Source organism: Myotis nattereri (assembly GCF_964212035.1).
Source record: "Myotis nattereri genome assembly, chromosome: 2".
Lineage (NCBI taxonomy): Eukaryota > Metazoa > Chordata > Mammalia > Chiroptera > Vespertilionidae > Myotis > Myotis nattereri.
The window spans coordinates 188,147,404-188,278,425 of record NC_138076.1 but is presented as its reverse complement, the minus strand read 5'-3'; the positions used below and the strand labels follow the sequence as shown (position 1 = coordinate 188,278,425).

The 131,022-nt window shown below is 42.0% G+C and overlaps 1 protein-coding gene and 1 pseudogene across 3 annotated transcripts; one reads left to right on the top strand and one right to left on the bottom strand.

The window, feature by feature from the left end:
* The first annotated feature begins 11,069 nt into the window (after positions 1-11,069).
* DERA (deoxyribose-phosphate aldolase) lies at positions 11,070-105,059 on the top strand. 2 transcript variants are annotated; one of them, XR_013997294.1, is made up of 9 exons: positions 11,070-11,201; positions 40,416-40,513; positions 41,888-42,035; positions 44,430-44,525; positions 46,681-46,815; positions 60,453-60,581; positions 99,467-99,579; positions 103,693-103,838; positions 104,387-104,973. XR_013997294.1 is itself a non-coding variant. In XM_081114695.1 (9 exons), the coding sequence occupies exons 1-9, from the start codon at positions 11,171-11,173 to the stop codon at positions 104,441-104,443; spliced, it is 957 nt and encodes a 318-aa protein (XP_080970821.1). In that variant the 5' UTR covers positions 11,070-11,170; the 3' UTR covers positions 104,444-105,059. The 2 variants fall into 2 exon arrangements, 1 of the variants encoding a protein (XP_080970821.1); XM_081114695.1 differs by having other exon boundaries at positions 103,689-103,838; positions 104,387-105,059.
* On the bottom strand, positions 62,535-63,201 carry LOC308514868 (ras-related protein Rab-32-like; annotated as a pseudogene). Its single transcript has one exon. The product of its transcript is annotated as a ras-related protein Rab-32-like (transcript).
* Positions 105,060-131,022: the final 25,963 nt, after the last annotated feature.

Sequence of the window (131,022 nt, the reverse complement as noted above, 5' to 3'; positions counted from 1 at the left end):
TTTTACTGGGCTAAAATTGAGGTGCTGGCAGGGTTGCATTCCTCTGGACTCTAGGGGAGAATCTGTTTTCTTCCCTTTTCCAGCTTCTAGAGGCCACCAGCATTCCTGGGCTGATGGTCCTTCCCTCTGTCTTCAAAGCCAGCAGCATAGCATCTTCAAATCTGATCTTCTGCTACACTTTTTCACTTAAAAGTGTTTTTTATTACATTGGACCCACCTGGAGAATACCTGAGTTCAAGATACTAATTTAATCACATCTGCAAAGTCCGTCTTGCCATGTAAGTTAACATTCACAGATTAGGACATGGATATCTTTGGGGGGCCATTAGTCTGCATACCACACTTGGTAATGGGTCCTACAGTAGAATTTATTTTAGCAAAAAGTTCAAGTGTGTATAATTGTACAGTGGGGCCTTGACTTACGAGCTTCATTCGTTCTGTGACGGAGCTCGTTAACTCAAATTACTCTGTCAACTCAAAGCAAAAAGTTGGCCGAGGGATGGCTCCTATCTCAGAAAAACTCGTTAGTCGGGACACTCGTTAAGTCAAGACCCCACTGTACTTATAAAAGTCTCCAATGTCCTTCATGTTTCTAATCCAGCTATTACTTTTCTGTCCTCATCTTACTAAAACCTCCAGCAGCATTCAGTAGTTATCTATTTACTTGTTTTTGAAATATTTTCTTTGACTTCTGTGAAACCATACTCATGGTTCCTTATCCCTTTCCGACTGCTCTGGTTGCTGTTTCCTTTTCTGCTTGATCTTAGGTCTGGGCTGTACCTTCTAGCTCTGCTTTCTCCAAAGGAAGATAAAAATCATGCATTATTATGGCATTTCGTATCTTTGGTTATCTTCCAAATTTGTATACCCCGCCTACCTTCCTGAGCACCAGAGTTTAATGACACATTTAAATGTTCCGCCTTAACCTTTCATAAGCATCCTAGACTTCCCTATTTAAAACATTTTCATTTTTCAACCAAACCTGTTTCCTTCTCAACTTATTACCCATGCCAGTAACTGATGCTCATTAGTTCAAACTAAAAAGAAAAAGTGCTCAACTTCATTCTCTGTAATCCCCATCTAGTCCACATGGAAGTCCTGTGGCTCTTCCGAATCTGTACCTTGCCTCATCTTTGTTGCCACCAAGGCCAGACTATCTTTATTTCTCATTTGGACTTTTACCTTGCCTTCCTAACTGTACTTTTTTTTAAAAAAAATATATATTTTACTGATTTTTTACAGAGAGGAAGGGAGAGGGATAGAGAGTTAGAAACATCGATGAGAGAGAAGCATCGATCAGCTGCCTCCTGCACACCTCCTACTGGGGATGTGACTGCAACCAAGGTACATGCCCTTGACTGGAATCGAACCTGGAACCCTTCAGTCCCCAGCGCGATGCTCTATCCAGTGAGCCAAACTGGCTAGGGCCTAACTACTTTCTTACCCCTACTCCCCCACTCTGCCTGTATCCCATTCATGCTCTATGCAGTAGGAAAGGTGATTGCTTTAGGATTTGAAGAGGCCAGTTGACTGCCTTGTTTACATCCGTAGTGGCTTCCCATTATACCATATCTTTACTATGATCTGATTCTAGACTTCTGCGATCTTTATTTTTGTCTCTTGCTTGCAGTGCTTTAGCCAAATTTACTTTATTCCATCTCAAGGCCTTTTCACTTGGTGTGCTGTTTCTGCTACTTGGTCCACTCTTTCCTAAATATTTGTATGGCTAACCCTTTTGTGATCTAGGCCTCAAGTTCTGCAGCCCTTCTTTTGTCACTGTTATTTTGTCCCATTTTATTCATAGTTCTTAGTACTGTTTGAAGTTTGTCTTCACTAATACTACCTTTGCTTGGAAGGGGGGCTGGTATGTTGTAAATACTCAAAAGTTGTTAAAACAAGGCCCTAGATTAGCACCAGATCTTATCAGATCGGGACAATTATTTTCTAGTTATCTATACCCCATGTAGCAGACCCCCCTCTCTGAAGAGTGAGGCATGGGAGGAACCTGTTCAAAGCCCTTGCTTGTCCTGTGAATCCCTGGGCAGCCTCAGCCAACCTGAGACCCAGTTAATTACCTAGGAGAAGTCCAACTTGTATGCTCTAGTCCAGGGGTCCTCAAACTACGGCCCGCGGGCCACGTGCAAATACAAATATTGTATTTGTTCCCGTTTTGTTTTTTTACTTCAAAATAAGATATGTGCAGTATGCATAGGAATTTGTTCATAGTTTTTTTTAAAACTATAGTCCAGCCCTCCAACGGTCTGAGGGACAGTGAACTGGCCCCCTGTTTAAAAAGTTTTGAGGACCCCTGCTCTAGTCCCTTAATCACCACTTTCCTTCCCATTGCATTCTTGCTCTGGGGCTTCCTTTTTATATCCTAATTAGAGGCCCGGTGCACAAAATTCGTGTGGGGGGCCTGCCTGCTCCACACCACAGTGACTGCCAAGCAGGCCGTGCTGGGAGCTGCCTCCTCCATGGAGGTGCTGAGGCTAATTTGCATACTCACTCCTGATTGGCTGGTGGGCATCATGAAGGAACAGTCAATTTGCATCTTTCTCTTTTATTAGTGTAGACTAGTGGCCCGGTGCACAAAAATTTGTGCACTCGGGGGGGGGCATCCCTCAGCCCAGCCTGCCCCCTCTAGCAGTCTGGGAGCCCTCACAGGATGTCCTACTGATGTCCCTGTGGGGAGCGGGCCTAAGCTGAAGTATGGCCTCCCTCTGTGGAAGGCAACTGGCCGATCAGGTGTATAGATACTTTCTGAAGGCAGCACAGACTCCGTCCTTATTTCTGTCCTCTGTGGTTGGAGAATAGGGGACTAAAAGGTGGACACAGAACTGTGGCCGGGCCTGGGGCTCTGTAGGCAGAAGGAAGGAGAGGGCTGGGGAAGTCTAGACACGGTTTTCTTCAATTGTCCTCCCTTCCTCCGGCCCCTCACTCTGTTCTTTCCTTGTCATGGTGGACGCTTGGGCCTCGGACTGACAGGAGCCCAGTGACGGTGGAGTTCAGCCCCCTCACTTCTCAGCTGAACATACAACCGCCTCACATTCCAAGTGGAGCTGTTTTCAAGTGGCTAAAGTGCTGGCAATTCATGCCTCCCAGCCTTTCCCCTCTGGGGTTTCCTCCTTGGGTCAGTTGCAAACTTCACCGAGACACCGAAGCAACTCTGCCCTGGACTTCTGTACTGGCCCCTGCACTCTTCCTTGAGGTCTCTGGGTCCACAGTCTGAGCTCAGGGAGGTCACCCAGAGCCGTTGCCCTGGACAGGTGGGCAGGGGGGCTAGCTTGAAGAGCTGGAGGAAGATGGCAGAGTAAGAGTTGGTATGAACCAGCGCCTGCTTAGCCAGACTTCCGAAGCTCCCCACCGGGCCCAGGCAGGCCCCTTCCCCACACCAGGAGGATCCCAGCTGAGGTCCCCTTCCTGCACCCAGCGCTCTCCTCCCTGTTCTACCACTGGGGAAAGGGAGCAGCTCACCTGCTCTGGACCCTGCCAATCTGGCAGGCTGAGGCACAGGCAGTGCAGCCTAGGGTGCTGGTGGCTGCAAGCCTTCTCCCCCTCCCTGAAGCGTGGGGCAGGGTTGCAGCAGCTCACCATGCATGGAGACACCGCTCTCCACTGAGCCACCGTCCGCCCTGGACCTATGGGGGTTGGGGTGGCCTCAACAGGCTCCCACTGGCCCCACTGAAGCCAGTCTCGGCTTGGCCGGCTACCCCCGCCGCCCAAGGGCTGCACATGCCCCACAGGCCTCATCACCCTCATGAATCGCTGTGGTCCGGCCGTCCCATCCCAGGAAGTGGCCATCCTGATCGCCATGGCTCACTCCCCAGTGCAGTTGGGCCTGCCCAGCAAGCATGTAGGCAGGAGCTGGGCCTCTGAGGGGAAGGAGGAGGCATGCCGGGCCAGGGCAGAAGTGGAGAACTTGGCGGTGTAAACACAGCCCACCCCCACGTTGTGCCGGTCCCTCGTGCTGCATTCCCAAACCCCTGGGTGCCCCTGCCCAGCACTGTGCTCTTGGGCCTGGGGTGGGGGTGAGGGACCTGGAGCAGCGTCCTGAAGGCAGCCCTCGCTGGCTTGGAATCACAGTGGTCAATCAGGGAGGGATGCAGGATGCAAAATTCCGCCTCTCTCTCTAAATCTCTCTCTCTTTGTCTCTCTCTCTCTCAGAGTGGGCCCCGTGTCTCAGGTGGATGGGCAAGGGCTCGGTTGAGGCAATGGGCACCGCTTGCCTTCGCCCCAGCCACCGTGCATTGGGACGTGTCTCAGGTGGGCGGGCAAGGGCTCCGGTGAGGCAATGGGCACTGCTTGCCTTTGCCCCAGCCCCCACACGCCCCCAGATCGCATTGGGACATGTCTCCGGTGGGCGGTCGAGGGCTTGGGCAAGGCGATCTGCACCACTTGCCTTCTCTCCAGCCCCTGCGCATTGTCTCTGGTGGGCAGGCGAGGGCTCGGTTGAGGCAATGGGCACCGCTTGCCTTGGCCCCAGCCCCCCGCATTGGGACGTGTCTCCGGAGGGCAGGCCAGGGCTCGGGCAAGGCAATCCGAACCGCTTGCCTTGGCCCCAGCCCCCGCCCACCCCCAGATCCACACGGGGGGGGGAGGGTCCCCTGTGTCCGGTGGGTGGGTAGGTGGGGGAGGGCTCCAGCAAGGTGATCAGTACCACTTGCCTTAGCCCCCGGTAGCACAGGGAGGCTTGGATGGTGGCTTGCACTGGCCTACCCTGCCTGCAGTATGCAAATTAGCCACCATCTTTGTTGGCAGTTAATTTGCATATCACCCTGATTAGCCAATGGGAAGTGTGTCAGAGGTATGGTTAATTACCATGTTTGTCTATTATTAGATAGGATGTCCTATAGGTCATGGTAACCCCAAATCCTGCCTCATTTTTAGTAATTTACCTTATGAATCATTATTTTTCAGTTTTAGTGTCATCCAGAGGTATCTTCAAAGAAACCAGGTTGAGTGTGGTCCACCAATTCTCTTACATGTTTTTCCTGCCAGTAAATAAAGTTCAACAATTCTAGTAAATGGCTACAAAACAGTATAGTAAAGACATACCATAATTCATATTAACTTGTAGGTTACATTTTTAATAGTTTAAGTTCAATGGAATATTAATTTAGCCTGCCTTTTCTTTGAGGCTAAGGTGGGGGGGTGGGGAAAGGGATGTAATTTTTCAGAAAGCAGCAACAATAAAATGGGGAGTTGAAAATGTAGACCAAAGGAAAACATATCTTTAGTAGGTTCCTTATGTTTTTTAAAATATATTTTTATTGATTTCAGAGAAAGGGAGAGAGAGAGAGAGAAACATCAGGGATGAGAGAGAATCATTGATAAGCTGCCTCCTGCATGCCCCACACTGGGGATAGAGCCCTCAACCTGGGCATGTGCCCTGACTAGGAATAGAACTATGACCTTGTTCATAGGTCAACATTCAACCACTGAGCCACGCCAGCTGGGCGGTACCTTATGTTTTACCATATGCATTACATATTGTTCTCTTACACAAGGAGGATTCCTGAGGAAAAATTGCTGGAGCCAAGAACATTCTCTGGAGTCTTGGCTTTCTTATCTATAGAAAAGCACAATTTTCAGTGTGGACAAAATGTGAACTAGATAGACACAGTGTCACCTAGTCAGTGGTACTTTAAAACCAATAGAGTTCCTGAAGAAACAAATGCAGCATCTGACTAATTTACCTTTGGAAACAAGGTCAAAGTATGCAGCTGATAGCTACTGGGCAATATTTTATAGGTTGAATCACTTCACACAACTAATAAGAGAATGGAACTTGGTGTAGTGGAAAATAACTGATTTTAATTTACAAGATTGCATATACAACGGTAGTCCCATCTATACTAATAAAAGGGTAATATGCTAATTAGACCGGACGTCCTTTCGGACAAAGCCACAGCTGTGGATGGTGGCTGCTGCTGCGAGGGTCAGGCCAAGGCTCAGGCAGCCACCGAGGCAGCAGCAGAGGCATGATGGGGGCGTCGCCTTCCCTGATCAGCCAAGTTGCCTCCTGCAGAGGGAGGCCTGAGGCAGCAGCAGCGAGGGGGTGATAAGGGTGGTGCCTTCCCCTGATCAGCCAGTTGCCTCCTGCAGGGGGAGGCCAGACTGTGGCTTAGGTCTACTCCCCACAGGGAGCAGGCTTAAGCCATCAGTAGGACATCCCCTGAGGGCTCCCAGACTGTGAGAGGGGGCAGGCTGGGCTGAGGGACTGCTCCCCCCCACACACACCAGTGCACAAATTTTCGTGCACTGGGCCTCTAGTCCTATATAATAAAAGGGTAATATGCAAATTGACCCTAACAGTGGAATGAGCAGTCACTATGATGCACACTGACCACCATGGGGCAGATGCTCAATGCAGGAGCGACCCCCTGGTGGTCAGCGCACTCCCACAGCCAGAGCTCCGCTCAACCACAACCTGGGCTGATGGCTGTGAACGCAGTGGTGGTGGCAGGAGCACCTACCTCCTTGGCAGCGCTAATGATGTCCAACTGATGGCTTTGGCTTTGGGAGCAGGCCTAAGCCATCAGTCAGACATCCCCTGAGGGCTCCCGGGCTGCCAGAGGGCACAGGCTGGGCTGAGGAACCCCCTGTGAGTGCACAAATTTTCGTGCACCGAGCCTCTGGTAAGATTATAATGGAGCTGAAAAGCTCATCACCCAGTGACATCATTGCTGTCTTATCTGTTGTTGTACATGTATTACTCACTTTTGTGGTGATGCTTGTGTTAACAAATCTGCACAGCCAGTCATATAATTATAGTACAGACAGTTACATAGAATATATTATACTCTATAATAATAAACTATGTTACTGGTTTATGTATTCACTATACTATGCTTTTTATCATTATTTTCAAGTGTATGTCTACTTTAAAACAAATTTGCTGTAAAATAGTGTGCCATGTAACGCTGGCAGCAACCTCATCTTGTGTTTACCACATCTCTTGATGCATCATTTTCTCTTGTGTTAGATTTAATCTTGTGTTTTATAAGTTTGGTGTAGCCTAAGTGCAATATTATAAAGTACACAGCAGTAAACAGGAATGTCCTAGACCTTCACATTGCCACTCACCCAGAGCAATTTCCAATACTGCCAGCTGTATTCCTGGTAAGTGCCCTAGACAGAGGTACCCTTTTAACTTTTATACCATACTTTTTCTGTACCATTCTATGTTTAGATATGTTTAGTTGCACAAGTGCCGTTGTGTTACAGTTGCCTGCAGTATAGAGTGCAGTAGCATGCTGCACAGGTCTGCAGCCGAGGAGCCACAGGCTGCACCACATAGCCTAGGAGTGTAGTGAGCTACCCCATCGAGGTTTGTGTAAGTGCACCCAGTGATGTGCACACAGTGATGAACTCACCTAACAATGCATTTCATACAACGCATCCCTATTGCTAAGTGCACATGAATGTAATGGGAAACCGGATTTTAGAGGGGCTAAATGGTTTGTCTAATGAGTTTGGGTTCAGAGAGAGAGAGAGAGAGTGGGCTAGTAAGTGTGGTTTGAAGGGTTATATAGCCTGGGGTTGAATCATCCTGTGACACTTATAGTCTAAACTCTCTAAGACTCAACTTCTTTATCTATAGAGGGAGATGATAGTTCTCACACACAGAATTTTTTTAGATGGAAATATCAAATGATGTAAAGGGCTTACCTCATAAGAATATTAGTTAATATATATTTATTTGTTCAGTAATTCCCTAACTTTGGGATTTGGTGGACCAATAGGTTAGAAAAATGGAGGTGGGTATGATAGAATGTCTGCTTCTAATATTGACACGTGAAGCTATTAAAAAAGAAAATAAATTGCCACCACAATCTTCATTTAAAGTAGGACATTTTAAAATCCAAGTTGTAGTCAAGGCTGTAGTCTCAGAATGAAGAACTATTCTTTAAATTGAATAAATTTAGCTTCATAACAGACTCAGTATAATTCTTATCTTTCTTATTTCACTGTGAAGTAGGAATTAGATGGTCTATAAGTCTTCCTCCAGTTGTGATATAATTTAATTCTAATATTCATACTCCTCCCTAGTCCTTCCTGCTTCTATACTTTCCCCATCTACCTTAGAAATACTGCTTTACAGTCCAGTCTAAGTGGATCGACTAAGTAGAATGACTGCTCTGAGAAATCATAGAATTAGAGACCAGTTAAATGAAATTGGGCTGGATAAAACAATAGGTACCCTAAGAAAATAGCACAGTAATATGCAATCATTTATCTAACAAATATTCACAGCCTACTATGTGCCAAGTACTGTACTAGACGCTGGGCTTACGACAAATCAGCAAATAGTCAATGCCCTTGGAATTTTACTCCTATCTCCCAGGCCAGGTAGGTTCTTCAGGCTTCAAGATAAATGTGATACATTCCTGGGGCTTTAATTTTAATTGAAGAAGGGGTGGGGATGGGAAGACAGACACTTTATATGACAATTTAAAATTTTTATTAAAAACATCCACAAAAAGGAATGATATGCAAAGTCTTCATGGATAAAAAGAATAAAATAAAGACAGGTTAACAAGAGCCAGTTTGGGAATAGCAGCAGATGGGCAAGGAGAGTTTGCTCTCCTGTGCATCTAGGTTAATGATTCTTTATATTTAGCTCACATGAATATCATTTGAGGGAACTTGTTAAAAATACAGATTCCAGGGCCCTAGAGATTCAGATTCAGTAGGGCTGTTGTGGAGCCTCGAATTGACTAGAAAAAAACTCTTGGGGGATTCCAATGTGGTAATGGTGGTCTATAGATCTTTCTTTTGAGAGGCCTTGCCTTAAGGGCTCTTCAGAAGTTTCCAAAGGCAATGCATTTAAAACGGGAACTCACAAAGTGAACCTTGGCGACGTTTCTCCATTAAAGAAACTCATTTTTATTTTTTTTGCATTCTATCACCACTATCTCTCAGAATGCTGCCAATTTAATACACTTTCAAACCCTAGAGATTAATTCTAGATTAGTACTGTATAACAGGTCAAATTTAGAAAAAGTCCTTGAGAGATTCTTTTTAGACATATTGCTAACATGCTTGCTGTAGGAGGCTGCCCCGATTCTGGTTTTCAGCTAAGTTGGGATTCTCAGAGCTTTTTGTTTTAGTTTTAATACATTTACACTATACATGAATGTATAATGAATGGTTTGGAGTTTGGCTTAGAGTTGTATCTTCCCCTTAAATTGGATTCTATTTGTTGTCTTTGGATCTCTTAAGGATGTCAATGCTTTCCCTTTGAAGGCCACCAGGAACACATCTCTAGTTGGATAAATTTGGGTTCGTTGACTTGATGCAACAAGGGAGAATGCTCACCATGGGGAATTGTAGGATGTCTCAGGAAGAGGATGTTAGAAATGACATGGGATTTGGCCTTGTGTTTGGTGATTTGGGGAAAGTTCAAGGATTTGGGCCATTGCCCTGGACGGGATTGCTGGCAGGAAGCAGTGATAATTCTATGACAAGGCAACTTAATTATTATCTAAAACACAAGAAGAATGGAATGAGGCTAAAACTGATGGGTAAAGAAGTGACAGTCACTTATATTAGCCAGGGTAGGAGGAGGCTGTTAGGCCATGTTTGTGGTTTAGGCAATGCTCATGTTTTTTTGTTTTTTTTTAAAAAAACTTATTTTATTGATTTTTTACAGAGAGGAAGGGAGAGGAACACATGTTAGAAACATCGATGAGAGAGAAACATTGATCAACTGCCTCCTGCACACCTCCTACTGGGGATGTGCCCGCAACCAAGGTACATGCCCTTGCCTGGAATCAAACCTGGGACCCTTCAGTCCACAGGCCGACACTCTAGCCACTGAGCCAAACCGGTTAGGGCAATGCTCATGTTTTTTTTTGTTTTGTTTGTTTGTTTTTTGTTTTTTTTCTGTGTTCAGACATGATTATGAGTGGTCTTGTTTTTGTTGATTCATCATGGTCACAATGGCCTTGGCTGATGTTGGCATTCTTTGACATTGTCTATGTTTAACTGGAGAGCATGGTGATGTAGCTGTGCTAGGCCAGCTCCAGGCTTTTAGGGCCTGCTTTTTTTATTTTATCTTTAAACTAAAAATAAAGGGGAAATGTTATATGTATGAATAGAATCTTGATACATCCAAAATAGTCACAATAATTCTGTGTTGACAAGGCTGAGAGGCAGCTCAGTATAAGGGAATAGGACTGGGGTTACTTTTCCTATTTAATCCCCAACCTGCCCTGTGAACCTGACAATAACATTAACAGCTTCCATTTGCTGAACACCTACTACAGGCTTTCCACATATACCACAACTTTACAGGCGAAGACATTTGGATCCCCATTTCTCAGACAAGTAGACAACAACATTCCTAGAATCACGTAGTTACTCAGTGGAGTTGCTGGCACATTGGGGGTTCTATGCTGAGTTTCCACGACCTCAGGATGCCTCTCTAGTCAGAAATCTGGTGTCTGTAGGGATAGCTGTGGAGATATAACACATTCTCGGCAGGGCTGTTCTAGACTCAAACGCTAGCATACATCTGGAAGCAGTAACCGGTTCATGGCAGACAAGCCATAACTAAGTTTTCTTCTAGGATTGTGAGTACAGATGAATCGACTAGTAGCCTCTGTTGAGCGACTTCAGACCATTTGAAACTTCTGATCACAAAAGTCAGACTGAAAAAAAAAATCTTAGCGTCACACATTCCGAGGTTAGTGGAGCTCCAAGAAGTTGTCAAGGTCATTTCTTACAGATGGTGAACATGAAGCCTGGCAGGGCATTTGATGCGCGCGGGGAGAGACCAGGTACTCACTCCTGGCCCCTTCTCTTCCCGGCCACAGCGCTGCCTCCCGTCCTGGAATGCCATCTCACAGTTACTGGTAAAAGTTCCTACACGTGGGTACCCCGTGCAGCCGGCAACTTCGGGATTTCAAAACGGCTTTGCCAGCGTTCCCGCCGGGAGCTGGTGCTGGAGCCGCGCAGCTCGCGGAGAGGACCCTGGAGCGGGGCGGCCGGATTCCCCGCGGAGCCCCCGCCCGGGTCCGCCCCGCGCGGCCGAGGTGCCCCGCTCCGCCCCGAGGGCGCAGGGCGGGGCGATCGCGGCGTCGTCGCTGGCGAACAGGAAGGAGGAAGGGCCGGGCGGAGGTGAACCCGGGCGGAGCACCCGGCGACCGCTGCAGCGAACCGCACCATGTCGCCGCACAACCCGGGCACGGAGCTCGGTAAGGGCCCCTCTCCGCCTCCCGCGCGTCCGCCTCCAGCGTCCGGCCGCCTCCTCCCGGCCACGGTGGGGCTCGCCGCCGCCCGGGCCCTGCGCCCACGCGGGTGCTCCCCGGGCCGGGAAGCCGGGGCGCCGGCCGCCCCCACCCCAGGCCGGGCCGGGGAGACCTCACCCTTGGGCGCGTCCCCGCCGGCCCAGACAGCCAAGCCGGCTTTTTCTAAGCGGAGGGGATGTGAAAGGATTCGACTCCCAGCCCCCCACTCGCTTACCTTCTAGCTCCTGGATTGCAAAGAGCAGGACCCCGAACCCCGAACCAGCAAAACTGGTTGAAAACCGCCCTTGCGCACTTCGTAGAGCATCCCCGTGTGACCTTAATGCTCGATTTCCAGAGGGTTTTAACTCAGCTGCGTCCCGGCAGAGGCCTTGGCGGTGGAGAAGTGGTTAGGCCTCGGTTCTATATAACTTAGGGAGAATTGAGTCCGATCTTAAAGGTACGAAGCTTTGTAAAAGTGCCCAATGAATGACTTCTCTATTTTAAAAACTGTCATGGCTATAGTTAGATACCACTGGCAAGAAAACTTAATTGTGATTTCCAGAAAGTGTGAACACTTTGTCATTCAAACATAGCATAGACCATGATCGGCCAAAGGTTAAGATCTCCGTGTAAGCTTTATAACTTGGCTATCTGCGTGGTGGATCTTTAATTTGGCTGTGTGGCTTTGGGCACATTCCTTAACCACTCAGTGCTTAAGTTTCTTAATCTGTAAAATGTTTATAATGGTATCTACCTCGTAAACTGGTTTGGACATTAAATGAGAGGATGCAAAGTGTGATACATTGTGGCTACTTAGTAGGCGTTAATAAAAATATATGGCGAGTTCTGTTTTTAGGGGCCAATTTTGAGAGCATTAGCTGTAAATTATATATAACATAGGGGTACTTTTATTTCTTTAAAAATATCTTTTCTAACTAAACAGTCTAGAGGTAGTCTAGAATTTTGGTTGAATGGTAAGAGCATCCTATATAGTAAAAGGCTAATATGCAAATCGATTGAATGGCGAAACGACCAGTCCCTATGATGTGCACTGACCACCAGGGGGCAGATGCTCGATACAGGAGTTGCCCCCTGGTGGTCACTGTGCCACTTATGGCTGGGGAGTGCAGTGGCGGGGGCGGGAGCTAAGGACATCCTCCGAGGGCTCCTGGACTGTGAGAGGGCACAGGCCTGACTGAGGGGATGCTCCCCCACCCGCAGTGCACGAATCTTGTGCACTGGGCCTCTAGTATTTTTATAAAGACAGATGATTTCCTCACTAAATTGATTCCCTTTTAGTCACTGCCATTTGGGAGATTATGTTTTAAACTCTAGCTCTACCTCTGGAGTGTGAACTTTAGTAATAAAGGAATATTCCCTAGATTGGAAGATCCTGAAAGATGGGGGGTGAGGGGTAGGGATGGGGTGCAGGTCTTACCTTGGTATCTTCAGGGATGTGACTCAGTGACTTTGTGCCCATAGAAGATGAACCTTTATTTTCCCTAAACTCAGAGGTTTAATTTTTGTTCTTTCAAGAAATACAGTTAAACTATTTTTACTTTCTTTTTTCAAATTGAGATATCTATATCTACACTAATAAAAGAGAAAAATGGTAATTGGCGTACAGCGCTACCCTTTTCATTGGCTAATCAGGGCTATATGCAAATTAACTGCCAACAAAGATGGCGGCTAATTTGCATATGTAGGCACAATGCAGGGAGGCGAAAGGGAAAGCAGGAAGAAGCCCCCTGCCACTGACAGTGATCGGAAACCCAGGGGAGAGCCCCCTGACCCCCAGCCATGATCGGAGATCAGGCGCCTTTGCCGCCCTGGCCAGTGATAGCAGGAAGTAGGGGTGGAGCCAGCGATGGGAGCTGGGCACAGTCGAAGCTGGCAGTCCCGGGAGCTAGGGGTCCCTTGCCTGGGCCTAAAGTGGAGCCCACGATCATGGAGCCGCTGCAGCTGCGGGTCCCCACTGCCTGAGCTGGATGCCTAGGCCAGAGGTGTTAGGCCTGGGCAGGGGTGGGGCCTGCAACTACGGGGAGCTGGGGGTCCCCTGCCCAGGCCTAATGCCTCGGCCAGAGGTGTTAGGCCTGGGCAGGGGCAGAGCGGGGAGCTGGGAGTCCCCTGCCCAGGCCTAATGCCTCAGCCAGAGGCGTTAGGCCTGGGCAGGGGCGGAGCCTGCAACCGCGGGGAGCTGGGGATCCCCTGCCCAGGCCTGACACCTCTGCCGGAGGCCTCAGGCCTGGTCAAGGGGCCGATCCGGTGATTGGTGATCGGAGGGTGATGAGGGTCAACTCCTCTGGCCGGGGCATCAGGCCTGGGCCAGGGGCATCAGGCCTGGGTGGGGTGCGAAGCCGGGGATTGGAGGGATATGATGGTCCCCTTGCCCAGGCCTGAAGCCTGGGTCAGAGGCGTCAGGCTTGGGCGGGGGGTGGAGCAAGCGATCAGAGGGAGATGGGGGTCCCCTGCCCAGGCATGATTCCTGGGCCAGAGGCCTCAGGCCTGGGCGGGGGTCAGAGCCAGTGATCGGGGGGAGATGGGGGTTCCCTGTCCAAGCCTGACACCTCTGGTGGAGGTGTCAGGCCTGGGCAAGGGGCCGATCAGGCGATCGGAGGGTGATGGGGGTCTACACCTCTGGCCGAGGCATCAGGCCTGGGCAAGGGGCAGAGCCAGCAATTGGAGGGGTCTGGGGGGTCCCCTGCCCAGGCCTGACGCCTGGGCCAGAGGCATCAGGCCTGGGCTGGGGGCAGAACCAGTGATGGGGGGAAATGAGGGTCCCCTGCCCAGGCCTGACGCCTCTGTCAGAGGCGTCAGGCCTGGGCAAGGGGCCGATCCTGTGATTGGAGGGTGATGGGGGTCAACGCCTGAGGGCTCCCAGTATGTGAGAGGGGGCAGGCTGGGCTGAGGGACACTCCCCCCCCCCCCCAACACCCAGTGCACGAATTTCGTGCACCATGCCCCTAGTATATATATAAAAGGCTGAGTGACTGACCATACGTATGTCCAACCGTCCGACCGACTGACTGGCTGGTACATAATGACACGCTCTGGCAATTTAAAAATAAATGTTGACTCATGCATGCACAATACATATAAAGCTCTCGCTGGCGCCAATTGCATACATATAAAGCTGTGTTAAAACTGTGGAAATCGAGCATTAGATCACACAGGGATTCTATACAAAGTATTATTAATTTTATGATACTATATTATATATACTATTTTGATGTAATTTTTTGCAGTAACGTAATTACCATGCAGATTTTTCTTCTAATTAATTCCCTTTCAATGTGCACGGATCTGTGCACCGGGCCACTTGTTGACATATAACATTTTTGCTTTCTTAATTTGCGAGAATTAGAATCGCCTCCATTCATTTGTTGAAAAGAAACAGTATAGACAAAAACAGTTGCTATGTAGAATAATAGTAAGTGTGGTTTTTATGCAATGATTTCAATGATCAGTTTTGTTTTATTTTCTTTGTTTAATTAAAATCAGATACACAAGAGTGTTTTTCCTTCACTGGTATTAATCATTAATCTAAACAGAAGTTTAGCCTAAAATACTAAAATAAGTTACTTGAATTATTTATGTACTAGAAAAAAAAAACTTCACTATTAATTTATACAGTTGCTTCTCTGATGTCTTCTGTAGAGTTTTCTAATGCAGTGGTCGTCAAACCGTGGCTCGCGAGCCACATGCGGCTCTTTGGCCCCTTGAGTGTGGCTCTTCCACAAAATACCACGTGCGGGCACGCACGTACAGTGCGAAGTTGACTTAAAACTTTAAGTAAAGTTTATTAAGTTAATTTTAGGGAACGTTGTGGAGGGAAAGAAGATGTAGTGTCGAGGATTGAGGTATGTTGAGATGGTTTGGACATACAGAGAGGATGAACGAAAGGAGATAGACGAAACAAGTATACAATACGAGTGTGGATGGGAGAGTTGGAAGGGGTCGACCTCAGCGAACATACCTCAATCAGATTGAGGACATTTTTAGCAAAGACCAGCTTAGGAGTACCCTAATTAAGTTAATAACAATGTACCTACCTATATAGTTTAAGTTTAAAAAATTTGGCTCTCAAAAGTAATTTCAGTCGTTGTACTGTTGATATTTGGCTCTGTTGACTAATGAGTTTGCCGACCACTGTTCTAATGAAATCTTTTAAAATACATATTGTAACTTTTTTAAAGAAATTAATTTTTATTTTTTTTTATTTTTTGAAATATATTTTTATTGATTTCAAAGAGCAAGAGAGAGGTAGAAACATTTTATCAGGGATGACAATCATTGATCTGCTGCCTCCTGCACGCCCACTCCTGGGGATCGAGCCTGCACCCAGGGCATATGCCTTGACTGGAAATCAGTCGGTGATTTCTTGGTTCATAGGTCATCGCTCAATCACTGAACCACACCGGCTGGGCTCTTTTTCTTATTACAAGAGGAATTCATGTTTATTGTAAAAGTTTTAGAAAATACAATTAGCACAAAAAACTAAAATTATCACTAATCCAGTCCTAAGTACTTATATTTTAATGTATATACTTCTAGTTAATATACTTAAAAAAAATAGGTTCATTTAAGACTGACCCTCATGATAAAGCCCTTCAAGGAAAATGTCCTTTTACGATAGCATTTGGCTATGTGAAAGAAGGAGAAACCCTCCAACTTCAATGTTAACTTTTATGTCAGTGTGTAGTGATGAGTGCTGTCTGCTAAAGGTATTTTCCACTTAAAATGTTCATTTCTGCTTTTCTCCAACTAAACATAAGCCTCAAGGAACGTTTTTACTTTGGGCAGTGTCAGTCCTAGGTGGGTAGGTGACAGATGTGTTCTTGTAGAGAGAAGGCTTGAGTTGTTTGGAGTCAGAGGAAAAACCAAGCAAACCCAAATCTGGCCCTCCTGTTCGGTGGCCTCTAGCTCTGGCCAAGCTGCTTGATTTCTTTGAACTAGAAATGTGGCCCCTGGACCAGCAGCATTGACATTATTGGGGAGCTCATTAAAAATGCAGACACCCCGAGGTCTTAATGAACCGAAGTTACTGTCTTGGGGCCTGGCATTCCGAGTCTTAACAAATATTCTGGGTGGTTCTGCAACACACCCAGCTTGGAGAACCTTGGCCTGTGGCCCCCCAGCAGGTCTGTGGCAGTCGGTCAGGCTGCTCTCCACATAGATAGCTTCCTTCTCATTCTCATGCTTGCCTTGACCTCCCATATTTGGCCGCCCCTTTGTGCAGATACCCTCCGTGTAATGAGTGGACTCTGGGCCGCCCCCGTATATGAGTGTCCCCCTCACTTGTTTAGGCTCCGATACCCTGCTATGGGCCATAGTGCCTCCCCCCCATCGGTCTACCTTGCTCACATCCCCCCCTCCCCAACCCCCACTCTCATTTAGAGCACTTGTTCAGGGGACCAGAATAAAATTTTAAATTTATTGCCCTATAGTATACATTTGTACAAAATTAAAAATAAACAAGTGGCGTGCCCACTTTCCTGGCACTTGTAACTTATTGCTCATGTCCATGGCTGGGGCACCTCCACATAGATAGCTTCCTTAGCTCTCCCGGAGCTCACAGTCAACTAAGGGAGACAGTCATGGAAATCATTGCAGCAAGATAAAAGTGACCCTAGGGATTCTGGCTGGTGTTGCTCAGTGGTTAGAGCCCCAGCCCTCTCTGAAGGTCAAGGTTCGATTCAAGGTCAAGGGCGTTTACCTGGGTTCAACTGGGGCATGTTCAGGAGGCAGCCAATAGACGTGTCTCACATCAATGTTTCTCTCTCCCCCTCTTCTACTCTCTCTCTAAAAATCAATGGAAAAAATATCCTCGGGTGAGGATTAAGAACAATAACAACAATAAAAGTGACCATAGGGGGTGGTCAGGTGAGAAAGAGGAGCTCACAGAGTCCAGGGGAGGTTTTCTGGGAAAGGACATCTTTGAGGGGTGTAGTTTCTCCCAAGGAACTGAGCAAAAGCAGCCTGGCATGTGTCATTAACCATAGGCACCCCACGTTCAGATTTCTGTTGTAATCATCTCATTCTGCTGTCATGACAAAGAGTAACATTTTAGTGAAGAAAGAAGGAAAAATCATATTCCGTGTCTGAAATACATGCGCCAAGTCAACACGATGATTATGTGCCTTTTTAGATTTCTAAATCGGGTGTCCCTTTGTGAACACTGACTTTGATTTTACCTTAGAAGTCGCTCACTGTTTGCTTACGAGCATGACGGAGGAGGCTGTGTTTTATTATTCTGGTACTGGTTTGATACATAGAAAAAGAAAACCTACAAAATAATAATGTGGGTTTGTTGTATAATGGAATAATTAAAAGTCCTCCACGGTGTCCGCTAAGTTAAAAAGCAAAAAAAAATTTTAAAGTCCCTAAGCCCTTTGGATTTTAATTGTTAGGAAGGAAGACGGACTTCAGGCGCCCGTTTAAAACGGGAGGCCTCTGCCAGGAGAGCAAGACCCGTCAATGAGACGGCAGATGGAGCCCGCGAGCACGCGCTGTGAGCGTGTGTCACTAGAAATTGTCTAAGTGGAGCGCTCTGGCCCTTTTAAAACACTGCCTGTCACTTGAGGATCGGGTCACCTTGAAATGTGTTCATCTTTGAGTTAAAGGCATAAAAAGGCACTTTGAACCTGTTCAGTTAACTTTGGTGTGTGTTATGTGTATGGCTCCGGAGGTGCCTCTCCTCCGCCTGCCTCAGCTGCCGCAGCCAGTTCCCTGGAAACCAAAGTGGTTGCAAGAGAAGGATAAATGTTTCATCTCAGCTCCGGTTTATACAGATTTTTAAAGACGTTGAGGCACTCTGGTTGCAGCTTCTGACGCTCTTTGTAGAGTCAGGCCTTCCTCCCTAAAGCAAAGTCTCAGAGAGAGGAGCCCCTGGTAATTACTTCCTAAGAAGGTGTCACTGAAGTGGTGCTTTGCCTCCTTAGGAATGTGGATAATAATGTCAACATTGTGATACTTGCAAGTCCGGTCGAAGTAGCCAAACTGGTGATGGAAAGAGACTTGACTTGGGGAGGTGAACACACAGTGTAATGTACAGAAGATGTATTAGAGAATTGTACCCCTGAAACCCATATAATCGTATTAACCAATGTCACACCAATGCATTCAATAAAAAAAGGAACAAAACATATTGTTAAAAAAGTAGCTAAATCAACTTCTCCTGTAATCCAGATTCAGATAAGCTTTTCTACTGAACATATGGTGGTCACGTTCCTTACCCCAGGGCCACAAGATAGGGGAGTGTGTGTGTGTGGTTTCATTAAAATGTCTAACATGACATTCAACTAGGTATCTGGCAAGCGTAAGGTCTACAGACACTTTAATGTAGAGACCCTTGAGTAAACATTACTTATGAATATTTCAAACCCTATTTTCTGGAAAAATAATAGGGTCCACATTTATAGTTACATATATATATATATATATATATATATATATATATATATATATATGCTTTAGGGAGGAAGGCCTGACCCTATATCTATCTCACAATTTCATAGCAGGAAGACATCTTAGCTATTAGTCCAACACCCTTCTGTTACAGATGAGTAAACTGAGGCACAGGAAATTAAGCCTATGGTCACGTGGCTGGTTAGAGGCAGTCCTGGAATTGAAATTCAGGTTCTCTCTGTGCAGGTTTATTCCAAGACTTTGCATTACTTCTCCTGCCATTAGCCTTGTAGAAGCTCAATCGGGCTGTGGCCCTGAACTAGAACCACCCAATGCACATTCCTGAGCCCCACAACAGTTTTGGCGGTGGTGGGGGGAGTGTTGATAGTGGGGGGAGCTATACATGTGTTGTGGTGTTAGGGGGGAACAAGGGGTAAATGGGAAACCTCTGTGCCTTCCGTTCAATTTTGCTCTGAACCTAAAACTTCTCAAAAAATGAGGTCTCTTAAAAAAAAAAAACTAAACAGAAAACAGACACATGATCCCTGCGGATCCTTTTAGTTCTGAACTTTCCTGAGTTTTCTGATTATTACTTGGCTTTATTACCATTCTGTGGGTTTGTAGGTTGTTCCCTGCTTGACTTCAGACCTTGTCCTACCTTCTCTGGCCATCGCAGTCTTCTCTGGCTTTCAAGGCTGTAAGCTCCAGTGCTCAATTCACATCCCCCCCCCCCCCCCGCCCCTTTCTTTGGTGATTGAACGTGATTGAATACATCACATTCTCTCTAGGTGTTTCATTAGTGCACGTCTTGACGTCATAAATCTTTATGGAAGCAGAGCCTTTTATTTTGTATTTGTCCCTCTGCATAACAGAATACTGATTATAGTCTTAATGTTTCTTACACTGAAAGAAAAAAGTATCTTGTGGATTCACCTCTTCCTCTTTCCTTCTATTCCTATCCTTGCCTCGTTCCTTCACACACCTAAATCATGCTGGTGGCTTCATACAGAGCTCACATCTCTACCTCTGGTCTTTCTCATCTGCCTCAGAAAAATCCATATTTGGTTAACTTTTTTCCAGTTGTTTGTTCAAATAGTACAAACTGTATTTATCTTTTCAGGTTTGCTATGCTAATTATTTGGTTACTTTAGAATGTACTTCCATTTCGTGAAAACTATGTATAACCTTAATCAGATTAATGTCATCTCTGTCTTTAGTAGAAAGTAACGACTGACTTGGTGGGAACAGTGCTGTGAGGAAGTTACAAACAGGTTTGTCAGGTAAAAATCTCACAAGCCTGGAACTAGAGACGTCTGTTAAATCTTGTAAAATTGTACGTCAACTAGATAAATTAAGTAAATACGTTTTTCACTCTGAAGATTATATACAAGCATTCTGGAAATAACCTAGGTTCGGAATCAGACAGACCTGTTTGAATCTTAACTCTCACATTAATCGTGTGACCTTGGACAAATAATTTGATCTCTTTGAGCTTCAGTTTTCTCATCTGCGAAAGGACCTAAAGCCCCCGTGGTAGAGTTATAGCTAAGTCACCCGTAACTAATGAACGGTAGTCATTATTCCAGGAATACTCCTAGTACTACCTTCATGATTCATCTCCTCTGGGAGGCTTTCTTTCCCTGCTCTGTTGGCCTGGTTCACCTGGCTCCGTGGAGCAGACGGAGGGAAGCCTGTGTTCCCGTTCTGCTCCACTAGGGGGCGTGCTTCCAGGCCAGCTTGGCCAGGAGGTGTTACTGTAAAGCTGACTCAGACTTCGGAGTTGGCACATCGGATGGCTTCTTTTTTAAAGTAGGGTGGTGGTGCTTTAACATTTTTGTTGACTTGTCACCGAGCATCTGAAAACACAAGGAAAACCAGTCTCCTTGGCAAAACCTGTGCCACAACAGAACTTCCTGCATGGAAGTTGCAGAAGGCGATCAGGTGCTGTGGGAGGTGGTGTTTTTGAGTCAGCACCCAGCAGGTGGCGATTTCCGCTCAAGTTCGGTTGTGAACAGATATTCTCAGACAGTGTTGGCAGTCACTGTGCTCCATAATGTAACGGGGGTTTGTTTGTTTGTTTTGGGAGACGGTATCAACTCCAGCCCTGTCTGCTGACAGTCAGGGCATTTTAGCACATGTTAGGTGCCTGCTGTCTAAGGGGTACACCTACATTCCAAGCTCCTTCTGCCTGTGTTTAAAAATATATTGAAGCACATATAAAGGCAGTGCTGGGGAGCGTGAGACTGGTAAGTTGGGATTGGAAAGCATTTGATATTTTCTGCAAATCAAAGGGTGCCGGGGTCCAACCCCAGCAGGTCCAGGGGTTCCCAAAGGTGTGGACGGAGTCGGCGAAGAAGGAATGACACGGAGACAGTGTTCAGTTGATCAGCAGCCTAGCCAGGATCTCCAGCCAAGTTCTGGTCTGGATCTCCAGAGAGGTTCTGCTGTTTATTGTCTTGTTACATCCGTATTTATACCAGTTGATTTTAATCCTGTCAATTTCTATTACAAAGGTTAGGGCGTTTCTTATCTCCATTCCAAGGAGTAAAGATTATGTAGCTTAAGTGTGATTGTTTGTAGTTAAAGTGATTGACTACCCGCCTGGCACTTACTTAAGGAGTTTTATCCCCTCCCTGACTTCAGGGAAAAACCCCTACCTGGGGAAACAAGCTTTCTCGGAGAGGTGACCTTGCTTAAAACACACAGCGCTAAGGGGAGCAAACATATTAAGAACAGTATGCTATATACGCCAGGTCCCTTGAAACATATGCTGTGCAGATGTTTCTATCCTGCAGCGACTGTGTCAAGCAGCAAGGATGGACCGGCTTCCGGCAAAAGGGTAATGAGAAGGTGACATAAAGCATGGATAATACATATACCAGTTACACAACACATGTTTCTTTTTAATTTTTTCCTTTACTTTCAAACCTTAGTTCACTTTGGTTTCAAATCAGAATCGCATGTTCAAGATTGAGAATTTGGTTATTTAGTTCTAGACTACCCAGATTAAAATTTTCTGCAAATTAATATATATGTTGGGATGGTTACCCATGTAATTAAAGATAGCTTCTGTTTTGAAAGGAAATTAGACTTTGAATTCTGAATCTGTGGGATTCAAATCCTGATTCTTCTACCTATTGTTTTTTGAGTTTTCACACTTAAAAAAATGAGGTGAATAAAAGCTCAGTCATAGAGTAATTGTGAAGATTAAAAGAGAGATATTATAAGTAGAGCAATGGGCACAGTGCCTGAAAGGTAGTGAGCCGCAATAAGAATTACGTACCTTCCCTTTCACAAAATATAGGAATGTGGGGACGTTCTAAACTTAAAACTAAAGAATAACTGGTTGTGAACAAGTTTGCTGAGCGGAATATAACATGAAGTCGTGAGGAGAAGTTCACAGAGTCTAGGGCAGTTGGAGCCGCAGTGCATGCTGGAATGCGGCGGTGGTTGAAATGAGATATGTACTCAGTAACTTTCTAATGATTTGCTTTCCTTCATATGAGAATATGTTAAAGGTATTTATCATTGGGAATCCTCCACCCCATGGGAATTTATTCATCCCAAGTTCTTTTATTTTTCTAACCTATTTTTGTGATCAGCATCTTTGAAATTGATAAATAACAAGATGACAGAGTAAGTGTTCGTTTGATAAGATTTATTGGTGCTATCCTATGACTATGTTAGATATATGAGCTCAGACACATGCTCATGTGCTATTGCTTGAGAACTAGCAATATTTTTGGTAAAACTCTGGCGTTGGTTTCAAAATTTAAACATACAAATTTTAATCGCAAAATTGAAGTGAGTCTTAGGTCATTTTACAAAGTATTTGCCCAAAAGATTAGGTGTCAGGAATAATATGAACTCACAAACTTTAGGAAATAAGTTTTTAACACCCCTCATAAAATATGTCCTTCATTATTTACTATATCTTACCTGAGAGGTCAAACATAAAAGTAAATGTTCCTGGGAGAGGTCATATATTACCTTAAATCCATGGGTATAGTACAAATGACTGGTAATAGATTTTTCCTGGAATGAGATTTAAGTGGGATAGTGTGTGTGTGTGTGTGTGTGTGTGTGTGCTGAGAGCAGAGTACATTGAGTACAGGAGTGGTAATGGGGAAATAGGTTTCAGGAAAAATAGGTACAGATTTTATAGAACCATTAAGTTCCATTAAGATATTTGTCCCCCCCCCCCCCCCCCCCCGGAGCTTAACATACTTACATTTAAACAAAATAATAATAATTATTTTTAGTTCTGTAGCATTTAAATTATGTATATGATATTTTGACAGGATTAATTGTATGTAGGTCTGTTTTCTTATGTAAGTATCCTTGCGGACTCTAATTTGTGTGATTGGCACAGCTTCCAGCATCGGTAGCAGCTTTATGAATAATATTTTCTGTGGACTTATCATGTGAAATCAATAAATAGCAGGGCATTTTGGGACATTTTCAGAATTTAATTTAGGAAAGTCTGTCATCAAGTACCTCATTGAGAGGAAAGACTTAAATAGGTTTTCTCTTAAGCTCCTAGAATAATTGATCAAATCGTCTCAAAGGGCTGAGAGTTGGATCTTTACTGAGCAGGGTGCCAAAGTTTTCCAGCTTCTTGATGAATTTCTCCAAGGTCTAATGATTCTTTCTGAACTCTGGGCACATGTAGGGGCTTGGAGAAGCTGATCAGAAAATTTCCCAGAAATCCAAGTTTGGTTTAATAAGTCTAATGGCATATTTTCAAGAGAATGCATAGTAGTAAAATTGAGATCTGGGTAATACTATGTTCTGTGAGATGGGAATTTTTGTCTATTAGCAAATTTATTTAAGATGTTAATTTGACTGAAAAACATGAAAGAATTAATTTTTAAATGACAGTTTTCAAAGTATTGTCAACTCAAGAATTAATTCACAATATTGTTTGATGTGTGTGTGTGTGTGTATGCATGTTTTCCAAATTTGACAAGCACTTATGAACTTATATAGACCCTTAACTTGCTTTTCCTGGTGAAGTAACAGGTATAGATAGAGGCTGAAGAACCAACACTTGATTTAGACTGGTAGGATTGAATTCATTTCATAAAAGTGAAGGATTGGCCAGGTATAGAACAAACTGTAAAGGACATTTTGTGTATATCCCCCTTGAGATATTTTCTTCTGTCTGTACAAATCAAAACCTCTGGGATACACTGAGATTTTAGTCACACTGTAAATCCGTATGTGGAGCCCAGAATGTAAGTCCGGATGGCCTGTGAGAAAGGAGAAGCTGCATCTTTTAGGAATGTAATGGTATGCTTTCTAATGAAACTTACGAAATGGAGGGGAAGTGAAATAGCTGAATGGAACTTAGAGAATTACTGGGAGATCATCTGACCCTTAATGTTGGCTGCATGCCTGGAGGCAAATCTCTTGGGAGAATCGTGAGAGGGATAAAATAATGGACAAACATGAAGTAGTTTATAAACACTGAGGTGAAGTGGGTTCTTTAGTGTCAGTCTTGGGTTCAGACTCTTACTTTTAACTAATCTTTGGAGATTCCTTTAAGAAAACAAACAAAAATGTAGAATACTCCCCACCTTCTTTTATTGTACAGCATAAGGCCTGCTGGTATTCATCCCGATTAATTAGCAAATGCTTCTCTCCTCTCTTTTCAAATGTTATTTGAATTTTTATTGAAAAAATATATATATATATGTATATTCTTTAAAAAGGCATGTTTGTAAGAGTTAATACAGCCATCTCCTGTCCCACCCTCTACATCCATACTTCCTGCTCCCCACAGGGAGCCTTTTCTTCTGGTGTTTGCCTCCACATTTCAAAATAACACGCTTGTACTGTGAGTCTTAATTTTTCCGTTTTGAATTTTATGCATTGACGTTCTGCTATGGAAGATAAAGATTTAGCTCTCTTGCACGGTATCTCCCCCTTCCTCTCCGAGGGCCCCTCTTCCATCCTCTCATTATGGCAATATCATTTTAGTTAGATACATTTTCAGTGTGTCTATTATTAAGACTGTGTCAATATTCATTTATAAGCCATATGGTAGACTGTGATTACATTTTATTTTTTGAATAAATTTTTATTTTCTCTGGAATTGTCTCATTTGTTCAGTTTTCAGTGTAGTTATTACTAATTCAACCCTACGCCAGCTGTCAGCAATGAAACTGCTTTGTTGGTGCATTCAAAGAGATGATGTAATTCATTAGGTTTGTATTTTTCTAGGAGACGTCACCCCTCGCGTCCTCAACTCTCCTCTCTGAATCCAGCTTGTCTGGAAGCCTGCTGCATCCCTGGTAGACAGGGCTCTCCCCACCTTCACCCAAGGCTTCCTTTTCACACTACACTTACGGCCCCGTTTTCTGGATCCCATGTCTTCCTCTTTCATGGTTTCCTTCCTGATTTGGTGGAGTGCACTTATCAGCAACTTCCTGAAAATAAAGGCTTGGAATGTCAAAACATGCTTTTACCCTTTGTCATATTTAATCGATATTTTAGCTGAGAATAGAATCCTATATTTGAAATTGTTTTCTCAGGAATTTCAAGGTATTCTCCCATTGTGTTTGGCTTCTATCCAGTGTTCCTCTTGACAAATTTGATGCTCTTCTTATCCCCGTTTTGTAATGAGGCCTTTCTTTTTTCTCGAATTATTTCTCTGATTAATTTTTTCCCTTTCATTTTCTTAATTTTGTCCTGGAATTCCTACTTCTTGGATGTTGGACTTTTTCTATTGATCCTTTGATTTTAACTTTTTTCTCTCTCCTGTTTACTGTCTCATTTTTCCCCCCACCTTGGGAGGATGGGGGAATAGGAGATTCCCTCATATCATCTTTCAAGTCTTCCATTGGACTTCTCATTTCTATCACATTTTTAATTTCTAAGAGCTCTTTAGTTTCTTTTTCTTAATAGTGTCCACCTACAAAATGTCCAAACCTGTAGAGAATGTTTATAATAGTTTGATTGAGCCAAACTGACAACATATGCCCAGGAGCAATATCTGAAATGCTCAGGAGAAGAAGTGTTTTGCAGTGCCTTTTATGCATTTGAACTAAGAAGGAAAAGTGAGGAAGATGACATGAAGTGGGGGAGAGAAGGTGGGAATTAGATTACAGGATAGTTAAGATTATGTTCTCTCTTGAGGATGGTTATCTGAAAGGTGTGTTGATTTAGCTGCACAGAAACAATGCGTAGGTCTTGCTTAAGGCAAAGGTTAACCTTTCACTAAAGAAGTCATATGCCTGGGGTGTGACTACCCATCTTGAGCTGCCCAGTTAGAAATTTATGATCAGATCACCCGGTGAGGTTACTTTCCATAGAACCCCCTTTTTCTTTCTGTCCCCCTTTAGCTTTCTCCTCTTGTTTTATGCATGCGGATATTATTTATAGTCATAGTTTTTTTCTGCTTCCCACAGTGTTCTGTTGCCTCTTAGTGCCCTCCACTCTTTCCTGTCCAGTTGTTTTTACTCTGTTAGAAGCTTTCCTTTTATATCAGGTAGTCCTTGGTTGTCCCTTCATATTTAAGAATGAGGCATTTGTGTAGTAAAGCATTTAGTTGTGTCCAAAGACAGGACTGGCTTTTATCCTTGGTTCTTGGGAGATGATCTCTAAACCCTTGGACTGTCCTGGCTGGTAAGAGTGTCTTTGTTTTCCGGGGGCTTTGGCCCGCACCAGAGAGTCTGACAGGGTGGTTCCTGGTGACCGCTTTGGGCCATGTGGTCTTAGCTTGACCTCCGGAGGCTGGGAACTGAGGCCAGCCACATGGGGGTTAACTGTCTTTGTGACCAAGACCCACTCAACACTCTGGACACCAAAGCTCGGGTGAGCTTCCTTGGTCGGCAGTACTTGGTCGGCACACTGGGCTCTGTGGACTCACTGAGAAGGAAAAGTCACAGTGGCAGAAGTGAGCCAAGATGGGCTGCTGTGAGCTCACTGAAAAGCCAGAGAAAAGGGGGCCTTGGAGACAAGTTCAGGGGGTAAGCCCAGGACGAGCTGCCAATCCCCATTTCTCCCCTGATTGCAGGTCTTGTGGGGACCCTTAGAGTTTAAGGGAGAAAGGTAAAGATGTATGCCTGAGAGGGAAGAAAGGTGTGGGTGTGCTCCAGAGAGAGAACCCTCTTTGTCTTGAGGGTTCTTGTCTGTTTTCTAAAGCCAGGAATTTTAGGGGAGGATCTCAATAGAATATTCATCAGCTTTATGCTGATATACCAAAATGAGATTTACTCCCCTGACTTCATCCATCCTTGGGTGTGATTGGCACAAATGGCACTGATTGAATTTCTGTTACCGATCTCCTGAGTAGGGTGATTTAAGCCGTTTGCTCTCTGGTTGGGAGGAGAAGTGTACACCATTTACTCTCAAGTGTCCTTAGTTAGGGAAGATAGGACTTTGTAATTTACTAGGTGGCAAGAACTGCTGGGCCATTTAACTATCTCTCTCAGTTCCTCTTATCCCTATTCCACTTGTCCTGGCTTACTAACCTGTCTGGAGATGAATCCTCCCATGTTTTGCCTGGGGGAACATAGCCTGACTGCTAGTGCTCTTGGAGTTGAGTCGAAGGGCGCTGGTGATGGCTGAATATTGACTTTCCCTTAGTCCTGTTTTTCTCTATGATAATCTTGACAGCAGAGCAGTACAGGGTGTTGAGGTCACACATGAACAGGGACACCTTATGGATGAGGCATCAGGGAAAGCTTTGTAGAGAATGTTTAAGCTGATAACCTGAAGGATGAGAGGGAGCTCCCCAGTGAGAATGGAGGGCATAGTATTCTAGGCATGAGGCTTACAAATTTACTTGACTAGATGTGTCAGTATTACTTGGGGTAGTGGATCAAGTCAGCTGTCAGTTTGTTATAAAGGTCCATATAATTAGAAAAATAGCACCAGAGATATAATGCTAAAGGCTGTTGGTGGTAAATTATATTAACTAATTAATACCATGTCCTTTGCAGATAAGTAAATAAAAGCATTGAGGTTCTAAATGAAATTTTTGCTTGAGAGTCAGGATTTAAAATGACCACATTGGGTAGGAGAGTTAAATGTTTACATTAGTCATATATATATATATATATATATATATATATATATATATGTATATATATGTATATATATATATATATGTATATATATATGTATATATATATATATATATATATATATATATAATTTTTTTTGGGGGGGGGGTGTTTAATTTGTCTGAAGTCCTTTGTTGACTTTGCCTTCCAAATGACTTTTGAGGTTTTCTTTGGTAATGCTATTCTGACCAATGAGAGTAATTTATTTACTTCAAGTATGTTTTTTTAAAAATATTGATTTTAGAGAGGAAGGGAGGGGAGGGAGGGAGGAAGGGACGGGGGAGAAAGAGAGAGAGAGAGAGAGAGAGAGAGAGAGAGAGAGAGAGAAAGAGAGAGAGAGAGGAACATCAAAGTGAGAGTGCAACGTTTATCGGCTTTCTCCGGCATGCCCACCACTGGGGACCGAGCTGCAACCCGGGCATGTGCCCTGACCGGGAAGGGAATTGAATGGTGACCTCTTGGTGCATGGTACAATGCCCAACCAACTGAGTCACACCAGCCAGGGAAAATGAGTAATTTTAAGCAGATACTGAAATTTAGATTAGCTATTGCTTATACCTAAGAATTTAGATGAGAGAGAGGAAGGGAGAGGGAGAGAGAAAGAGAAACATGGATGAGAGAATGGAACATGGACCACCTGCCTCCTGCATGCCCCATATCGGGGATCAAACCCAGAACCTGGGCATGTACCTGACCAGGAATAGGAGCGGCAATCTTTTGGGGCATGGGCAGTGCCTAATCAGCTGAGCCACACTAGCCAGGGCATGAAATATTTAAAATTAAAATTATAATCATAATGACATTTTACTCATAAATACTTTTAGGCCCTATCTGGTTTGGCTCAGTTGATAGAGCGTCGGCCTGGGGACTGAAGGGTCCTAGGTTCCAGTCTGGTCAAGGGCATGTACCTTGGTTGTAGGCACATCCCAGTAGGGGGTGTGCAGGAGGCAGCTGATCGATGTTTCTATCTCATCCATGACTCTAACTCTCTATCCCTCTCCCTTCCTCTCTGTAAAAAATCAATAGAATATATTTAAAAAAATAAATAAATACTTTTAGCATTTTAAGGAATAAAAATATTTTTATTAATACCATTGTCACATTAACCAAATTTGAAATAATTCTTTCATATCATCTAATACCAATTCATATTTCAATTTCTTCAGTTGTCCCCAAAATGTATTTTATTACTGGTTGGTTCAAGCCAGGTTCCGAATCAGGACTATGGATTATATTCAGTTGTATTTGTTTCCCTTAATCTGAAATAGAATCCCTTCTTTTACTGAGTTTGATGCTGTTGGGTTATCTGACTGCCCCAACTTGGGGATTTATCTGGTTATTGCCTCATGATGTCATGTAACTTATTTCTCTGTCTTCTGTGTTTCCTTTAATTTGGAAGTTGTATCTTGCCTAAGTCTGGTTTTTCTAGAATCAGTAGTAGGAGGTAAATAGATGTAGATATAAATAAAGAGATATAGTATAAAAGATTGGCTCACGTGATTCTGGAGGCTGAGAAGTCCACGACCTGCAGGTGGCGAGCTGGAGACCCAGGAGAGTGGATGGTGTGAGTTGAGTCTAAGCCTGAGGGCCTGAGAACCAGAAGAGTCAATGGTGTAAGTTCCCTTTTGAGTGCAAGTCTGAGGTCAGGGCTAGCCCAGTGTCCCTGCTGGGGGAGGCAGACACTGAGAGAGCTCTTTCTCACTCAGCCTTTTGTTCTATCCTGGCTTTCAGGGGATTGGATGAGGCCCACCCACATTGCAGAGGGCAGTCTGCTTTCATCAGTGTACGCATTCAGGGGTTGATCCCGCTTGAAACACCCTCACAAGATACACCCAGAAATAATGTTTTAAAAAAGTACCTGGACACCCCGTGAGCCAGTCCAGTTGGCACACAGAATCGAAAATTCACCACCCCCTATCTAAAACTTGATTAGATTCAGATTAAACAGGTCTGGTCAGAGCACTTCAGTAGTGATGCTATGTAGTTCATTCTGCATCATGTCATGAGGCATATAAAGAGTGTCTGATGTTAAGTTGGGTCATATGTCTAAAAAGACTGCAGCTACATCTGCCGATTGTACAGTTCCCGTTTAGCCCTTTGACCTGCAAGTAATGTATGAGGCAGTACTTCTATACCATGTGCATATCCAGTTGACCCATGAACTTATCACTCAGTGTCTTTTGCATCCATTGGTAATGCTTGCCTGTATCAATTATTTCACTAAGGGTAGAGAAATAATGTAGTTGCTTTAAGTCGATTCTTTGTGTTGTTAAATCACCCACTTTTTTCTCCCTTCCCCTCTGATGCCAGCACTTCCTCTGATGTCGTTGCTGTTTATAAATCCTCCTTCCTTGTCCCCAGATGTCCCTTCCTTAAGTTTTCTTGTCACATAGTAGCCAAGTGATGAATCATGTTTTGATTCTGATATAAAACTGTTATTTCCTACTTGTTTGTGAAATTCTGCTTCTGGAAACAAAAAATGAATAGCTGTGTGTTTTTTTTCTTATACACATCAGGAAATTTGGATGTAAAATGAGCAATATTTAGAGCACACATTTTATCTGAAGGAAAAGTCATGCTTCAGAGTTTTATGTGACTACCCTTTGAGGCGGTATTAAATTGTCATCTTTAGGCACAAGATTCTTAACATAAAAGCTAATTTTTGAAGTATCTACAAATGCTTTTGAAGCAAGTTTGGGTCTTCTTGGAGCCCGTGATATCTCTGTAGAGCGATGTTGACACATGATAAATGTTGAAGAGCATTTTGTCCAGATTACAGATTGTCAACTTTCCTGAGAAATAAAAATTCAGAATCTACTTTTTTTTGAGTTCACTGCTGCTGATGGATTTTTTTTTCAAAATAAAGAAACCTAACCCCAAATAAATAATTTTAGATTTATTGAATATAAAAATGACCAAAGCATTGCTTTCAGTCTGCTCTCCTCAAGGAATCTAGAGATTCCCCGACATATTCCATGTTCATCTCACCTACACATCCAGACACTTCTCGTGACCCTATTGACGTGTGGCATGGTGTGGCTGTATCTCTTGCAGTTTGGGGCTCAGGCCAGGGCACAGCTGGCAGCTGTAGCACATGACTGCAGAGAAAGAACAGTGTTACTTCTCCTATCATCACTCAAGACTGGAAGGACTCAGCTGTTGCTAGCCACAGACACTCCCAGTGCCCTGAGCCGCCAATGAATGCCCTGCGTACTGGGAGTGTTGTTTCTGTTATGTTTGGGAAGGTGGGAAAAAGTCAGGTTTTGGTTTCTTAGAGTGAACCACATATTCAGGTGAGAGCTCTGCTCACTGCACACCCTTTAACACTATTACTGGAGACCATGGTAGAAGTTGGGGTCTACCAAACCTGAACTGGTTTAAGTTTGTTTAAAATGAAATGTACAAGACAAATGCCCAACTAGATGGGACAAGGGTGTGCCAACTGGGCATGTCCTAGTTGCCCAGGATGATGTGGTCACTGTAGTGACTAAAAGCTCAGCAGATGGCCCAGCCAGTGTGGCTCAGTGGTTGAGCTTCGACCTATGAACCAGGAGGTCATGGTTCAATTCCTGGTCAGGGCACATGTCCAGGTTGTTGGCTTGGTCCCCAGTGTGGGGCATGCAGGAGGCAGCCGATCAATGACTCTGTCATCATTGGTGTTTCTATCTCCCTATCCCTTCCTCTCTGAAATCAATAAAAATATATTTAAAAGCTCAGCAGATGGTCGGTACTGGGAGGAATGGTTAGATTTCATTCCAGTCGTTAAAGTGTGGAGAGGGTCGGAGAGGAGGCCCAGAGACCAGCCCTGACAGTTTGTTCTGATCTGTGAATCTCCCACTTATCTGAGGATATTTCTGGGTGGAGAGCAGAGGAAACGTCCTTGAACTGTGTGCTTTGTGAACCTTGGAGCTGCTTCTGGAATGTCAACTTTTCTTGGACTGTTCACTCTGTAGATGGGAATAATGGCACCAGAGAGGAGGTAGCTCTTATTTGTTTGAAGGCAGAATAGAGATGTTCCCGTCAGTGGACTGGTGGGGTTTCCACCACTGGCCCCGCCACTGGAGTGTTCTGGTGTGAGCCACCACCTGCTCTTGTGTGAGCCTTTCAGTTGGCTTCCCCCCAGCAGCCAGAGGCTTGCTTTTAAAATGTAAATCAAATCCTTTTAGCCCTGTGCTCAGAATTCTCAAAAGACTTCCCATTTCACACCTAAAGTCCTTTCCAGCTTGAAAGAGTCCTACTTAAGGAGCTTTCTAACAGGCTTTGTGTATTATATTGCCACAAAGTACATGCCTACATACATGTGATTAAAACAGAACTTCCGTAAATGACCCCCCCCCCCGCAAGTATTACAGAGAGTGTACCCTGATGTTTTTCTATTTTATTCTATTTCCTCTTCTTCTTCTTCTTCTTCTTCTTCTTCTTCTTCTTCTTCTTCTTCTTCTTCTTCTTCTTCTTCTTCTTCTTCTTCTTCTTCTTCTTCTTCTTCTTCTTCTTCTTCTTCTTCTTTTTTTTTTTAATGCTGGTTGCAACTGACCGAATTGATATCATGACACATCTATGGGTCATGACTCTCAGTTTGGAAAACATTTTACTCAATGGCCTGGCCCTTGCCTTCCTCTCTGACTTTCTCTCTACCACTTCCTGCCCCTCTTGCTGACTCTCCTCCATTACACCTGTGTCTCAGCTTTGCCTCACGTATGACATGTTCACTCTTGCCTTAGGCCCTTTGCATTTGCACTTCTGCCTGGACACTGTTTCCCTGGATAGTGGCCTCATTGCTCACTTCCTATTTCAACTGGGGTTCTGCTCAAATGTTTTCTTATCAGAGACTTTCTCTGACTGTGCCAATCCCTGCATCCTCCATTTCTTATCCTATATAACTTTTCATTGCAGCCATATATCCTATATAATAAAGAGGTAATATGCAAATTGACCATCATGCCCTCGCACAATATGGCTGCCCCCATGTGGTCATAAGATGGTCATCAAAAGATGGCTGGCAGGGGAGGGCAGTTGTGGGCAAACAGGCTGGCAGGGGAGGGCAGTTGGGGGTGACCAGGCCAGCAGGGGAGGGCAGTTGGGGGTGATTGGGCCGGCAGGGGAGCAGTTAGGTGTTGATCAGGCTGGCAGGGGAGCGGTTAGGGGGTGATCAGGCTGGCAGGCAGAGTGGTTGGGACAATCAGGCAGGCAGGCAGGCGAGCGGTTGGAAGCCAGCAGTCCCGGATTGTGAGAGGGATGTCCAACTGCTGGTTTAGGCCCAATCCCACAGGCAGTTGGACATCTCTCAAGGGGTCCTAGATTGGAGAGGGTGCAGGCTGGGCTGAGGGACACCCCCCAGTACACGAATTTTGTGCACCGGCCTCTAGTATATATATATATAAAAGCCTAAGTGACCGAATGACTGTTCGACCGGTCACTGTGGTGTGCACTGACCACCAGGGGCCAGACGCTCAATGCAGGAACTGCCCCTTGGTGGTCAGTGTGCTCCCACAGCCAACTTCCCACAGTCCCACTTCCCCTGCTGGCCGGCCCTGATAGGCCCCCATTGCCAGCCAGGCTGAGGGGCCCCACCCATGCCTCTAGTAGTTACATGTTTATCTGGTTCTTTTCATCAGAACAAGCTCTTTAGAGTAGAATTTTGTTTTTTTTCTTTCACTGCTGAATCTGCAGAGCCTATAGCAGTGGCTGGCATTGAATGGATGAATAAATGGAAATCCTAGTCAGACCTGGAGAGCCCTCTAGGGCATCCATGGCGCCACTGGACATTAACCAACCCCTCAAACATTCTGAAAGAATGTTATAACCCATGTAGCCATGGATATAAGACATACTAGAAATGATAGCCAGATGGAAGAGGAGTGTAAGCAGAGAATAGTCAAGATTGCTGCAGAGGGATCAAGTTGGCTTTTAACTTGGTGCCAGCAATTTAAGTTGAAGTATTTCAGAGGGTGTAATAAACTCATCAATGGCCTGGACTTGGATTGGAATCCTAAAGAATGATCTGGTTGGTGATGTGTGTGGGATGGGAATTAGCGATTAGGGGCAGAGTGGCTCTGGGGAGATGACAGAGTAGCAAGGCTCTGAGTGCTGTGGCAGCCTATGTTGTCAGGTTGCTGGCGTCTTGGTTTATAGAGCATCTCTGGATTCTGAGGACTGTTGGAAGAGTTGGCTAATGTCCAGTGGGGGCCTGGATGCCCTATATGGACTCACCCAGGGTTTATTGGATACTGGGCTTTGGGAGGAAGACTAATTCTAGACTCCATCTGCTGGTAAGGATCAGGCTCCCAGCACAGTCTCTGGCTTGTATCTTTCTGGCTTAGGAACTGGGTGAGGCTGAGTCTGCTCATTTATATAAATTGAATGTCTTCTGAGCCTGGCTGGATCAGGCATGTACTGATATTCAGGGCTCTTTTTTAGTAGCTAAGCTAACCTTTCCCATGGCTAAGGTAGAAAGACTAGATGCAATCAAGTTGATACTTCACTAGTTTCAGTGTCTGAAGTAAAAAATAAATTTACTGTGATGCAACAGACATATTGAGCAGCAGTTATTGTGCTAGGCACTTGTACGGGAGGGTGTGGCTCACCCCTGGGAAGTTGCAAATTAGAATTGAAAATAAACAACACAGAAATAATAGTCAGTTAGCAAGAGGTTCTCAGTAAAAGAGTCTGGGATGAAACCTGTACAAGTGCATCTCAGAAAATGACTGGAGGCAGCACTAGGGAACAAATTTGGGTGGTACAGCCCTATATAATAAAAGGCTAATATGCAAATCAACTGAGCGGCAGAACGACTGGTCTCCATGACACGCACTGACCACCAGGGGGCAGACGCTCAACGCAGGAGCTTCCCCCTGGTGGCCAGTGCGTTCCCACAGGAGGAGCACCGCTCAGCCAGAAGCCGGGCTCACGGCTGGCAAGCGTAGTGGCGGTGGTGGGAGCCGGTCCTGCCTCCGCAGCAGGGCTAAGGACCGCTTGAGGGATGTCTGCCAGCTGGCAGGCGGACATCCCTCAGGGGTCCCAGACTGTGAGAAGGCGCAGGCCTCGCTGAGGGACGCCCCCCCCCCCCCCCAGTGCACGAATGTCGTGCACCAGGCCTCTAGTTCCATATAAAAAACCCAGGAAGAATGAAAAGAGAAAACATGGGAAATGTAATCTTTCATACTCTTCCAAGGTTTTTTGGGGAAAAGTCTCTAATAAAGTATCACAATTTCTGTTTTTCTCCATTAGGAACAAAGGTAAAATCAAAATACAAAACAAACCTTCTTTTATACAGTTATTTGGTGTTATATGTTTTATATTGTGAAGAAGTTCACGGATAGCCATAGAAATACAAATGGGAGTGATGGAAAGGCTACAAAGTAGATTTTTGGGGAAAATGATCTCTCTCCACTGAGACTGAAACAGGAAAAATAATAATAATAAAGAATTGTGAGAAGAGTCTTTGAGAACAAATTTATAAATGACAGAGAGCCTGAAAGGCACCAAATGACATACTAAGAGAAACCGTGGGATTTTCTTCACTGGAGAGTGTTAAGAAAAGAGTATTACCGCCTTCCAATTATGATTTCATATCTATTCTCCCCAAAGACACATGTACTTGAAACCCCTCCTGGCCCCATAAGAGTGGATTCTATGGTCCTGATGAGATTGTGTGCAATAGAATCACTTCTCCTGGAAAGGAGACGCTAAAGGGTACTCGAGTAAAATATTAAAAATTATGAAGGACATAACAAAGGCCAATCAGTTCTTCCTTTTCCCCAGACCCCATAATATGAGAACAAGGGTTATTTGATGAAATTAAAGAGTAGCAAATTAAGTGCTAATAAAATGAGATAGTCACTTATAATTCATTACCGTGGGAGGTCACAGAGGCAAATTCTGTGGCTAGATTAAACATGGGGCTGGGTAATTTTATGACCACTAGTGATATTTTTAGCAGTGGAGCCTGATACTGTGAGCAAGGTAATCCTGTTACATTCTGCAAGAGATGGTTTGCAGGGACCTCTGGCAAGTGGTATCTGAGAAGTGTGAGAGTAGGCCTCACGGGTTCTAACCTTTGGTGGGGGATTGTACTAAAAATTAGTTTTTAAGATGAATGTCTTCAGGTATCCCATTCACGCTCAGTCCCGACTTCTCTTGTGGAGATCCAAAAGTCCTCTCTAATCAGAAGCAATTAGAGTACAGAGTTTCATTATACCAGATGCTAAGTCCTGGAGATCTATTATATAGTAACATGACTAGAATTAACCATGCTGTATTGTATACTGGAAACGTGCTATGAGGTAGATCTTACATGTTCTGCGTACACACACCCAAAAAAGGTAGATGTGTGAGGCGATGGATATATTGATTACCTTGATTGTGGCGATTAATTTACGGTATACATAAAATGTATATCAACACATTAAGTTGTAGCCCTGGCTGGTGTGGCTCAGTTGGTTGGAGTGTTGTCATATACATACAGCGGTTCTCAACCTGTGGGTCGCGACCCCTTTGGCGGTCAACCGACCCTTTCACAGGGGTCGCCTAAGACCATCCTGCATATCAGATATTTACATGACAATTCATAACAGTAGCAACATTACCGTTATGAAGTAGCAACGAAAATAATTTTATGGTTGGGTCACAACATGAGGAACTGTATTTAAAGGGCCGGAAGGTTGAGAACCACTGCATTAGAAGGTGGTGGGTATGATGACCAGTCAGGGCACATACCCTGGTTCCGCAGTCCAGCACATGTAAAAGGCAGCCAATCAATGCTTCTCTCTCTCTCTCTTTCTTCCTCTCTCTCTAAAGTCAATAAAAAAATTAAAATAAAATCCCCACACAAAAACAAACAGCAACTTGTACACCTTAAATATATATCATTTTTATTTGTCAATTATACCTCAATAAAGCTGGGCGTGGGGGAAAGATAAACATTAAAAATAAAAAGCAACTGGCAAAGACTTCTAGAATAGATCATTTCTGGCCTTTGGGAGCCATTTAGCTAATTTATTGAATGCTATCCATGTATTAAGCACTTTGCTTGGATTTTTAAAAATCTGTTGGGAGAATGAGCATTTAGAGAAATTAGTGCCATTCAGAACGAAGGGGAGGGTACTGAAGGCAGATTGTAAAGGAGCCCATGGAAGGAAAAAGAAGCCAAAATAGCTCAATCTCTGTGGTTCAGAGAGGGTTCACGGAGAAGGTGACATTTAGATTGAGAATTCTTTATGGAGATATAATTGACGTGTAACACTGTCTTAGTTTTTATGTGTACAACGTAATGAGTTGATAAATATATTGTTGTGAAATAATTGCCACAATAAAATTAGTTAACCTTCATCACCATGCACTTATAATTTTTTTCCTTGTGATGAGAACTTTTAAGTGATTTTAAATATGCAATATAGCATTATTAACTGTAGTCACCATACTGTACTTTACATCCTTATGGAATTGATTTTGTTACTACTGTAGAAGTTTGTACCTTCTGTCCCCACCTTCACCCATTTCACACCCAACCCTCCACACCCTGCCTCTGGCAACCACCAATCTGTTCTATGTATCTCTGAGTTCAGCTTTTTTTTTTTTTAATCCTCACTGGAGGATATTTTTCCATTGATTTTTAGAGAGAGTGGAAGGGAGAGGGCAAGACAGAGAGAAATATTGATGTGAGAGAAAAACATCAATTGGTTGCCTCCTGCATGTGCCCCGACCAGGGCCTGGGCTGGGGAGGAGCCTGCAACCATGGTACATGTTCTTGAGCGGAATCGAACCCGGGACCTCTCAGTCCACACGCCTACGCTCTATCCACTGAGCCAAACCAGCTAGGGCTGAGTTCAGCTTTTTTTAGTTTTGTTTTTTTAGCTTCCACATCTAAGTGAGATCATATAATATTTGTCTTTGAATGAATTATTTCACTTAGTGTCATGTTCTCAAGGTCCATCTGTAGTGTTACAGATGTCAAAATTTCCTTTTCCATGACTGAAGAATATCATAATATTCCATTTAATTCTTTATTCATTCATTTGTCAGTGGACAATTAGGTTGTTTCCATATCTTGGCTACTGTAAAATAATGCGGCAGTGAAAATGGGGGTGCCCATGTCTTTCTGATTTAGTGATTTTGTTTCCCTTAGAAAAAAATCCAGGTGGAATTGCTGAATCATTTGGTAGTTTTGTTTTTCATTTTTCTTTTCTTTTTTTTAAAATATATTTTATTGATTTTTTAACAGAGACAAAGGGAGAGGGATAGAGAGTTAGAAACATCAATGAGAGAGAAACATTGATCAGCTGCCTCCTGCACACCTCCTACTGGGTATGTGCCTGTAACCAAGGTACATGCCCTTGACCGGAATCGAACCTGGGACCCTTGAGTCCACAGGCCGATGCTCTATCCACTGAGCCAAACTGGTTAGGGCTCATTTTTCTGAGTAACCTTTATACTGCTTTTCAGAGTGGCTGCACCAATTTACATTCCCACCAGCAGTGCACAAGGGTTCTCTTTTCTTTATATCCTCACTAACACTTCTTTGTCTACTTTTTAAATGTGTGAGGTGATAGCTCATGGTGGTTTTGATTTGCATCTCCCTCCCGATCAGTGATGTGTAGCATCTTTGCATGTACCTGTTGGCCATCTGTATGTCTTCTTTGGAAAAATGTCTATTCCGATCCTTGAACTGAGTCTTAGAGGTTGAGTAAGGGCTCACTGTCCAGGCGAGATAAGGAAAGGCATTCTAGGCAGGAGGGACTGGCAGCCTGTACAGGTCCAGAGACAGAGCATGGTGGAATGTGTCAGTGAACTCCCAGTGCTTTGGAAAGGCTGTGCCACAGAGCTCAGTTGGCAGAGAGGGAGAAGACGGGGCATGAGAGGGAGGAGGAAGTCAGATTATGAAGATTGGGATTGCCTGAGACCTCTCTGGCAGCCGTGGCCGGAGTGGGTGGGGAGTAGAGAAGAAGTGGGGAGATGCTTCCAGGAAGTGTCACATGAAATAAAGGATAGCCCCTCAAAGTGTGCCCCACCGTCATACGCTTCCCTCTTTTGACTACTGTCCATGGCTGCCTGGTGGTGAGTATTGCATTTCACCCAGCTGCTTGCTTCATTCATTTTTACTATCTGCCGGAAACATTCTTTTCCATGAACTTGATCACCATTAGTAGTAGTTAAAAAAAAAAAAAAGAGCCCCCTACCTTTGGTTAGAGAGAAGTTCTTATAGGTCTCAGAAAAACTGGGATAAGTCCAGTGTGTCTATCTGGTTCTATTCCCTTGGGGTGGGGAGGAAGAGGCAGATTTCATGTGCCTGACCTTAGACTCCAGTTCTCTGTGAAGTTGGTTCAGCAGACAAGCAGGAACAGATGGATTGAAATGTTAAAAATCTGTTTGTTAAATGATTTCGGCTAACACAATCATTTAACTAGGGAAAAAAGCACCCAGACTACGTTCCTCCTTCAGTGATATTTAAAATAAGAATATCATTATTAATCATTCAAATGCTAACTTGCACTTTCTACACCATCGAATGGAAATGAGAGGAAGAGAGAGAAGTAGAGAGAGAGAGTCTTTTGTAGAAACTGGCTATCTTTGTAGTTTTATTTTTGTGGTAGATGCAAATGATTTATTATTTGTGTTGTTACGTAGTCCAGTATGCAATCAGCAGTTTCCCCCATCGCTTTATAAATAATTGTTGAATTGTGACACCTTTGCTCTTGAGTAACCTTTCTACAATAGTCCTTTAAGGCTCTAGAAGATTCTTTGAAAACATGAGGTTGCCAGAGGGATGTAGAATGAGGTTGGCTATAGAAGGTAAATGGGTGAGGCCACCTGTGTTACAGAGTGTTGGTGGGTGCAGTTGCACTGCGTGTGCGCCCGACACTGTGTTTGGTTTGGACACTCAGAGATGAGTAAGGTCATGACTCACAACACAGGAAATACAAGCGACAATTTTACCCCAACTCCAATATGAACTGATACAAGTTCCCCAGTAGAGAGGGATCCAAGTGTTGGCTCTGTGCGGGGAGCTGGCAGTGTTTTCACAAAGAAAACCATATAGGCTGGGTCTTAAAGTAGAAATTTCAGTCAACCACCGGAGAACGGCGGGTGGGATGGCGTCGGAAAGAGCATTTCAAAACCGAAGCAACAGAGATGTCTCCTGGAATTTTGAGCAGCTTGTTTCTTTTCCTTTTCCTAACCTCTGCTATATCAATGTTGTAATTTCTAATACATTCTGAAAAATTCCCCTTTGAGGAAAGAATGGGCTGTATCATGTCAGCATGTAGTAGATATTAATCTTGTCAGTGAGGGGGTAGTGATTGAGGATTCCTTTAAGGCCCAACATCAATTCACTTAAGTATGTTTTAATCGTTTGCTCTCCTGGCCTGGGCACTCACACATAAGTCTTCGCTGTCAGAAGCGAGGCACGTGGCCCGGGCAGCACAACATTTCCCCCCCATTGTTAGGCACGTCTGTGTAATGAATCAATGCAGGCTCTTCCGGTTCCAAATAACTTAACTTTCCACGAAGCATGCCTTTTCATGACTGGGCTTCTTTCAACAAGGTTATTTATTTGTAGTTGCGCGAAAAAGAAACATAAGCTCTAAGAGAGCTGTGGTGCCAGATGATAAATATATCCTTTCAAGGGCCGTGTTAAAAAAAAAAAAATGGGTGGCTGTATTTAATAAAACTTCTTAAGTTTTAAAAAGTATTCTTCATTCCCTTTTAGACCTCAGCTGGATCTCCAAAATACAAGTGAATCAACCGGCGGTTCTGAGACGCGCTCAACAAATCCAGGCTCGCAGGACCGTGAAGAAGGAGTGGCAGGTAAGGCTTCTTAGTGCCTGTACCTTCCAGTGCCTGGCTCTTCCCTCAAGGCCACAGTATTGAATTTCGCTCAAGATGTATCTAACCTTAAAAGATTGCAGCTGTCCATGACTTATTTTAATAATTCATATATGATGATGATGGGTTGGAGAAAGATAACACATTTATCCAAACAAGTTAAAATTGTTATCACTCTTGAGTGGCAAAGCCGCAAATGATTTTGAGGCATGTTTATTCATGAGTTCACTCAATGGCATCTTTTTTCAACACATTTATTCAGTTTCTTAGACATACCTCCTTTGGATGGCTTCTATTTGAATTTTCAAACCGTAACATCCAAACCTGGTGTGCCCACTGTTGAGGCCCTTAGGTGACCTCCTTTGACCATCATATTTTCCTTCGTATTAATTTTCATAAATCATGTTTCAAAATTCAGAAAAATTATGTTGCGTGGAGTACTTGTGGTCAGCATATTCTCCTGTGGATACCAACCAAAGACGTGCTATGCCTCGCAGGACTAAAAGGAATTGAAGTCCATTTTACCAGGGAGGCAAAGTGTTGTGATCGAATCCTTTTGGGTGACATCTCACATTTTGTTCATCTTTGGAGATATGCTGATTGAAAAGTTAAAAGGAAACTAGTCAGAATGAGTTGTGAGATATGAATATTATTTAAAAATGGAATTGGATTAAATTGAAACAAACAAAGGAGTTAGGGAGTCTTTTTTTGTTGTTGTTAATCCTCACCCGAGGCTATTTTTCCCATTGATTTTCAGAGAGAGTGGAAGGGAGGGGGAGAGGCAGAGAGAGAGAAATATTAATGTGAGAGAGACGCATCGATTCGTTGCCTCCTGCACATGCCCTGCTGGGATCAAACCTGCAACCGAGGTATGTGCCCTTGACTGGAATTGAACCCGGGACTCCTCAGTCGGAGGGCTGGTGCCCTAACCACTGAGCAATCTGCGAGTGCATGGAGTCTTTTTATACTATCTCATCTGAGATCCCAGGGCTGGAGGTGGAACGTTAAGACAGAAATGCTCTTGTGCCATGTTCTTCCATGTGGGGTAGCTGTGAGGGGCTCCTTGTGAATGAGATGGAGCAGTCAGATGTGGGGAGACTGGATCTATTAGGGATTTCAGATTGGAATCTATGGGAGAAAAAAAAAGTAAGACTGCTCTTCCCCCTTTTATTTTATTCTATGTGATACTCAGGTTGTTGGTCACTCTTAGCAATGTTTATAACAGAATGATATGCTGTGAATAGTATACATGTCAGCTTTTAGCATTCATGTTTGTCTAGTGATTCTCTGCTAACTAACTGGGTTGGAGATTGATTTTTTTTTTTTTAACCTTAGTTTTATTTTCCTTCAAACCAGGCTGCTTGGCTCCTGAAAGCTGTTACCTTTATAGATCTTACTACACTTTCGGGCGATGACACATATTCCAACATTCAAAGGCTCTGTTATAAAGCCAAGTATCCAATCCGGGAGGATCTCTTGGAAGCTTTAAATATGCACGATAAAGGTATTGTATGGTGTATAATCTGTCTGGGTTTTTCCTTTTTACAATGCTGATGACTAAATCCAGAGGACTTAAGACAAGATTCAGCTGCTAAAATGATAGCAACAATAAAATCCAAGTAATAGAATTGTGTACCCAGACAAATAATTAGATTCTTCTCTGAAAAACAGCAGGGAGAGAATCTGAGTCTTATGTGTAGGCTTGTTCTTTCCATCATGGATTCAAGTTGCTGGTAGAGAACTTCTTGATTTTTCTTTTCATTTCTTCAGTTTTGGAAATTTTCTATCTAGTGACTCTAAAATACTGAGTCTGATTCCCCAGCCACATGTGAAAAAGCCAGTCTCATTACTTAATCATCACATCTCATACATAAAGTATTTTCTGTGAGCAAATGAAATACTTTTGAGAATAAAATGCAAATGGGAAATATTACATGCTTGTATATTAGGTTCGATCTTTTGAGAAAAGTTATATTCACTTTCTTAGTATACATGAAAGAACTTACAGCAACTTTAGAAAGTTGCTATAGGTACAAAACTTTAATATTTTAGAAATGGAGGAGACCTTTGAGAGTCAGTCTCCTTATTTCTAATATTTCTTTTTAAAAAATATGTATCTTTATTGATTTCAGAGAGGAAGGGAGAGAGAGAGACATAAAACCATCAATGATGAGAGAGAATCATTGACCGACTGCCCTACACTGGGAATCGAGCCCACAATCCTGGCATGTGCCCTGACTGGGAATCGAACTGTGACCCCCTGGTTCATAGGTCAATGCTCAACAACTGAACCACGCTGGCCGGGCTCTAATATTTCTAAATGAGGAGGAGACGAAGACCTGGACGGCTAAATGCTGTTTGCAGGAGGACATGCCCTGTTGTTCGCTGGGCTGGTGTCAGGAGCCAGGTCTTTCTATGAAGGGTGTCTGTAATGAGTGCAACTGGATATGTAGATAAGTTGTAGACCTAAAAAACTGGACAGCTTTTGAAAAATATTTATGATGTTTTTCTTGAGTTGACAATAAAAACAACACCTACTAGTAATACTTAATAGTAACAGCTTTGGGGGAGAGGGGCTGAAAAATGTAACAACTCTGTATGCTTTATGTTATTGTTTTGCTTTATAGTGTTTAATTTAATTTTTATTTTTGTAAGAGCTTATTCCTCAAAATGGAGGTTCCAGATTTATTTACTAGAGGTCCGGTGCATGAATTTGTTCACAGGTGGTCTGGCTGGCTGCACTGATGGGGGCCCATCGGGCTGGGCCGGCAGGGGGGAGGGGCCAAGGGCAGTTGGCCGGCTGGCCCCACCCCTGATTGGGGTGGGAGGGGCCTATTGGGGGCCAGATGGATGGGGGGCGGGGGGGTGGGCGGGGGGGCTGATTGGGGTCTGGATCAGGCTGGTTAGCTGCTGCAGTACACATCATAGCCACCGGTTATTCTGGTTGTTCTGCTATTCCAGTCACTGGGCTTTATATATATAGATTATTTTTTATAAAAGGGGATAGGTTTACTTAAATGTCATTTTGCTATACTACCCTGTAAGGTTAGCTTATATTTTTCTTCATCCACTTTCTGAATGCTGGACAAATCTGGATTTTGTTAATTACATGAAATAAGATTTTTTAAAAAAATATATTTTATTGATTTTTTACAGAGAGGAGGGGAGAGGGATAGAGAGCTAGAAACATCGATGAGAGAGAAACATCGATCAGCTGCCTCCTGCACACCCCCCACTGGGTATGTGCCTGCAATGCCCTTGACTGGAATCGAACCTGGGACCCTTGAGTCCTCAGGCCGATGCTCTATCCACTGAGCCAAACCGGTCAGGGCATGAAATAAGATATTTTTATTGACCCAAGACCACCACCCTTATTATTTAAGAATTTAAAAAAAGTCGTGTTATGTTAACTTTAAAGAACAATGTATCACAATTGTTTTATTCTATGACTGTAACGATGAGAAAATGGTCCATGTTGTCAAGAACTGGAAAGAAATGTGGAAAATAAAAACCGAACATATTGTCAAATTACAGTGGGAAGGCTGGGGAGTGTTGATGGGGGAGGTAGGAGATCAACCGAAGGACTTGTATCCATGCATATAAGCATAACCAATGGACACAAGACACTGGGGGGGTGGGGTGAGGGCATGTGCCAGGGGTAGGGGAGGTCAGGGAAGGTCAATGGGGGGAAAAAAAGGAGACATATGTACTACTATTTGTAATACTTTAAACAATAAAATAAAATAAAAATAAATAAAAATCTTTTAATTTTTGCCACATCATGGGGGAATTCTTTTTTCCTCTCATTTTGATTTCTGCTGATACTGTGCTATAGATAATAGTTAAAGGCATATTGAACTTCACATTCAGAAGGCTGCTGTGGTTTCTTTCTTCATAGGCATCACTACGGCTGCCGTTTGTGTCTACCCTGCCCGTGTGTGTGATGCCGTGAAAGCACTGAAGGCTGCCGGCTGTACTATTCCTGTGGCATCAGGTAAAACTGGTGTGGCTTTTGTTGATGTCTTTCAACATGTTTCCAGTTCTTCGGCTCAGACATCTTGGGGTATTACATATAGTTGTACACTATGCTTTTAATCAGTTTTATGTATTTGATCGGTTGTATTTATTCTTTTAGTATTTATTAATTGCCTTCCAAGTAGCAATTAACATTAACTAATTACTAATTTCTTTAATCAAAGGGAATTATATTCTCAAAAATATAGACCTGTATCCTTGTCCTTAAGGCAACTTAGTTGTTTTGGAGGAATAATCAAATTTAAAAAATCATAATGCCAGATGTGTAGTATATTATATAAATGTAAATATGATAATAAAGTCATGCAGAAGGTAGTGGTAACTCTGAGCGGGAACTTATTTATTCTTCAGAGGTTGGTGACACTTGGAGAGTAAGGGAATGCTTCATAGAGACAAACAATAACTGCACTGGGTCTGAAAGGGTAAGGGAGTTTCCAGTGTTGAGAGCATAGGGAATGGCATTTAGACAGAAGAACGAGTGTGGGTGAAGGCAGAAGCATGTTCCGAGAACTGCAGGTGGCTTGCAATTGTTGGATCCTGAGGTGGGACAGAGTCGAGACTGTGGGAGTTGAAGCTGGAGATCTTACAGGAGACCATGCCAGGCTGTGCCATTTGGGCTGTGTTCTGGTGATGGGGAAGGTACCGAAAGGTTTTAAGCAGAGGCAGACCACGATCCACTTCATGATGTCCTAAGTTAGGGCATGGTAGTGAGCAAATGAGAAGGGGGGAAGCTGGACTTAGGGAGACTATCCCTGTCCCTGTGGGAGATGATGAGAGACACCCCAAAGCCTAGAAGATAAGAGAGGGCATGTTCAAGAGTTACCGACTTAAGATAGATACGTAGGACATGGCGTAAAGGAAAGAAAAGTCTTTTTAAAAGCTTCAATATAGTGTGTGTGTGTGGGTATGTGTGTGTGTCTGCCTCTTACACATAGATAGATGGATAGATGGGTGGATGGATGGATGGACGTAAAATTAAAATTTACTTTTAAAGATGTTGAAGAGCCTGGCCGGTGTGGCTCAGTGGTTGAGCATTGACCTATGAACCAAGAGGTCATTGTTCAATTCCCGGTTAGGGCTACATTACCAGTAGTAGGCGTGCAGGAGGCAACTGATTGGTGTTTCTCTCTCACTGATGTTTCTATCTTTTCATCTCTCTCCCTTCCTCTCGCTCTGGAATCAATAAAAACATATTAAAAAAGAAGATGTTGGAGGAATATCCTGGTGCTTGAAAAAAGTATCTATAAAGATTGTTAATTTATTGTATTCAAAATACATCAAAAGAAACGTTATGTACAGTATTTTCATATAGCTCATTTGTGAAGTTTCCCAAAGTATTTGGCAGCTACACCTTTACTGATGTTAAATTCTCAGTCAATTCAGCGTTTCCTCTATACAACAGAGAAATGTGCCTTTCTCTAAGGGAGCAGACCCAAGGAATTTAACATCAAGGTAACACAAGGGATTATCTATAGCTATCAGAATGGAATTAATGATGCGTGTCAAAATGTTTAATACTTTTCCAAAACTGTAGTTGTGTTTTCATTTTCTTTATGTTTGGCCCTGCTCTTCCCAGCTCTGTCCCTGCCCCAGTTTTGTGGACTGATCAGGTGCTTTTTCTTCATTCTCTTTCCTTTATTCCTGTCTGCTTAGCTGGTTGTTTTAAGATAGGCATGGGGAGGAACCTACCTTACAATTTGGTTACAATGGCTAAAAATATGAATGGTAAATAAAAAATACATTGAGGGCCTCCTGAGTGGGATGCGTAATTAGTGCCCTGAGGTGAAGATAGGGATACAGCTACTATTTTATGAGCATCAGTGTGATGACATTTTTTTAATTGCTATTTGCTCAGAGTACCTTCATGAGCGTCTCTGAAGTAACTTGATTTCAGGTCTTCTAGACGTGAGGATATAATGCTGATGTCTGTCTTAATGCCGTTACTATATGAGATAACATTCTGTTTCTTCACACTTAACTTAATCAGTGTATGCTTGAAGCTTTTTAAGTGTCATGAATGCTTTGGTCTTTAAATGCTGATTTATTTTGTCTGAAATTCTTTGTTGACCAAACGAAGTTCCTTCCTTTCTTTTCTTTTTTCCGTTCTCTACCAGTGGCCACTGGCTTTCCAGCTGGACAGACTCATTTAAAAACACGATTAGAAGAGGTCAGATTGGCTGTGGAAGATGGAGCTACGGAAATCGATGTGGTAATTAACAGGACCTTGGTGCTGACAGGCCAGTGGGAAGGTAGGTGCATGTCCTAACCTACAAGGGAGACACAGTTCTTCCCTGGTGGATGAAATGGTGGGGATCTGGTCAGAGACAGCATGTTTTGGAAATTATTGCTCCACATCACAAGTGATTGGATGGGAGGGTGAATCTAGGACAGTGGTTCTCAACCTTCCTAATGCTGTGACCCTTTAATACAGTACCTCATGTTGTGGTGACCCCCAACCATAAATTATTTTCGTTCCTACTTCATAACTGTAATTTTGCTACTGTTAATGAATTGTAATGTACATATCTGATATGCATTGTTACAAATTGAACATAATTAAAGCATAGTGATTAATCACAAAAACAATATGTAATTATATGTGTGTTTTCCGATGGTCTTAGGCGACCCCTGTGAAAGGGTTGTTTGACCCCCAAAGGGGTTGCGATCCACAGGTTGAGAACTGCTGATCTAGGAGAAGCCATGGCTAAGATCACTCATCCTTGTGCCCCTGATAAATCATGGAATTTGCCTACCTGCATGAGCTTTTTAGATCCTTCTGAGTGCTTAGGTGAATAGTTATTTCCATTCAGTAGATTATTAACTTTTATCCTATTCTATATTGTTTTGTTAATCAATGCAATAATCACTCCAGGCAAGTCTTTTATGCAAAGTGTATTTTAATATGATGGAGGAAATTTCCCTTTTATATGTTAATCTTTGTGTATTTTTAGGATGTGGAATTATTAATGTCTGCTAAGTCTGTATTTACTTCTGTTCTTGACATAACTCCTATGAATATTATTTCATATTCACCTTTGAGATTCATGATTTACTTTCACACTGATTACAATGGGATGTTGCCTATTCCAGTAACACACTATTGTCTTTTATAATTAGACTAGAGGCCCAATGCACGAAATTTGTGCAAGAGTAGGTCTTCCTTCCTCCGGCTGCCGGCACTGGCTTCCCTCTGGCACCTGGGATCCGGGCTTCCCTTGCAGCCCTGGCTTCGTCCGGGAGGTCGTCTAATTAGCATATTATGCTTTTATTACTACAGATAGTAAAGAAATAGATTTTACCTCTCCAGGGCAGCTGTCTTTCCTGTGGCCTCTCAGTGATCAAACTGCTTTGATCTTGTGGCTCTACCATCTCAGCATGAGGCCTCTTCAGAACATGTGGCACTCACACCTCTCTTTAATGCTTTGGCAGGAATGGCACATGCCACTACTGCCCACAGACACTTGATCAGAACACATGGCCTCGCCTACTTTGGAGAAATCTGGGAAGTGTAGTCTTCTGGGTACTAGAAAGGAAAGGAAAAACAAATATTGGTGTAAGTAATGTCTACTGTACTTCACACACCTGGCACTACTTCTGTTCTAGTGTCACATGGACATGAAAGTGTGTCCAGGTGTTGGAGTTTAGGTTTGATTTTCTTTGAAATCTTGAAGTCATTTCTCCATTGTATTTCAGCTTCCTGTATTACTTTTAAGAAATCCACCACTATTGTGATTCCTTCTGTTTTTCTCTGAAAGTTTTTAGGATTTTTCCTTTGTATTGAGGCATTTTATAATGGTGTGGATTTTTTACTTTTTAATTTTTCATCATTAGGTTTTTGTACTAATTGCTGGAAGATTTTATCAACTTTACCTTCCAGTTATTTGATTGATTTAAAAAATTATCTCTAATTTTATATTTGCAATTTTACGATGTTTTTCTTGTTTACATATTCTCTTTTTATTGCATTCTCTTTATTTTGTGGCTGTAATACCTGTTAATTAATAAAAGTTTTTTTTAAGTTTAAAAAAATAGTTGTAGATATAGAAGTATGTTTTATATTGTAACCTGTGCTTTGTCTCTAGAATACTACTAATTGGAAAATAAAATACAGTAGGAGAGGGGTTTTGATGTAATTGGCAGTCCCTAATGGACTAGGAATGATTGTTTGTAAGAACTGGTAATTTCCCAATAACAGGCGTTCATGCAAAATATAATAACACATTTTTGTCCTAGACCATATTTTTCTATTAACCCTTTTTTATGGTGTTAATAACCTCTTGACCCAAAACAAATGGAAAAGGAACATTTAATATTAGAAATGTAATTCTAAATAGAAATCAGCAATGACTTAGGACTTTTTCCACTGCAGTATTTTATGTTTCGGTTCTCAATTTGATTACATATTGTATTTTTTCAGTGTTATGTTTTAATATTAGCCATTTATTAAAATATGAGTCTAAAATTGATTTCTTGGAATTTGCTGATGGAGGGGTCTGTCAGGCTATTACACATTCAAATCTGGGTCCTTCTCTGTGTACTGAGGGTATGTAGGACCTGGTTAAAGAAAGAAAGGATCCGCCCTAACCAGTTTGGCTCAGTGGATAGAGCGTCGGCCTGTGGACTCCAGGGTCCCAGGTTCGATTCCGGTCAAGGGCATGTACCTTGGTTACGGGCATAACCTCAGTAGGGGGTGTGCAGGAGGCACCTGATCGATATTTCTCTCTCATCGATGTTTCTAACTCTCTATCCCTCTCCCTTCCTCTCTGTAAAAAAACAATAAGATATATTTTAAAAAAGAAAGAAAGGATCCCATTTTTAAAAACCTGGCATTCAGAGTGCATCTCAACCATGTCTGTCTATGGTCACAAGGATCCACAGTTTAGGATATGAATTCAAAGGGGAGATTGGAGGGGCCTCATATTCCTCCTCTTGGGTTCTCCATGGTGATGATTTGAAATCTCTACTGTCCTCAGACTTTTAACTCTTCTGCTCACCTGGAGGCTCCTTCACTCTTAGCTGACGACCTACCTGCTACCTCTCAGAGAAGAAAGAAAACATTAGATAGGAACTCCCTCAAGGTCCTTGCATCAGATCTGCTTCCCTTTACACTTCCTCTCAATCCAACCCCTCTGTTATGCCCGGGCTTTCATTTTCTTCCGCATTTTCGGAGGCCTTACTCCATTTATTGGCCTTTTTCCCCCTCCTGTTTCTTTAGCCTCCCTCTACTTGCTCATTCTCATTAGCATCAGATGTATGTAAGCTTTTCTTATTCATTAAAACCCCCACATGCCACCTTTCCTCTTTGTCCCCAGCTAAATTTCCCTTCCTGCTCTCCCCTGATGGCAAAATTCTTGATTCAGATGTCATTGTTACTCTTGAATCTGTTCTAGATACTAATGCCCTCTCATTTCACTGTGCCCAGGGGATACCCTTCCTTCTACTTAGCTTTACTGTTCAGCAGCATGTGACACATGGTGGAAACACTCTATTGCCATGGTTCTGGTGACTCTATGTCCTTCAGGTTTTCTTCTGTGATTCTGATTTCTCCTGCATCTTGTTTACAAGCTCCTCTGCCTCCTCTGGCCTCCCAGAGAGTCCATGGTCCTGGGTCCTGCCCTAGCCAGCTCTGCGACCGCCCTCCAACGCGGCACACACGTGCTCCTCTCTTCTCTGACTTCGGCTACGTCCCCTGTGCCGAAGACTCCCACACCGTCTAAATGTCAGAGCCTGAGTCTTGCCTGCCTCCTGAATTCATGTTCCATTTCCCCACTAAACTCTGTTGCTTTTCATCCATCCTTTTCACATAAGCAGACATTCAGAAATCGGTGAATCTTGATCCAAGCAGAGAATCTTGACATTTTTTGGGGGGGAAAATGCACATCTCTCCAACTTAAAACACTTTCTGTTAAACACAGTTTTATTTCAGCACCGTCGTGTCCATGCTTGTGTTATTCTAGAGCACAGTGATTCTCTCAGGGGCAGAGATGTCTGCTTTCTGCCTTCATATGTCTTTACATTGAAACATTGTTGGTGATGCTGCTTTGCCTGGCCCTTTGCTGTTAAGCTTTTTTTTTTTTTTTTAATATATATTTTATTGGTTTTTTACAGAGAGGGAGAGGGATAGAGAGTTAGAAACATCGATGAGAGAGAAACATTGATCAGCTGCCTCCTGCACACCCCCTACTGGGGATGTGCCCGCAACCAAGGTACATGCCCTTGACTGGAATCGAACCCGGGACCCCTCAGTCCGCAGGCCAACACTCTATCCACTGAGCCAAACCGGTCAGGGCTGCTGTTGAGCTTTTTGCTATGACATCCTGCTTCGCTCCTTACGGCGCACTGTCCTTCCCTGCCAGTGCTCCCCTCGATCCTTCCCGTCTGGGCACAGAGAGGTGCACCCCCTGGCATCGCTCGGGGCAGTGGTTTTAACTGCCGAGGGTGTGGGATGTATTGCTGGTCCTCTGAGTTACCTGGCAGACTCTTTCTTTCTCTCTTTTTTTTTTAGAACTTTCAATTTTATTTTTCAATTACAGTTTACATTCGATCTTATTTTGTATGAGTTTCAGGTGTTCAGCATAGTGGTTAGACAGTCCTATACTTTACAAAGTACCCCCCACCCCCCGCCTCCCGATATTTCTAGTACCCACCTGGCACCATGCATAGTTATTACAGTATCATTGACTATATTCCCTATGCTGCACTTTATATCCCCGTGACTATTTCAAACTGCCAATTTGTAGTTCTTAATCCCTTCACCTTTTTCACCCAGCCCCCCAACCTCCTGTCCCTTGGGCAACCATCAGTCTCTTCTCTGTGTCCTTATGATTGACAGACATTTTCAGATGACTTGCCCCAGTACCTCTCCTCACAGAATCTTGTGCATCCCCCAACCCCCAGCTTGTGGTGGTGTGGGGAGGGCTGTGCTGGCCTGTGGTAGAGGTGGGAGCACCCAGCCGACCAGCCAGGTAGGCCAGGCATCAGGGGACCTCAGTCAGACCCAGAACGTGTACCCTGTGGAGCAGGAAGCGAGGGTGGGGCTGGGAGACAGAAGAACTGAGAGCTGAGTCTTTGCATTAGTCAGACCTTGGTTGCAGCCCAGGCACTACCATTAGTAGCTCTTTGCTCTTGGGCAAGTTCCTTCTCTGTGCCTTCTGTTCCTTTTGTAAAATAGCAATAATGGCATCTACTTCACAGGGTCGTAATAGGGATTAAATGAGATAATGTGTGTGAGTGGCTCATCCTGTTGCTCAGCCCAGATGACTCCCTCCTGGCCAACCGCATTTTCTTTGCTTTCCCCCTCTTCCTCCTGCTGAGGTTAGTCTGTGGCCAAGCACATGTATTGAGTCACTGCAGTGGAACTCTAAGGGCTTGAGCTTCAGCCTCTGTAATTTTGTTCATTTACACCTAGACTTTGGGCAAACGCTTCTCTCTGCCTGCAGTTAAATAAGCTACCAGTGCGGGGGGGATAAGACTTAAGGATTTCCACAGCCCTTTAGCTTTAATGGCCTGTGAGTTTATATTTGGCGTTTCTTTGTCTGTGGGTATCATTCCCATGACGAGCGCTTGCAATACTGTGTTTTTTTAATGACGATATTGAAGTTGACATCTAAGGTGCATCCTTAAACCATTCTTTGATGAATCCAGAAGGGATTCTTCATCTCACATCTTGCCCAGCAGGTTTTGAAAACTAAGTGCATTCCATGCTCTGTAAATACACAGAAGTGTTCATTTTTTTTTTTTATTTTTTTTTACCTTTTTATGACCTCTCTCTGCTGCATATCTTTACTTACTACTATATTACCAGGGACATAGCAATGCTGTCAGATTCTGCCTCACTCCACAACCTTCTAGTTCCTTGAGCCCCGGACCCGGAGCTGTCTTTCCTAGTTCCCAGAAACCCATCTGGCCCTGGACCACCAACAGAATAGACCCCAAAGGGAGCCTCATCTGTGACATTTTCCCAGAATTGTATGCTCAGTGTAGCAAGTGGAAATATTGTTTGTCTCCTGCTTCCAGAGCCTCCAGTGCCTTTCACCCCCTTCCCTTCTGTAGCCCAGAGTTGCTCTTCTAAACCTGGTCTGTGGAATACATGCCTCCTGGCTATCAAGAGTTGTTGTTGTTTTTTTAAAAATATATTTCTTTATTGATTTCAGAGAGGAAGGGAGAAGGAGAGAGAAACATCAATGATGAGAGAGAATCATTGATTGGCTGCCTCCTGCACACCCCACACTGGGGATCGAGCCCGCAACCCAGGCATGTGCCCTTGGCCGGAATCGAACCTGGGACCCTTCAGTCCGCAGGATGATGCTCTATCCACTGAGCCAAGCCGGCTACGGCCTATCAAGAGTTTTAGGGGGAGAGAATGAAATATTCGGGCCAAAGCTACAGTGTCTATCATTGTGTCGTACGCTAGTGGATCCTGAAGATCTTGAATCTGGGCACCCATTCATTTTTCTTGTTTGCTTATTGTTACACAAGAGGGATGGTAGAAAGAACATCCTTTAAGAGAAATTGGTGTTTTTCTTCGTTTTGTAGAGCTGTTAATCATCATATCAACGAGAAAAGCAATCTCGGCATCTCTAGACACTTTCTTGGGAAGAATCACATCAGCTGTAATCTGTGCTTTCTCAGTTTTGGGAGTTGTTTATAACAGAAAATGCTAGAGATACTTCTGGCAGCTGTATGCTTTTATGGCTTTTGTTTTTATGCTCAAAACTTCAAATACTATTGACCAAAATGTGTGTTTTATTTCTTGTAGGTTATTTTACTGCCTGGTGTTTGAGCTCATCTCTGTTTTACTTAGACAAGATTAATTAGATGCCTTGGTGGAAGAAAACTGTTCTTGAACATTTTGTGACTTTTTTAGTTTAAAAGGTTGCCGTACAATTTATATTAAGTGTTTTACTGTACATATAATTATCATAAGAGTTATTTTCAGGCCATTCTTCTGCAGTGTTGAACATCTTTCTGGTACTCAAAAAATAATTGCTTAGATATGTTCGTTAACAATTATTTTTTAAGTGCCTTTGGATAGCACAAACTATAAAAGAAAATCCACTTTACGACTTTTAGATAGGAAATACAGTCTTTAAACACCTGGGTTCTTCCTTAAATAATAATTTCTGTACAGGAAAGCTTCCCTAACATAGTTTTCTATGTCTGTAGCAGTGCTTTTCCAGAAAACTTAACTCACTGTCAGCAGCCTGAAGATTAAGAATATATTTTCCTTTAAGGTGGAAGCTGGAGAGGAACAGATAATTTTAAATAGAGAAAATAAAATGCTATAGATGCAAGTTCCTGCTGACCCGGGGAGCAGAAGGTAGAGTCAGTTTCCACCTATTTTGGATGCTCTTTAAAACAGGTGCGGGATAGCCCTGGCTGGGTAGTTCAGTTGGTTAGAGTGTCATCTCAATATGCCAGTGTTGCGGGTTCGATCCCCAGTCAGGGCACATACAAGAAGCAAAAGAAGCAACCAATGGGTGCATAATAAATGGAACAACAAATTGATCTCTCCCTCTCTCTCCCTCTCTCTCTCTCTCTTTCTCTCTCTCTCTCTCTCTCTCTCTCTCAAATAGATTTAAAAAAATTTAAGACAGGTATGGGAAGGATGACCTACTCCACAACTTAGATCCACAAGGCCCTGCATGTAGATCTTTCCCAATGCAGCTAAGTTCTCTGATCCCTGTCAGTGAGCACTCCACCCTCACCTGTTTTTTTTATCTGGGAATGATGAGCAGAAGGTCAGGTGTGACCTCCATCTCTCCTCGTCAACGGGGCAGTAAGTAGTAGGAGGGATGAGGGGGGACAGACAGGAGACAACCCCTTCTGCTGGTTGAGACACTGTATTGATTAAGCACCTGCAATGTAATATAGCCTGGGTTTCTAGTACACCCACTCTCGCTACTCCTGAAAACCTCATTATAAGTCAAAACATTTATTATCAGGTTTTTAATGTGACATCACTATGCCAGCTACTTCTCTGGTGTATGTGTTTTGTTAAATTTTGCATTATTCTGACTAATTTGCAGTCGTGGTGTTTGAATTCCATTTTCATTTGTCAGTCATCTTTTATAATAGCCTTCCAAATTATTATTTTTCTGGTACGTGCGAGAATTGTTTTTCTTCCTTTGTTTTTAATGGGGAATTCTCGGTTTTTATAATGTTTGAAATTTTAACAATGAATATGTATTGTGTGAATATGTGAGCAGAAAAGTTAATAAGTACTCTAGGGAATAAGGTCATGATATATACATAGATTTAGCAGTAAGGTTATTTACAGTACTAAAGTGTTGTTTATCAGAGCAAAAGATCTGAAACCTTAAATAGCCAATAATAGAAAAATGATTGAATAAATTATTTATGACCATGCAATGGAAGATGGTATAGGGATGTTATTATTTCTAGGCCTTCTCAGAGGACAGGTTTAGGAAATACGTGAATATTCACATATACACAATGCACCCATATAAACACATCTACCTGTCTGTCTGTCTGTCTGTCTGTCTATCTATCTCTCCATTCCAGAACCCATGTGTTCACATGGACAACTTTTACTATAAGGCAACATCACATGGGCATCCTGCTGTCCTTTCTTGTTAATGTAGAGAAAACACCCATTCGCCTCTCCCTTTCTATATTTATGTCCCTCTTTCTTGTCAGTGAGAAATCTTGCTCCAATTATTCTCAGTATATTTGCTTATTGGGTCAATTTCCTTGTATATAACAATCTCTTTTTCCTGTGGGCTGTCTCCCTCGCCCAGTTGGTGTACTCAGGCTGTTCTCCAGGTTCTCCAGAATTCCCCACCCTCACTGGTAAGAGTGCCCCTCGATGCACGGAAAACAATTTGAGAATTTTTAAAGGGAGATGCTTTGAAAGTTAGGGGACTTTTCATTCTTTTGAGTAACTATTCTGCGTGAAGAATTTTTTGGAAGGAGGATCTCTTGCACTTATCACTTCACTTGTAATTCTCTCCACATATATAGTTCAGTTGCAATTATGTAAACCTACATCCTGCTGTCCTTTCCTGTTAATGTAGAGAAAACACCCTTTAGCTTTTGCATTGTTTTGCTTGTTTATCTTGAAAGTGACAGTTGAGTATGTTAAAGGACATTCTGATCGGAGATAGACTGGGTTACATTTCAGCCATCAAGTCGTTTGATTTGCATTTATCGTCTGTCTGGTTCCTAGGTGTCCATCATTGTGATGCCAGCGTGCCCAGAACTATGTAGACACCTCTCATAGTGCTTCTCCTGGTTTCTGTGGCTTGTGCTGGAGGGGGGTGGTCTATTTTTCTTACATGTGAGAGCTATAAATTCTAACTATACTTTCATAAGTGTTAGGGCAGTGCTTGCTTCATTTTGTTTTTTAGAGTTTTTGAAATTCCTGGATGTATGTATATAAGGAAGAAATATGGAAAACTACTATTGAATGATTAAATGCTTCTGTATGCCTGGTGCTGTTCTAGCCACAGGTATTATAATATTTAATCTTCACGAAAACATGTGAGCAAACTGCAGCTCCTGAGTAATTAGGCTTAGAAAAAATTGAGTAATTCCTACAAGTTTACAAATCTAGTAAGTAGCCCGACTGTCTTATTATCCCAGGAGTCTGTGCTATCCAAAGGAGCATGGGCTCTGAGTTTTAAAAAAAACTGTCTGTGATATAGTAACCATGTTTTTCCAGACCACTCTTCCAGTGCCCCAAAGAGGTTGTATCCACAGGTCATGGAGTCCTCCGCTTTTATCAGCCCCTCTGTGCTCTGAACCTAAGAAGCACTCAGCAATAACAGTAACAGCACCACCACCGCTGCCAGCAACAGGAAAACAAGTGCCGCCATTCCTTGAGTGTTAACTACGTGACCAATACTGTCTTTTGCATTTTATGTGTAGTAACCTGTCTGATGCTTGAAATTGTTCGGACCTCTATTATCCCCATTTTATAGATGAGGAAACTGAGACAAAGGTTAAGTAACTTGCCCAAATCAAACAGCAGATTAGTTTTATAGCTGGGATGTGAGCCCACGCAGCCAGGGCACCCACTACTGGCTGCTTTCCCATCCTTCCTCAGTAAATATTTGTTATACTAGACTTCTGAGTTGAACACAAATGAAAAGCAATTCTGATTAAGTTAAGCTAAAGGGCTTTATTAGGAGGATATATAGTAACTCACTGCATCAGTAGGAAGCCTGAAAAACCAGGCTTGGAAAACAAGTAGGAACATGAAGGACTGGGGAGCAGAGGATACAGCCAGACTGAGCCCCAGGAAGAGCTTGGTCACAGGGCCACTGCTGCTGCCACCACCACTGGCCAGTACAGTACCATGCTGCTCGCTGGTGGCCGCTGGACTCTTGCATCTGCTGCCATGGCTGATGCTGCAATGCTAATACAAATCTCTAACTGTTCTTTCATCTTTGTATCACTCACTGAGATTCACAGGCCCAGGTTGAAGTTTTCATTGATGTAGCCCAGCCCATATGTATGTGTGTATGTATGTATGTATATATATATTTATTTATTTTTAAACTCTTTTTAAAAAAATATATTTTTTATTGATTTCAGAGAGGAAGAGAAAGGGAGAGAGAGAGATAGAAACATCAATGATGAAAGAGAATCATTGATTGACTGCCTCCTGCACGCCCCACACTGTGGATCGAGCCCATAACGCAGGCATGTGCCCTGACCTGGAATCAAATCTGGGCCCCTTTAGTCCGCAGGCAGACGTTCTATCCACTGAGCCAAACCAGCCAGGGCTCAGGCTATGTTTTTTAAATTTTATTTATGTATGTATGTATGTATGTATTTATTTATTTATTTATATTTATTTATTTTGGTTAATCCCCACTCAGGATATTTTTCCATTGATTTTTAGAGAGAGTAGAAGGGAGAGGGAGAGACAGAGAGAAACACTGATGTGAGAGAGACACATCGATTGGTTGCCTTCTGCATGCACCCCGACCAGGGCCGGGGAACCTGCAACTGAGGTACATGCCCTTGACCGGAATCAAACCCAGAACCCTTCGGTCTGCAGGCTGGCGCTCTATTCACTGAGCCAAACCAGCTAGGGCAGGAGGTTACTTTTGAAATCAGTGGTGGGGAGCTGCTGAGGAGCCCCTTTGGTCAGCGTGAGCGGTAGCCATGGTGTACGTTGGGTGTGCTGGGCTGTGGGCCTTCAGGCCACATTTTTAAAAAGCCAGATCTGACATACTTTTTCATTTAATTGTGCTGGTATACTCTGAGAGGATTAGTAAGAGAAAGAAGCAACAATTTTCCAAAGGTTGAACTTATTAATTAATATATTTGCTCAGAAAAATGTGACCCTCCTAATGTGTTGAAACAGGTCAGTAGAATGATTTGAGGAGTTGGCAGGTAAAAACTAAGAATGCACTCGTTGCATATTAGCTAAACCCAGTTAAATTCTAAGTGATTATTTTTGTTTCATTCTGTTTGGATCATGGATTAAAGAGCATTACTCCTATGCAGCTGATAATTGAGTCATAAAATATATTTGGGTTTTCTGGTTGATTTTAACTGTAGGTGAAGAAATTCACTGGGTATCAAAAGGTGATGTTCTTTAGGAAAAGGATGGCATAAATACGATCGGGATCAGTGTTTCCAGAGCTTTGTTATATAGGCCGAAGTTCAGCTTAACAAATGCTATAATAAAATATTTTTAAGCCTTATCTGATGGCTCACTGATTGTAAGCACTAATCCATATAAAAAATTTCAGTGCAGTACAAGGAGTTGGATCAGGCCAAGAAATAAGATCTGGTTTTCATCACACAACACTTAACGTAAACTCATTTTACTAGAATTCTGAGCTTAATAAGGAATACATGATTTAAGTGCTTATAATAAGCCAGGCAATGTGCAAAGTAATTATATATATATATGTATATTCCCTTTTAATTCTCATAATAACCCTATAAAATCCATGTTCTTATTGACGCTTTTAGGATGGTATTGAGGCTAAGAGCAGTAACTTTCCCAGGGTTCTACAGTAAGTGGTGGAGTTGGATTTTAAATCCACATTTGTCTATCCCTGCCTGGTGATGGCTTATGCACTGAAAGCTTGCCAGTTTGAGTCCTGGTCAGGGCATGTGCCTGGCTTGTGAGCTCGATCCCCCAGTGGGGGTTGTGCAGGAGGCAACTGGTCGATGTTTCATCTTGCATTGATATTTCCCTCTTCCCCTCTATCTCAAAAAAAAAAAAAAAAGTTAAGAAAATAAATCCATGTTTGTCTGACTCTCCAGCTTGCTTTTGATGGCAACACTGTACTGTGGAAGAATAGTCATTAATTGAATCACAAGTTAACTCTGGATTAGCATTCTTGAATTTTTAGATCAAGAGATTTCCTTGTCACTACTTCTTCGAGAACAATTTTCTCTGTTTAGATTCGGTAACTCCTTCTCTGAGTTAAAAGAATATAAATTGTTATCATCACATAGTCTTGTAGTGTTTATACCATCCATTCTCACATGTTGTCAGATTGGATGTATGAGTAATAATTTTATCACAGTTTAGTAAGGATGGGCAGGGTTTGGTAGGTGGTGTGGCATCTCAGATCATCTCTAGTACTCAAAACTACATATTTTTAGGGATTTGTGAAAATATTCAATCTTCTTGAAAAACCTGTGAGACCATGTCTGGTGGCAGTAAACACGGAATTTGACCAAGCATCTTGTAATAGAATATTTGACTTCATTCATATTCAGTTTTCACTTTCTATCTTCAAGTTAAGTTTTCTGGGATTGGGAAGACAAGTTTTGTGCCTCTTGTTATAACTTTCATGGATTTGACTGAGTTTGCTGATGTTTAAGTACTTTTTATGTACTTTAGGAAAGCTATGAATTACAGAACTCTCATTGTATTAAAAACATGCTATGCATGTTTCGTTCTTGTTCAGTTTAATCTGTGTGCTTATAAAACTGCTTCCTATGAAACACACATACAGAAGAAAGAAAAAGCGCTGCCCTTAGTCCTGATAATTTGCCACAGCTCAAGTTCAGGAAATGAATATGGCCAAGCTGATGCAGGGTGACAGCCCAGATCCACTGGTGTCAGGACAAAAGACTGAAAAATAATTTTTTCAAAAATTTTATACTTATGACACTGATTTTGTTTACTAAAATTCTGTTACTTTAAGTAGGAACTGTTTTTCCTTTTGGCTTTATTTTGTTGTATACAGCTTTATATGCATATGAGCAAGCTGCTTTCAGGGTGCTACGTGGAGCCTGAGAAAGCCAGGTGTGGCTCTAGGGTCAGGGGTTAATAGGTTCAAGGCCACATCTGTAAATCCCTCCACAGCTGGCTCTGCACACATACAGCCAAGGCTACCTCGACACTTTTTCGTCAGAGATATAGACACACACCCTAGCAGATAGTGCGACAAGCTGTTATGTCTTTATTGTCATTAGCAGGGCTCTCAGGGAAGGCCTGCTTTATATTCCAACAAGAGAACTTATTATGTGTGAATGGAAGAGTTCATAGGGACCCGAGGATTTTTTTTTCCTTTAGTTTGCAAAGTGGTACACCCCTGTATGTATGGTCGGTAGATTTCTTTTTACTTATAAGTAACCGTCATCTGGAAGAGGTAGAAATTATTTGTAATTTGCATGTCATTATAATGATATTTTTTAAATCTTCATGTCTCTGGACCTCGGGCCAGGGCTTGGAAACTGTTTCATGGTAGCAAACTAAGCATTCCTTGTAACAGAATGTGAACTGCAACAGAATGCTCTAGGCGATATTAAATTGGGGCGATTTTGAGAAAGTGACAAATGTTTTATATTTCCTAAATCTGAGATGGGCTCTACCAGCTCTAAACGGCTGCCAAGTCATGTTATCACTTGCCTGCTTTGTAACGGCCTCAATTATTTCCTCCCCCAGCCCTGTATGATGAGATTCGTCAGTTCCGCAAGGCCTGTGGGAAGGCGCATCTCAAAACCATCTTAGCAACAGGAGAACTTGGATCGCTCACTAATGTCTATAAAGCCAGCATGATAGCAATGATGGCAGGTAAGCATATTCTATTCAAATGATCATATCAATTGAATTGATGTTTTTAGGTGAAACAAGTAAGTGAAAACATTTGGCTATTAGCTAAAAGTGCTAACCACTTGGATTTTGGGGTGGGCGGTGGGGGCGCGGGATGTCAAATATTTTGGGACTACATGTACAATGTGAAGTGTCCAAACAGTTGGCTTCCTTCCACACTCTTTGTTGGCATTTCATTGCTGCACTATCCTGATATGGCAGTAGATGGCTCTCTTGTTAGTGAATTGCCTACTGCATTATTCTTTGATTATTCATTCATCAGCATGTTAGACAGGAATTTCTTTAACTCTGGCTTATTCCTCTCTGTGAATTTAAGTGTTTGATTTTTTCTTGGGGATAGAGTATCCATACTTTCTAAGGAAACCCGTGCTTTTGTGTTAATTCTTTCTTCTGAAATTTAGTGCCGAATCATTGTTTTTGATACGTTCATATAGAAGTTGGCCTATTCTTTCTTTTGGTGGACAGAAGGCCTGTCCATTTAAGCTTGAGACCTGTTTGATTCCTTCTCTTTCTCACCTTCACATGAATCAGTGAATAAGTCTTGGGAGTTCGACCCCTTTACTGTATCTACTACATCTCTTCTCCATTCTGAGTGCTGCTGAGGTAGGCCACTGTCACTCCCACAGGGGTCTCCACAGCAGTCTCCTGACCACTGTCCCATATCTTTTTTTTTTTTAAAATATTTATTCTGCTCTGTCAAGTAACACTCCCTCCACGTTCTGCGTGGAGTAGTGTTTGGTATCGAAAGAGGAGCCGCACAACAAATGAGAGAAAAAGACACGAGATAATTTTGCAATATTGGGGGACCAGGCGGGCAAGTCCCGAAGGACTTCCATGGATGCTCAGGCCGCTCCGATCTTTTATTTAGATCGGGGTAGCCTGAGGTAAGGGGATTTCAATGACACATGGATCAGCAGACAATTTCCAGGAATATACAGAGTATCTGATTAGCTCATCAGTAGATGATTTCCAGGAATGGGCAGAGTATCTCATCAACAATAATCAACAAGGATCTACACAAGTATCTAAGGAATTAAGGGAACTAAGGTGGGGATGATGCTTCAGCTACCATTACCTAAATTAACAGGGTGGTTCCTAGATTAACTGGGTGGTGCGCAGTCCTGACCTTTGCTAGGACTTCAGAGGTTACTAGCTTTTGGGGGTCTCTGTCTAAACTCAGCTAGTGAAGACAATGAATGGACTCCGGCATGTTCTTAATTGGATTGAATGGTCATACAAATATTGTGAGCCAGACGTACCTTCCTCATGTATTATATTTTAAGTGCCCAGAACTTTGTATAAAACCACACGACCTTGTTTCTCTCACAATTCATACTATGGGAACTTGGGTCTAACCTTTGAATAGCCCCTTTGCTTGACCATGACTGTTACAGATCTGATAAAACTAGCTCCAGTTAGAAGTTTTGAGGGGGAAAACCTTGCTAAACAGAAACTTCAAGCCTTCTGTGGCTAACAGTCTAAAAGCCTCCCTCAAAAGTGAAGATAGAATACAAAAATATAGGCTCGTACAATCACTATAAGACTGCTGGGAAAGTTTATTACCACCCCAGCGCTTACACTAAGAGCCACAACTTGCAACTCGTACCAGATCTTGAGCATTGTCCTTTTCAAAGATGTTATGAAGGATGTAAACATTATCCTGCATCTGACGGCAGCAGCAACAACAAGAGAGGTCCAAGTGCTCACTCTGAGGTGTAGAGCCATGCTCAGGGTAGACACCGACACCCACTTCAGCTACGGCTCCCCGAGTGCCCTCACGGTCACGTTAAGCACAGCTCTGGGAAGATCACAGGGCAGGGCATCCACCACCTCAATCCCTTCTCAGGAATTTGCTCCAAATGGAGAAATCAAGTCAGGCTGCATCTGGCGAGCAGGAGAGGAGCTGGAGCCACATCAGCAACACTGGGATTTGCTCTCTGCTGGCAAGGTCTCCTGGTGCAGTTTAATTTTGTCTCCATCATTGTCTTCATTAGGAAAGCTTTGCTGGTTCATGAGAATGTTCTCCACCAGGAAGCGGGCTGCTTCCTCTATGTTGATGTCCTTTGCGGAGGTTTCAAACCCTCCAGTGAAGCCATGTTCTTAGCAGAACTGGTCCATCTGGGCAGGAATCTGGCTACCTTCCTTTTTCTGGTCACATACATTAGCTAAGAGAACAGCAGGAATAGGGCCACCACTTGGAAGATGGGCTTTACTATCCAGGTCACTTTTCCATTTTAAGACGGCCTCAAATGTGGAACCTCTCGATATATCAAAGACTACAAAAGCACCAACAGCTTCTTTATAGTAGACTCGGGTCATGTTGCCAAACCGCTCCTGCCCCGCGATGTCCCACAGCTGCAGGCACGCCAGCGTCCAGCTGTCCCAGCTGAGGACCTTGAGCGCGAAGTCCACCCCGGTGGTGGCCCGGTAGTGCTGGGAGAAGAGCTGGTGGACGTAGCGCTTGATGATGCTGGTCTTGCCCACGCCCAGCTCGCCGATGACCAGCACCTTGAAGAGGTGCTCGTGGGTCTCCGGTGACCGCCCCCCGACCGCCCAGGTCCCCGGCCCCGCTGCCTGCCATCAGTGCCCGGGCCCCGCTCCTCCTCCGGGCCGCTCTCCGCCGCTCCTCACTGTCCCCATATCTGCGTTCGTCCCCTTTGAGTCTGTTCGCCACAGTGTTGCCAGAATGATCTCTCAGAAATGATCTATTTGATTGCGGTATTCCTTGCTTAAAAGCCTGCAATGACTTTCCTTCATGTTCAAGGTAAACTGCAAGTTCCTTCAGCCTGATTTTTAAAGTGGTCCTTCCCGAGACCCTGCCTGGGCCTCTGCCATCTCCCCATTCTCCCTTCACGCCATATGCTCCAGTTCTGTGGAATTGCTTGCAGTTTTCTGTGAATGTCACCGTCCAACCCTTTTGAGTCTTTGTTTGTGCTGTGCCCCTTGCCTTGAAATATGTTTTGCCCAAATAACTTCTTAGCATCTTTGGATTCAGAACAGGTGTCACTCTTCTCGAGAATGTGTCCCAGCACTGCTTCTTCCCCACCACTTGGTTCATTATCGCTTCTGTGCGCACCCCTCCCCCCCCCTCCCGTCGCATTCTGTTAAAACCTCTGTCAGATAATTTGTCGCACTGCTCTGTGATTGAGTTTTGAAGTTCTAGGTGCCCTACAAGTGGATCCATATTTGGGTGAAGATACGAGACTTCTTAGGTCTTAAATCCGGGCGTCTTTGAAGTCACCCTCCAGATTTTTTTTTAAAAAGAATTTTCTATTGATTTCTTTACAGAGAGGAAGGGAGAGGGATAGAGAGCCAGAAACATCGATGAGAGAGAAACATCGATCAGCTGCCTCCTGCACACCCCCCACTGGGGATGTGCCCGCAACCAAGGCACATGCCCCTGACCAGAATTGACCCTGGGATCCTTCAGTCCGCAGGCCGACGCTCTATCCACTGAGCCAATCCGGCCAGGGCCACCCTCCAGATTCTTATACTCATGTACTTTTAGGATACTCTGTCAGGCTAACATTGTTCCCTGGAACTCTACTGAAGGTCAGCCTACTAGGCATGAATGATGCTCTGCTCACTGCTGCTGTATCCAGATCTCTTCTCATTCAGAGCAGAATCTCTGAAAACCTAAGGATGAGAAAAAATGGTGGTCATCAATCATGTTGGCACTTAAAAGATGTGTAGTAATAGAAGACTGTCCGCAACTCTTAGGAACCCACCTTTGGAGTCTTAAGTGGACAGGGAGCCTCCCTTTTCACGCTCCTTGTCAGGACAAGGGATTGCTAGCCCAGAATGCTGTTGTTCAGGACATAATGAAAGTATATTCACTCTGGGACATCAGCCAACCCTTTCCTAATCACTGCACCCACTGCTCATGACAGGAACATGGTATTAAGTCATCACACTTGGCGCCTCTGTTCCACCCTTTCCTCTACCCGTGCACAGACAAATACCTGATTTGAAACAGGCTCTCCCCTGTATCTTCCTGCCAACTCCTTCCCTGTCCATGTTGTTGTTTATGTCCTTCATTTAACCATTGTCTACTTTAATATCTCTTACTCTTCACATCATTCCTTTAGTTGATGAAGTTTAAAATTAAGTCTCTTGTCTACAGTCCCGAAACTAAGAGATCACATATGGTCATTATTTGAACCCAAGTCTTCTGGTTCCAGTTTTATTGTTTTTTTCTGTCTCTCAAGGCACCGTGCTAGGTCTTGGCATGAATTAAAGACACAACCTTGTGAAGTGGCCTGTGTGGAAGCTGCTAGCATATTTCCTGGCCCACAGTTATGCTTCCTGTTATGTTAAGAAGGTATATAGTAGAAAAGAAGTAATTTTAAAATTTTGAAGAATTAAAGAAAAAAATTGAACTAAATTCACAATGCTTCCCATTTTTGTGATATTTAAAATTTTTTTCTTAAAAATCACTTTTATTGAAGTAAATTTATATTCAATAAAATTCAGGTGTTTAAGTGTACAATGTGATGGGGTTTTTTTGTTTGTTTTTATTTTTTATTTTTTAAATATATTTTATTGATTTTTTACAGAGAGGAAGGGAGAGGGATAATCCGAGAGTTAGAAACATCGATGAGAGAGAAGCATCAATCAGCTGCCTCCTGCACACCCCCTACTGGGGATGTGCCCTCAACCAAGGTACATACCCTTGACCGGAATCAAACCTGGGACCCTTGAGTCTGCAGGCTGATGCTCTATCCACTGAGCTAAACCGGTTAGGGCTGTGATGAGTTTTGACAGTGAATTCCACTTGTCTCACCTTCTGCCCCACATGCAAGCACTGATCTGATTTTATCTGCCACCATAAATTAGCTTTGCTAGTATTAGAACACCATAGAGACTTTTGTGCTTGTCTCCCCCTGATCAAAGATAATAAGGTTGAGGTGTATCCATGTTGTTCTGTGTATGAGTTTGCTTAGACGTTTTCCATTGTACAAATATGCTGAGTTGATAAATTTCTTGATATAAAGTTGTTTCTAAAATTATTTTATTAATTTGATGTCTACAGGATCTGTGGTTATATATACTTCTTTATTCCTTTTACTAGAGGCCTGATGCACGAAATTCGTGCCAGAGCAGGCCTTCCTTTCCCCGGCTGCCAACACCAGCTTCCCTCTGGCACCCAGGACCTGGGCTTCCCTCTGGCTGCCGGGACCCGGGCTTCCCTCATAGCCCCAACTTCATCCAGAAAGTTGTCCAGAAGGATGTCTGGTCTAATTAGCCTGTTACGCTTTTATTATTATAGATTGGTCATTATTGCTGTTATTACTGTTTTGTTTTTGTTTTTTGTTGTTTTTTTTTTTGGTAGAAAATGAGCCTTGCTAGGAGTCTGCCAGTTTCATGGATCTTTTCAAAGAGCCAGTTTTTTGCTTCATTTTGTAATTTTTTAGTTTAAAATACTTTCTAATTTCCCTTTATTTTCTATCTCAATTTTAAGCCCATCCAGTGAAATTGATGCTATTGTACATATTTTATTTTATTTTTTAAGAAGATTTTTAAAATTAATTTTTAGAGAAAGGGGAAGGGAACGGGAGAAGGAGAAACAACCATGTGAAAACAAACCTTCGATTGGCTGCCTTCTCCATGCCCCCTGGTGGCGATCATGCCCACAACCTGGGCATGTGCCCTGACTGGGAATTGAACCTGGGATGAGGCCCAACTAACTGAGCCAGGGCTATTGTACATGTTTTAGTTTTAGAATATCCATTGTACTATTTATTATAATTTTCATTTCCCTGCTGTGCTTTTCTATTTATTCACTCATTGAGATTATGTTTTCCTTTAAGTCCTCAAACTGCTAATATATATCTGGATTATCTTAGAATCTATCTTAAGCTGCCAATTTTCCAGTGCCTGAAAATAGTTGCCTTATATATTTTGTTCAGTTGTAAAGTTATTTATAGCAAGAAGGCAAGTCTTGGTAACACTCCGTCGTGTCTGGAATTTTTTTAATTGCCATTGTTTTTGAATTATTTTAGTTTCAAAATCTTAAAAGAAAGGAGGTTTATCATTTACATTCATAATTTATCTTCTAATTTTGATAGCCATTTAGATTATTGCAAAAATAATTCTCTGGAGATAAAGTAGAGATATTATGTTAGTCTGGTATTATACACATCATTGTAAGTATAAAAACGTAGTTAACCAGGGTATTTGCATTTTGGGTTAAGTAAATGATTAGTATCCTACTCTTGCTTTAATCTTGTTTAGGAATCTTTATGTCTTAGGGGAAGAAGCATGGTCATTGGAGTACAAAGACCTGCCCTCTTGTTCTGTCTTGCACATTTTGTGACCTTGAGCAAACACATTAATCTGATTATCAATTGAAATAAAGTAATTTGTATGACTACATTATAAACTATAAGTTAAATACTTTGCAAGTTACTAAAAAATATTAGTATACCTTCCTACCCCATCCCACCTCAATAGGGAAGGAACATAATTGAATCTTTTTTCCCCCTAGACTATTACAAAGCATTATTCAGAACCTCAGCTTTCAAAGTCATTTGGTGTAGCTTTAGGAAACATAAGATATTGAGCTGTATTTCATTCTGTACTAATCCCAAAGCTTACTATATTGGTAGGATTGTTCATTGAATCTTACCAAAAGATATGAACTCGTTTTGTCAACCCTTGACTCTGTCTTGAAAAAGAAAGGTGTAAAAAGAGTCTGATTAGTTGAGAATAACAATTAGATGTGGTATAGCTACGTTTTTTATGGTACACATCTCAGCTATGTTTATTTGTCATCTCTCTTCATTCTTTTACTCTGGGGGCTATAGCAGCCACCTCAGTTCTTTAGATGTGTATCCAAATGAAATGTCACTTAACTGGAAATCACTTATTCAGCAGCCACAATGACCCAAAACCAAGCCATGAACCAGGGGGAAGAAGAAAGATGACATATTAAAAATGTGATCTGGAATAAAACAATAACAACTCACATTTTTTGAGCATTTACCATATGCCAGCGACTTAGGGGATTTATGTATGTTTATATTTACTCTTCACAACAACTCTATGAGGTAGGTGCTCTCCTGTGGTAAAATAAGAACAGCAGTTCAAAGGATATTTTTGCTTCTATTCCATATGGTCATTATTGATATTTGGAAATATTCCAGGTATTTCTGTCTTTGTTATTTATTATTTTCTCTGTCTGTTCTAGCGTTTCTCCCCCTCCCTTTAACTGTTTTTAAAGCTTTTAATAAAATTTCCAAACTCTGTCAAATCTCTCCATGATCCTCTAAAAGCTGAATTAATTAATTGTTCATACTGTTGTGCTCCTAGGACAGTTGTAAATACCAGTAGCATTGTCAGATAGTATTGCCATCAGTTCTCCTTTTTTAGATTTTTTGCAAAACTGTGAACCTCCCTGAGACAAAGGACTAAATCTCACTTCTTTGTATTTCCTGTGATTATTATGTGCCTGACATCTAGGAGAGCCTGAGACAATATTTCGGAATATTTGAATGAATGGGAAAGAAAGATAGCGATATAAGGAAAAGAGAAAACAGGAAAGTGAAATGTGAAGATCTAGATTCATCTTTCCACATGTGCGACAGCTTTGTAGAGTTTGGACATGCTATTTTGAGAGTAAACTTTGAGCGGGAGATTATATATCCATGGCATTGTTTAGGCCAGTGGTCGCCAACCTTTCGGACCTCACGGACCACCAGTGGTCTGCAGACCACTGTTTGGCGACCGCTGGTTTAGACGATCTAAGTAGTGGTATGACATTAAAGGTTTGTGAAGATTTTGAAGTAGTTATGGAGGCAAGAAAAGACTAAGGAAACCCTTTTGCTTTAGCTTTTTGTAAAAAAAAAACTGGATCTCCCATTTACATTAGTGGAAATGCGGTGAGAGAGATACAAACAAAGGAGGAGGTGAGGCAGGAGGAAACCATTGGAAGGGAATATAATCAGGGAGGAGAATGGAGAGCCACATTTTTTTTTTTTCTCATTGAACTGTGCAAGAACAAGGTGATAGGAAGTAAGACAGAAAGGGGAACATGCTTATAGAAAAGAGAAGTCTAAAAGCAGATCGCTCTCCGCTAAGGGATTTCAGCCCAGCAAGTGCACAGGTTGAGAATAATGCCAGGAGGTAGAAAAGTGGCTTTATCTTTCAGGAACGGTGGGCTGTTCGCACACATGCAACCGTTAACAAGCTCTGCTCTGAAGTTACTCTAGACCTTATCTTTGGCAATAATGCAGGCCTGATAAATAAGGTTGGAGGAGAAAAACACTGAAGATGCAATCATAATGTCATCAGGTTTGAATTGCTGATGAAGATCTGTGGGAAGAGCACTAATACGAAAACATGGGGCTTGAGAAACGCAGACCTTGAAGGAATGCAAAATGAGTTTGGAACTTGGCTGGGATTTTATAATGTGCAGGAAAACAACAACACAAAACCAGGAACCAGGGGAGGGAATATTCGAAATTTAACCCAATAAGATCAAAATCATGCGGGAACAATGAGATGAAGCAGAGAAATAATATAGAAGGGAGGCCATTAAAAAAATACTGAAGGAAAGGGAAAAAATAGTGGGAAACTTGCTATGACGGAAGGAACCCAAAACCCTATAAAGATGCTGTGATTACTATCAAATTAACATCTAAGAATTAAAAAGACAGTTACAGAAATTTAAATATGAATCAGATAGTAGAGTAAATGACAGTGTAGCTTTGTATTTCTAAAAATTGTCACAGGTCACAGAGTCCTTGTCTTAGGCTTGCAAATCTTTGCATACTCAAGGAATATTGATCCAGATGGCACATTTGACCCCTGCAGTGTTCCAGCTCTTTTTTAAAAAAATATTTGCTTTTCATGGGAAAAGCATTTCAATTTATGAAAAGGTGTGCCGCAATGGAAAGTTCATCAGTGGGGAAAGCATAAGACCGTAGACATGTGTTAGGTTAAGAGTTAAAGGATTTAAAGTGTAAATTTATTTGCAGTTTCTTAAACTAGCCCTGAAAATGACAGCGCTTATAGGGCAAACACTAATTACCTTGACATCTCATTCAGGGAGTAAATTTAAATTCAGACCCCCAGGCAAAAATTTCAGAGAGCTTACCCCCATGCACCCACGCCCTCCCTATCCTCTGCGGAGTGCAAGATCAGGAGCTCTGCGGAAGGGAGGTTATATTCCCTGGCCTCCCAACAGTGCAGGCGTTACTGATGGTGAATCCGGTATATGCGTATCTTGTTAAAAAAAGGGTAAGTCTATACATTTACACAGAAAGCACTTTACCTCCTCGTGGCTTGGCTTCTGGGGTTAAAAAAGAAAGAAAAGAAGAAGCTTATAAGCCTAGTTTTTTATGTGGTATATACTGGCCTGTATAAAATTTCACTGTGTGAAAATTTAAAAAATGTAACCGACCTTATTTCTTTTTTAAAAAAGTGTATATATTTTTATTGATTTCATAGTGGAATGGAGAGGAATTGAGAGATAGAAACAAGTGCATGAAATTTGTGCCCAGAGCCTCTAGTGCTGTATGACAAACTAACTCAAACTGGTGATTTCAAACAACAGAAATGTAGTCTCATGGTTCTGAAGTGTAGATGTCTGAAATCAGGATATCTGCAGGGTCCTGCTCCCTCTGAAATCTGTAGGGGAGAATCCTTCCTTGCCTTTTCTTGACCCTGGTGTTTGCTGGCAATATTTGGCAATCCTCTGTCATCATGTGCCATCTTCTCCCCGTCTCTTCTTTTCTTATAAGGACACTAGTTGTCTCATTTCCCACCCAATGTAGTAAGACCTTATGTTTAATTAATCAATTACATCTGCAGTGTCCCTGTTTCCAAGGTCACTTTCTAAGGGACTGGGGGCTGGAACTGGGGGTTTGGCGGGGGGGGGGGGGGGGGCACAGTTCAATTCATAACAAAGAGAAATAGGGTTCTTGCATTGTGGTTCTATTATTTCCCATAAAAAGACCCGAAGAAGTCAGAGAAAAAGACTTTGAGTCAAACCAACAAACTTAAATTCAGGTACAAAAGATGGATTTTTTTTCCCCCCTGTAAACAATGTTGGATGGTTTTGTAGGTAGGGGAAATCTAGTAGATATTAAATATTTTTATCTGCAAAAAGCATTGGTAAGGTTCTCAATGGGAGATTAATGGCTAAAATAAAGAATGAGGCATTAGGAGATAAATTTGCTTATGAGCAAGAGACAGAGACTAACAGCAGAAAGGAATACTTTTTAGATTGGAAAGGAGTGACATACAACCCAAGCCAGAATCCGTTTGGGGACCTATGGGTTTTTCACTTTATTTTTATTAGACTTTGTAATAAAAATACAGATCTTCAAACAGTCCAAGACAGAGTGAGTAATGCTACAAGCATCAGTAATCAAAAGTTATTCTCTATCATAAACTAAATGACTGATAATAAATACTGACAGAACACTACACAATGTGCCATAATATTATAAAATGGAGCCAGCGATTCTCCTGTGTTCTCCTTTCTTCTGCATGGCTGAATATTTCTTTATTTGCTTTTAAAAAAATATTTGCAGGTTTCTGGGTTTAGTTTACAAGCCAAATAAATGCAAAAATATTTTTTTAAAACTTGGAAAGATGTGTTAACTGAGGGAAAAATTGGTCGAAGCTAGACAAAGGTTGTATTGGCGTCACTAGCATAAAGAAATTAGGGACCTTGTATGTTAAATAGCTCAGCAAGCCATGCAGGAAAACGACTTAAGAAGTGAGGGGGCGTTATTGAAATCATCAGCTTGTGACTTTAATGGAAGCATATGCAAAAAAGTCATTGTTAGAATGATGAAACTACACATCTGAGGGAGTGAAATAGTATGGAACTTTTTTTTCCCCCTTTTTAAAAAATTTAACATAATGGCTCTCAAAAAAAAAAATCCATAAAATTTGTATATGTTACTTTTGTCCTTCCAGGAACTAGTTAGTATGTGGGAAACATACTTTTCATATTGGAATTGTGCCTGCCAGTCCCTTTGTCTAAGTCACTAAAAGGTTTTTACAAATTCATGTCTGTTTTCCCTTGATTTGTACATTGTCAGAGAAGCCAAGAGAAATGGAGCAACTAAACACTCAAAAGTTAACTCATAAAAGTTGTAAATGCTTTGAAACTGAAAAGGATCATGAAGCATAAAGAAGTCTCATTAACCGCAAAGCTTCCATTGGGTAGGTGGGGACACCAAGATGCTGTGTAGACGCACTGTAATTGCCCCCTCCGCCTCCTCACGAGGATTTGGTGAAGTCGGCTCTGTGCCAGGCACTGGGATGAAGGACATCCACAAGATACCTTTACTCCAAACACTCTGTGGTAGAGGAATGATGATCAGAGTCTCATTAGAAACAACCTTTGGGCAGTGATTGTAGCTGGAGACAGGGACGCCCTTAGGAAGCTGTTGTAACAGCCCAGCTGGCCATGATGAGGAGCTGAGTTGTGGTAGTGAGAGTGGTGGGAATGGAGAGGAGTGGACAGCTATGGGAAGGATTAAAGGGGCAGAATGAATGGAAGTTGGTGAATGATTGTATACCAAGCTGGGAGGGAGAGGACAGAGCAGCTCCTAATGGTGCCGTTTGTCAGCATAGGGAATTCACGAGAAGCCAGGCTTTTCCCCAGGCCTGGAGTCCAAGCCTCTGCTTCCCTTTATGGGACCTCCTCCTCCTGTTCATTCTGTTGTTGGCTTACTGCAGGACGCAGCTCAGTCTCGCCGCTTGCCCTCTCCTTTTTTGTTCTTTAACAAGAAAAAAAAATTAACATTGGTGAGGAGATCTGATTCAGGCTATGAAGATAAAAGAAAGAGAGGCTCTCCTTCTGTTTAGAAAACATTAGCAAGACAAGGCATGTCAAGTAAAATGGAGAACAAATACAGTTGTTTTAGTGATTCCGGAGGAAAAGGAAATTCATGCTTTTAACGTGAATTATTGGGGTGATGCTTTGTCTTGCTAGTGACCCACGAACGACTATAGTATGCCTTTTTGTAAAAAATTTATCATCAACTGGGGCATCCGAAAGTACGTTTCCTATGCTACGAAGCTGCTAAATTGGGCAGGGACAACAGAGGAGGCACTGAATAGTCCATGAAATTGGGAAGAATTTAGATCATCCATGTCACACAAAAGGCTGTTTGTAGAATGTTAGCTGCTATCACACTGGTTTGATATTAACATTCTAGTGAATAATTAAAATATTCCTGTTTATTTTTTAATAAAAAGAAAAAGCATATAAATTTCCTCAGAGTGTATAATGTTACCTACATTTGCATTCACAGATCTTGAGGCTTCTGACTAGTATTGTAGCTGGATAACTGAGACAATTAAAAAGCACATTGTCTTCTGCCTTCCTCAGCATCCTCATTTTACAGTATTCATTAGTGTAAGCCCTTTCAAAAATATAAAAATCTTTAAATTACTTTGAGGCATTTTCATTACAGATGGTATTTTTCTAAAGTGAGTGGCTAGTAAATATACTTTTCTGCTGAAATTATTTTTGAAGTACATTTCTCATTTTCATCTCCTGTCCATAAGCACACACCCAGGCCTAGTTGATACCGTTTCTGCCTGCTCTGCTTAAAAAAAAAAAAAAAAATCTCTAACCCCTTTTATTTATTTATTTTTAAAATATATTTTCATTGATTTTAGAGAAAGAGGAAGGGAGAGAAACATCAATGAGAGAGAGATATATCCAATGGTGGCCTCTTGCACGCCCCCTACTAGGGATCGAGCCTGCAACCTGTCCATGCACGGGACTGTGCTCAATCAACTGAGCCACACTGGCCAGGGCCCTGCTTTTTTAAAATATATTTTATTGATTTTTTACAGAGAGGAAGGGAGAGGAATAGAGTGTTAGAAACATCGATGAGAGAGAAACATCGATCAGCTGCCTCCTTCACACCCCCCACTGGGGATGTGCCCGCAACCAAGGTACATGCCCTTGACCAGAGTCAAACCTGGGACTCTTGAGTCTGCAGGCTGATGCTCTATCCACTGAGCCAAACCGGTTAGGGCAGGGTCCTGCTTTTTAACATCCATACTCCCAAGAGGTAATCAGGCATTCCTTTATACCCTAATATACTTCTTAGTTAAATCCACCCCTTTCCACTAACTGTTTTCTTCGGTTGCTCCTTCAGCAGGCTGGAAAAGTTCAGGTATTTCATTCAAGACAGTTGACTCAGAGGAGAAGTGACTCACACAGAGATAGGAAAGAGGTTTGTGCTTAGAAACAAAGATACAGATGCATGTGAAGCCACAGCCTCATGATCTTTTGTGATGTTGTGTTTGATGCTCTTAAAGCTGTGCATTGTTTGAGTAATTTTAGACGTAGATGGGATTGCCAGACTTCACCAATTTCCACAGGATCTGCCTGAATTTATGCCTATTAGATGGTGGAAACAGTGTTAATAGAGGAAATGGTATTAGAGGAAGTTTCCCGAGGAGGGTTCGGTCATGAGCTGGGAGAATAAGACAGGGCTCTGTTTCCTGCTCCCCAGAGTTAGGAAGGCGGCATTCAGCTAGACATAGCTGGCATGTTAGGGAGGCGACATTTGGCTAGAAGCTTATTGACAGTTCAGGTGCTTCGAAAGGAAATCCCAAGTGGACTTTTCATCAAACTGTCTCTTTCCTTATTGCTCCAAATAGGTTCACTCCAATAAAGTTAGGATAATGGTTGCCAGGCACTGTTATAAACTCTAATTATTTGCTAGAGAAATCACAGATGTATAGGACCCAATGTGTATCACCTTGACTTAAATGTGGCTCTTATACATGACCAGGAACTAGCAGGAACATTGGTAGAGAGCTTGGGAATAATACCCCTGTGCCTCAGAGATGCCCTGTGGGGGTTTCCTCTTCTCTTTTTACTTAGCTAGTCGCTGCCTATTGCTGTTTTCTCATCCTCTCCTGAAATACCGCCGGTGTCTGGGGAAGGGCAGTAGTCCCATTCATCTCTTCTCCTGCAGCCGTTGCTCTTCCAGGCCCCGTGCTAGTTCCTTGGCTGCGCCCTTTTCCTCATCTCATCTCTTTATCAGTCCCCTACCAAGCCCCAGCTCTGTGGGGAAATACCCTGGAGATTTGAGTTTGGATTTGTTCCAAAATATAAGTGACCTGATCTTGAACTGTACAAGACTCACTTCTTAATACCTATGTGTGTGATGTCTTTCTAACTTTTTAAATTTATTCTTACATTGTTTCCTAAGACTGATATAAAGATGCCACAAACGGAATGATTTATACAGTAGAAATGTATTGCCTCCCAGTTCTAGAGACCAGAAGCCTGAGATCAGGGAGTGGGCAGGGTTGGTTCCTTCTGAGGGCAGAGGGAGGATCTGTTCCGGGCCTCTCCTCTGGCTCCTGGTAGTGTGCTGGCTTGTAGAAGCATCACTCTGAACTCTGCCTTCATGTTCACACGGCATTCTGTGTGTGTGTGCGTGTGCGTGTGTGTGTGTGTTTATCTCTTCACATGGCATTCTTTTTATAAGGGCACTAATCATATTGGATTGGGGGCCCACCCTATCTATTCCAGTTACGAATTATATCTTCAGTGACCCTATTTCCCCAAATAAAGTTACACTCCAACATCTGGGGATTAGGACTTCAACATATGAAATTAGTGGAGGACATGACTCAACTCATAACAAGTGAGCCCTAAAGAAGGAAAGCCAAATAAGAGTTCAGGGAGGACCTTTTTGCTCATTTTGCTTATGTGCTTAAGGGCTGAGTGCTTGTTTGAAGTAGGAGAGAAGCAGTGAGATTATATTTCTCTATTATGGTGAGCTGCGCACCAGCTAAAACAACCTGTAAGTGACCCTGGAGAGGATGTAGACTCTAGAGCTGATGGAAGAAAGCAAGGAGGCAAGAGTGACTAGGATGTGGCTTATGAGTGAGCATTTCTAGTGATTTGTGACTAAGAAGCTATTGGCTCCCATAACTCCTCACCACCCACTCCCCCCAAGTCCTAGTTACCCAGCCCTTCTCACCTTGCAAGTGTAAACTCCTTTGGTAATTTAAAGCTCAGAGTGACCCCCATCCCCAACCTGGCAGATGATAGAAGTGATGGGTTGTAGGGACTGACAGTCAGATGTACCACCTGGCCTTCTTCAGTCTCCTAAGGAAACACTGTTATGCAGAATGCTTAGGAGGGGTTGGTAGGACATGGGTTCTGGGCAGGTAAAACATGCTTGCCAGGGCTGACCTGGGACTTACTATCGGTTGACATAGTGTTTATCTGTAGAGGAACATTTTAATTTCCAGCCTGCTGTGAATTTATGAGCTTTTGGAATGCATTCCACTTCTAGGTTGTGAAAATTATGTATTAAACTGCTCGATTTAATAATTAAAGGTAGAAAATGTAACTGGTTTATCTATGTAGTCAATTAGCAGTTTAACATAGGCCGCTCATTTAAATCTGAATCTAAAACTAAGTATTCAAAAGACATAAATAAATACAGAGAAAAAATGAAGCACACATAATCCCCCCAGAGACCTTACATACTGCAAAGGAGTCACCACGGAAAGCAAAATAAAACAAAACTGAACGAAAAAAGCCTAACTGCTGCCTAACAACCTAGTTCCCCACCAACCTGTGTTTTTGGGGTTTTTTTGCTTTGATTTATGAATCTAGACATCCCATAGTTTTGATAAAAGATTAATTTTAAATGCAGCAATTCTCCATTTGTGTTAACGCACCGAAAAAAATGAAGCTAATGTGGAAAAGGGAGAGCGGTATTTTCTGACATAAGAAAAAAAAGAACCAGCCATCTTCTTAAATTTTTATTAGTAATCTCTTTAGTGTATTAAATTGTATGCTCTCTTCTTAAAGACAGAAAGTATTTGCAAACGTATCCTTTGTACAGTGTAACAAATGACTTAATGGGGCTTTGGTTTTTATTTTATTTATTTATTTTTTTTGTTACATTATTTTCCCCAAAATAAACATGGATTACGTTTATTAATTTTTTGAGACTTAAAGAAAATTTCATTATAAATTAAGATAGAAATACCTTGGGAGTTTCCAAACTCCAGGTTAGGAAGCGTTGATTTATAAATCGCAGAGATCATCTGCGTATGTGTGTTTCTTAGTGCAAAGGGTTAGAAATCTTTTGATAATTTAATGAGATCTATGAACCTATTTTAAGTATTAGAGTCTATGAATAATTAGATAAAGAAGAAATAGCACCTGAGGATTTGGTTTCATGCCCTAGAAAGTCCAAATTAAATTTTGCTACGAAACGGTTTTAGAAGTTTAAAAGGTTCTGTCTTCTCATGCAGTCTACTTCAAAACACATTTCCGCGAGCTAGCCAAGGTAATGAGCTCCACAACACTTGCCCTCGGATGATCTGAGGTTCTAGAAAAGTCCTGTCAGAACCGAGAAGGTTATTCCAGGGACCAGCCTGCCTCCAACCAAACAAATAAAGAAAATGTGTGTGTTTTGGGATAATTTTCAGCTAAAACAATGATTTCCAAACTGCGTTCTGTGATACAGTATTTCAATGAAAACGTCTCTGAAAAAGAGGTCACATGATCAGACAACTTTGGGGACACAGTGTAACATGTACGCCTACAAGCCATTCACGGTGCATGTGCACTTAGAAAAGATCCTGAAAGTTTACAGAAAGGAAAACTATGTATTTGTAAGCCCACCACACCACACTTATTTTTATGTATGGCAAAGTTTTTCTCGTGTGTCATTATGAATATTGAACCGAAGGCGAGAGTCAGTGAATATCATTAGGTTCCGTCGGGTCCTGTAGACATAGAAGCTTATGCTCTGTGGGAGTACTGGTATACATTTTTAAGCAGACAAGATTACAATGAACATGGAGCTATGGGAGCGTAAGCCTCCCAGTGTAAGTGGTCCAATTTTAGAATACCTGCCTTGCAGTCGCCTCAAACACCGCCCCCTTCCTGTTGTTCCTGTGGCTAATGTCTGAAATTCCACTGTTAGATCCTCACTCTTTAGTTTAAGCCTGTTAAAATTTAAATGCATTTTTAAAAAGGCACGGGTTCAATAACTGTGTCACATTACTTGAGCAAAACTAGTTGATAGATGCAGAGAACTAGATGTGAAGTTTGTGAAAATATTTGATTATAAAACATCCATTGAGTTGAAACCGTAAGGTTAGAATCCCTTTCTCACCTTGGATCCCCCCCTCCCACCCCCACCTCCCCCCTTCAGCCAAACTCAGAAACTCTTCAAGAAAACAGAATCTTTCTCTTGAGGCTGACAACAGTGTTGCCAATCAAGATATTTGTATTAGTGCTCAATGTGTGTAAGATAAACAGCTTAGAAGTGGAGAGCAGGAGAAATTTAATATAGATTTGCTCGGTTAAACTGACTGAAACTACAACTAAAATCAGAAAAAACAAAGCCCAAACTTTACCAGTTAGCGAGTAGCCCTCATTTAAAGTGTCCTGGATCAACTGCGCTCTCTCCATACAGCTCCTCCGACTCCGCCCACCGAAGAAAGAGATCTCAGCCATTCATGTCCTCACATCCACCCTTGTGGACTCCAGGTTGTGTGCCCTGGTTGACGTCCAACACTTCATTCTCCACTTAGCCTCTCTCTCAGAATGGAGCAGTTTCAGGAAAGCTTATTCGTCACTGCCCAGCACACAGCCTAGAGCACGGTAGTCACTCACAGGTACTGGTGGTGGGACAGACTAGGTCAAGGACAGGTCCCTTGGGCCAGGAAGCATAGGATTTCTCAAGATTACTTCTTGGATGCTTAGCCTTATCATAGGTCTACTTCCCATGTTACTCAGCAAGGTAGCTTCAGTCAGATCCTGAAGTGCCCAATCACTGCTTTATTTTATTAACACTTGTTGGGTTATTGATAAAGCTTTCAGAAAGGTACCCAGCACATGCTAAGTGCTATGTAAGTGTTTACTAAAGAGGTTAATGAAGTAGAAACTCATGTATTTATACAATTAGACAGCTGTGGAATCGCTGGGGAGTTTAGTTGTGTTCCGTACAGACATTATGCTTTACCAGAGCTTACCTGGTTGTGAACGTATTTAGATTTTGTATTTATTAAGTCTATACTGTGACCACTGTGCTCGCTACATATGGTCCGTATGACGCCAGTGAATGAGGTGGCCATGACCACAGCCTTGTGGGGTTAGTGCACGGGGATGGACACACACATTGAAAAATGGTCCCGCTTATCCGGGCCCAGTGTGTTCTCCAGTTAGCTTTTTAGGGCTTGTACCTTAGTTTATTCCTCATCTTCTACTTTCGCTAGAACTCCTTAGAGTCTCTGTTTCTTGATAAAACAGTTCCTTTCTCTGTTTTTTCAATAACGTGTTCAGATTGGTGTATAGATGCTCCATTCACTAATCTCCCAGACGGTTGTCTCTCCAACAGAAATCTCTGTTCTCCCGAGGCTTTCCACTTCTAGCTTTTCCTAATAATACCTACAGCTTACGAGGGTCCCCTTTCACCTGCTACTTTTCCTTCTACATCTTATCCAGGTGGACTTTGACTCCTGCCTGATTTACTAATGTAGATGGAGTGGGGATCTAGGGGTTTGGGTAGGCATAGCCGGTGGCATATCCAGGGGTCTCAGCCAGGCAGAGAGGAGGCTGTGTATGTGTGTTGGGGAGGAGGGGAAGTGGCACCCAGTGTCCATGGTTGCAGAGAGTGATGCCAAGGGAAATTAATAGATAGGGTGCACCATTGGATTTCTAGCTCAGCAGAGCAAAAATAAACAGTCCCGGGACCTCATCAGTTAGGATTGAGTGTGGCTACAAAAAGCACCAAACTTAAGAACAGTGACTTACATAAATAAGGAATTATTTTTCTCATTAAAAAATAAGTTCAGAGGCATAGTCAGTCATGGTTGCTGGTTCATCATCCGTGCCAGGTTTAGTGCCTCTGTTATTCTCTTGGCATTTTCCTCATGGTTGAAAGGCGGCTCCCTCAGCTCCAGTCATCATGTTTCCATTCCAAATAGGGGGAAAGCAATGTTTGTGCTGCTTCATAGTGAAGGAAACGGTTGAACTGGCCAGGTAGGATTTTGACAGGGAGAGAAAGGATGGAGAGTACAAATTTGAAAAGGTAGAGGGTCTTTCTGTGAAATAACACCTCCTCTGGTGTAGGGGGCAGAAGTATAGTAATGAAAAGCCTGGACTTTGAGTTAGAAAAAGCTGTGTTAAGTTCCATGTGTGGTGTTTATAAATTATAGTCTTAGATGAGTTCCTCAATATCTGTCACCCCTGGTTTCTTCATTTGTAAATGGTGATAATAAGAGTGCCTGTCTTTTAAGTTACTGTGGGGATTAAATGAGAGTAGATAAATAAAGTGGTTAGCTGGAGCCCAGTACCTGTGAGTTCTCACAAAGGAGATGCATTCTACTACTATTAATGTTGTTTTGTCTTATATTATTACTAGAGGCCCGGTGCACAAAAATTTGTGCACTGGGGGGGGGGGGGGGCTCCCTCAGCCCGGCCTATACCCTCTTGCAGTCTGGGACCCCTCAGAGGATGTCCACCTGCTGGCTTAGGCCCGTTACCTGGGGGATCAGGCCCAAGCTGGCAGTCAGACATCCCTCTGGCAGCCCAGCAGCCCTCGGGGGATGCCCACTTACCAGCAGGGAGCAGGCCTAAGCTGCAGTCGGACATCCTTAGTGCTGCTGAGGAGGCAGGAGAGGCTCCTGCCACCACCGCTGTGCTGGCAGCCATCAGCCTGGCTTGTGGCTGAGCAGAGCTCTCCCTGTGGGAGTGCACTGACCACCAGGGAACAGCTCCTGGATTGAGGCCTGGTGCACAGGTGGGGGCCAGCTGGTTTGCCCCGAAGGGTGTCCCGGATCAGGGTGGGAGTCCTGCTGGGGTGCCTGGCCAGCCTGGGTGAGGGACTGATGGCTGTTTGCAGGCTGGTCAAGCCCCCCCCCCCCAAGTGGGGACCCTCACCCCATGGAGGTTTGGCCAGCCTGGGTGAGGGGCTGATGGCTGTTTTCAGGCTGGCCAAACCCCCTTTAGGGTGGGGGGTTCTCACTGGGGTTCCTGGCCAGTCTGGGTGAGGGGCTGAGGGCCATTTTCAGGCTGGCCAAGTCCCCCGGCGACGGAAGCTCCCAGCCTCTCCTTTTTTTCTTTTCTTTTTTTATTCTGGGATTTATTTACCTTCTATAATTGAAACTTTGTAGCCTTGAGTGGAACTCAGAGCCGGCCAGGGCGGGGTGGAAAGCTTCGCTTCCTCCATCGCCAGGGGCAACCCAAGCCTCCTGCTCGCTCCAGCTCCATGGCCACGGCTGGCTGAAAGCAGGTATCTGGGGTTTATTTATCTTCTATAATTGAAACTTTGTTGCCTTCAGTGGAGCTCAGAGCGGGCGCGGCAGGCAGGAAGCTTGGCTTCCTCCATCACTGGGGCAACCAAGCCTCCTGCTCGCTCCAGCTCCGTGGCTGCCGGTCGCCATCTTGGTTGGGTTAATTTGCATATAGTCTCTCTGATTGGCTGGTGGGCGTGGCTTAAGGTGTAGCGAAGGTATGGTCAATTTGCATGTTTGTCTTTTACTAGTGTAGATTATTATTATTATTTTAAACATATGCTTTTTATTGATTTCAGAGAGAGGAAGGGAGAGGGAGAGAGAGTTAGACACATCAGTGATGAGAGAATCATCTATTGGCTATCCCCTGCACACCCCCTACTGGGGATCGAGCTTGAAACCCAGACATATGCCCTGACCTGGAATTGGATTGTGACCTCTGGTTCATGGGTCAACACTCAACCACTGAGCCACACCAGCTGGGTTTGTCTTATTATTAGTAGTAGTAGTATTGTCATTATTATTATTATTCATCAGAATTTGCTAGAACCTGAGATACTTTAGGGTGAGAAGCAGAAGGCACCAATGGAATATTAGCTAAATTCAGATCCTGAAGAGTAGAAATGCTAGAGTTTTATTCTGTAAGCAGTTGAAGGTTTTGAGATGAAAAATGCCACAGCAAACCTGTCTTATCTTTCCATTCTGCATTTCAACACTTCGTAGCCCTTCACACTTAAACATTTTTGTGCTCTTTAGTTTTCATTATTAAATATAAAAAGCTGGGCCAAGTCCACACGGAAAACCTTCTTTCTCCAGAGCAAATTTATGATTTTTTTTTTTTTTTTTTGGTCAGAAGCATAAGTAAATGGATGGCCAGCAACTGTCTCTAATTCCATTTTCTAAATGCCTTTTTACCTTATAGGTTATCATTGTGAATTTCATTTCCCATTTTTGGTAATAAACTTAACAGCTGAAATATTTTTTTGGCTGAGATTTTACATTTTTAAGTTATGTATGTATTCACTTTGGATTTTGACATTTAATACCTCCCCTGAAATACCTGGGAGAAATTACACCTATGACATAACATGTACTTTAGGGGGAGGAAATTAATGCCACACTCAAAGCAATTATACAGGTAGTAATAAAACATTAAATATGTGTTAGAACTTTTAAATGTGGGTTTAAAAGGAAGGTAGGTAAATATCTATAGATATTAAGAAACTATTTATATTCTGTTTTCCGATGAGGGAAATCTCCTAAAAATGAATAGCCTTTAATCAAACCTGTTAGCCTTCTAATAGGAAGTTCTGTGAGAGGCAGATAAAACCTCTGTATTAAGTGTGTAATGTAAACTATTTCTCTGAAATACACATCATTACCATATGGTTATATATAATTTCTATTTAAAACTGTCGAAAACAGACAGTCTGATATCCAGGGAATCCTATATGATTTCTAGTGAATATGCAAAATGGATCCAGCTTGTAGGCATGCGGTATTAATTCATAACTTTTTCAGAGTCTAGGTCAGGACCGTTCTTCCTGCCCAATTCACAAACTTCTTTTTCCCATCCTTTCTCCTTGCCTTATGTGTTTTCAGGAATTTGTGAATGATTCTCATATCCTGATAAGGCCCATGACTTGGCAAAGGTTTGAGGTGATCCTCTCTGATCAGACTCTTATCATAGAGGAGATTCGCTGGGCCTCCTTTGCCAACATGTACCTCTTTTGTTGAGGAATCAAGGCCTCTGGTGGTGGCTGAGTGCAGAGGAATACAGATAAAAATCAAGTCGTGACTAGTTGGAAAATAGAGACAGGATTTTAACTTGACAATGGTTGTGAGCAGTAGGAGCATGGCAGCGTTGTCTTTATAAGTGGTTGGTAAGTGGTGACTGCAATAACCCACATGGCCAGGCCATGGTGAATAGTTCCCATTCAGAGCCTTTTCAAGGTTCACCATCTAGAGATCTGCTAATGGAAAGTGTGTGCATCTCCAGGTACAGTGAAACAATCACCGGGAGATAAAACTCCCTGCAGAAAAATTAACACAGATTTTTTTTTTTTTTTTTTTATGAAAGACAGGTCATTGTAAAAAGTAACTCTGTAGACATCATCTGTTACTGAAAAAAAGATTGATGATGACATTGAGGCAGGATAAGCTCAACTATGTTCTGCATTGTTTTTAAAAGCTTTGTGTTTAAAATTCACAGCACTCTTCTAATCCTGATAAAGTAGCCTAATTTTCTAGCTTGCTTTGTTCAGTAAAATATATTTCTAAATCCATTTTAAGCAGCTATTTCTTCAATTTGAGTCATTTTCTCTCAAGTTAATAGATTCCACACAAGCATACCTGACTTTTAATGTTAATGTATATTGTATATTCCAAACTTGCCTGTGACAATGGGAAGCACAATCAAAATGAAATCCAGTTGTTTAAAGCATATCTAGCCTGTTATTTTGTTAAAATGCATCTTCATTTTACTCTTATTCGCCAAAGTATATATAGTGATACCAAATCACATTTTACCTCGTATTGAGGTTCCATCTCCTTTTCTCCCAGCAAATGAGAAGGAAAAAAGAATGCGTTAGATATGGTTGTGTCATTTCAAGATAAGATGACTTTAAAATACCGTATCAGTAGAGGACATTTGCTTTAACATAATACATTCCTACACCAGTAAGTTCAGCTGTAACAAGCCGGCCCAAAAAGGAAAGCATTTTGGTTTTGAGGCATCTGGCATCAGTAACTTGATTTGCAGGTTGATGTTTTCATTTTATATTGAGTCTAAAACCCTTTGCTGTTTTATCCAGACCATTATACCTATACAGTAACAGTGCCTGTGGGCACGTCTGGCATTTTCTTTTGATCATCGGGTACTAGTCTAATGTCATGAATCTCATTTTTTCCTTTTCAGCAGTGCCACCAGCTCTCTTGAAAACAGGGGGTAATGTGATGGAGACAGAGGTTTTTTTTTCTTTAGATAGCCAGACAGAAAACAAATAACTTCTGTAACTGAGTCAGTCTTGCCTTTAATAGAGGCCCATTAAGGGAGTGTTGCCTGTAACAGTGGCCTATTAAGGGAGTTCGTATCATGTATACTGTTGTGTCCCCAGTTCATACAATAGTACTAGCACATAGTAGGTGCTCAGTGAATATTAATTGAGTGGATGTTGAAAGATTGGGAGAGAGAGTGGTTGGCTTGAGCACAGAGCTGTGAGCACAAGTCACATGCAGTCATGAGTTGGTAAGTGTGGTTTAGAGTTATTCCTGTGTGTTTGAAAACAGAAAGCAAGGCCAATTCCAAACAGGATTAAGGGGCCAGCCAGCTGGCCAGGTTCCCAGGGTGCTAATCCATAAGAGGCATTGAAACCAATGAAAATGTTCAAGACAGAGAAAATTGTGTTTACTAGAATGCCTCTACTGTATATGATAAGGATTGGGTATAAGACATAGGGGCGTGTTCTTATGTTCCCCCAAACAGATATTGGCTGCTTTCTAGGGAGGGCAGGTCCAGTTAATTACAGAGCTTTTGTTTGTTGAGTGAAGTATTCAAATATGGGGACAGAACTGAATTCTTTGAATGAGAGAGAATAGTTAAGTGTTGTTACCAGGGAACTTCTTACTCTACCTCTGGGCAGATTTAAGCCTTTTTTATTTTTCCTAAATAAATGAAAACCAAGGATAGTAGTTTAAAAGGGCATCAAACTGTAGCTTAGGCAGGGTGAATACAGATTTCAGTGTCTCATTGAAGTTCTGGACCATTCCTGCCTAACAGAGATATATAATTTTAAAAATTCTTAATAGCCACTTTAGTAAAGTAAAAAGAAATGGGTGAAAGTAATTATAATAATAAATTTTATTTAGCCCAATAAATCCACAATATCATTTCAGTTTGTAATCCATGTGAAAAGTATTAGTGAGAGATTTTATATTCTCATTTTTGTACTAAGTCTTCAAAAGTCTGTGTATTTCATACTGATAGCACATCCCAGTTTGGATGAACCACTTTGCAAGTGCTCAGTAGCCACATTGGCGAGTGACTGCCACATTAGACATCATAGTCTTCGACTGTGCACAAGGCAAAGTCGGTGACTCCCAGCTGGCATCGTTGAACTGGTCCTAAAAGGCCCTTAAATAAAAATTCTCTCTTTGGACAGCATGACATTCTCAGTGTTGATATCACTCTTTAAAAATCTTTTTTGTTTGTTTGTTCATTAATCCTCACCAGAGGATTTTTTTTCATTGATTTTTAGAGTGGAAAAGAGGGAGGGGGAGAGACACAGAGAGAGAAACATCTATGTGAGATTGGTTGTCTCCTGCATGTGCCCCGATGGGGGCCGGGGATTGAGCCTGCAATTGAGACCAGAATCAAACTGGGACCCTTCAGCCTGTGGGCCTACACTAGCCACTGAGCCAGCTAGGGCTAAAAATCTGTTTAAGAAAGTACTAGAGGCGCAGTGCATGAAAATTCGTGCACTGGGTGGGGGGGGGGTTGTGCCTCAGCCCGGCCTTCCCCCTCTCACAGTCCAGAAGCCCTCAGGGGATGTCCTACTGACGGCTTAGGCCTTTTCCTCTGCAGGAGGCGACTGGGCCGATCAGGGTAAGGCGCCACCCCCATCACCCCGCTGCTGATGCTGCCACTGCCTGCTCTAGCAGTCACCGCTGCTGCCGGGCCTCCTCAGCTCTCCTTGGCCCTCACAACTGCTGTGGCTTTGTCCAGAAGGATGCCCAGAAGACATCCGGTCTATCCAATCTAATTAGCATATTACCTTTTTATTAGTATAGATAATGATAGATGTGTTGAAGTATTTTTCTTCAAAAGTAATATTTTAAGTAGTTTAATGCTTGGCTATGAATGCTCTTCATTTGGTTAACCTTATTTCCAGAGTAAAACATCAATAAATAACCATGTCTGTTTAGACCAATGATGACTAAATGTTACTGGTATGTTATAATCATTAATGACGATTAGAGATCACATATTTTCATTATTTGAACCCAGGTCTTCTGGCTCCAGCTTTATTGCCTTTTCTGTCTCCCAAGACACAGTGCTAGATCTTGTCATGAATTAAAGACAGAATCTTCTCCCCGTGTACAAAAATTAATTCAAAATGGATCAAAGACCTAACTATAAGACCTTAAACAATAAATTACATAGAAGAAAACATAAGTACTAGACTTCTGGACCTTGGTCTTAGAGAGGATTTTATGAATTTGATCCTAAAGGCAAGGGAAGTAAAGGCAAAATTTAATGAATGGGACTGTATCAAACTAAAAAGATTCTGCACAGCAAAAGAAACTGCCAACAAAACAAAAAGGCAACCAACCGAATGGGAGATGGTATTTGCAAACAACAGCTCCGACAAGGGGTTACTATTCAAAATATATAAAAAACTCATACAACTCAACACCAAACAAACAGCCCAATTAAAAAATGGGCAGAGGACCTAAACAGACATCCCTCCAAGAAGACATACAAGTGGCCAGCAGATATATGAGAAGGTGTTCAACTTCACTAGCTATTAGGGAAGTGCAAATCAAAATTAGGAGTAGCCTTTAGACATGAGACCAGAAAAAGGGGTGAAGGTGCAGATGACTATATATCAGGGGCCCTCAAACTACGGCCCACGGGCCACATGCAAATACAAATATTGTATTTGTTCCCGTTTGTGTTTTTTACTTCAAAATAAGATATGTGCAGTGTGCATAGGAATTTGTTCATAGGTTTTTTTTAAACTATAGTCCGGCCCTCCAACGGTCTGAGGGACAGAGAACTGGCCCCCTGTTTAAAAAGTTTGAGGACCCTTGCTATATATACTTAATTTGTTAACTAATTGATAATTTTACTCAGAGTTAGCTTTACTTAGTTTTTACCCCCTTTCTCCCTCGTGAACACACTTCCTTTTTTATTTTAAACTAGAGGCCTGGTGCACGAATTTGTGTACCAATGGGATCCCTTGGCCTGGCCTGTGGGATTGGGCCAAAACCGGCTCTCCAACATCCCCCTAGCGGTCTCGGATTGCGAGAGGGCACAGGCCAGGCCGAGAGACCCCACCGGTGCACAGTCAGGGCTGGGGAGGGATGTGGGAGGTTGGCCAGCCAGGGAGGGACCACGGGAAGACTCTAGGGCAGTGGTTCTCAACCTTGGCTACACATTAGAATCACCTGGGAATCTTTTTTAAATCCTGATTTCTGGGCCTCATCCTCCAGAAATTGTTTCTTTGTTACTAATGTTGTGGCCCCACCCCATAACAAAGAAACAGAATTTCCAGAGGATGAGGCCCAGAAATCAGGATTTTAAAAAGATTCCCAGGTGATTCTAATGTGCAGCCAAGGTTGAGAACCACTGCTCTAGGGCATGTCTGGCCCTTCTCGCTCAGTCCTGATTGGCCGGATCTCAGCAGCAAGCTAACCTACCGGTCAGAACATCTGCCCTCTGGTGGTCAGTGCACGTCATAGTGACTGGTTGACCGGTCGACTGTCTGCCCCGGTCAAGTGAGCGGTTGAGCGGCCTTAGCATACCATTAGCATATTACACTTTGATTGGTTGAACGGATGACTGGACGCTTAGCATATTAGGCTTTTATTATATAGGATTGAGATGTAATTGCCATGACATAAAACTCGCCCTTGAAAGTGTACAGTTCAGGGTTTTTTAGTACATTCACAGCATTGTGCAGCTATCCCCACTTTGTAATTTCAGACTTCTTGTTTTAATTACAGATCTTCTAGGATTCACCCCTAACTCTTCTTCCTTGATAAACTTACTCAAAAGAAGGAGAAGGGAGGGGATAGAAGTGAGAGCCAAGAAGTACAGCATGATATTTTAGGAACCCATTTCTGAACAGTTAACTGTATTTAGATATTTGTAAACACCCTCAGGAGCACCAATGCAATATTAAAAATTAGAGGCTGTATAGAGCTTGGTTTAGGAGACATTCTGGTATTTCCCAGTTTGATTCTTGGTCTAAAATGTGGACAGTATGGCCTTGTAAACATTTGAGTTAAATAATTCTTTTCTTTTTCCAAATTTGTAAAAAACAAACAAACATTTTAGAGTTGTTTGAAAAATTTAAATCCACTCTAAAATAGATATTTGCATTGATGAGTAACTCACCTCTGGTATTATTACAGTTCTGAAGCTCATTTTAAATTGCTACATTTTAGAAGTGAAGGGGAACTCATAGCATTAGACATAACTCAAGGACTCTTGTTTGTGGCAAGAGATTCCACCACATATCTTTGTATGGTTAACATAATTGTTTAAGATATTCTCCCAGCGACATTACTGTCAATTACCAAGTATTATATAGTCAGAGTCCCCACCTTGTATTCCATTTGAATCCTACTGTTTTGCATTATTTTAACTGGCCACATTTTTATTTTTATTGAGGCGAAGGCACTACAATGAATGTGGTTATCATGAGCTAATCTTCCCCTAGGGGTATTTGGGATATTTTCTGCCTCTGAGATTGTGATTGCTTTCTGATTGCCATTGAGCTTGAACATGCCTTACTGCTTAATTATGCAGCGCTGTTGCCTTTCTCATGTGATAGGCTGGGCCAGCTGAGAAGTATTTCTAGAGCTCACTATTCAGGATGAAGGAAAGAACTGAGAGAGCAGGTGTTTTTATTTATTTTTTCTTTCCTTCTTATGTTTTTTTTCTCTCTCTTTTAGAAAATGTTCCCCTCTTGTTCACAAGGGTAGCTATTATCTCTGGGTCATGTAAGGATGTCTTTGTGGTATAATTGGTCTCTAGACTGAGTATCAGCACCATATTGATACCCCTCAGGGGTCTTCTGCTTTCATCTTTGGCCAGTTCTTCAACCATAATACTGGGTCCTTATCGCCCCCCAAATTATTTTCAGGCCTTTGTTGAGTGAAAGAATATAATATCAAAGAATGTGTTTTAATTTGGGGATTGGGCCCACAACCCAGGCATGTGCCCTGACCTCCTGGAATTGAACTGGAATTGAACCTGAACTGCCAACCTCCTGGTGCATGGGAAGACACTCAGCCAACTGAGCCACACCGGCCAGACTGGGGCTTCATACTTTTGTACAATGTAAATATACAGGAGAAAATACACACACACACACACACACACACACACATTTTTTTAAAGGTGTCCTTGCCCAGCCAGAGTGGCTCGGTTGGTTGTGCATTGTCCTGTGCACCAAAAGATTGCCAGTCCAATTCCCATTCAGGGTACATGCTTGGGTTGTGGGTTCAATAAAAACATATCCTCTGGTGAGGATTAAAAAAGAAAAGCTGTCCCATTGCAGAGCGCAAGTATAAATTAGTTTCAGAATCACCACACAAAACTCTCTTGCTAACTTTAATCGGGAATTTTTTCAGAGAATGATAGAAAACACAGTGCTAATGAGTAATGTGCCCAGAAGCTCTTATTATTGGGTTGGCATGAATTCCACTTAATGACAAGCTTTCTCAAGCAGCAGTTGATTTTAATCCTGTTTTCATTAGTGAGGTATAAAATGTTAATAATACCTTCCATTGTGCTGCTCTTTTGTAGCATAGTAGCATATGTCTCCCATGTTCACCAAGACTCCCTTTAAGATTCTACTAGTAACTTCTTATCTCATAAATAAGAGTTGTTCAGGAAATAAAAATGTATGTTTTCCCATTGTTAGCTATATGTTTTTCTAATAATCACATCTGAAGCTTATTATGCAGTAATAGCCTTAAGATATTATTTTTTTAAATGTACTACTTTGGTCTTAATACTAGTTTTTAATCTCCTCTTGTTTCTGTGAAGTCTGAATGAGATTTTCAAAATTGAATAATAATTTGATCCGTTAATCTTTTGAAGCTAGTAATTTTATTTTCTTCTCTTTGCAGTCTCTGAGGTTCGCAAATGAATAGAGCTTCATTACTGCAGTCTGCATTTAATAACCATTATCCATTATCTTGTAATTAAGACTCCCTGTAACGAATCATGAGGACAATGCAAAAATACATAGTACATTTCTTTAATGAACTGGAAAATGTTCATCTTGTTCTATTTAGTAATGAGTTGCTGAATAGTCATTAAATCCACTGGAGAATAGAGCTAGATGGATTTTGAAGACTGTCTTGAGTTTGTGGTTAATCTATTAGAATTAAAATTTCATCTTCTATTTTTATCAACAGCTGATTAGAAGTCATTCTGTTTGACCAAATTGATTAGAAGACCATATACAAGGGCAGCTGTTGTTTAATGAAAGTTTTTAATGAAACTGTACCGTGGAGACTTGTAATTATGGGCCTTAGAAAAGCTTTGAGTTGCTTTAGACCAACCACAAAAAAGTATTGTGCTAGAGATTTCAAATTAGGAAAAGAAAAAAATGCGTTTTGATATAATACTATAAATTTATTATTAATTTTAATTTCAACTAATTACAGTTGAATACTAGTCTATTTAATGTGTTACTTTTGACTTCCAGGCCTTTCATCTTCTAAGTTAGTCATTTCATTGAAATTGTGGGCACTGATGAGAGAACATTTATATGGATAGCTATTCTAATTGTGAGATATTTTCTCATAAGGTCTTTTTCCCCAAGCTGAGCAGAAGTGATCTTGGTTAAGGTTGGATTTACATAAGCTCTGAGGAGAGTCTATGGTGTTCTGTGGTGTTGGATATTCTAAATCTAGCATTTATTTCTCTAAGGTAATTTTGTTTTAGCAGAGGGGCAAAGGAAGCAATATTAAAATGAGAAGTAAAACAAGAGTGTGTGCCCGCTTAGTCCCATTGGAAAGTCCATTGTTTTTTTGACAGTAGTATAATACTAATGTACTTTCTATAGTATTTTGTGTGATGAAAGCTAAGTCTTATTCCTGGGCTTACAGAAATAGCCAGTGGTGCCTGCATGCCTGTTAGTCTCTTGTGTGATCTCTGACTCTCCATTGTCTTTCCTCCTCCCATCTAACTAGACACCAAATTTAGCATCTTAAACACTGATTTCAGGGGACAGACCTCATGTTTCCTAAGGGATTTTTATAGTCACACTAGAGGCCCAGTGCACGAAATTTGTGCATGGCTAGGGTCCCTAGTGGCTGCTGGCTTCCAGCCGGGGCCTCCCTTCCCCTGGCTGCCTACCACCACTGGCCAGGGTGGGCCAGCCAGGGGGAGGGGCCACGGGCGGTTAGCCGACTGGCCCCACCCCCTGGTTGAACTCCTGGTTGAACTCCCTGTTGAGGGGACAATTTGCATATTAGGCTTTTATTATATAGGATGTTCCAAAACACACATTGACACACTCACACCAAATATCACTATCCCCCAACCCCCAAGCTCCCTGCCCCTCACAGAGATTCCTTTGATGGACCCATTTGTTATTCTTTGGATGTGTCTTACATTTTCTATGCTTGTGTTTCTTCTGATGGCGTTGTTCTTCTGTTCCTCTCTTCTTTATTCTCCTTCAGGGTTTGTACCAAATTCTACCTATCCCATATTCTAGATAAAGTGAATCTCTCTGAATCTTTCCAATTCTACTTGACCAGGATAGTTTCTTGGCATATGTCTAAAATACCTTAAATACCATACATAATTGTATCTCCATCCATATCTGATTTCTAAATAATAAAGGCTGCTCTTAATATTTAAGGACTTCAGGTTTTAGCTTCAGCATGTAGGGAATTTGGAAGTTGTCATTCCTGTTCTTTAGAACATGAAAAAGCCAAATAAAAGGAAAATCAGTGACTTTTCTAAGACCTGTCAAAAAACTTAGGGAGTAGGGCAAACTGCCCCCTTGAAATCTGGAAAGACAGGGAAATCCTAAGAGTCACAATCGAGATCTGCTTACCTGCTAGAATCATACACTGGTAAGAACACTTAGGTGGTAAATTTGACAAATTGTGGGAAGCTTAGTGTAACCCCAGTACTTTTGTGGGTTTTACCTCCAGGAGCCCCAGATTCTCAGTGAAAAGCTAAGAAAGAACTTGATTCTGGCAAGGAAGGGAAAGATAATTATTGCAAAATATGTCCAGAGTGTTCTCCTTAGCAAAGGCCTACATCTTTACTAGAGTCTTATCTTACCTGGGAAGGCATTTGTCTTCTAGTCTTCATACCTCACCAAAGGGGGCGAGAAAAGCTAGGACACATTTGCGAAGGTTACGGCCCAGTGGCACAGGCCTACAACTAGTAAAAGACTGATATTTAATTATAAGATTATAAAATACTAGAGGCCCGGTGCATGAATTCATGCACAGGTGGGGTGCCTCGGGGTGGCCTGCAGCAATTAGGCCTCAGTTCGTGCCCCCAGCCTTGCAGCCCTGCATTCCTGCCTGGCACCCTGCTTTGGCCTGGTGCCACCCGCTCATCTGCTCCACCATCCCACCACAGTCCTGCTCTCATTGGGGCCCATTGGGGCCAGCAGTGCCTCCACTGCTGCCCACTGCCCGCTGCCAGCGCCCTGTTGCCGACGCCCTCCATGTTTTGCACTGCCCCCTGGTGGTCAGCGCACGTAATAGCGAGCGGTTGAACTCCTGAGGGGGCAATTTGCATATTATGCTTTTATTATATAGGATTTCCTCTCCCCCATACATTACTATCACAGTAATGGGGCTCCAATAATCCTGTGGATTACAGTGACAGAGCTAAAAGGAAAAACATAGACTATCTGAAGAGGAATACTTAGGAAGCCCTAAGTAAGCAGGGAAGAAAAAACAAAGATACTATAGGATTTAAATACTCTGGTACCTATGGCTACAGCAAACATTAAGCACAGCCCAACTCCTAGCCAGATCAACATAAAATCTCACACCAAAGGCCTGTTTATATCATAGTTGTATCCTATTACCCAATATGTCATGTCCAGCTTTCAGCTAAAATTATAAGAGATGCTAAAAGGCAAGAAAAAGTACAGTCTGGCTCAGCTGGTTTGGGTCAGTGGATGGAGCACTGGCCCTCAGTCAAAGGCACGTACCTCGGTTGCAGGCTCGATCCCCAGCCCTAGTCAGAGCACGAGCGAGAGGCAAACAAATGATGTGTCTCTCCCGCAACAATGTTTCTCTCTCTCTCTGTCTCTCCCCCTTCCTTTCACTTTCTCTGAAAATCAATGGAAAAGTATCCTCAGGTGAGGATTAACTACATCAAAAGACACACACATACAAAACCCCCCATAATCTGTAGAGACAAAGCAAGCATTACAATCAGATTCAAATGTAAAAGAGAAGTTGGAATTATCAGAAAGAGAAATTTAAAATAGCTATAATTAATGTTCAGGGAAAAAATAGCATGAAAAAATGAAAGGTAATGTAAACAGAGTGATGGAAACTCTTAAGAAATAATTAAAAGGAAATGCTGGAAATAAAAAACACGAACAAAAATGAAGAATGCCTTATGGGCTCATCAGTGAGCAGGATTGAGCCCATTAGTAGACAGGCTCACCAGTAGACTGTGGAAAGTACTAGTGACCATGAAGATAGGTCAAGGGAAGCCCCATAAAGTGAAATATAAAGAGAGAGAGAGAAAAAAAAAAGGCTGAAAAATACGGAACAGAGTTTCTAAAAGTTTTGGGACAATTTCAAAAGGTGTGACATATGTGTAATTGGAATACCAGCAGAAAAATAAGAAATGGAGCAGACAACATATTTGAAGTAGTAATGGTCAAGAATTTTTTAAAATTAATGACAGATGCCAAACCACAGATCCAGGAAGTTGAGAGAACACCTAGCAGGATAAATATTTTAAAAAATTACACCTAGATATATCATATTCAAATGGAAGGAAACCAAGGGCAAATAGAAAATCTTGAATTAAAAAACAGAAAGAAAATACTGATAGACAAAAATGGAAATAATTACAGTGGTCTTCTTATTAGAAACCATGTCAGCAAGAAGTGAATAGAGTGAAATACTTAAAGTATTGAGAGGGGGGGAAAACCCTCTCCAACCTAGAAATCTATGTCCGGTGAGATTATCCTTTAAAAGTGAAGGAGCTTAGCTATACAAAAACTGAGGGAATTTGTTGTCAGCAGATCTGCCCTGTAAGAAATGTTAAAAGAAATGTTAGGAGTAGGACAATGATGTAAATCAGAAACTCTAATCTATATTAAAACGGGAAGAATGTCAAAGAAAGAATAAATGAAGAGTAAACATAATTTTCCTCTTTCAATTGATCTAAAAGATAACTATTTAAAGTAATGACAGTAACAATGTGTTGGGTAAGTGCCGGGGTCCAACCCCAGCAGGTCCAGGGATCCCCAAAGGCGTAGACGGAGTTGGTGAAGAAGGAATGACACGGAGACAGCATTCAGTTGATCAGCAGCCTAGCCAGGATCTCCAGCGAAGTTCTGTTTAGGATCTCCAGCCAGGTTCTGTGTCCATGGTCTCTTGCTAGGTTCTCCAGCCAGGTTCTCCAGGTTCTCCAGCCAGGTTCTGTAGCCATGTTCCCTCGCTAGGTTCTCCAGCCAGGTTCTGTCCAGGTTCTCCAGCCAGGTTCAGTCACCAGGTTCTAGTCAGGTTCTCTTGCCAATTTCTGTAGTCAGGTTCAGTCCAGGATCTTTTGCCATGTTCTCTCGCTAGGTTCTGTCTCTAGGTTCTGAGGCCAGTTTCTGTCCAGGATCTTTTGCCATGTTCTCTCCAGCGAAGTTCTTCTGTCTCTAGAGAACGTTCTGTGTAGGTTCTGTGCCTAGGTTCTGTCTCTCTCTGTCTCTTGCTGTCTTGTTACATCTGTATTTATACCAGTTGATTCAATCCTATCAATCTCTATTACAAAGGTTAGGGCGTTTCTTATCTCCATTCCAGGGAGTAAAGATTATGTAGCTTAAGCATGATTGTTCATAGTTAAAGTGATTAATTACCCGCCTGGCACTTAGTTAAGAGGTTTTATTCCCTCCCTAACTTCAGGGGAAAATCCCTACCTGGGGAAACAACCTTTCTCAGAGACCTTGGTTAAAACACTAGTGCCAAGAAGGTGAGCAAACATTTTAAGAACAGTATGCCATATATGCCAGGTCCTTTGAAACAGCAAGCATGAACCGGCTCCCGGCAGGTAAGTATACCAAATAGAAGAGTGAACTATTCTAAGGAACAGAAGGGAGGAATTAGGAATATTTTGTTAAAAGGTACCTGAAATACTTGTATGGTGGTACAGTGTTATTTGAAGGTAGACTTAGATTGTTAAAATGAATATTGGAAACTCTAGGACAACCAATAAAAAAAGTACAAAAGAAATTTAACTGATATGCTGCAAGGACATAAAATGGGATGATATAAAATGTTCAATTAAAGCCAGAGCAGGCAGAAAAAGAGGTATAACATTTAATAAAGATAAAACACAATAAGTAGAAAATTTATAAACTGTAGATATTAATTCAACTAAATCAATAATAGCTTTAGATGATAATGGTCTAAATCTAGCAATGAAAAGAAGATTGTCAAAAAAGCAGACTCTACAATGCAAAAACATTGCCTAGAGAGAAATTTATAACATTAGGTATATATATTTTAAAAAAAGGAATGGTCTAAAATCAATAACTTCAGCCTTCTATCTTAGGAAAATAGAGAAAGAACAATGCAAGCCTAAGGCAAGCAGAACAAAAGAAATAAAAATCAGAGAAGAAATCAATGAAATTGAAAACAAAAAAACACAGAAAAATAAAAAACCCTAAAAGCTGTTTTTTTTTAAAAAAAATCAATAAAATTGATAAACTCCTAGACAGACTACCCAAGAATAAAAGATAAAAGACATAAATTAATATTACAAATGAAAGGAGGACCATTACTCTTTCTACGAACATCAAAACAATAATAAAGGAATACTGTGTGTCCACAATGGAATAACTTAGATTAAATAGATCAAAGATATAAACAACCAACACTCACACAAAAAGAAAAGGTCTGAATAAGTCTATAACTATTGAAGAAATTATTTTACTTTTAATCTATTTTATAAAATATTTAAATTATAGAATGTTTTAAAATAATAACTCTAAATTATTAAATAAAAATAATATAACCTTACAAAAATGAAATTCAGCTCTAGATGATTTCACTGGTGAATTCTACCAAACATTTAAGGGAGAAATACCAATTCTCTACAGTCTCTTCCAGAAAATAATAGAGAGAGACTGTGAGACCATCATTACCCTAATACCAAATCCAGATAAAGGCATTTCAAGAAAGGAAAACTATAGATCAATATCACTCATGAACATAGATGCGAACATCTTCAACAACGCATTAGTAAAATGAGGCCAACAGTGTATAAAAATAATTATACACCACAACCAAATGGGATTTACTTTACAGAGATTCAAGACTGGCTTGATGTAATGTAGTCCACTGCATCAATAATGTAAGAAAGAAAAGTCATAGGATCATATAGTTGATACAGATTAGGCATTGGATGAATTTCAACACCTATTCATAATAAAAAATCTCAGCAAATTTGGAATAGAGGGGAACATCTTCAGCTTGATAAAGAACATCTGAAAACAAACTTCCTCTAACGTACTTACGATGAGAAACTAGATGCTTGCCCCTTAAGTTCCCCTGAAGAAGAAGGAAGGCTGTTCTCTCGCACAGCTCCTGTTCAGCATTGTCCTGGAAGTCCTACCTGAGGCAGTAAGACAAGAAAATGGGATAAAAGGTATACAGGTTGGGAAATGTGGTAAGCTGATAATGGCTCCCAAACATATGTCCACATCCTAATCCCCAGAGCCTGTGAATATTAGCTTATTTGGGGGAAAAAAAAAAAAAAGATTTTGCTGATGTGGTTAAATTAAGGACATTGAGATGAAGTGATTGTTCTGGATTATCCAGGGGGTCCCTCAATACCATCACAAATGTTCTTGTAGGAGAGGCAGAGGAAGCTTCAGCTCACACAGGGGAGAGAAGCAATGTGAAGAGGGTGACAGATTCTGGTTTCCTTCTTGCGAGGCTCTTTTCACAGAGTCCCCTTCTTCACTCTCTGCATTTCACTCATCAGAGATGGTTTATGAGGACTCTATTTAAATATGGCTCTCTCTCCTCAGATCCGCCACTCTCTCCTGTTACATTGCTTATTTGTTTCACGGCACTTATCTCCACCTGGCTTTTGTTATATAGTCAAGCTTATTGTCTTCCTCTTCCAGAAATTATCACAAGGGCAGGAACTTGGTCTGTTTTGTTTAGTGGTCTATTCCCAGCATCTAGAAGAGTCTAGAGCCGTGGTCGGCAAACTGCAGCTTGCGAGCCACATGCGGCTCTTTGGCTCCTTGAGTGTGGCTCTTCCTAAGCCTTAGGAGTACTCTAATTAAGTTAATAACAATGTACCTACCTATATAGTTTAAGTTTTAAAAAAATTTGGCTCTCAAAAGAAATTTCAATCGTTGTATTGTTGATATTTGGCTCTGTTGACTAATGAGTTTGCCGACCACTGGCCTAGAGCATAGTAAGCACTTAGTCAATATTTGTTGAATGAATGCATGCATGACAGTTATGTCTCCATTTCCCCCACATGGGCCTACCTACAGACCCAAAGCAAAGAAGGCTTCCAGTGAACTGTTCCAATATGTCAGAATTCCTATGGTATTTCTAGACTGCAACCCTACCCAGGTCTTCGCTCCGTTCACATGTGTATAACACTTAACAGTTTCCAGAGTGCTTTCACATAGATTGTCTCTTTTGATTCCTCAGATATGAAGCCAGTAAGAATTTCCAGATCTATTTTACAAATGAGAGAGATTCGGCCCCAGCTGATGTGGCTCAGGGTTGAGCATCGACTCATTAACCAAGGGGTCACAGTTAGATTCCTGGTTAGGGCACATGCCCAGGTTGCAGGCTTGATCCTTGGTGGGGGCCGTGCAGGAGGCAGCAGATCAAAGTTTCTCTCACATTTTGATGTTTCTATTTCTCTCTCCCTCTCCCTTCCTCTATGAAATCAATAAAAATATCTTTTAAAAATGAGAGAGATTAGGAGATGGAATTTGAAGGTAAATTTCAGAGCTAGAGCTGGAAACCAGATCTGCTGACTTCTAGCTCATCACGTGATTACGCAGGACCAGGGTTCACCTCCACTTGCATGTAGAATGTGTGTGGCTTTGAGGGCAAGGGTGTGGGTATTGTTTTTTATATTTTTCACAGCGCTTTACACACAGTGCACCTACTAAAGGCATATCTTTTTGAACCTTTCCATACACACAATAGTTGTGGATGTATCTCTTCTAATGGAAACTAGAGGGGAAAGTTTTGGCCACTTTTTCCCTCCACTTCCATCGACCATTTTTTTGATAGACCCTGAGAGACTCTCAGAGATTTGCCTTACCTATGGACCCATGGATTCAATGGGCTAGGGCTGTAAATTTGCACAGGAATCACTTAGGGGCCTCGCTGATATTCAGATTTAGATTCAGTTGGTCTAGTGTAGGGCCTGAGAAGTCTGCACTTTTGACAAATTCCCTGATGGTACCCATGCTGCTGGTCTGTTATCCACACTTGGAGTATTTCAGGAATAGGTAACCACATGAAAGACAGAATCTGTATTTGGCTATATGTCTGTGTGAACTAAATAAGTTTCTTGGAGACACTGTATGTAGCATATTGGGTAAGCTATATTGCTTTGGTAAAAATTCTACCTCCTCTGCTTACTATGTAACCACAAGCAAGTTACCTAACATTTTGTGCTTCAATTTCCTCTTTTAAAATGGTGATCATTTTCCCTGGCCAGAGTCACTCAGTTGGTTGAGCATTGTCCCATGCACCGAAAGGCCACTGGTTCGATCCCCAGTTGGGAAGTGTATGGGAGGCAACTGAGGCAACCGATCAATGTTTCTCTCTCTCTCTCTCTCTCTCCCCTCCCTTTTTTCCCTCTCTCCCACTCGCCCCCTCTCCCTTCCTCTCTCTCTAAAAAAAAAAAAATGGATCATTTTAGTACCTAACTTTTACAGCTGTCATGAGGATTAACTGAGTTAATACTTTCAGAGCTCCTAGAATAGTGCATGGTACATCGCCCTTGGTGAATCTTAACTGTTATTAGTGCTTCTTTGTCTCCTTATGTTATCCTGTTAAACTGCATCAATAGGTAGGAGATATATTTCAGAGACAAGAAGTCATTTAAAATATTTGCAAGTCATGAACTAACATAGGATTTTCATAAAAATCCTAATCTGGTTGGAAGACAGTGCATTTATTAACAAACAACACAGTGGAAATCAACTATTGGTGATTCATCTTGTGTTGTCACAGCTGTTCTGTGTGCTTTTTATCAAGCATAAGGAAATGAGGGAAAAATGAGTTGGCAATCCATTTTTGTAGTAAAGTGTTATATGATGTTAAGTACAGGGAATAAAATTGTTTTATTCATCTCAGTTATGCATTAAATAAACCAACTTGATTTTAATTGGTGATATGGAAATATAGAGGCAAGAGCCCCAGGGGTTCGTGAGAATTCATTTGGTGCTTAATTTAATTCATTTTATAGTAAAGCATGGAAATAATTATTTTAAAGATGTATATATTTTTTAGTTTTTCAACTAATTCTTGAAAAAGTTGTGTTCTTCAGGAAAAAAAAATTTACACAACTCATTTCTTCCACTGACTCAAAAGTGTAAAAAATAAGTGTTTAAATTGACATGCAGTGTTTCTGCCTTGTGTTTTAGGATCAGATTTTATTAAGACTTCTACTGGAAAAGAAACAGTAAATGCCACCTTCCCGGTAGCTATAGTAATGCTACGGGCCATTAGAGATTTCTTCTGGAAAACTGGAAAAAAGGTATGTTATTGCCAGCACATCTTCCTTCAGAGTAAAGCTAATGCTATTTATAATACGTGTTACAGCCCCGATAACTGTCTTCGTATGTAGAAGGTGTGAATGAGTTACCCTTATTAAGATAAATGTTTAATTTACTTTTCATTACAAAAGAACACATGCCTGGAGAAACATGTGCAGGGAACAGAAAGTGCGTGTGAGTGTGGGAGTAAGTATGTGTGATCGAGATGCAAACTTACTTTATGGCCTTTTCTTAACCGAAGACAATTTTATCACTGACAAGAAATTCCTAAATGGGTTCTTTAACGAACTAATTCTGCTGCAACACAGAGGCTTTCTGGTAAGGTGTTGGCCAGAGAAAACAGGTTAATGCAGAAATTAAACTTCCTTGAGGAATGGAAAGAATTGCAGAGTAACATTTATTGAATGATAAGCTGTGGTGGTGATATGAAAAGTATGCAATATAATGGGAAATAATCTTTTCCTGTCATTATTGAAGGACACACATAAATTGGTTTTTCTGTTGGGAAACCCCCGGTCCAGAAAAACTTATTACTTTTAATAATATGAGGTGAAGAGAAAATTCTTGAGGAGATGAACTTATTAAACAAAATAATGAAATGCTGTGAAACAGCAGGGAAAAGGTAGCTAGACGTTATATAGCTCTTGAATTAAATATCCATTTTTGCGTTTTATGGCAGTTAGATGTGCTCTTTGGAAGGCTGTTAAGCTGAGGAGGGTATATGCTAGCTTTTGTCAGCTTTTCGAAAAATAATACATATTTTTTGAAACATGAAGTTAACAGAAAAATGCGTATGAGGTGTTTTTTAAAATGAGTTTGCATTTTTCTTTTCATTTCAAGTTTCTTGTTTAGTTGCAAATTATCTCAAAAGGAATTTTTTTTACATCATTGGAAAAAACGGTAATTTTTTTTTTTAAATGAGACTTTCCCTTCCTCAGAAGACATCCTGTAAAACCAATCTTGTGATTTCTGCCAAATAGAAACCCTGAAAAAGATCTTTAATCCTTTGCTAACTGGATGTGATGACTTTATATGTGGCTGTAGCTTCTGTTTATTTTGGAATCGGAGACCTTTTTGAGAATGTACTGGGTTTGAGAAGCAATTAACTCCTTCCAGAATTTTCTCCTTCAGAACAACTTCATATCTTGCCTGGCTGGTGTTGCTCACTGGTTGATTGTCAACGAATGAACCAGGAGATGCCAGTTCGATTCCCAGTCAAGGCACATGCCCGGGTTGTGGGCTCAATCCCCAGTGTGGGGTGTGCAGGAGGCAGCTAATCAATGACTATCTCTCATCATTGATGTTTCTCTTTTTCTTCTCCCTTCCTCTCTGAAATCAATTAATATATCTATAATAATGAAAGCATAATATGCTAATTAGACCGGACGTCCTTCTGGATGACCTTCTGGATGAAGCTGGGACTGTGAGGGCCAAGCCCCTTGCACGAATTTTGTGCATTGAGCCTCTAGTATATATATAAAAGAATAACTTCATATCTTAAAAAGGTACAAAATAGGTTAAGTAACAACTGTGGCCTACATATGAAAGTTGACCCAACTTGAATAACACTTCTTGGTTGCCTTTCTGTAGTGATCCAAATTAAAAAATTTAAGTAAAGCTCTAAAAATGAGAGAACTCTATCTTTACCCCTCTTCCCCTTCCCCATTGAGTGAGTGGGCCCACCACTTACTAGACCAGCACTTCTTTTTCTCAGCCCAGTAACATCCAAGTAGATGTGAAGCCTTTTCCACTTGTAGAGGCCTGGGCACGCATCCCTGCAGTGCTGCATTGGGGGAGTCCTCAGACCTGTCCACATTCCATAAGCTCCACAGTTGGGATTAAAACTCTCCATTGGGAACCCAATCCTGTTTTAGTCTGAACAAACATTCATTGAGTCCTTAACTATGTACCATGTTAACCTATGTTATATGTTAGTTAGGGACACCAAAATGAGCAAGTCTCTTCCCAGGAGATCCCTTAGACAACAAGCAAAGAATTTCAATAGAAGTTTTAAATGCTCTATGTTCCAGACCAGAGTAGAGAGCCAGGGATGTTTTGCTGTCTTTCAGCACTTTCTTTTTGAATTGTGTTGACTCTTTCCTCAGCAAGTAAGCAAAGGTCATACCAGTTTCATTCAGATAGGGACAGGTACAAGGTAAACTGTATTCATTTTCATCACATTTGGTTTCACACAGGGAGGTGCTGTGTGTGTGTCTTGCAAATCAGGTGCATCCTTTCAGGTTGTTGACAGGTTGCCTGGGCTGTAAAGTTTCTACATCATTGATTTAAGGGGAGTTTTAAAATGGGATCAGCCGCCTTCCCGACCGTGATTAGTGCCACTCCTGAGAAGCAGAGGTTTAATATTTCATAACTGATTTCATTGCAGATTCATGTTTTCCATGTTCTCTGCCTCATAAAAGGCGCAAACTTATGCTAGAACCTGTCTTGAGAAGCACTGCCCAACAGACTTGCTGACACAACTGAATCCTGTAGGAAAATCTATATGCAGCACTGCCTAATTGATAGAAGTGCTCCTGTGATTAACATGTATGCTAATATCAGCTAATAGATTTTTTTTTTTTGCCTCTTCTCAATAAATAACCCATCCCACTTGCCTGCCCCATTCTCCCAACTCCCCTCACTCTTACATAGTTGCTTGTGTTCCAGAGCAATAGGCAGATGTAGTTAGAATCTCTGCACAGCTGCTGCTTAGCTGTGCGACGCGTGTGATTGAGGCAGGGAAACCAGCTGGGAGACCTTTACTGATATTCCTTGTGAGAAGTGATGAGGGTCAAAAATGAAAGCAGCGAAAGTGAGAGTAGATAGGAAAGTGTGCACAGGGCCATATACAAGTGAAGAGGGTAGGACTGGGGGGCCTTGACTGTTGATCGATTGGGTGTGGTAAGGTGAGGAAAACGGTGGAGTCCTGGTGAACTATGAGGTTCCTAGCTTGGGTTCATTTCTTATGGCTTCCCTTCTCCAGCATTCTGTTAGCTGTCACCGCTGCTGGTGTGCCTAGGAAACGCACAGCTCCAAGTAGTCAAGTGCATGAGAGTTAGGACTCGGGCCAGGGGGTGTTTTCTTGATTGCTCCCGTCTAGTTCTTGAGACAGGTGAATCCAGATAAGCAGGTTTTACTGTGTGTAGAGCACATCTGTCCTTTTCCAATGGGCTCAGGGACATCATTTGTAAACATCAGTTATTGGCTAAATGGTGCTGTTTTATGGGCACCTTCAAAGACTACTGAAGTGCGAAGAGCCCCTACACTGCCTTTTTCTGCTGTGCTTCTTGAACGAGTCCGGCTGCTTTATGTAACTGTCTACTTACAACTTAGGGGGAACGTCCCTGCCGTTTACGCTGATTCAAACAACTGTCAGTGCTCCTTGCTGATTGCTGCCAGAGTGGTTCGTGTGGGCCCTCTGGTTTGCTGTTGTTTTAGATACACATGCGAGTTTTGCACCTCGAGATGAAGGGCTGAAAGGTGTCTCTCCAGGCTTACTGGTAGAAATGTAGAATGAGTGGGCTTTTGTGAGATGTTTTCCTATTTATTGACACTTTTTTTGCTTACCCCAGGTTCACAGCTATCGTCTAGGACAGTGGTTCTCAACCTTCTGGCCCTTTAAATTCAGTTTCTCATGTTGTGACCCAACCATAAAATTATTTTCGTTGCTACTTCATAACTGTAATGTTGCTACTGGTATGAATCGTAATGTAAATATCTGATATGCAGGATGGTCTTAGGCGACCCCGGTGAAAGGGGTCTCGCAGGACCAAAGGGGTTGCGACCCACAGGTTGAGAACCGCTGGTCTAGGTGGTTGAGGTTTATGACTTTCCAATAAGTGCAATGCCAATGAGGGTTATTAACTCTCATTAGTGCCTCCTCAGAAGCACGTTCTTCTCATTAGTCTTGGAAAAGCCATTTTGTAGTGTGAATGGGCGTGAGTCAGTTATCTAAGCTCTTTTGCTGAAGATGGACTGAAATAGACTAAAAAAAAAGAGAGCGAGAGAATTGAGACCTGTATTAATGCAGTAGCATTTTTAAAAATAACCCAGTGACAATGAACCTTGTCTTTCCCACCTTCCCTTGTAGATAGGCTTTAAGCCGGCAGGAGGCATCCGCAGTGCCAAGGACTCCCTGGCCTGGCTCTCCCTCATAAAGGAGGAGCTGGGAGATGAGTGGCTGAAGCCAGAACTCTTTCGGATCGGTGCCAGCGCTCTGCTTTCCGACATTGAGAGGCAGGTGAGTAGTAGCCCATTGTTCTTGGAACAAACTGATAAGTGTTTTGGAGAGAGAAACGAAAAGTCGCCTATAGGGCTGTGAGAAGTAGAGGTGAAAACTCATTTGACTTGCCCGGCCGGCATAGCTCAGTGATTGAACATCAACCTGTGATCCAGGAGGCACGGTTCGATTCCTGGTGAGGGCACATGCCCAGGTTGCGGGCTCGATCCCCAGTGTGGGGCGTGCAGGAGGCAGCCGATCAATGATTCTCTCTCATCATTGATGTTTCTATCTCTCTCTCCCTCTCCTTTCCTCTCTGAAATCAATATAAATATATTTAAAAGCAAAACAAAACTCATCTGACGTATGTCATCATATCCAAACTTCTGCCTTCTTCCAAGCAAAACTGCCCCTGAAGTAGGTTGGATGGAGGTTTTGCTGAAGTGCAGAATAATGGGGCTTTATAATGAAGTGTTAATTAACATCATTAATTATTGTATAATAGTATGATTATTAATTAATGTGTAATAATATAATAATTATTAATTAAAAAACTGTTTCCCTCACAGATTTATCATCACGTGACTGGAAGATATGCAGCTTATCATGATCTTCCAATGTGTTAAACCCGAAGTGGATTCCAGAAAACATTTTTCACAACGTTTAAAAATTATTTCTCTACATGATTATGAAAATTACTTAATTAAAAAATGAGAGACTAGGTAACTGACTTTTTCCCCTTAAAATTTCCGTTGAATTTAATTCAAAGAATGAAAGAAAAATGCCAGCTAATCCACACATGAAACTCATTTCAGGCACATCTGAAATGCCCTTAATGACTAGATCTGCACTGTTAATTGTGTAAAGGTTTTCTCTTTAAAACTCTGAGTATCACGTTAATGACAGATTGACAACATTAAATTCTAAGGAAAAAATGTTGACGTGCCCAAGAAACGTGCAGAAGAAACTGGCCTGCTGCTTTCCTTCAGCGACCCAGGACTCACTGGCTCCGCACTAACTTCCTGCCATGAAAATCCATCTTTAATTTTTGCAACAGATATGCTCTTTTATTAATTGTTTTGTTAATGAAATGCCTGTCATTGCAATATGAAACTATGGATGTCATTGAATTTTTTAAATAAAAAAAAAATCCCTGTAGTTGTTTATTTCTTTAAAATTTTAAATTGTCACCATACATTGCAAACATGAATTCATGAAACATATAAAGAGGTTATCAATGACTTTCTGAATCCTGACTCTCTCTGGTAGAGTCCAGGGGTACTTACCTCAGGTGCAGCACTCCCAGCCCATTATTAATGAGTACAACTTACATCTATATTCTGAAACTTAAGATTTTCTAGTACAGTGAATAGGGGTAAAACAGCAGACACTAACATAACACTTAATAAGTGCTCAACTCTTTACATACACCAATTTACTTAATCCTTATTTAATCTCTATAACAGTGATGTAACTACATGAAGGTTTTAAATCCTTACAACAATGAATACTGATATTATCTTCCTTTTATTCAGATGCGGGACTGAGGCACAGAGATTTAAGTAACTTGCCAAAGGTCATGGAGCTCAAAAATTAGCAGTCAAGAATCAAGCCCAGGCAGACAGTCTGGCCCCCGAGCCTGTGCGGGCACTCCCGTGTGGAACTGTCCCTCAGCACACCCACACACACAAACAGCTCAGCAGTGTGGGATCATCATCTCTGTTTTACTCAGCTGGTTCCTTTGGCGGCTGAGGTCTCTCCCAACTTCACACCTCCACCTGTGTTGCTTGCTAGCACCTTTACCACATTATAAAACCTGTTTTTTCGTTTTTGTTTAATAGTTAAAATAATTTATTTTGATACAATTAATTGATATTAATTTTCAATCTAAAACTGCATCAGGAAACTGATTACATTTCCAAATCAACATTCACTTAGTTCATACTATGAATCAGGTACTCAGACACAGTATTTTTTTAAATTTCTTTATTGATTAAGGTATTACATATGTGTCCTTACCCCCCCATTGCCCCCCCACCCCCCACTCATGCCCTCACCCTCCTGTTGTCTGTGTCCATTGGTTAGGCTTATATGCATGCATACAAATCCTTTGGTTGGTCTCTCCCCCTTACCCCCACCCTCCCCTACCTTCCCTCTGAGGTTTGATGGTCTGATCAATGTTTCTCTGTCTCTGGATCTGTTTTTGTTCATCAGACACAGTATTGAGATGCTTCAGGGCATTTGCTCATTTAAAAAATATATATTTTTTTCTCATCACCATTTATCCCCTCTTGCCCCTATTTTTTTTTTTAAATGGTGATTTTTTTTTTTTAAACTAAGTCTCCTTTGCACTTTATTTTTTTTTTTAACATATTTTATTGATTTTTTACAGAGAGGAAGGGAGAGAGATAGAGAGTTAGAAACATCGATGAGAGAGAAACATCGATCAGCTGCCTCCTGCACACCTCCTACCGGGGATATGCCCGCAACCAAGGTACATGCCCTTGACCGGAATCAAACCTGGGACCTTTCAGTCCGCAGGCCGACGCTCTATCCACTGAGCCAAACCGGTTTCGGCTTAAATGGTGATTTTGATGGAGTCTGCTCCTTCCTGAATGAATCTCTAGCTACTCATGAACGAGAAACCCCAGACTGGGAGTCATTGCAGTTGTGACTCTCACCTACCGGGTCCTGGCCCAGCCCCTTCCTCTTTCTAGCTCTGTGACCTTGGCCCAGTAGATTCACGTTTCTGGACCTCCGTTCCTTTATCTGTGAAATAAAAGGACTGAGGCAGGTGATATCAAGGTGCTTTCAGCCCTAACATTACAATGCCCTAAGGATAAACCATAACAGATCCAAGAAGATGCTTTATGGCTATAAAGAGAAAAAGTTTATTGTAGCAATCTAAGTTAGAATTTGCCTCTCAGGAGTCAATTAGGCAAGTCCCTCAAAGCACCTCTCTAACTGTAAATGAAATGACGGAAATAAGTACAGAGAACTAATCCTGCTTTCCCCCAACACCTTAGCAGAAAGCTGGCTTTTGTCTTATGTCTTTGGACGTGGTCAGTGACTCTGAATGCCGCTTCCACCTTCATAACAGGCTGGCCCAGGTGTCCCCCAGCACAAAGGTCAGTCACCTTTGGAGAAGAAACTGCAGAAAATAATTACACTCTATCACCTTTGAAGCTATTTCAATTTCACAGGGCTTTCTGTTTTCCTCCCATTAAACCCAGCTGGTCACTTTAGTTGATCAAGTGAACAGGCATCATTATCTTCAATTCTAATTTATATGAGACATCCACAGAAATTGACCTCTGTGGACGATTATAGATTCACACAGGAAATTAAGACTGGTGAGTCCCTCAGACCTATTAGAGGCTGATGAGCATGGCCTGCTCTAAAGGTAAATAACCTTGTATTTTGGGGGACAATTTATTCCAAGGACTATTTGCCTCTTCGTCAGAAATGTCTGCCCCTTACCTGGCTCTTGAAGTCAAATATAACAGGGATGACTTTAATAGAAGCTCCCAGTCAGTGTTGATTGCTATGAAAACATAAGAGGAAGAGGTCATTTCTGAGGGGATTGTGATTTACTACAAGCAGATTTGTCTGCTTGAGAACACTGGGAGCCTATGCTTTATGCAACCAGAAAATGAGTTTTGCTGTGTTGTGTTTAAAGCTTCTAAGTTCATAAAAGCAACCTCCCCCAAAATTGTCACAATTGTTGAATAAAGCATATTAGGTTTTAAAGATAACGTAAAACAACCAATCATAAAGTTTAGGGGCTTAAAATGACTTTAGGGACTATCTAATTTTATTCTTTTTTTTTATGTGAGAATAGAAACTCAAAGTGGGTAGTCACTTATGCAAAGTCACAGAGAAAGTAGATCCACATCACGCCATGAAATATTCTACAGGTCGTAGCCAGGGCTTTGGAATTGACATTTTGTAATTGTTTATAAATCCTGCCATACCTAGTATTACGTTTGTCAACATGTGAACTTTAGACTTTTGAAGGACTCACTTTTGCCTCTAGGAGTCTTCTGAATGGTGTTTGGAGATGATCAGCCATCTAAATCTAGTCTGAGTGCTGGTGTGGTTAATTTCATTTCTTAGACTTTCAAAATTTTTGGTGACCTCAAGAACTGAATATTTTTTTTAAAAGGTCAATGTTGCTTTAAAAAAAACAAAACAGGGGGGCTTGTTTGGATTCTAGTTTGTCTAAAAATGGAGAGAAAATGATGTATACTTGCAAAACAATTTCATAATTATAATATTGTTGCCTCATTATGGATTATTTCAGCACTAATGGGAAATTTGGGCATATTAGTTTGTATGAAATACAGCATCTGAGGAGACCTATGCAAAGTGGGAACCATTTCAGATATCTTCCTGGAAGTGCATCCTCACAAGTACGTGATACAGTGTCTGTCCTGATGGAGCAGAGCAGCTTGCTGTCCTACATCTGTGTCTCAAGCCCAATCTAGAAAACCACGTGTTTCTTTGGAAAAATCAGCTTGCACTTCTAGTACATGGGGAGACCAATATTAATTTTTCTTCTGTCAACTTGATCATTTTTTTTTACACAACATAAATAGGGCCAGAGTGCAGAAATAGAAAGAAGAAAGAATTTGATTTGATTGTATTTTCTAAGGAAATGAAATGTTATGCCCATTTGGACGCTATGAAAAAGGTGTGAGGTGAAATCAATTCCTACAATTGTTTTCCTGATCATGTGCAAGAGTCTTGCCTCCCAAAGGAACATAGATATTTTATAACCACCACCAAATGATCCTTTCCAGAAATGACCACAGGTAACATCTGGCTGATATATAAAATAGGTAGTAAAAATAATCATTTTTAATTAACTAAAACCTGCTCAGGAGAGAGAGTCAGAGGAATAGCCATCTGGTCAATTCTTAGTTAATAGGACAAATGAGGATCGAATGTTTAATGCAATATATGTGAAATAGTTAGTGACCTTATGATGAACTAAAACTTTTTTTAGGAAGAACAGGGGTGAGGAGGAGGAATCAGAGTATCTAGAAAGAACAGACATAAAATTTGATTTTTTTATTTTTAGAAGTACATCTTATACTATAAAATGTAGGTAGAATAGAAGAAGCCTAGGTCTTTGTGGCATTATTTTCTCTGGTTCAGGGACAGGAAATGAGTTGTAATTCATTTGAACAGTGAAATGAGGTTATACTTTATTCTGGAGCTTGACGAGGATGATGAAGAGTTTTAAAAAGTCATTATAAACAAAGGTAAAAGGCTCTGGGAGAAGATTGAAGGGTACTTGTTGTCTAACGGTCCCAGGAAAGGGTACTTCTACATTAGATCTTAGCAGACAAGAGTCCTGTATTTCCTCTAGAGAAGAGGAAATGAGCTCATGCTACATGTGAAGTTAGGTTAGTTGAAGGGAAGATTCCTTTAATGCTCTGAAGTGTGTTACTAAAAAGGGACATTTGCTATTCCCTTCTCAGAAGTAAATTCTTTGATTGGAGTGGTTAGTTGTGCTGCCAAAGAAAGCAGTTCCCTACTTTCCCAAACTATTTTATATGAGAAATACTGGGAGAGTTTATAAAACACAGAATTCCAGCCCTACCCCCAGAGTTTCCAATTCAGTAAATTGGCTATGGGGCCCCAGAATTTGCATTTCCAAGCAGTTCCCAGGTGATGTTAATGCTATGACCCGGGAACCACACTTTGAGAACCACTCGACTGGAAAGCCAGTACTCAACACTTAGATTTCAAAGTAAATGCCTCTTTCCGTGATAAAACCCACCAGTGGCAGCACTTCTAAATCATGAAACTCCAGGATAGAGGTGTATATTTTGTTGCTTTTCATAGCCAAGAACAGGAGACAGAACAATGGAAATGACATTATCCCTTAATCCTTTCACAGTCGGCAGTGAACTTGATTACACTCTGGGCTTAAAAGCAAGCTGCGGAGCCTAGAATAAACATTTTAGATGAGGTTAGAATAATTATCCACAAAATCTTCCAAGGGATTGCAGCAAGCCGAGATAGATTCAGCTGTATGTGATTTTTTACCTATTGGAATGCCTTAACTTTTGGTGATTCCAGTATAATTGCACTTAAACCCAAGACCTATTTTAACAGAGCCCATTCTTTAATTTATATTTGAAATAGATAAAATATTCCAGGGAGGGAACTTTTCTTAGGTGCTTGGCTTCTTAATGTGAAGCTACTGTGTAAGGGGTAAGGAAAACATTAGGTCCTGTCCATTTTAACACAAAAGGATGTTTTACATTTGTTTTTATTATATTTTTATTTATTTCAGAGAGGAAGAGAGAGAGAGAGAGAGAGAGAGAGAGAGAGAGAGAGAGAGAGAGAGAATCAATGAGGAGAGAGAATCATTGACCAGGCACTGGGACCAAGCCCACAACCCAGGCATGTGCCCTGACTGGGAATTGAACCATGATCTCCTGGTTCATAGGACAATGCTCAACCACTGAGCCACGCTGGCTGGGCTTATTTACTTATTTATTTATTTTTATTTTAAGTATGTGTTCTGCCAGACACAGAGCAAGCATGGTTCTTAATTGCAATAACAGAACTCCCCTCTTCCTAGTTTAAGCAGAAAATAAATTTATTTTGAAAGCATATTGAGTATCTTCTAGAAGAGGAACGCCAGATTGTTGGGCACAGAGGCAGCCAGCTAGGAATAACACCCAAACCCTTTTTGGAACTGATCCAGTAAAGACCCAATGCTACCACCTCTGGGCACTTGATACCCCAATCTGTGCCTTTGCCACCCTTGAAAGCTGGAGCCCTCCTTGATCACAGTGTCCAAAGATGGGTTCCTCCACTGCTGCCCTGGGTAACACACTCCTGTGCGATTGTCTGCTTTGTTAGAGCCTCAGCCACATGCCTGTACTCTAACTGTGAAGGAGGCTGGAAAGTGCATTTGGCCTTGGGAGAAGTGGTGCTCAGTAATCATGATAGTTGTCAACCACAATATAGCAAGATGGTACTGGGGAGATGGCTCATACTGTTACCGGGAAATCCCGGGGTGGGCTCAGGGTTGGCAGGGTTGAATCATACAAGGTGTTTATTGAGAAGGCCAGCCAACTAAGAAGACAGGGTGCTTACAAGCATTCAAATCCTGTCTTATAGCAGGGTGCAGGGGACAGGATTATAAAGGGGAAGGGCTAGGCTGAGGCTGGGAATGGAATGCAGCTATGTGCAGTCCTGGAGGTCCACAGAAGTCGGCTGTTATCTTTAATCCTCAGGTGAAGAAATGATGTTGATGAGATGATGTTTTGGCTCCTGGTGGGTTGGTCTGACTATGCCTATTGGTTCTGCTTGCTGGATTCACAGCTGAATCACTTCCTTAATCACTTTGCACAGGACTTGGAAAGGAAACTTAAGAAAAACTTAACCACCGATTCACATATAAGAAAGCTAACCCCCTATTCACATAAGTATATGTGTTCTAAGATTTAAAATAGTATGATTATTTTCAGATTAATTCAGGTGCTCTATCTATCAGATTATAAGTCCCGCTATCAATACTTGGTGGTCGGAAAGGATTCATTGCCTCTGGCTGTGTTTTCACTTCCGGTCAGACTCTGCAGTCACCCCTGGTCTCTTGAGAAGTCCCATGAAGTCCGTACCCTTACTCGCACCAGCAATATATGACAGTGCACCTTCCCTCATATACTTAAATATATCTCTAGACAGATATCTGTTGACTTTCTACCAAGAGTCATGATAGAATTAAGTTTTTTCCCCAACCCCCCACGTCCTCCCCCTCATCTTCCTCCCAAACTCAACTTATTCATGATGATGATATAATTTTTCATATCATAGTCTGTAGACTTTGAAATGTACTTATAGCTCTATTACATGACTTATCAGCTTCAATAATCTTTCTATCCTCTGCTCTACCAGATGAGAAAATCAGCATATTGATGTTACAACTCACCATCTGTCCTCTTCCCCTCCGAACTTTTGCTATATTATTTCTACATCATTAGAGTTTATAACGTGTAATTTTGTTCTGTGACCGCAATCTCCACCATCATTTTAGTTTTAGTCCTACAGTTTAATGAAGTCAACACGTAGGACAAGTATGTACGCTATTTATCTCTTTGCTTTTCAAAATGTGGCTTCAGGAAGGGCTTGGGGGATATTCCATGAGTTTTTGCAAGCACAAAAAATACTTTCATTACATTTTTTGACTATTTGGCTGGGTACAATTCTTGGATCACACACTTTATTTCTTGTTGCTCCAGTGTCTTCTAATGTTGACCATTGCTGTGGGAAGTAACATTCTGACTTAAACTTTTTGTCCCAATGCACAACAGGTGTTTTGGTTTTTTTTTTCCCTTTCAATTCCAGTAACTTTACTGAAACATGATATAGGGTTGAATGTTTTGTATCAGTTTTTCCTGGAATTCAGTGTGCCCTCTCAGTTTGTAGAGTTATGACTTATATTTCTGAAAAGTTACTTTGACGTGTATCTTTAACTTTTTTCCTATTTTGTTATTTTTTCCCTCTTCTTCAGGATACTGCAGGTTGTTCAGGTTATTGCATATGTTAAGGCCTTTTTTTTATCTGTCTGTCTAGCTATTATTTTTTTCCAATTCTTTTTTTTCCTACTTCATTGCATTGAACTCTTTTTCTATTTCTGACGTTCTTGTTTCTTTCCATGTTTTTAGCAGAACCTGGTTGCTGCCAGTGAAATGTATGTTTCCTGGGCCCTGCAAGTCATCTTTCATTTCCTATTGTCTTGCAGTATCTTCCCCAAGCTCTTGTATATTTGATATGAGTTCTTGTTTTATAGATACGGTAGCTTTGTTTAGGTCTTTTTTTTTAAGTTTATGGCAATATGTATAGCCCAAATTTTTATCTGCTCTATGGACACATTTTTTTTTTCCCTTGAAAGTATTTTTTGTCTTCCATTTTATCTTTTTTCTCTTCTTTTATTTTCTTGTCATAGCTTTGCAGAGATGATATCAGTTTTTTTTCTGGATCTGCTACTGGCAGGAGGTTTGTGTGGGAGAGATGCCATGTCCATGCCCTAGGCCAGCAGGTTTCTCACTGTTCCTAGATAGACACATAGTTCCTTATGACACAGATTGTGTGTTTGAGTGGATTATTTTGTCTTCCATTATCCCTAGTTACCAGAGCTCAATAGCTTTAGGGCTACTCACATTGCGGTTCTGTTCTCTGGCCCTGCCTCAATAACAGGCTGCTTCCTGCAAATATGGGGTCGCTGTAAGATTTCTCTTCTAGCTATAAGGTCTCTGCTTCTCTTTGATGCCAAACTGGGTCCAGAGAAACTCCTGCTGCCAGTCTATGGACCTGTCCCTATTTATTCATAGAATTATGGATCCACCTTCCTGGGGTGTGACACCTACTTTGATCTGTTGACTTTTTCTGAGGCCAAGGATTTAGAATTTGCATAAATCTTACATTACAATAGAAAGAATTGTTAATTGTGTTTGGGATGAATATAAATTCTGGCTGGCTTTGAAACCAGTAGTAGAAACAACAGCAAGTTGAGAAATGGGGATTGAAGCTATAGTGCCTGAGGCATCTGGCATGATTCATATCTCACTCTCAGATAAGACATCTTCCCATTACAATATCAAGGGGGATAATAGGTAAAACTGAACTTGGAAAGTGTCTGGCTTGTAGAAGCTGTTCAAAAATTCCAGTTATTCTCTCTACAACCATAATGACACTGCAAAAAAGGTGGAAAATCAGCCATATACAAATATACTATTTTGGTAATACAAATCTAGTAGTTTTATGAACATAAATATGTCTCTCCTGCTCTAGTTCCTCCTATTGGGCATCTTGGAAGCCCATTCATCACTAAGCAGAATCAGAAAGAAGGATTCAAAATCAGAAGCTATTTCTCTCACTTATATCACTTAACAGTAACAGCTGGTTCCTATCATTCTTTAAGTGATTCTTATAATTAAATTATTGCCTTGTGTCTTTTTCTGATTCTCCTTTTATGGCAGGTTGTGCCGCACTCAGCATGGCCAGGGGTGAACCTGGGGGGTGGAGGTGGGGAGCGGTGAAGGATTAAAGAAGACAGACAAGAGAATAAAGCTGGGGCTAGGTGGGATACTGCCATCTGAGGCCAAGTCTTTATTTTATAGCCAGATTCCACGAGGCAAGAAAGGGCGTGGTCAAGATGTTTACAATGTTCTCAAGGGTTTCCAATCTACTTAATTACATGCATCTGAACTCTATCAAGCTTTGTTTTGGCAGCACTTGCTGCACCTACCGCAGCCTATGTCACTTAGCCACCTGGAACCACAGGTTCGGACTATAAGGTCAAGCTTACAACTATAGCCTTTGGCTATAATTGTGCTGGGAGGGCTTTGCCCTCCAAGCTGGGACTTGCATGTGGCTTTGCCACGAGAGGACCATGCCCTCTCATTAGTCTGAGGCTCGAACCTGTAGCTGCTCTCCACAGCAGGTCAGTTTTGTGTGTGTGTGTGTGGGGGGGGGGGGGGCGGGGGCGGGTGGGGGGGGAGGGTAGTTGGGACAAGGGAGGGGGAAGGGTTCTTCACTCTGTAGTGTTAGTCTTATATGGCAGGACTGGCAGACAGCTTTCTTACCTGGAGCTTTGCGGGTCTGGGACTTAAGAGTGGAAGGAAATCTGAGTCAGCAAAGAGACTCTACATGTGGGATGGGTATAGGAAAACAGATTTTAAACTACGAGATCACAGAAGGAGAAGTTAAGGGCAGGTTGCACACTGGGGTGGTCTAGGACAGAAGTCTAGCTGGCCTGTGTATTCTCCCTTCATCATGATGACACCGTGTCTGGAGCTAGTAAAATGTAGGGATAGAGCATATAATCTTCAATCTATCTGCCTGCACTGCCTGTATGTTCACCCCTAGTGGGAACTCTGATAGGTAAGCTGTTGTAACTTCTTTAAACCCCTTAAATTACAGCGGTTCTCAACTTGTGGGTCGAAACCCCTTTGGAGGTCGAACGACCCTTTCACAGGGGTCGCCTAAGACCATCCTGCATATCAGATATTTACATTACGATTCATAACAGTAGCAAAATTGCAGTTATGAAGTAGCAACGGAAATAATTTTATGGTTGGGGTCACAACCATAAAACTGTATTTAAAGGGCCAGAGGTTGAGACCCACTGCCTTAAAACATCCAGTAAAGTAACTTCAAGAGAGTAGGTGCTCTAGATTAATTTGTTAAACTAATTTAAACAGTACTTATTACTCTAGATAAATACAAGGAAGATATGGTTATAAAATAAGACTGATCCACAAGATAAAGACCAAAATTCAGTGCTGTCCAGGTGGACAAAATATAGCTTTGCTGGTGAATGGAATTCCTAAATAAATGCATAATACGTATTTTCAGAGGAGTTTTTCATAAAATAACCACACCTTGAGTTTTAATTCATTTTAATTTGGGAGGACAATGATAAATTTTATCAATGGTTTCTATAATTTCAGACTTAAAAATTGATGGATGAGTTGCAAATGTATGAAAAATGGTTTGGGAAAACAACTTTTATTCAATAAGTTGTTTGTTTTGGTAGATCAAAAAGCACATATTTTTTAAGGCAATGTTTATTTTATGTTTTGAGTGGCAGCAAAAATAATTGCATGTTTGAAATCTTTGAAATATGTTTTAATGCTTTTTAAATGACTTAAGAGCAAATGTGCCAAACTTACCACTGCTTAAGCGATTTTGTGGTTGGAAGTTAGCTTCACTTGCTAAGCCTTTGGAACTGTTTAATATGCTGTTTGATTATATCTTTTAAACTGAAGTCAGTGTCTGCACCTGGTGGAGTGTTTAGAACATTTAACATACCTACAGCAAGTTTTTGTAAAGAAGAGATATTGTAATTCTGTAAATGCTTGATTTGAACTCTAAAAAATGGATTTAAACATTTTTAATATAATAAAAATTATGCAAACATGGTCTTATAAGAGGATTTTATTGGTAAACTTAACTTATATGCCTGGTATGTATGCTGAGAATTCATTTTCAGAAAAGACTATCTTGCCCTGACCGGTTTGGCTCAGTGGCTAGAGCATCAGCCCGTGGACTCCAGGGTCCCAGGTTCGATTCCGGTCAAGAGCATATACCTTGGTTGCGAGCACATCCCCAGTAGGGAGTGTGCAGGAGGCAGCTGATCGATGTTTCTCTCTCATCGATGTTTCTAACTCTCTATCCCTCTCCCTTCCTCTCTGTAAAAAATCAATAAAATATATTTAAAAATAGAAAAGAAAAGAAGATAGTCTTTTTTTTAATATATATTTTATTGAATTTTTACAGAGAGGAAGGGAGAGGGATAGAGAGTTAGAAATATCGATGAGAGAGAAACGTCGATCAGTTGCCTGCTGAACACTTCCTACTGGGGATGTGCCCGCAACCAAGGTACATGCCCTTGACCGGAATCGAACCTGGGACCCTTCAGTCCGCAGGCCGATGCTCTAGCCACTAAGCCAAACCAGTTAGGGCATCTATCTTCTTTTCTAACTTAAAAATATTTTCAATTTAATGAGATAATGTATTTAAAATGATTTAGATAAGTCTATAAAGTTCAGATTCAAGATTACTCCCCAGTGTTTCTTATTAAATGTATATTTTAAGTTACTGGGAATTCATGGAATTATAGAGTTTTTTGTACACATATTTACTGGTACTACCTAGTAATTCACAGTTTCCTGTACACTTAGTATATGGCAGGCACTGTTCTAAGTGCTTTATATGTATGAACTAGTTAACCCACACAGCATACCTATGAGCTAGGCATGATCATTACCATTTTACAGATGAGTTGATGGAAGCAGAGACCCACAAAGGGATTTAAGGTCACACATACAGCTGAGATTAGAAGCTGGTTAGTTACTCTTGGCTCCAGCATCTGTACTTTTAACCACTGTGACAGACTACTATGTGCCAGGCACTTTGGTAAAATGCAGCCTTTGTGCCATAATTCCAAGAAAAGAAAACACATGGGCTTTTAGGGGGTAAAAACAGGTCCCCAGAGGTCATTTAGCCATCCTGCCCATGGTCATGCTCTCCAGCAGTCTGCAGGCTGCCACGGACAAGGGGGGGAAATAGCAATGCTGTGGAATCTCTATAATGAGCTGTTCAGGGACTGAAACAGTGCCTCCTTATAGGTTAAATAGGGTATATTGGGCTTTTATTGTATTTACTGCTGCATCTTAGGGTCTGGGATTTGGTCATATTATTTCCAAATCCTTATATAATGAACTGTGTTACTGTAGGATTCTACAATTGTAGCTATAAATATAAAACACAAACGCACAAAGGCATCCACCCATGTATAAAATTACTAGGGAAATGGGACGGATAAAAAAATGAATTGTTAGGTTTAGGGCATAATTACTGGGGGCTCTCGTCTGGTTAGATCTTGAGAGCAGTTTGGAAAGATTTCAGGGGCATCGTGAAAGTCAAGTACAGATTTGTGTGGGTCAAATGATATAGACAGATTTCAGATGGTGCAATGACAAGGGTAAATTGTTTCTTAGAAAAAGGGTGCCTGTGTGCTTAGTGCTTCTAAAATTTGTTGACAGAATAAGTGTTGAGGCTAAAAATCTGAGAGCTGTATCAGAGATGCTGTCATAGACATTGTCACCCCAAGTTTCTGAAGGCAGAAATATTGGCTTACTTGTAGCCATTGTATCTTGCAAGTCAATATCACTTGTTGAATTTATTTATAGGTGCAAATATGTTATGTAAGCAAAGGAAAGAACATGTCAGGAAGTTGAATAAAGCTGCATGCGATAGGTAATGTTTGAGGATGACTAGGAGTACTGTAGGTAAAAAATGTTGGCGCTTGTAACTCTCAGACTTGTCTGCACTGAACCTACAGCAATTCATCAATTACAGTTCAGATTTTCCTATCCCAGCACTGGTCCCCACAGTGGTTTCTGCTGGTGAGTCTTTGCTCTCCTAAGCCACGACTCTCTTCCCGCACCGCTGCAACCTTAGGGGTAGCGGTTTGCCCTGGCTCCTTCTCTGTCTTATGGACCCAAGAAGAGGTGTTGATTTTCCAGTCTCTTCAGCTTTTTACTCGTCAAGATCGAGTGGCCACTTCCAAATCTTCTTACATATGGAACCAGAAGTGGAAAGTTGTGTGTGTGTGTGTGTGTGTGTGTGTGTGTTTTTAAAAAACCCCAAGAATGAATGCTTTAAAATTTGTCTAAAATCTCCATTAGTAGATTTAAAAATATATGAAGAAACCCATAGAGGTCTGTAGTCTATAACCAGTGTGTACCCATGTCAGTTTCTTGGTTTTGATAACGTACTACAGTTAATGTAAGATGTCTCCACGCAGGAACCTTGATGAGCAGTGCACTCTGTACTATGTTTTGCAACCTATTAATCTGTAACTATTTATAATAAAGGTTTTTTTTTTCAAGATTGATGAACTTTATATATATATATATATATATATATATATATATATTATTGATTTTTTACAGAGAGGAAGGGAGAGAGATAGAGAGTTTGAAACATCGATGAGAGAGAAACATCGATCAGCTGCCTCCTGCACATCTCCTACTGGGGATGTGCCCGCAACCCAGGTACATGCCCTTGACCGGAATCGAACCTGGGACCTTTCAGTCCGCAAGCCGACGCTCCATCCACTGAGCCAAACCGGTTTCGGCATAAAGGTTTTTTTTTTAAAAAGTAAAATAATCTAGAAAAAAACATTTGTAACCCAAGAGGAATAAAAAAAAATCAAAGCTTAGGTATGTAAAATGCCAACCAACAAAACATTATAGTAGAAAAGTGGACAAAAACTGAGTAGGCATTTTGTATAACATAGATACTAAAGTTACGAAAAGTTGTTCAAACTCAATTGTGGTCAAGAAACAACAAATTGAAGGCATTGATTTCTATTTATCAGCCTGGCAATGATTAACAATGGACATAATAATACCAAATGTTGCCAAGCGTGTGGGTAATTAGGCACTCCATGTACTTCTAGTAGAAACGTAATTTGGCAAAATGTAGTAGAAAGCCAATTTGATAACACACAAAGTCAACAAAAGTTGCAATTTCATATATATAAGAATTTATGTTAGGAAATAAGGATGTGCACAAATATATCTATAACAGTGTAAATCAGGCCTAGCCAGTTTTATTCAATGGATAGAGCGTTGGCCTGCAGACTGAAGGGTCCTGGGTTTGATTCCGGTCAAGGGCACATGCCTCAATTGCAGGGTCCTCCCCAGCCTGGCCCCTGGTCGGGTGCGTGCAGGAGGCAACCAATTAATGTGTTTCTCTCACATTGATAATTCTGTCTTTCTCTCTCTCTTCCACCCCCTAAAAATCAACGGAAAAATATCCCCAGATGAGGATTAAAAAAAAATCTAAAAATGAATGTAAATCAAGCATTATTTATTAGAAACTTTAAGAAACAATAATAGAAAAATGATTAGATAAACACATGAGGATATCATTGTAGAATTATATTAAATATCAAGGGAAAATGATATGAAGTATAAAAAAATCAAAGTAAAAATAATATGAAAGAATATGTACAGTGTGATGCCAATTATATTTCCAAAGGTTATACATAGAGAGAAAAACATGGAAATAACAAAATAGCAATAATTGGATAACTCAGGGTAGTGGGATCATGTTTGATTTATTTTCTTCTTTGTGACTATTTAAGTATTCTGTTTTAAATGTATTATTTTTATAACCAAAGCAATAAATAAACCAGATTTTATAAAATCTGTCAACAAGTTTATTAAACTCCCAGTATTCTAAATGGTGCAGGAACAATACTCCTACACTTTTAAAGCTTGTCATCTATAGTATCAGCTATTATAAAAATGGTAGGCACACCTACCCGTGCATATAATCAAGCAAAGCTGCATACGAGAGCTCAGAGGAAGCCTGTGTGAAGAAAGGAATGTGAACTTGGCAGTCAGACAGAACTGGCCTTAAATCTTACCTTTGCTGGTTTTTTAAAAGGTTTTGTTTTTTCATCTAAAAATGGGGATACTATTACCTACAACATCTGAGTTATAATGAGAATTAAATGGGATAAGATACATAAATGGCTAGTATACAGAATATATTCAGTAATTGTTAGTTCCCTTCACCAAAGAGAGTTGTGGTAATAAAAGAAGTATGTCTTGGAAAGTTTGGAAACAGAATAAATACTCAAAACTTATTACTTCCGAATGCCATTTATGACATTTTACCATCACTGTTGCTTTTGAGGTTCTTTATTCTGTTGTATCTGTATAGTATACAGCAGAAATACTATACAATAATTGCAGTTGCTCATCTTTCCCAACTTCATGATAAATGATGTCAAGTTGGTAGTTTGGATTTATTTATTGTGGAAGTATTTATATCACAGAAATTAATAAATGAAAGTTAGGGTGTTTTTCTGGGAGAATCTATTGTAAGTTTTTAAAAATTGATTTTAGAGAGGGAGGAAGGGAGAGAAGAGGCAGAGAGAAATACTGATATGAGAGAGACATCGATCAGTTGCCTCCCATATGTGCCCTGACCTGGGATTGAACCCCAAACCTAGTATGTGCCCTGACTGACCAGGAATCCAACCCTAATCTTTTGGTGCATTGGACAACACTGCAACCAACTGAGCCACATCAGTCAGGGTGGGAGAATCCACTTTTAAACATTACCAGAACACACTGCTCTCAAAAACAGAGTGCCTTACCATGCATAGACTCATGGGAGAGAATCTGGTTTGTAGGGTTTCATGGCCAGGTAGGCAGAAAACGTGGCTAACTAGGGGTATCTCTATGGTACAGCAGGGCTTGAGCCACTTTGTAAGGCTAAGAGGAGAGGCTTTAGTCCCCAAGGAAAGGGGACCAGGAAGAACAGAATGGGGAAGGGGAATCAAAGTGACTATCCATTCCTGAGACTTGACACGTGTGGGCAAAGAGAGCTTCACCCAAGGTGGCATAGGGGATGCCAGTGGTTGTCCCTGGGCCACCAGTTCCTGGAACTTAGGGTTAGCAAACGGACATGGGACTCCCACTGGTCAGCATCAGAATACATGGGAGAATGACTGGTATTAAGCTCCTTTCTGTATGCATGTAAGTATGTACTTATGTACATATGTGTGTACATATGGATGAATGTATACACAAGTATGTGTATTGTAGGAGGAAAGGAGCTGAAGCTATTTAAATACTTATTACATCTTGCCTTAATTCCCGGAGGAACTGAAGTCTGAGTCTTTTTATCTAATGTGGGAGCAAAGATCCTTTGACTTAGCTGTGTGGTGTGAGAATGAAGATGAGCAGACTTAGCTCTGAGCTTCTAGTGGAGGCAGGAAGTGAGGAACTAAAGTAAGCAATGAAACTTAGCAGCGGCAGCCCATGGATTGAATCAGTTCACATATTTGACTACCACAGTGAATTCTCGTATGCCACCAATATCAGGACTTTTTCTTGCGAGCGACCTGTGTTTTTTGTTTCCAGATTGAATAGGGCTTTCTCTCCCTTCTGACTACTAGGGCCTGATAAATGCAGATATGTATCAGTAAATACTTCCTCCATGATTCATTTCCTCTCTACCCCATGGGATAAATCACATAGTTTAATGAGGACTGATAGGTTAGGTTCTGCATTTCTGTAAAAACAAGGATAGCACTGAACAGTGAGGACCAGGTGAGGGCATTGGTTTTTCCTACAGGCTTTGGACTCAGATGGATGTGAATTTGAGTTCCAGTTCTACTAGTATATTATAGCTGAATGGCAGCACTTATCCTCTCTAAGCCTTGGGTTTCTTGTCTATAAAATGGGTATAATAATAGCACCTTATCCATTAAGTTACCATGCAAATGAAACACCTAACATAGTGAATGGCATATAGAAAGCACTCAAAAATTTAAAATTAATTGCTTTAATCTTTTGTAGTGAATTCACTTTCCAACATGCCACAAATTGCATGTGTGTGTGTGTGTGTGTGTGTGTGTGTGTGTGTGTGTGAATATATATGTATTATGACTAGAAATGGGCAACAATCTTTGTGGATGTAATAGCAGAATAGTTAATGCCAATATGACAATTCTGTTGTCTGGTTTCCTTCACATGAAACAGTGACTGAGCTGTATCCATCCTGCTACTGTATGAGGAGTTTTCTCCTTTTATTCCCCCTTTCTCTCTCTCTCTTTTTAAACAATATATTTTTTATTGATTTCATAAAGGAAGGGAGAGGGAGGAAGAGATGGAAACATCAATGATGAGAGAGAATCATTGAACCACTGCCACCTGCATGCCCCCTACTGGGGACAGATGCCAAAACCCAGGCAGGTGCCCTGACTGGGAATAGAACTGTGACCTCCTGGTTCATTGGCGAATACTCAACCACTGAACCACACTGGCCAAGCAGTTTTGTCGTTTTTATTATTGAACTAGAGGCCCAGTGCACAAAATTCATGCATGGCGGGGTGTCCCCTCAGCCCAGCCTGCACCCTCTCGCAATCTGGGACCTTTTGGGGGATGTCCGACTGCTGGTTCAGGCCCGATCCCGCAGACGGGCCTGAACTGGCAGTTGGATATCCCTCTCGTAATCCAGGACCACTGGCTTCTAACTGCTCTGTTTGCCTGCCTGATTGCCCCTAAAACTCAAGCTTCTTCTTTCTTAATTTTTAATAATTATATTTCTTCTGTATTTTTTTATTTTAAAAGTCAAGCTTCTTGAGAACATGAGGCATTTAACATCATTACATATTCCTTACAGAGAGCTAAGCATGGTAAACATAGCAAATACTTAACACTTACGGGCGTCTATACAAACACTTTCCAACCAGGAATGTCTTAATAGGCAGCCTCCAAAAACTTGAACTGGAAAACCTAAAAGTAGAGTGCTCAGAATTCAGGCGTGAGGTGCTATTAGCAGGATTTCTATCCCAATTAAACTCTAATTCTTAGCTCTCAACAGTCTGGACAGACTGCCCTTCACTGTCTCCAAAGTTTCTTATTCGTCACTATCCCATTTTCCTGTTTTTGAGTTCAATGTTTTATATCCACATCAGTATCAACGTACCATACAAAACCCACCTGCCAGCCTAGCTGGGCAGGCAGGAAGGGGGTCCATGGCAGCATAGAAAACCGTGGTTCTTGTCCCAAAAGAGGAGAAAATGGGTTTACAGTCAAGGAAACAAAATCAGAACATGATCAAGGAGAAGCCTAGAAACTGCATCGAGCGGAGGTGCTGTGGGCAGCGGTGCCTCTGGGCTGGCCCAGCAGTCCCTGCAGCAGCCTCGGTTCCTGGGAAGCCTGGGTCAGAGAGGGCCCAGCTCTTGGGGTTATTTTTAATAATTTTGCTTTTGGGGGAGGAGGGCTCTGGGCAGCAGCTCCATATGGGGGTAACCAGTGTGGGTTTCACTTCAGGGTTTGGAGGGGAAGTTGTGTCTGTGGGGTGAGACCCACCCGGGCCCAGCCCCAAATGTCACAGCTGAGGTTCTTGAAAGTGGCCCAGAAAGTTCCTTCCTGCCTTCTTCCTGCCCTGACCCCAGGCCTATGGCTTAAAAATCAGGGCACCAGGCTGGGGCTGAGCACCCCAGGGGCCTTTGTAAACATGGCAGGTCCAGGCAGGGGGAGCTTGGGGGAACTGTAGGAACTGGTGGGGGCAGCCAGAGCCAGGGGAGGCAGTGCCCATGGGGACAGGGGGCATGGGGTGGAGGAGGTATGCTCCTGTAACAGAGACTTAGAGGTACAGAGACTAAGAGAGACAGAGAGGACAGAGATGGGGATAGAAAGAGTGACAGGAAGAGAGAGACTCAGAGAAAGCAAGAGAAAGATTGAGACAGAGAAAGATCCACAAAGAAGACAGACAGACAGACAGACAGAAAGATGGAGTCCTGCTGTGTATGAGTCAGCGGGTTGTGGGAGGGGGGCCCGGGAACCGGGGCTGGCACGGGATGTGCCAGTGTGATGGTAAGTGCATCGTTGAGCTGCAGGAGGGAGGTGTGCTGGTAGTGCAGCAGCAGATCCTTCGGAGACCCATTCAGGTTGTAGGGCTCCGCAAAACCCAAGCCAGTGGCTGGGCGGTAGATGACACCCTGCTGGGTATCGCCGTCCACCACCTCAGAGCAGGCATAGCAGCCCCGCTGGCTGCTCTCACGGATGAGGAAGGTACATCCTGCTTGCCGGTCAGCATTTCCTCAGCCTGCGTGCGGTTGATCTTGCCCACATACCAGGTTCCTTCCTCAAGATGGGGGAGGTCATCCTCATCCTCCATCAGTGCGTACTGGCCTTCAGTCTCATTTTTGATTCCCAACCACTGGTTGATTTTCTTCTGCCGGGCGCCTTTCTGGGTGAGCCATACCAGGTACTGGTCTCGGATCTTGTGCAGATGCATGAGGTCTGGCTTCAGGCTGTTCATGTGCTGATCGATCTCACGGTTGTCCCAGGCCTGTGTCCGCAGCTCCTGTTCCAGTTTTGTGCAGCTCTCGGGGATCCTCTGCATCTCTTTGTCATTGCCCTCACACCAAGTGCTCCAGATACTCCTGGCTGCCCTTCTCTTGAGTCTGGCCCTGCTCTTCGAAGATCTTGATGGTTTCATCGAAGGCTTGGATTGTGGTGCGCTTCACCTGCAGTTCCTGGGAGGTGCGTGTGTACTCCTCGTAGAGCTGGTCCTACTGGGGGCTCTTGTCCTGCGCTTCAAACCAAGGTAACAAACAAAACCTTTAATTCTGATCTTCCTGGTTCAAGGGAACAGCAAACCTCAATAGAAATAACTTCCCACTAGAAGTCACGTCCAAATACTGTGAAACTGAGGACTATAGGGCTGACTGCACATGCCCAATAACAGGCTCACGTTCTAGCGCTAGGCGCCCAGGCGTCCTCCACAATCCCACAATCCTCTGGTCGCCCAGGCGTCCTCCACAATCCCACAATCCTCTGGTCGCCCAGGCGTCCTCCACAATCCCACAATCCTCTGGTCACTCAGGCGTCTTTCTCAATCCCACAATCCTCTAGGCGCCCAGGTGTCCTCCTCAATCCCACAATCCTCTAGGCGCCCAGGCGTCCTCCTCAATCCCACAATCCTCTGATCGAATGCTTCCGGTTTTTCTAGCTCCTCCTTCAGTGGTGTTTCTTTCAGTCGGGTTGGGAGTCCAGGGCCTCTAGTTGGAGAGGATTTTTCTGCTCTCTGAGGTTGATAGCTGTTTCCTATTTGGAATCAGTGACGTTTCGGGAGAACTGCTGCTGCCACGGACATGTCGGTTCCAAGCTCACTCATGAGACAACCGCCCATTCAGGCCACAGCTGGCGCCATCCTGGTTCGCAGTGAGAAAGGTACTGTGCTGGGCCGTTTTCCAATCGGATCTTCCTCCTCCTTCCCCAGCGCACTCCACACCTCCTCCAGCCGACCACCCCAACCCCGCCGACCCTTAAGTCCTTCTCCTCTATTTCTTCGACTTTCCCCATCAAACTCGCACGCTGTTGGGTTGCCTAGGGGCGCCCCTAACCGCTCCCTGAGGGGCGGGGCCAGCCTGGGCGAGGGGCCGTGGTGTTATGGTCATTATGGTCACTTGCTTTTCATAAATATAACAGATAGCATTGGATTGTATGACCATGCCACGTTTTATCTATTCACCTGTGGATAGACATTTGGGGTATAACCACTTTAGAGCTACAGTGGGGCCTTGACTTACGAGTGCCCCAACTAACGAGTTTTTCGAGATAGGAGCCGTCTCTTGGCCAATTTTTTTGCTTTGAGTTGCGAGCTAAAATTTGGGTTACGAGCCAGCTTCAGATACCCCACCGCTAGTTGGTACAGCGAATGTCACAGTGAAAACCACAACATCAGCCCAGCATCACGTGTCTCACTTGTTCACTTTATGATTTGACATACGAGTAATTTGAGTTACGAGCTCTGTCAGGGAACGAATTAAACTCGTAAGTCGAGGCCCCACTGTATTATGAATAAATTTCTATGAACATTCCTGTACGAGTCTTTTTGTGGATGTAGGTTTTCATTTTGATTGGGTAAATAGGTAGAAATGCAATTGTGGGGTCATTGTGTAGGTTACGTTTAACTTTAAAAGAAAGTTCGGTAAGCATTCCCACAAGCAATTTATTATATTTTTGACTGCCTAACATCTTCACCAAACCTTTGGCAATATCAGTCTTTTCACTTTTATTCATTCATCTGGGTGTGTAGTTATCTCATTGTGGTTTAATTTGCGTTTTCTCTGTTGACTAATGATGCTGAGCATTTTGTCAGATTTTGGTCCCCTGCACTGAATTCTATGTCCTTAATCAGACAGGAAGGACAGTAACTTAAAATCAAGCACATTAACAGTGTCAGGTACCTCCTACAAACCGTTTGCATATTGATTTACCTTTATTCTCACCCCTATTAAAGTATTGTTGTATGTACATCTTTAGGACTTACGTTACTTTCTATCTCATGCATGATTTTTTAAAAATTATTATTCAGCTGGATTTAGTTCAGAGTAACTGCTCTCTTGGCAAAATCCTCTTGATTATTTATATGGTAATCATGAAGTGAAGCCTTTCAGATTACTTAATGCCTTGTATTTGGAGGTGTGCCTTTCTTCAAGAGTACTCAAAGCCTTTTGACATTAATATTCACAACATCTTGGTGTAGTGAGTGGGGCACATGGGGAGAAGAAACAAATTCCAGAAGGTGACTGAGCCTAAATCTCAGAGGAAACTGGTGAAATTCAGATAAGTTGACTCACAGTCACCAGACCTACAGCAACCTAGCAAACCAAGGTATCTCTCCTCATGGGGTCTGACTGATAAAGATTTCAGATAAAGCCGAGTCATTTCATCTACTGATATAAAGTTAATATAGTTTCTCCCAAAATCTTTCAGAACTAGAAAGTTATCATGAGCCGTGCCATGGAGGGTCTCTGTGGATTTATGAACTGATTGTTACAAAGAAAAAGAGTCATTCTGCCCCCCGGAAAAAGATGTGTGAGAATGCAGTAATACAGGGAACAAAAAGTTTCAAAGAACAATGCACAAAAACCTCCTATCCTCTCATACACACATAACTATTTTCAAGTGAGAAGATTCTGTGTTTTGTGAAAAACAACAAAGAGAAGTATCGGACCTCTAGCAATACAGGCATAAAACACACAGTGTTCCAGGTTGGCTTTTCCTATATACGAACATATTGCATATTTAAAGAGTCACTCTGAAGTAATATGTCTGATGTTTAACAAACATGCCAGAATTCAAGCGCCCAAATGGGTGATTTTCCCCCCTCAATGTAGGCATCTTGGGATGTTTATACATTTCAATATCACTTTGTCACTGATAAAAACATTTTTGGAATTGCTATTCTGGAATTGCCTTCAAAGTCTTAGGAACATTCTTTTGAATATCTTCAGGCTTCTGTGGCTCCATAAAAAAAAGGGCGGGGGAGTGTATTTGCTTCAGATATCCTCTCACCATTTTATTGCTTTAAGTCTCAGGCTTCTTATCCTGGGTTTCTTCTTATGGAGTCTCTTCTTACTCCATATACTCACTCTATTCTGATCCTCCTAGTTTTTGAGTTCATTCTGTAATCTTCCATTTGCAACTCATTTTATAATTCAGACATGACAATTAGCTCCACAATTTTAGCTGTAATCTAAGGTGCTATATAAGCAGCTCAGGCAGGCACCCTCTTGGTCCAGCTTGACCCTGGGAACCATGATCCCGTCCAACCCCTAGATAAATGACTGCACACCCAGCACACTCATCCATCATCCCCGTGAGCAGTGGCTAACGACTCGGTGGCAGTGATTCTCACCTTCTAAGAGCAAAATTAATTTGTTCAAACAGCCTGAAGTCATTTTCCCATGACTGACACGCAGGCTCAGGCTGTGTAAGGAAAACAAAGGATGAAAAAATAGCCTTAACCTAACGAGACTGCATTTCTTCCGTAGCACTGAACCCTGCATCGAATTGCTCATCCTGGACCAGGGAAGGATGCTTTCACGTGCAGCAGATTCACATCTTGCTCCCCCTCCATTTGGGTCAGCTGAGCTCTGCCCCACGTGGTCTGTCACTCTGGGACAGTCTCCTGATAGGGGAATATGAGACAGTGACCCACACACTCAGGCAGTAGTTTGGGGCACTGGCAGTAGAGTTGGCATAAATGCACTGCTTGCCATAGATGGTTGAAGGGGAAAATAATTTAGATTTCTTTTGTAAAGGTAGATTTTTCTTGGCTTTGCTTTAAATGTCCGTATTGGGGGAAGGGTACTTGGAGTCCTATATACCTCCAGCAACTTTGAAATATTTACATTGTATAAGGAAAAGTAATAAATAGAAGTAAGAAAAAGTAGGCTTACAGTTGCAATACAAAGAAATAATACAATAATCAATAAATAATAGCACAAGCATGAACTGTTTCCTGTATTCACAACTGTAAACCTACTTTTGCCAACCCCTGTATAGGCAATAAAAACACCAATAATAAAAAGATACTAGTATTTTCTTTTGGATAGTACATTTTTATAGTGGCATTTATCAATTTATATTTCTAATTGCATTGTGCCTGAATTAATGTAAACATCAGTTGTATTTTACAACTGGGGGAAAGCAGATTATCCCAAATATAGAAATGTGGCAGCAGAGTGTGTCTGTGTGTTGCTTTGATCCTTCAGGATTTTCCCTGGGGGAAGCTGATAACCCAGCAATGGAGGGCAGGGAGAGGCAGAAGAAAGAGGCAGACCACTCCTGATGGGTAGGTGGCAGTTTTTGTGTGTGTTTGTTTTGTGCATTTTTAAAAATATATTTTTAGCCCTAACCGGTTTGGCTCAGTGGATAGAGCGTCGGCCTGTGGACTGCAAGGTCCCAGGTTCAATTCTGGTCAAGGGCATGTACCTTGGTTGCGGGCACATCCCCAGTAGGAGGTGTGCAGGAGGCAGCTGATCAATGTTTCTCTCTCATTGATGTTTCTAACTCTCTATCCCTCTCCCTTCCTCTCTGTAAAAAAAATAAAATATATTTAAATATATATATATATATTTTATTGATTTCAGAGAGGAAGGGAGAGGTGAGGGGGATAGAAACATCAATGATGAGAGAGAATCATTGATCGACTGCCTCCTGCACACCCCACAATGGGGATAGAGCCCGCAAACCAGGCATCTAACCTACTGGGAATCCAACCATGACCTCCTAGTTCATGGGTCGAGGCTTAACCACTGAGCAATACTGGCCATTAGGTGGCAGTTTTAATAAGCAAGGGAACTTGTGTTGGGTGCCTGCGAATACAAGTTGGAATCTTAAAAGTTTATAGAGAGGCCTTAACTGGGTTCAGTCACGTACACTGTCCATATCAACAACACTACTCTGTCAAGATTGCTTCCTTGAAATGTCTCTGGATATAAACACGGAGGGCGTCAGGTGCATCCCGAAGACAGGGGAGGGAGTCAGGAGCCTCCTACTGCCCGGGCCAGTTCTCCCTTCAGCTGGAGGTCACGTCTTCTCGATGTCCTCCTCCAACACGGTGATCATTGCTCATGCTCAGAGATGACCTGTTTGCGGAATTCTTAGAGAGCGTTCATACGTGTTGTAAGTCAAAATCCAGTGTGTGATTCACAGTATTTCTGATGGTAGATTCCCCTTAAGATCCTGACCTGAAACCAAGAAGAAACCACCTACTTAACAAGAACTAAAGGTTGGTACCAGGGTTTAGACTGACGCATGAGCGAATCAGGTAGTTCAAGTGTGCATGGGCAGGAGGCAACCATCAGAATTAATGGGAGGGCAGGGCGCCCAGGTGCCTGAATCAGCAAGGCTGCACCAGACCTTCATGGAGAGGGGAGAACAGTTCAGGCAGGAAGGTAGATTGCATTTTGTCTTCTCTCCACACTTAGCACAGGGTTCGCGCTGTGCAGGGGAAAGGATGGAAAGGGCACTCTGTCAGAGCACCATCATCACCATCCTACAAAGGAAACAGATTTTAGAAGCCGAGAGGAGGATTTATGACTTCAGGGACCATTGTGAGTCCTTTTATTAGCCTAGTACATCACTTCTCTCCCATCGTCATGCTGACAACACTCCTCAGCCCTTCTCTGGATGTCTTGTCAGACTGAGCAACTGTAGAAAATGAACAGACAAGAGCTGTGGGAAAGGGCTGATGGATTCCTGCCTGTTCCTGAGCACCAGGGGCAATTTTGTTCTGCTAAGAGGTTCTCTGATACAGTCTTCCAGGGAGGGAATCTTGGATTGTTTCTGACACCTATGTGTTTTTAAAGAGTTTTATTTTTTCTTATAATGGTCTTCCTAAGAGCATAAATCAACATGTAAAGAGACTAGCATGCTAGCCTAAATAGTTTTACAAAAGTTATTTGAAAGTTTGGAGAGCCTATGATGAATGTGGCCTGGCCCTCAGAGTCAGTCAACAGTGTAGGGCCAGTGGTTCTCAACCTTCTGGCTCTTTTTTTTAAAAATATATTTTATTGATTTTTCACAGAGAGGAAGGGAGAGCGATAGAGAGTCAGAAACATTGATGAGAGAGAAACATCGGTCAGCTGCCTCCTGCACATCTCCTACTGGGGATATGCCCGCAACCCAGGTACATGCCCTTGACCGGAATCGAACCCGGGACCCTTCAGTCCGCAGGCCGACGCTCTATCCACTGAGCCAAACCGGTTTTGGCAACCTTCTGGCTCTTTAAATACAGTTCCTCATGTTGTGACCCAACCATAAAATTATTTTCGTTGCTACTTCATAACTGTAATGTTGCTACTGTTATGAATTGTCATGTAAATATCTGATATGCAGGATGGTCTTAGGCGACCCCTGTGAAAGGGTCGTTCAACTGCCAAAGGGGTCGTGACCCACAGGTTGAGAACCGCTGGTATAGGCCCTTTTGAGCAGGGTGGCATTTCATTTCCACCCTTCACGTATGAATGCGAGGTTCATAGGGGACAGCACCAGTGTTATCTCCTCTGTAAAGCCCTCCTTGGTTTCTCCAAAATTGAATTAATTTCTCCCTCTTCTGTATTCCAGTAACAAAACAAAAAAATTGAAAAGGTAACGAGCATGTACATGTTCTGTAGGTATTATTGTAGGCACGTTGACTCATTGCTTCTCTCAACAATTCTCTGATGTCTGCACTGTCATTCTCTGAGGCTCAGAAGAGTTAAGGGACTTGCCCAAGATCACACAGCTACAAAGTGAAAGAACATGGATTTTAACCTAGAAATAGGCCGTCTAACTCCAGA

Coding starts and splice junctions, on each gene's coding strand:
- DERA (XM_081114695.1), top strand. CDS start 11,171: ATGTCGCCGCACAACCCGGGCACGGAGCTCG. Junction 42,036..44,429: donor TTTAAATATGCACGATAAAG/GTATTGTATGGT, acceptor CTTTCTTCATAG/GCATCACTACGGCTGCCGTT. Junction 60,582..99,466: donor CATGATAGCAATGATGGCAG/GTAAGCATATTC, acceptor CTTGTGTTTTAG/GATCAGATTTTATTAAGACT.